The 142,183-nt window shown below is 46.8% G+C and overlaps 3 protein-coding genes and 2 non-coding genes across 9 annotated transcripts; 2 read left to right on the top strand and 3 right to left on the bottom strand.

The window, feature by feature from the left end:
- Positions 1-5,591: 5,591 nt before the first annotated feature.
- PIK3C2B (phosphatidylinositol-4-phosphate 3-kinase catalytic subunit type 2 beta) lies at positions 5,592-69,245 on the bottom strand. 3 transcript variants are annotated; one of them, XM_032422116.1, is made up of 33 exons: positions 69,124-69,245; positions 46,288-47,320; positions 42,926-43,026; positions 42,152-42,306; positions 41,708-41,828; positions 38,735-38,846; positions 38,484-38,563; positions 38,069-38,132; positions 36,448-36,594; positions 35,794-35,827; positions 34,253-34,448; positions 33,097-33,219; positions 29,544-29,711; positions 28,916-29,027; positions 27,545-27,687; positions 26,074-26,262; positions 24,785-24,878; positions 24,538-24,632; positions 23,891-24,071; positions 22,578-22,685; positions 21,906-21,998; positions 20,970-21,099; positions 19,421-19,557; positions 15,628-15,797; positions 14,987-15,143; positions 14,539-14,648; positions 13,420-13,621; positions 12,882-13,006; positions 11,743-11,860; positions 10,310-10,391; positions 9,785-9,891; positions 8,170-8,298; positions 5,592-7,658 (listed from the first exon to the last, which is right to left on the bottom strand). In XM_032422116.1, the coding sequence occupies exons 2-33, from the start codon at positions 47,230-47,232 to the stop codon at positions 7,470-7,472; spliced, it is 4,917 nt and encodes a 1,638-aa protein (XP_032278007.1). In that variant the 5' UTR covers positions 47,233-47,320; positions 69,124-69,245; the 3' UTR covers positions 5,592-7,469. The 3 variants fall into 3 exon arrangements, with proteins under 3 accessions (XP_032278007.1, XP_032278009.1, XP_032278008.1); XM_032422118.1 differs by lacking the exons at positions 46,288-47,320; positions 69,124-69,245 and adding an exon at positions 44,863-45,153; XM_032422117.1 differs by lacking the exons at positions 46,288-47,320; positions 69,124-69,245 and adding an exon at positions 44,427-44,842.
- An 8,899-nt stretch (positions 69,246-78,144) lies between these two features.
- On the top strand, positions 78,145-78,217 carry TRNAK-UUU. Its single transcript has one exon. It is a non-coding gene; the product is annotated as a tRNA-Lys (tRNA).
- A 278-nt stretch (positions 78,218-78,495) lies between these two features.
- TRNAK-UUU lies at positions 78,496-78,568 on the bottom strand. Its single transcript has one exon. It is a non-coding gene; the product is annotated as a tRNA-Lys (tRNA).
- Positions 78,569-80,923: 2,355 nt separating this feature from the next.
- LOC116643364 (60S ribosomal protein L10a-like) lies at positions 80,924-86,835 on the bottom strand. The gene is given in 2 exon segments (XM_032422073.1): positions 80,924-81,582; positions 86,814-86,835. Coding segments are annotated over 2 exon segments (681 nt in total).
- MDM4 (MDM4 regulator of p53) lies at positions 86,157-126,065 on the top strand. 3 transcript variants are annotated; one of them, XM_032422224.1, is made up of 11 exons: positions 86,157-86,266; positions 103,838-103,950; positions 105,447-105,521; positions 109,219-109,352; positions 110,598-110,653; positions 114,781-114,848; positions 115,580-115,679; positions 117,844-118,004; positions 119,670-119,819; positions 121,920-122,000; positions 124,378-126,065. In XM_032422224.1, exons 2-11 carry the CDS (start codon positions 103,873-103,875, stop codon positions 124,951-124,953), a joined length of 1,479 nt encoding a protein of 492 aa, XP_032278115.1. In that variant the 5' UTR covers positions 86,157-86,266; positions 103,838-103,872; the 3' UTR covers positions 124,954-126,065. The 3 variants fall into 3 exon arrangements, 2 of the variants coding, with proteins under 2 accessions (XP_032278115.1, XP_032278116.1); XR_004301560.1 differs by lacking the exon at positions 114,781-114,848 and having other exon boundaries at positions 124,378-124,613; XM_032422225.1 differs by lacking the exon at positions 124,378-126,065 and having other exon boundaries at positions 121,920-123,539.
- Positions 126,066-142,183: the final 16,118 nt, after the last annotated feature.

Genomic DNA, 142,183 nt, shown 5'->3' with positions numbered 1-142,183 from the left:
GATGCAGGGCTCGATCCCAGGACCCTGAGATCATGACCTGAGCCGAAGGCAGATGCCTAACGACTGAGCCACCCAGGTGCCCCCTGGTCTCAGCTCCTTAAGGGCTGTATCCCAACACCTTGCCGAGTGGGTCCCAAAATATGATCTGGGCACCCCTGGGGATCCCATTTTAAGACCCTTTCAGGGGGCCCTCAAAGCCAAAAAAATATTCATAATAATACAAAGCTGTTATTTTCCTTTTTAACTCTCACTTTCTCCTGAGTTGTGTACAGTGGACGTATATCTTCTAGAGGACACGTGATAAGTGATCTGGCAACAGGTGGAATGCAAAAACAGAAGATTGGAGTTGTCTTCTATTAAAAGCCAGCTATGAAAGACATTTGGGGAAAAAAGGTCACTCTTTTGCTACAATTTTTGGTTTTGAAAAATAATTTTTCATTAAAAGTGTTGTGTTAAAAAAAAAAAAGTGTTGTGTGGGCGCCTGGGTGGCTCAGTCATTAAGCATCTGCCTTCGGCTCAGGTCATGGTCCCAGGTTCTTGGGATCGAGCCCCGCATTGGGCTCCCTGCTCTGCGGCAAGCCTGCTTCTCCCTCTCCCACTCCCCCTGTTTGTGTTCCCTCTCTCGCTGTGTCTCTCTCTGTCAAATAAATAAAATCTTTTAAAAATATAAAAATAAAAATAAAAATAAAAATTCCTCAGCTTTGAGTTCTTAAATAGTAACTCTTGATAGATATAATACTCATAAACAAAAGGTCCTTGGTGTCTTCAGTAATTTTTAAGAGCGTAAAAGGGATCCTGAGACCAAATAGTTTAGGAACCCCTGACTTAACATGTTGCCTGGCACATAATAGGTGACCAATAATGTTTGTTGAATGAATGGAAGAGTATTCATAATTTAAAATAACAACATCTTCCTTATGACTAAGCCTTTTGCTTTCTACTCTCAACTTTGTCATTAACACCACATTCCCCCGAAAAACATTTCTTAAAGCTTTCTTGAATGAGCCTCCCCTTCCCCATCTAGTCGTTGAATACATAATTTTATTTTCCTCACCTTGGAAGTTGTTCTAAAGGGAAAAAAACCACAATCATAAAGTACCAAAAACTATAGAAATACGTGACTTTGTCCAATCAGTCCCAACAGGGAAAAAAGGGGTGTAAACTAGCCTCCTCAAGCCTGCTATCAAGTAGAAGGCAGACGGAGGGTAGGTCTGGACACAGAGATAACAAGATGTTGCCATGGCTGCAGGCATGCTGGTGAAGACAAGAAGTCCTCGGACTGGTAAGCTGACTGGCAGTTTGGCAAAAGAGAAGATTTAAACCTCAGTTAAGTACGTTTATTTTAAAAGATTTTGCGGGCCTGACATAAAGGGTATATTGCTTTTGACTTCATGTTTCTGAGCCGGTACCACCTCCAAAATCTTATTTCTAAGTATCCCACACTTTGGGTGGCTACCACCTCCCATCTTTGCAACACACTGCCCTGGTTATCAGCCCCCAGAAACCCTCCTTCACTTCCCTGCTCACCCAGCGTGAATTCCGTGGTCCCCTTGCAAAGACCCTTCACACTCTTGCTCTTCTCTGGCAAAATTCCAACCCTAGTTAAACCCAACTACCCACTTACTCTGAGTCTACACACTTGCAGCCAATCATTGCGGAAGCACTCAACCGAGCCGACTGACTTGCTTCGTATTTGTGATCCCAAATTTCATCAGTGCCAGCCACTCCCTACAGCACTGGATAGTTCCACTGTAGCTTTGTTTCTCCCACACGCAGACGGTCTCACAATGCCTGTTCTTCCAATTTCCAGCATTCCCGTAAACACACATTCTCAGCTTAGGATCACACCTCATACTTCATTGGGAAACCAGATACAACTGGACATAAACAACCTCATCTTTCCACCACTAAGTCCACCAATCTACCTGCATTTGGACCCACTACTCCTGCCTTCAATCCCATGACAAGAAAAGCAGCCTCCTGGATCCTGTCCTTTCGTGTCTACCAAAGGAATTCTGGCCTCCCTTAGCCCCTTTCCTGTAACATGTAATTTTCTCTCTCAAGCTTCTAGAGCACTCACATGCAGAGTTACTATCACCTATCTTAAAAATTAAAAAAACCTGGGGCACCTGGGTGGCACAGTCAGTTAAATGTCCGACTCTTGGTTTCGGCTCAGATCGTGAGTGATCTCAGGGTATTGAGATCAAGCCCCGTGTCAGGTTCCGTGCTCAACGTGGAGTCTGCTTGAGACTCTCTCTCTCCCTTTGCCCTTCCCCCCTGCTCTCTCTAAAATCTTTTAAAAAAATAAAAAATTTAAAAATTTAAAAAACTCTCCCAGATTCGTGCCCCTCCAAGTTTCTGTACCATTACAGCAAAGTTTCTCAAGAGTCATCTATGGTTATGGTCTCTACTTTCTCAGCATCTATTCTCTCTTCAGCTGCCTCCAGTGTAAACTTTGTCCCCACTACTCATTCAGACAGCCCTCATGGGGCAGCTGGCTGGCCCCGTGGGTGGGGCATCAGACTCTTGATCTCAGGGTCATTGAGTTCAAGCCCCACCCTGGGCATGGAGCCTATTTAAGAAAACAACAACAACAACAAACAACCCTTATCAAGATCGCCAAGAACAGTTTAGCAAGTCCAGTCCTCTGACTGTGGTGGGTTGAACTGTGTCCTCCTAAAAGATGTCGAAGTCCTAATCCCCCAGGACTTGTGAACGTGACCTTATTTGGAAACAGGGTCTTCACAAGTTAAGATGAGGTCATTAGGGTGGGTCCAATCTGGTATGATTGTGTCCTTATACAAAGGACAGACACACATGCATGACACACATGCACATGCAGGGAGGACACCATGTTACATGAAGGCAGAGATTGGGGCGATGCACCTACAAGTCAAGAAATATGAACCGTTTCCAGCAAACTACTAGAAGGTAGAAGAGGCATGGAACAGATTCTCCCTCTCAACCCTCAGAAGGCACTGACTGCCAACTCCTCGATCGTGGCCTTCCAGCCTCCGGACCTGTGAGCAAATTAAATTGTTGCTCACTTCACCCAGTCTACGGTGCTTTGTACGGCAGCCCTAGGATATGGACAGTGCTTTTCTTTGGGCACTCCCTTGGTTTCCCAACAATTCCAGGGGCTCCTCCTCTTCCTCCTCTGAATGTTGGCCTGTATCAGAGCTCAGTCCACCCACGTGTTTTTTTCTAGCCTAATCCAGGTGATCTCAACCCCATGCGGATGATGTCCATCTCTAAACGCCAGGCTGACCTCTCCCAGGAGCTTCAGATTCCATTCTCTGGCTTCTCCACGTGGATGTCCACATATCTCAAACTGATCATGATCAAAACAAAACTCTTTAAATAATAATAATTTTATTTACTTACTAGGTAGGCTCCATGTCCAGTGTGGGGCTTGAACTCACGACCCCAAGATCAAGTGTCGCAGGCTCTACCGACTGAGCCAGCCGGGTGCCCAAAACAAAACTCTTGATTCAGCTCCCCCAAGCCCATCCTCCCAATGCTCCCTCAATGGCTGCCCCCAGTCCTCCTCACCCAGTTGCCAAGGCCCTAAACTTAGAGTCACCCTCACTTCCTCTTTCCCTCAACTCCACATCAAATCCATCAGCAAATCCATGGGCTCTACCTTGAAATTCACTAATTGTCTCCAGAATTTGACCACTTCTCACCACCACCCCCAACCCCCCTGCCCTGTCATCTCCCTCCTAGACTTCTGCAACAGCCTTCCCTGCTGCTTCCCTTCTTGCTTCAAACAGCCAGAATGACCTTTTAGTTATTATTTTATAAAAGATTTTTTTTGAGAGAGTGTGTACGCAGGGGTGGGAGTGAGGAGGGAAGGGGGAGAGGGGGAGGGAGAGGGACAAGCAGACTCCAAACTGAGCGCAGAGTCTGAGTTGGGGCTTGATCCCACAACCCTGAGATCATGACCTGAGCTGAAACCAAGAGTTAGATACTTAATCGCTTAACCACTTAACCCACTGAGCCACCCAGGCACCCCAGGGCACCATTTTTAAAGTGTGGTCTTTCTACCACAATCAGAATGACCTTTTAAAAATGTAAATTGGAGCACTACAGTCTCTTTCTCAGAATCTTCCAAGGGTAGTCCCATCACACTAAGAAGAAAATCTGGTGTTCTGACTTCAAAGTTCAGTTCAAGTCTCTCCTTGTGAAGCCCCCTCTGGCTGCCTGGCCCCTCGCCTTTCCTGCCTCATCCTAAGACACCGCACTGTAATTCTTTGTTCCCGGGCCTGCCTCCCTAGCTGGACAGGGAGTTCCTTGATGACAGATCCACATCTTTGTCATTTTCGTGGCTACACTGCTTGGACGCCCAGCCTGACCCAGAGAAGGCCCTTAGTGTGGTCTGTTGAACAGAACCCTCAGACATGGTCCAGCCACCAAAATTACCTCCCAACTTAAGAATGCTGCCTCATTTTTGACCTTTTAAGTCCAATCTAATCTTTGCTCCCAAATCCCAGCCAGTCAGGTTATTTCATTTTTGGCACCTCTCTTTGCACTCAGAAAACCCAGCCTCCTGGGCTTCTTTTGTTTCTCTTTTCCCTGAGCAACCCCTCTTCCTCTACTCCCAGCTCCCATCCCCACCCCCTCAGGGTGGTTCAGATTTCTGCCTCATTTGGCCAAGAAATTTCCTCAACTAAGACTCTTGCCGGATTCAAGTTCTAACTTTTAAAAGGTCCACTGGGATTTGCCCAGAACTGCCGTGACATCTCAAAGACCACTTGGAAACCCAGCAAGATAGGTATCACTTCCTACTGTTTACTACTGGAAGTCCCGTGGAAGCCCCACAGAATTTCCCAGGGTGAAACAGGACACCCCACTGCAGAGTTTTGAAAACTTCTGGGTGAGATGCTTGAACAAGGATCACATGGCCTCCTTTTTCCATTTGGCGAGTTCCGTTCCGGGCTACAGCTCTGCTCTCATGACTTCACAGTTGTAAGGCACCTCAGAGGTTCAGTTTCCTCTTTTATAAAATGTGGTTGGTTAAATACCACCAGGCGGTAGACTTCTTAAATGCAGAGATTGTCTTGATTTATCTTTGTAACCCTCAGCCTGGTACATGGCCCGGGGCCCAGTGCACAACTCCAGGAGCCGTATTCTTTGTGAATGGAAGCATGCCAAGGTAGCACTGGTAAACACGGTAAACCTTTGTTGACAGAATGAATGAATGAGCCATATGGGCTTCCCATGGTAGTTGTGATGGAAAAATGACATCACTTATATATAAAACACTCTGAAAACTAACAAATAATATACCAACTTAAGGGGCTGTAAGTCTGAGGTTGCCCCAGGCTTGGAGTCAACCCTAGATTCAAATTCCAGGCCCAAGGCCGACTGGCTGTGTCCTTAGGCCAATGACTTAATCTCTCTGAGCTTGTTTCCTCATCTGTGAAATGGGGACACTACTGCTCACCCGATCGAGTTGTTTTGAAGCTAGATTTGGCAGGGCACAGTGCATCTGAAAGGCACCATTTGTAAGACCACCAACCATTACTATTTCATCTTGTACACCAGCTGCTTTCATCGAAACATCAACCAATCTTAAGATGCTAGTTTTGTTTTTCTCAAGTGTCATTTATTAGAAAATACAATTCCAGAGAAAGTAGCAGATACAAGGACGTCTGGGAAGTGGGTACAGTACACAGACCTCTTTACGTCAGGGGCACAGAAGGTCAAAATAAAATGAGCTACAGGCAAAGAGCCAGTAACACAACTATGGTCCGTTCATCTGGAGAAGTTCCATCCCTGTCCCCACCTCCCCCACCCCCTTCCCCACAGTGGCTACTTGATCCTTGACATTTTGAACCTAAAAGAAAAGTTTAGATTTCCTTGCTACCCTGTGGCTTCAGTGAATGGAGCTTCTTTCTCCAGTTATGGAATGAGTCAGCAAAGGGGGGGACTTCTGATCCTTAGAGCTGAGAAGGAAGCTGGGGAGAGGGATGGCTGAGAGTTTCCTCAATTACCTCTGTGCCCCCATCATGGGGTACATCCAGCCAAGTCTGGTTTAAAAAGTTCCTATCAAATTCGAAGTCTCTCCCTCTTTTTCCAAGGAATACAACCCTCTGGAGTAAAGCGCAAGAGTGAATCTGAAGTCCATCTGGTAGGGAATAAAGAGTCTAAGAACTAAGAGCCCCAATCTCTCCCTCCCAGCTCAGCTCCAGGGGATCAACCACACCCTCCACTCCAGCCTCCTCAAAACCAAAGAACATCACTGGAATCCCCCACCCCAGGCCCCTTTCCTCCACTTAGGGCATCCCTTTGGCTCCAGACTAAATAGGTTTATGGCCCCACAGAATGAGGGAAATTCTTAAAAAAAAAAAAAAAAGTGACAGAAATGGAGTTTGGGGAAAGCAGCACACAAAAAGGAGAGGTGTGGTGGGTTGACGGGAGCCCCCTGGCATCTGCGGCCGAGAGGCCCCTGCCCAGGGCCGGGACGCCCTTGGGTGGAAGCAAATCAGAGCTGAAGCAGCACTTTATCCCACCGGAGAAAAAGGAAGGGAGAGAGACCTATGGAGGCGCACCCCCAGCGTATCTGTGGGGACCAGATGGTCCCCAGGGGGGCCGTGAGAATGGAGGGGTAGAAGACAGTATTCAGGGCAAGTCCTAGCAAAGCAGGGGAAGATGAGATGAAAAACTCCCCCTGAGAGAGCCCAGGTCCCTGAATACAGGTCCTCTGCAGAGCCCCATTCGGGAGGCCCTTCCTTACACACGTAGGTATCACATCGCTCTCCTTTGGAGGCAAAATCAGAAAGGCCCCGCACAGGCCTCAGTCCAACACACCCACCCTCCCCACCCTCCCCGACCTGCCCTCAGAGAGGGAGGGCTCTAACCGAGGACCCACTGGGCCCCTCCCCAAGTAAGTCCTATAGATAGAAAAACAAAAACGAAAAACAGACAAGCAAACAAACAAAAACCTAAGGAAAAGTCCAATAAGAACCTTAATCATACAAAAAGTCCAAATAGTCTTCCTCTCTTGCCTTCCGAGGCATATGTGAAGTCCCTTCTCACGAGGCTTCCTGTCCAGTCAGGACAACATTACTATTTCATTTTTTAAAAATAAAAATAAAGATAATCCACCCACCCTCCCCCCAAATGCTACTTCATACAGCCCACCCCACGCACCCCAAACCAGGCATTGCTCCCTTGACACAAGGTAAACTTAAAACTTTGCTGCCACCTCACAGCCTCCAAGGGGCTGCTCATCACAACCAACCCAAATTCACTTGGCAGAGGAGGGGATAGCAGAGAGCATCTTACTCTCCCTACCTCCTGTCACAGAGACCCGATCCGCCTGGACAGAGGGGAGGGCCACCAAGGGCCCTGCCCCTTCGCAAGGAAAGGGCCCCTGGAGCAGGGGACGAGTCCTCTCCCTTGGCTCCCCCAGCGGCCTGGGGTCCTCGGCAGGGGAGGGGGGAGGGGGGAGGGCTCTGCTGGGCTCACAAGGTCTCGTGACTTCGAGATCCCAGTGCGAACCAGCCAGTCTTCTCCTGGGCCAGGTCCAGCTCTCGCAGACGGATGTGCACCTCACCAAGGAGAACGTTCTCCCAGAATCCTTGCTCACTCAGCACACTCAGCTGCAGCTCCCGCTGCTGCAGGTCTCCCTTGGGGATCCCATCATACACCAGCTGCAAGCGCAGAGATTGGGAAGAGAGGGAACACAGAAGAGGGAGACGCTTAGGGCCATGGGGGTTTGATCTGGCTGAGGCTGAGACCACTGAGCTCCCCAACCAGAGTCCAAGGGGATAGAGAAGGCACTTGGAACCCCAGAAGAGCTTTAAAGAACTTCGTTCTTTGCTGAGAGGTCAGGCGGGTGAGGGCTTTGTACTGGGCCCACCGCTCATTATTGGCAAAGGACTCCTCCCCCTGCCCCCCCACCCCCACAGGACAGGGCCCAGGCCACGCCCCAGCTGTGGAATCCCAACCCTCAGGGTCAGCAAACTTGTTTACGGGAAGGGCCAGATAGGAAATATTTTAGGCTTTTGAGGCCATAGGGTCTGGTCTATGTCATGAGTACTCCATCCTGCCACTGCCACATGAAGGTACTTAAATGGATGGGCGGGGCCACATTCCAACACCACTTGACTTCCACAAACAGGTGTAGTCAGCTAACCCCGACCCCGGGCATTCCTCACACACCATCTCATTGTACGTGGGGTTGCAGGTTTTCCGGGCCACTTTGGTTTTCTTCTTAGTGGTTTTCTGAGGGTCAGGGAGGAGGTAAATCTTGACGTAGGGGTCCGGGTCATTCCCATCCTGGAGCAGTTGCTACAAAGGGAGTGGAAATTTTTTAAAAATTAAAAAAAAAAAAAAAAAAAAAAGAAGATTCCCAGGTCTGTGTCTTTTATCACCATTCCTGTGATCACCACCGCCCCCCACCTCGGCCCAGCCAGAGACTCTTATCCCCCACACCTGGCTTCTTGCGAGGCACAGGAATGTACGTCCCAGCTCACTCCATTCTGAGAGAAAGCTCTCCCATGACAATATGAGGTGTCCTACTGAAACATCAACCTGCTAGCCTATTATACCCAGTCTATACTTTTCATACACATGCTCGGGCATGCCATCCGGTGGTCTGTTTTGACTGAGCCATCATGTCCCTAGATATCTTCCCGCCTGGCCCAATGTCTTTGTCTAGTTTGTCATTTGATCCAAGTAACCCCCAAGAGGTGGAAGATGAGTCAGACAGATTAAGTTGTTTGCTGAAGGCCAGCCAATTAGGGTTTCATCCAGCCTGATCCTTTTAAAACTTAAATTAGGGGGTGCCTGGGTGGCTCAGTCGTTAAGCGTCTGCCTTCGGCTCAGGTCATGATCCCAGGGTCCTGGCATCGAGTCCCACATCGGGCTCCCTGCTCCGCGGGAAGCCTGCTTCTCCCTCTCCTACTCCCCCTGCTTGTGTTCCCTCTCTCGCTGTGTCTCTCTCTGTCAAATAAATAAATAAAATCTTTTAAAAATAAATAAATAAGTAAATAAATAAAAATAAAACTTAAATTAGATTTTGTCATGCCTCTGCTCAAACACCCTCCCATGGTTCCCATCTCACTCAGGGTAAAAGCCTGACTGACTGTGGGACCCAGGCTCCGTTCCGCTGTGCTCTCTCCAACCCCATCATCCACTCTTCTCCCCTTTGTTCCGCAGCCTTCAACCGCAACGACCCCCTGTACTCCCAACACACCCCAGGCAGGCTCCTGACTCAGGGCTTTTGGATTTAACTGCTCCCTCTGCCTGGAACAATCCTCACCTCCTTCCATCTGTGCTCGAATATCTCCTTGTCAAGGAGGGCTTCCCTGACCACTCTTTATATAACTGCCATGACTTCGCTCCATCCCAGTATCCATCCTCTGCTTTATTGCTTGCCAGAGCACTTAGCACTATCTGTTAAGTGCTCTGTATGCACTCTTTCATTTAACCCCCCCCAACTCTACCAGGCAGATACCAACATTATCTTCATTTTAATAAGGCTCAGAGTAAGGGCGCCTGGGTGGCTCAGTCATTAAGCAACTGCCTTCGGCTCAGGTCATGATCCCAGGGTCCCGGGACTGAGCCCCGTGTCGGGTTCCCTGCTCAGAGCAGGGAGCCTGCTTCTCCTTTTGTCCCTCTCCCACACCCCCCAACTGCTTGTGCTATCTCTCCCTCTCAAATAAATAAATAAAATCCTTAAAAAAAAAGAAAAAGGCTCAGAGTAATTAGGCTACTTGCCAAAGTTGGACAAGTACAAGAAAGAGAACCAAATGAAGACTGTGCGTATACTTACCAAGCCCCGAATATGCATCACCATAATGAAGAGTTTATTGTTTTTGTAGGAGATGGACAGCTTCACCTCCCCGCCCACCTTCCCGACAGGCCGGGCCCATGAGCCGTCTACAGGGACAAAGAAACGCAAGAAAGGTCATGAGGCCAGTTTTGTCCCCATCTGGTGCCAGGCAGATGTTTCTGTTTTCTTCTCCCCACCCTCCACCCCCATATTTTCATGTCGGTCTCCTGATACCCCATGGGGGAACTGCCAAGTGATGTCTGTGAACATGATTTAGGATTGGGTTGAGATGGTCTATCCAATGTGTGTGTGTGTCATCACCAACTGAATATCCTGTCCCTGGGAAACCTGTGTGAGGAGCTCTGGGCCCCACAGCCTGAGTGGGAAACCAGATCCTCTAGCCAGTAAGCAAAGGAACAGAGACAAGTCAAGGGAAGAGAACTGGGAGTGGGTGGGTGCAGGAGAAAACTACCCCGGGAATGGTTCGGAGAGGTTGGCAGGAATGTCACAGAAAAGACAGTGTACCTGAGGACTTGGGAGCTGTGCTGGTGCCCGCAGCCTTCTCATCTCGGGGCAGGGGGTGAAAGAAGGTGTATACCAAATCACACTGAAATGAAATCAGAGACAGAGTCATTCTTCAATAAGACAACGGCCCCATAAAAAAAAAAGGGACTATTCTAGATTAAAAGAGGCCTATGAAATGGAACAACCAAATGTAGTATGTACTTCTTGTTTGGATCATGGCTCAAATCAGCCAACTGTAAAAAGAATTCTGGGGATGACAGGGAAACTTTGAATATGGACTGTGTATTGGATGATATAATGATACTATAGTTATAGAAGAATTTATTTTTCAGAGTTGCATAGTGACTAGGAACAGAATGTCATGATGTCTGTGATTGACTTTAAAATACTTCATACAAAAATAAGCAACTATGGCAAAACATTAACTGTTTAGGTGATGGACATATAGGCACACATTATACTGTTTCTCTGGCTTTTTCATATGTTTGAAAGTTCTCATAATAATAAATTTTTTAAAAGGAAAAAAAAAACCTAGGTCACATCAGGTCAAAAGCAGTCTGTTCTTCTCTGCCATGCCCTCCCCCATGGACACACACAGATCTTTCAAGCAGAGAAGTACCCGACCCAGCCCTGGACAGAGACCATGAATTCTACTCTTCTTGAGAATGTTGCCTAACTGTGTTAGGGAAAACAAAAACTAAAATGTGAAAATACGTATCCTAACATTAATAGTGGGAAAAAAAATGGACATAATCTATCTCTCAAGACGCAAATGGTTAAGGAGATTTTGGTATTGCAAGTCAAAGTATTAATCTGGTACATATATTTAAAGTTGCGCTCTAAGAGTAATACTGAAGCTATGACCAGTATAAAATGGTAAGAGTCACATTTGCATATAGATAAATAGGAAGGAAAGATGGAAATGGGATGAGATGATCTGTGTGTGTGTGTGGGGGGGGGGACTCCTGATGACTGTATTTGTTTTTATGCCCATTATAACACCAAATTGTAATACCAATTGTTTAAAAAAAAAAAAAATCTAGGTAAATAAACACACTCAGCCTGCTCAGAAAACTCCTTTTCCTCAAGAACCCCTTCCTTCCCAAGGTTCTGATCACTTAGCACTCTGGGATGGCTTCTGATACGTAAATGTCTCTCTCCCTGCTCCCGGAGGCATGCTTTCATTGCATTTAAAGGCACGACCTGAGAGGCGGGAGCCACGACCCTCCTCCCCCCTTCTTTCTTTCACCCCCGCTTCGCCTTCCTCCTTCCTTCCCTCTTACGCCTCCTCCTCCTCCTCTGCAGAGTCAGACCCAAACAGCCAAGTCCCGTCCTTGACCGCCAGGAGGCTCGCCCCCTCCCCGCTTCCCGCACATCCCCCCCACCCCACCCCAGCGCCCCGAACAGCCCGGAACAGAGGAGAGCCCACACACCTCGGCTACCTCGGCGGCTTCGTGGGTCAAGTGCCGGATGTAGCGGTTTAACTCCTCCCTCCGCCGCTCGGCCACCGCCTCCCCCCGCGAGCGGCCAATCACGAAGCGACTAGGGAAGCTGGCGAGGCAGGTGGGCCGTGGGAATGCAGGAGAGGCAAGAAGGGGAAAGAAAAGGAAGAGGCGGCAGGCTTTCATTACATTTCATTTGCGTTTTCAGCGACCTGACCCACATTTCTCACCAGCCGGCCCCATTCCTCCCACGCCTCCCCGGGGCTGCGCCAATGTCACACTCAGCATCTCACGCAGCAGTTCCAGGAACCCCAGACAAGAAAGCCAAGCTGTTGGGCAGTCCTAGGGCTCCCCCAGAAGTGCCTCGGGGCTCTGGAGGAGCCCGCAGTCTTCCCCATCAGGGTAAAAAGTTCATTTGAAAATTCCTTTTAAAAAATGTGTGATGACATACACAGGAGATAAAATTTACCATCACAACCATTACAGTTCAATGGCATTAGATACACAGTTTTGTGAGACCATCACCACCATCCATTTCCAGAACTCTTTCATCTTGCACAACTAAAACTCTGTACTCATTAAACACCCTATTCCACCCTCCCTCCCTCCCTCCAAGCCCTGGCGACCACCATTCTGTTTTCGGTCTCCAGGAATTTGACTACTCTAGAGACTCATAAAAGTGGAATATTACACAGTATTTGTCTTTTTGTGATTAGCTTATTTCATGGAGCATAATGTCCTCAAGGTTCATCCATGTTGTGTCAGAATTTCCTTCTTTTTAAGACTTAATAATATTCCATCATATGTATATGCCAAATTTTGTTTATCTATTTATATTTTACTCTTCAAAAGATAAACTTTAAAACATCTTCAGATCCAGTTAGTCCTCTGCCTTTCGCTCCAGTTTTCTCTCTCGGTCAGGTGGACCCAAGCTCATTTTCAAGGCTGGACTGAGAGAGTCAGGAGATCCCGGCCAGAAGGGGGCGCACGTGTTACGACACTGATTACCAGGCCAAGAAAACCAAGCAGATCTTGGGAAGGGTAGTTTCAGGATCCTGCAATCCTGCCGGCCCCCTATCCCTTCTCCTTCCCCAGGATCCCCCTGTGCAGAGACGAAAGGGGGCAGCTACCTGGGCAGTTGGGAAGAAGGGAAGAGCAACCGTAGCTTATTGTGTAATTCCTGGAACTCCTCAAACGTCCGTTGGATGTAAGTGGCCTCGTGAGTGTTCTCTCGCATCACCTTTACCACATAAACCTGCAAAGGTCCAAGTCTTAGAGAATACCTGACAAACCCCGTGCACCAAATGAAGGGAGTGGGTAAGGGAACACAAGAGGGGAGGGGTGTGTGCGTGCGTGTGTTGGGGGAGTCCACTTTCCAGAAGGAAAAGTGCAAAAGTGTCTCCAAAGGACAAGATGATACAGATGTACATTTGTCCTGCACATGGTTCCTAGGACCCTTGACCCAGACGGAACAACCATGCAGTTCAGCCCCCTGATTCCAGCAGCCCCCTCGGGCAGGGGAGAGGCTGGGTCTGTGACTGCACTGCCCGGAGCTCAGGATGCTCACAACTCCAATGCCCACCGTGCGGATGTGAAGAGAAGGTCAGAACCGCAATATGCTGGGGGCGGTGGGGAGCAAGACAGGGTCAGATTGGAGAAAACACTTACATAGCCCTTGTTGGGGTGGAAAGTCTTCTCGTGGCGGCAGAGGAAAACATCACTGATGCGGCCAGAGCTCTTGAGCGTGTGTGTTCGGGGGGCAAAGGAAAGGGTCAGCCGGTCGTCTGAGCCTGTGAACTTCATCTGAGCCAGGTTGTGGATGAAAAAATTGAGCTTTGTGGCTACACTGCCCAGGCTGGACTCAATCAACCTGTTGGTGCAGGAGGATGGGAAGAAAAGGATGTAACCACGGACCCAAGTCCCCACTGCCTGGACAGAGCGATCTCCACGAATATCCCTGGACACCTGAGCCTAACACTCAGCTCAGACAGAATCATTTTCCCTGTGTAATATCCTTATAGAGTGCTTGACTGGCACACAATTATCTACATGCAATTTATTCATGTGAATCCTGGGGTCTTATCTCCCCTCGCTGCCCTCCTGAGCCAAAGACAGTTAAACCAAGGTAGGAAACCAAGGTAGGAATTAGGGATTCCACGATAGGGTCAGCATGAAAATGTCTACATACAGGAGACCTCCAGTACAGTGGAACCTTACCAAGCACCATCAATCTAGAGATTTCAGATCAAAAGGGAGGTTCTATGTGAGACCAACAGAGAAAATTTAGTTCGCCAAGTTCCAAAAAGAGTGCATGATAAAACAGAGCATCGCCTACACGGACAGAACTGTAGACATGAGTACAGAGACACTTCCTCGCTTTCATACCGTGTGCCTAAAAACATTGCCAAGTATGGGAAGATGGAACCATGGAAGTCCATGTTTTGATAAGTGCAAGGGTTCTGATCCAGAGAGCTGAGGACTAAGAAAACTCCATGTTTGTCCCATAAACAAAGTCTTTGACCAAGACCTGGCGAGAATGTAAGAGATTGCTATAGCTCCGTACACAAAGGTGAGCTCCAAAGTACAGACAGAAAACGGAGTCGGGGGAGTCAAGTGATTTCCCTAAGTCAGAGGCAAAGTTAGGACAACAGACACATGCCAACTCTAGGCTCCGCCATCTGAGCTATGTCTTCCCCGTTTCCCTAGCCCCACTCCTCCCCGTCGGGCAGCCCGGAAGTGAAGGACTCGGGGGGGTGGGGGGGCACTGTTTTGTGCACGCGGTGTCACCTGGTGAAGTAAGTAGTAGCATTGGCCTCTGTGTCCTGAGGCCTTAGAGCATCATACACATATTTGAGGTCCTCCAGGTCTGAGAGCTCGGGGATCCCACAGGACAACATCTAGAAGGAAAGCAAAGATGGAGAGAGGGCACCTGTAAAACCAGACATTCTTGCTGCTTCCCCCCGTAAGGCCAGATTTGCTATAGCTAGGCTCCCTAACCCTCCTAGGGGGTGGCAGACGATGCTGTGGGCAGGGGCTGGACGGCCACAGGGAGGGAGGGGCTGGGGCAGGAAGTCAGATACCGCACACGCCGCTGTCCCCAGTAGTCTGGGCCCTGCCTTTATCTAGACCTCAGAGAAGCAAATCTCCAGAAATCCTTTGAAGCAAGCCAGGGGCGTCTTAAAGATGGTGCCAGATGATAAGAAGGAGGGGTTCAGAAAGGGATGGAGCTCCTCACCAGGCCCAGGAGGTTGAGGAAGAGGTGGGTGTGCTTGCGAATGAGGTTGTAGGCTTGGCAGCAAAGGTCAACAAAATCATGGAAGCGGCTGGAAGGCTTGTCACCTCCGTTGATGACATACGCCATATCCGAGGTGAAGACAAAGGGGGCACGGTCCCTGGGCCGAGGGGAACATACAGGTAGAAGGTCAGCATGGAGAAGGAAGCCCCCCACCTTGTGGGGTGCATCAGGGAATGCCCCTCATCACCTGTGGGAACCTGGAGAGATGGGGCTCTCCCTAACTGTTCCCTTTTGCTTTTCCAACCTTAATCTCAAAAGATCCCCAGAGACGTCCTTCATAGATTCCTTGTGTGTGCTACCAATATTTTCTTCCTGGATAGCTAACTATTCCCTTTTGCTGCGGTTTGGGCTCATTTCCCCTTGCTCAGGCCTCAGCAGGGAGGGAGAAGAGCTGGTCCCCACCTTCTTCTGTAAGGCCCTGCAACTACTTAACCTCTTTCTCAGGCTTTGCTTCTCTGAAGCTGCTCAGCCCAGGGGCTCAAGTGCAGCCCCCTTCCATGAGAGGCTTGTGTTCAGCCCGGAGCCACTTCTACGGACCTCCCTGCCCTCCACATGCAGCCTGGCTTCAGGAGACCACTTACCGCTTGATGTTGCCGAACATCTGTGCATGGCCCAGGAAGCGGCCAAAGTCTATGTGGAACATGTGGCCGGTGGTCTTCAGCATGATATTGTCATTGTGCCGGTCACAGATGCCCAAGACGTACGTGGCCACGCAGCAGCCGGCACAGGAGTAGATGAAGTTCTCCACAGCCTGGGGTGGGGGTGTGGGGAGGCAGGCAGATGGGAGGAGAGGACAGAAAGCTGGCTCTGAGGGACTCCAATGGCCACGGCCAGCCTCAATCCAGCCAGCCCTGCTCTCATGCACACCCCGCCACACACAGACACCTCTCTCCTGTCTCATAGGTTGTAAGAAGGTGGAAGGCTGGTGTGTGTATCTCCACCACTTTATCTGCCATTCATCATCCTCTGCACTTTTCCTTCTTCTAGGGAAACTGATTGGAAAGAGAGTGAACTTATCCGGGAGCCCCGACTTGAGCAGCCCTGACTGAAGAGACCTTAATAGACAGGAAGACGGATGTTTACCACGTTCCCAAACGGTTGTGACTGGCTCAATTAAAGCACAGCCCTGAGGCAGCCAACTTCCGGGTCTCTTCCTGACCCTGCTCAGAATTCTCCGGGCTTCTCCCTGCCCCGTAGACACCTTCCATTCCCAGGGTTCTTGGTAGCAGCTAAATGCTAATCTAATTAAAGTCACTTCACTCCAAAGAAGAGCTGAGGCAGTTCAACACTCCTAGGAGGGTTTTACACTTGAAAATCAGACATCTCTAGCTGGTAAACTGTGTGAGAGATGTTTTTTTAAGTATAAAACAGGCGGGAGGGGTGGCTAAGATCCACCTTATTTCATCTGGTCAACATCTGTCCCCCTCTCTGTCTCTCCAAGAAGTACAAATAATGGAATTAGCAAATGGGTACCTTTCACCCTCTGAATCCTCTTTGTGAGGTTTATAGAATTTCTAAGAATTGAAGAAAGACTCATCAGCAGAGGGCAAAAACTGGCACAGCCAACAAGGAATGTACAGACTTGAGAATGAGAGAAAGCTTCCCAGATAGAGAATGTGTGCCCTCCCTGCCTCTCTCTACAAATTTCCCCCCATCCTTCAGGGCCGGGAGTCCCAGGCCCTTCCAGCTCCCACAGACTCCTCCCCCATTGAGCCCCGACAGCCCCACTGCCACCCCCATTCATCCAGCACTCACTCTTTTCTCTCCCAAGGGTCTAGGGGTCTTATCTCCCAGCAGTTTCTTGACCATCCACAAGGCGTATTTCAAAACTAGCCACAAGGAACCCCCTGCCCAGTCACTTGTCTAATTAAACCAGGTGGCGAGTCCACAGGAATCTAAGAACAGAAAGTCTATAAAGAAATCACAGAATGCACCTTCTGGAAGGAAAGAACTATTTCCCGGACAGGGAAATAGATGAATGAAGAGAAAGCACTCAGTAAGGAGTACAACCCAATAGGAGAATTTCCCAGTCTTGACCTTCATCTCCATCAACTTGTCTTCTGCCATAGATGTTCTTTCTACCTGGAGTGTATCCTTTTTCTTTTCTTCCTTCCTTTCTTTCTTTCTAAGATTTTATTTTGACGTAAGCTCTACACCCAATGTGGGGCTCAAACTCACAACCCCAAGGATCAAGAGTTGCACGCTCTACCGACTGAGCGAGCCAGGTGCCCCTACCTGGAATGCATCCTATCTTGACTCACAAAAGAGCCGTATGGCTGTGGGTAAATGACTCCGGTCTCATCACCTAAGTTACACGGAGTGTTGTTAGCTGCAGGAAGTCTCGCCAGACCAAGGGAGCTCTCCTGATTTAAGGGGTTTTCACTTGAAGGATGTAGGTAACTCTCTTTGCCCAGGAAGTGGCCAGAAGACAAACGGCTCTAGTTCCTTCCTACTGGAAGTCAGTGGAAGAAACTACCAGCACTGTTCTAGCAGAAAGCCGAGAAGAGCTGACAGGCTGCGTTTGGAAGACTGATATTAAACACAAAGACACAGAGTGAGTTTCTCTGTGCATTCTTGTCATGCATCCTTCTATCATATTTATTATGACTTTCTATTACATTGGCTGGAAGATGTTATAAGTCCAGCACCAAGCACAGTGCCTCTGTGTGGTGGCCATTTAATACCTGGGGAATACATGTTAGTGGGGTTGAGGGTCTTGCGATTGGCAATATAGAGAGGGTGGGTTTTGAGGGATGGGGAAGGGAACACCTGGTTTTCCAGGCAGAAGGAACACTATCATCTAAAGGTATCGGGGAAATAGAAGGGGCCTCCTAGGCTGGGGCATAAGTTATCATAAGAGGGGAGCTGCGGGGGATGGGACTGCAGGGGTAGGCCGGGCTGGATTCCAAAAGGCTTTGTGTGCAATGCCATGGATGTTGGACCTATCTTTTAGGACAAAGGGAGCCTTTGAAGAACCTAGAGCAAAAGAGTGACATGAGCGGTTTATACTTTATTAAAAAAACAACCTCTGACTTCAAGCAGAGGATGGCAACACAAGGAAAAGCATTCTAGTGGTTCAGGCGACAGCACATAGCTGAAAGGAATGGAAGGAAGAGGACAGCTGTGAGAGATGGGGGAGAAGAATCAACAGGGCTTGGTACAGCAGAGGTGAGCCAGAAGGAAGCATCAAGAAGACTCATGGGTGACGAGACAGAGGCTCACACTATTTACTAACAGGAAACACACAAAAAAAGCAGGCTTCAAGAAAAGGAGAGACGGAAAGGTTGGGTTTGCCTATACTGAGTTTGAGGTATGCGTGAAGTTCAAGTACAGACACCCAGTAAGCAGATGGCTCAGAGCATACAGCTCGAGGGACAGAGGAAGGAATGGCTTTGGAAGATGTCAGCAAACGGGTGGTACTTAAAGTAATAAGAGCTGATGAGCAGGCACGAGAATTCAAAGAGAGTACAGCACGCCAGGAATGAAATCCTGGGGAATGCAAACATTTAAGGCCATCTAGGATCATCTAATTAGATGTTCACTGAACAAACATTCTGATTATAATTCGGCTGTCCATACAGGTTTTCCCTCCGGGATAAAATGCACTGATCAATATACCTTAGTATCGGGTCCCCTTGGAAGTTAAATTATATAAATGGGCATTTTGGCTTATAGCCCATCTCTTATGAGTTGGTTATTAGGACTGGCTCCCTCCCCTAAACTCAATAAACACAGACTAGCCCCACAAAACCGTGGACCAGCCATGGACCACAGCGGGCCTCCAAGGCCCTACCACCTAAGAATGCTCCACCTAAGGACCAGGCCAACCTCCTTTTCTATGACCTCTGTCTCCTATCCAGCCTTAATCCTGGCTTCTGCTTATTTATAGCCTTGCCTCAAACCAGCTCCATAACTGGGAACAACTGAGTGGATCTTAATTCACATTGTGAAAAGAGGGGTTGGATAAAAATGATCTCTAAAGTCTCCTTCAACTAACTCTTGTTCTACAAAGTGCCACTGAAGCCCTCTGAGGGCACAGGACGAACTGAACAGGAGCCACCATTAGGAGAGATCCAGGCAGTTTCTCAAAAGTTGGCCCCCCTCCTGCTCCCAAAGCTCAATCTGTGGGGGGGGGGGGGGGGGGCGCAACGAAGGTTTCCCAGCTGGACACTAGGGGATTTTCTCAGTCCGCTTACCACAGTCATTTGACCCGAACCCTAGCTATGCGGAGACAGCTGTCAGCCCAGCGTGTTTCTTTCCTCCCGACACAGCTGAGCTGTCTCCTCCGCGCACGCGCAGGCCTTGTGTTCACACAGCCATGTGCCCGAGTCAGCCGCACCCCGCCCCCAGCCTCGCCCCCACCCCCAATCCTACCTTGTCATACTCGTCCTCCCCGGGGTTGTGTTTCTGCAGCCAGTCTGCCAAGGGCCGGTCCTTGAAGGAACCGGTCACCCCGTGCTCCACCTGGATCTTGCGCAGCGTCTCGGCATTGGGGATCATTTCCACCATCCCTATGAGAGGAGGCGTGGGTGTGGCGCTCCCGGGCAGAGCCAAGGGGGGCTATGGGGAGACAACTAGGGAGTTCTGCTGGATGCTTCCCTATAAATGAAGCCCTAGGCTATTTGGGCAAAATCTGATAATCAGGGGAAAAGGATAGTAGGAGAAAGAATACCATTCCCAAGCCTCACATTCCATGCTGGGACATTGGGGCTCTTTGGTCTCCCTAGTTCATCACTGCTGTTCCTTGTTTCTGACTTTTACTACTGGAATTTTCAGACATACGTGTGTGAACAATGTTTATGAATAATTATTCATATATATGTATGAATATTTTTTAACGATTTTATTGATTTATTTGACAGAGAGAGAGAGAGGAGAGGGAGAGGGAGAAGCAGGCTCCCTGCTGAGCAGGGAGTCCGACGTGGGGCTCGATCCCAGGACGCTGGGATCATGACCTGAGCCGAAGGCAGACGCTCAACCCACTGAGCCACCCAGGTGCCCCTGTATGAACATTTTATACACACACACACACACACACACACACACGAATAAACAGAATGGGATTATGTTTTTTTTGTTTTTGGTGGTTTTTTTGTCAGAGGGGGAGAGAGCGCGTGCACACAAACAGGGGGAGCAGCAGGCAGAGGGAGAAGCAGACTCCCTGCTGAGCAGGGAGTCCGATGTGGGACTCGATCCCAGGATCCTAGGATCATGACCTGAGCTGAAGGCAGACACTTAACTGACTGAACCATACAGGTGTCCCACAGAATGGGATTATGAATTCACACATGTCACCCAGTTTCAAAAATTATCAACATTTTGCTGATCTTGTTTTACCTATTTTACTCAGCCAACCCTGTTTTTTCCCTCCTTACTGGAGTATCTTTTTTTTTTTTTTTTTAAAGTAAACTCTGAGTCCAACGTGGGGCTTGAACTCACAACCCTGAGATCAAGAGTCACAAGCTCTACCAACTAAGCCAGCCAGGCGCTCCCTTACAAATCCCAGACATGTCATTTCACCCATAAATATTTCAAGTACAACTAACAAGGACATAACCACCAGGCCATTACACCCCAAAAATGAACACTCATTCTTTAATCCAGTCAATACTTACATTTCCCCCTACTGTCTCAAAATATACCTTTTCACAGTGGGTTGGTTTGAATTAGGACCCAAAGTCTACACAACATGTCTGGTGGTTATGTCACCAAGTCTGTTTTACTTTATTCCAGTTCCTCTCTCTCTGCCCTACCTTCCTTTTTTTAATGCCCTTCCACGGCTTCTATTGAAATAACCTTGCCAGTTTTGTTTTTCTGGAAAAGTACAGAACTCATGCTGGGGAAGGGGAGAAGGGCAGTAAGCAAAGGGGTGCCCTCCACGCCAGCTGCCTCCTCACAGCGCCCCCCCCCATTCCCAACTGACCTCTCCCCCGGCCAGTGGAGAAGCAGCGGAAAATGACCATGCGCATGTCCAGCCCCTCTTGCACCCAGATCTTGCTCATGATGCGAATCATTTGCAGGGTTAGCATGTCCTGGCGAAGGTCGTCCCCACACTGGATGAAGAAAGTGACCAGAGCTCATCTCCATTGCCTCCCCTGGCTCCCAGATGCTACAAGAGAGCCACGTTGGCCCAAACAACGACAGGGGACTGCCCAGTTTTCCCACCTCCCATCTCGGCTCACACCAGGTCAAAGGACCAGAGGTGGGCCAGCCATCACATTTGCCCCTGAGGTGTTCCGGCTCTTTCTTCAACCCCACATCCCATCTGAACTGAATTTAGATTCCTGATTGTCAAGATTTTTTATTTAAAACTTGAGTGTTTATACCTTGGATTTGGAACTGACGCACAGCCAATATATACATTACACGGTGGCATCCATGCATCTCCTCTCCCCCGCTAGATTACATGCTCTCAGACTACGCTTTACTTCTCAGAATCATGCATGTCTTGCATCAGTTAGGATGGACCTTAGGGTTCACCTAGTCCAACCTGCACCTGTTCTCTTAATTTCCTCTTCAACACTGCTGCCGTGCGGCCAGCCTCTGCTTGAATACCCTGGGGTACAAGCAGATCGCCACTGTATCCATTCCCAGTTGGGATAGCTCTGCCTCCTAGAAAGCACTCTATCCCAACAGTGAATGCCTTGCTACACCTGCCAACATTCTGTTCCTAGCCCGCTGGGGCCACGGAGAATTAGTCTCTTTCCTTGGTCACCTGATCATCTTTCACATGTGCAAATGGTAGCATGGAGTAATAGCAAGAGACCTACCCTGGGGCTGCACCTGCCACCCTTCGACCCCCTCCTCCCCTCCCCTCTACCACCTTCATCATCACACCAGGTTTACGAAGTGTCCTCACCTTGAAGATGACACGGATGTTCTCGCCTAGTGGATCCACATTTTGGAAGGACAGCTTGAGGGGGACAGCGTTGGAGTTGAAGTAGGAACAGTCCTGCCACGGGAGAGAGGGTAGTGACAAGGGAAGGAAAATGGCCTCTGCACCGTGGGTCAAGCTGCTGCCGCCAGTCCACCTGCTCGTAGTTTCTGCCAGATTCCTCAGGAGCCCATGCTCCCTCCTTCCCCCGTGCCAGTCTGTTACAGCCTTGGCGCCGGGGCCTGCTTTCATCCCTTCAGTGCTTTGGCATATAACCTACTAGGATATGATTTCCATCGATACCTCAGTCTACTCCTCTGTAAAATGGGGCTTCCAACAGGACCAACTTCGTAAGAGTTGTGAGTGTAAGATGCAATGACTGGCCTCAAGCACTCAGAACAGTGCGGCACTCGGTGGTGACAGATGACAGCTATGGTCATTGTCACCAGCCCCCTGCGTCATCAGGGGAGACACTTACCCAGCCCCTGACCCCATTCCTCCACCTTGCACAGCTGTCAGTCAAAAGTCCATACACACTAGGTCTGGAAAGAGGCCCCGAATATGCCTCTCTTCCTCCTCTCAATAACCAGGGTGGTAGGACCTCGCCTCCACTGAGCCCTCCCTGCCCCGAGAGCCCCAAACCCACCAGTCACTCACCCTGGGCACGATGCCCTTAACCAGCAGACTAGGGCTGAGTGGCAGGCGGCAGGAGCCGATCAGGGCAAAGAACTGCCTCACCTCCTCCAGGCCCGTGCGGAGGATCCCCTGAGAGGGAGGGGAGAAGGAGAGTAGGGGTGAGGGGGTGCCCATGGGCTCTACTCAGAACCAGGCCTCTCCCAGGGGTGGTCGCCCCTGGAATGGCTGGGATGAAAACCACCATCGGAGAAGTGTGAACAACCCCCAGGAGACCATGAAGAAGGAAAACTACTCCGGCCTGGGGTGTCACGCCCGGGACAATCCATGGGCAGCAAGCCCAGACAGCTTACAGAGGTGAGGCAGATGACACCACAGTGTGAGGCAGGCCACAATGAACTGAGAGAGCAGGTGCATCTCAAGGGGGCGGTGCTGCTCAGGCCGTTGCCAAGAAAAGCCAACAATCTGGACTTTAAATTCTCCCAATTTTTTTTTAAAGATTTTATTTTTTTATTTGAGGGAGACAGCATGAATGGTGGGGGCGTGTGGGAGAGGGGCAGAGGAAGAAGCAGGCTCCCCGCTAGGCAGGGGGCCCGATGTGGGGCTTGACCCTAGGACCCTGGGACCATGACCCTGAGTCAAAGGCAAACGCTTCACCAACTGAGCCACCCAGGTGCCCCTAGATTCTCCCAATTTTTATTTATTTTTTTTTAAAAGATTTATTTATTTATTTATTTGACAGAGAGAGAGACAGAGCCAGAGAGCACAAGCAGAGGGAATGGCAGAGGGAGAGGGAGAAGCAGGCTCTGCATTGAGCAGGGAGCCCGACGCAGGGCTCGATCATGACCCGAGCCGAAGGCAGACGCCCAACCATCTGAGCCACCCAGGCGCCCCAATTCTCCCAATTTTTAAATGTTAGTAACCGGGAACACCATTGGCCTAATACAGCCGGTTGTACAAACAGTAAAGGTCTCCACTCTGGGTAACAGTAGCCCTGAGCTATGGCTCACAGCATACTGAACAAAGTAGGACTGGATTTCAGCCCACACTTGCCCTCTCTGGCTGGGTGCCCTTGGGTAGTGAACAACTTACACAAATGTGCTTAGCCTTTAAAGCAAACAGTTAAAACGGTAACACTCTGCAGGCCCACCAAAACTGTATCCAGTCTGCAGACTGTCATTTTGTGGCCTGTAGGTTAGAGACAGAGTTCCTTCCTTCCAGTCCTTAAATCAGAGACGGTCAAGTGCCATCCTGCCGTTGAGGACGTCGAAGGAATTAACGGCTGGTTACAAAAGCCCGAGACCAGAAATGGGGAGAGGCGGCTCCGCCCCGCTCACCTGCCGCGCAGATGGGGCGGCCTCTCGGACCTGCTGGGCCAGCTTGGCCAGGGTATTGACGAGCCAGCACTGGCGGTTAAACTCCTCCCTCAGCCCCTTGCCGCAGCAGCAGAGCAAGGCCGCCAGCAAGTACTGGTAACGGATGCTGAACTGAGAGTCTTTGAGGCCGTCCTTCAGGAGCCTGCAAGGCACAGGGGGGGGCGCGGTCGGGACGCTTGGGATCACCAGCAAGGGTGTGTGGAATGGCAGGGAGGGGTCAGACGCTGCTCCAGCTCCCTGGAAAACCCCTCCCAAGCCCGGGAGGGAAAAACAGACTCTGTATGCATAGCTCATACAGAGGTGTTCATCCGGATCCCAGTCTGTGCCCACTCTGCCTTTATTTAGAGCTCAAAGCCCCTCTGTGGCTCCCTTCTCCTTTCTATCTCTGCCGAGTGTAGATGGAAAGGAGGGCCAGGGATAATCCTCATTGTCCCCTGGGGACATTGTCCCCGTGGGGGCAGGGAACAGTGCTAGCTTGCAGCCACATGGTAAGTCAGCAACGTCCTGGAACCCCGACGGCTCAGCTCCCCATCCTTGCCCACCGAAGAGTAAAATACTCCTGAGCCGAGGACGCATGTCTGCCTCCCACCTCTCCACACACGGCTCACCAGAAGAAGTAGTGAGTCACTCTCAAGTCAGAGACGGCTCGTTTCAGGAGGAAGCGCACCAAGGGGCTGTCCAGGTAACACTCGTACTTCAGGGCCTGTTTAGGGGAAGGAGAAGGCTATATGGCCTGCCTGTCAGCCACACGTGCCACTATCCCACTGGGGACCCTGGGCTCTACAAGGAGAATGCACACGGACTTGGGGCCGGGGGCGGGATCCTCAGAACTGGAGGGAAGGCCGGTCCGCCCACCTGCACAAGCTGAGGCAAGTAGTCGAGGAGCTCAGCGTCCGACAGCGAGCCAATCCACTGGACGGCCATCCGTCGCACCTCCTGGTCCGGGAAGCTGCAAAACAGAGCCCAGCCCCCTGACGCCCCAGCTGCAGGCTCTGCAGCTCACTCTCACAGCTGGGCTTCAGAGACACGGCGGGAGAAAAGGCAAGGTCCCTCAGAGTCTGCCAAAGCCACTAGAAGAATCCTTAGCTCCTTGTCTGGACAGCAACCCTTAAGAATGGCCCTGTCCCCTGGTCAGAGCTGGCATGGGGCCACGGAGGAACAGGATGGGGGCCACTTCCATTCCTTGTATGAGTTAAAGAAAACTGGACAAAGTCTTCAACCCCATTCCTGAAAATCTTTTCCTCAACTCCCACTGTGCTAGAAATTCCTGTCACCGAAGAGCCCTTATGTGGATTAAAACATGATGGTACCATCCTTTAATGCAAAGCCAGCCAGGTGAAGAATAGAGAATCATGGAGTTTTATATAAGCCAGTACCCCATGGCAGAGTTTAGTTGAGCAGAGATTAGCAAAAATGTGGTGTCAAAAAGTCCCGAAGGCAAGACACATGGATCACGTACAGTTTAATTACCAAGAGCAGCAAGAAAGAAGCCAAGAATACTGGGCACCATCTGGAAAAGGCAGCCCCAGGGTCTGAAACTGGGAGGAGCATGTCCCCAGAGAACCCTTCCGAAGGAAAGAGGGAAGAGAGGACTGTTAAAGTCGAACTAAGTGGTAAGGTTTGGGTCACCCAGGGGTGTGCACTTGTCAAGACTCAGCCAACGTACAAGTAAGGCTAGGCATTTCCTGATATGTAAATTTTCCCTCAAAAGAAAAAACGAACAAGCAAACATTGAGTTCTAGTTAATGATATACATACGCTGACGTATTTAGAGGGAGGTATGATGTCTGCAACTTACACTGAAATGTATTAAAAAAATAAGATGGATATTGACGGTTGGATAGAGGGATATACACGCAAGAAAGCAAATATAGCAAATAGTTAAAATGGTTAGAATCTAGGTAGCGGGTACATGGATGTTCACTGTAAAGTTTTCGGTTTCCAAGTATGCTTGGAAAATGTTCCTAATGTCACACCGTGGGGAAAGGAGGCAAAGAAAAAGCAAAAAAGAAGCGAAGATGCCCTGAATTTCCTAGCCCACTTTACCATTTCCCCCAGGGCTGGCTCAGGCTAGCGGTGTGCAGCGCCAAGCCTTGGCTTCTGGAAGGACTCGTGGTCAAGGAAAGGTGGGTGTTACAACTCACGTGGCATGCAGGAGCCCCAGGGCATCCTGGTGATTCATGTGGGTCCACTGCTTTAGGAGAGCATAGATGTCGGGCAAGCAAGCCCACTCCCAGCTGGGGGCGCTGGCGAGCACCAGGGGGAGGGAGTTCACCTCCAAATGGCAATAGTATCGCTTCTCCCACAGGCGCTTCTTGTCAGCATCCGTGAGCCTGCGGGTGCGGGTTGCAGGAGAGGTGAGCGAGAGCACTGTCAGCCACAGGGTAGGGAACTTACTCTCCAAAAGAATGCTACACATTCTCCAGTTCAGTGCTTCCCAAACTTTGCTGCACATTACAAATACCTGGGGAGGTTTATAAAGTCCCCATGCCCGGGCCACACTGACACCAATGGAGTCAGGACGTCTGGGGAAACCAGGCAGTGGTATTTTTAAAAGATCCCCAGGTGACTGCAATGTGTGAAGCAACGTTTGGGCACCAGGGCCCAAATCTTATCTTTGATCCTGACATCTCAGGACATCTCAGACTGAGGCAGAATGCACAGGTCAAGGGCACCCAGTCTGCCACCCCTCCTGCGGATGCCCTTAGAGCACCTCTCTCAAGATGAGCCACCAGAGGGCAGTGGTCCCCACATGTCCGGGTCTGGATGGCTGAGAAGCCTCTGGGGCTTCCCGGGGCCAGCTGGAGGTTTTATAGAAGCCACAGCTAATTAAGCCTTGCCTGAGATCAGGTGTCTAATGGGAGAAGGGAGCTGAGGGGCTAATGAAGCAAGGGGTCAGCAGAGGAGTGCAGGCAGGGGGATCTGTAGTCACTCAGCTACTCTGGCTCCTTGGGTGGGATATGAAGGAGAGATGAGCCCCATCTCCCTTGCCCCCTCCAACACACACACACACACACACACACACACACACACACACACACAAGCAGGCAGGGCAGGAACCCCCATCCCACCAGCTCCTCCAACTCCCCTCCCCCTCCAATCCTGGTAAGAGAAGCAGCCCCAAGGATGACATCAGCTTGGACTTGCTTACCCTTGAGAGTTGCCAGCCTGCCCCGACACCTGATCCTTTTTGGAAAGTGACAGGGCCAGAGAAATGCAAAGGCTGTGGGTGTGGAAGGGGCAGGAGGTGGGGGCAGGGTGGTAAGGACGGGAACCAGCTGCCCCCAAGGATAGCGAGTAGTAGACAGCATATCTGGGGTGTGGGTCCTCTGGCAAGCCGAGTCTGGGCCAGGTCCCCATTGTGGGGATGGGCATTCCTAGATCCAATCAATCTCCTGACCCCAGTCTCACCACTCTGCCTAGTGTCAGCTCAGGAGAAGAAGCCTGGAGGCTGCCCCAGCAGAGCCCTCTCTCCACTGCGTCCTGCCTCCGTGGCAATGCCCACCCCATCCCATCTCTACTCCCAAAGCAGGAGGGAGGGAACCTGGAGCTGGCAGGTGAGAGGTCAGACAGACTGGGGCCTGAGCCACTCGCGGGGAAGGCCCCGGGCCTCACCAGTACAAGGACTCCTTCTGCATGATGTTCTTAAGCACCCGTTGGTCTTCCTCCCGGAGGCTGCCAAACACATAGCGGGGGCTGAACTTGTCTCCAGGGGGGCTGGTGAACTTGATGTCGAAGGCTGAGGTGGGGAAGTCGATCTGGGGGATAGCGTCAGAGAAGTGGGGAGAGAGGACAGGCAGGTGAGTGAGTGAGAAGGTGAGCCGCCACCTTCCCGGCTCTCCAGCACCTCTGTCTCAGGCCGGAGGTCCTGCCTTCTTCCCTCCCTTCCTTCCCTGCAGATTGCTTGTAAAATACCCCTGTTGGACTTGGTGGGAACTTGGGACTCTGGGGAAAGCCCCTTCCAATTGTCACTTCCAGCAAAAAATGAGAAGGAAACAGAGAGAGTGAGAGAAGAATGGGCAAGTGAGAAAGAGGTTGGGGGGAGATGTAGCCAGGTGGGGGGGGGGGCCGGCCCCAGGCCAGAACTTTGAACAGAAGTGTCACCAGGCTGAGCCACCGGGAACCTCCAAGCTGAGGCCAGGGAGCCTTCAAGGGTGGCCCTGGAAGGCACTGCTGCCTGATGGGAAGTGGGACCACATGCCAGGTGAGGGCCCTACCGACTCTCAACCCTGTGGCCCCGGGTCCCCTTGCTCTATGATCTTCATCCTATGAAGTCGGGTATCAGAGCGGAGTGGGTCCTATGTTCCCTCAATCAACAAATGTTTATTGAACCCTGATACGTTGCCAAGCAATGTTCTAGGTCCTGGGCATTGAGTCTGGTTAATTAAGAAAGACAAAAACGCCTGCCTCTGGAGCTTTCATTCTGTATCATTCTATTTCATGCTATGTCCACTTTGATATTCCAGATTCCATTCCAAAGCATCTCATGATCATAAGAAAGGGGAGCCAGAAAGCAGTAACTAGACCTTGGGCTTGACCAGCTCCTCCTCTCCCCAGAGGGTGGGTCCACTCCGGGAGCGACTGGGTGGCTGGCGGCACCGGGGGTTTCCCCTCAGGCCCCAAGAGGGGACAGCTCAAATTTTATCAGACTCAGTAATACATGGGCTCAATACAAAGGATTCCAAGTTGCTGAGCCCAGAGCGGGGGGGCAGAGGGGGGGTGCAGGTGCTCAGGCCCTGCCTTCGGCCTCCTTGAAATCAAAGTTAACCCCCAGGAGATGGCACACAGATTCCACAGAACTCACCCTCCCACCCCGGGTCCAACCAAATTCACCCGTTTGCTTCCATCACATCAGGGCCCTGTGCCCAACGTGTCAGCAATTTCTCTTACTTCCTAGCCCAAACCTTCAGGCAGAAAACTCGGAGCTGGCTCTTGGGCAGTCCTGAGCAGCGGGTAGGAGGGAGGGTCCTGGGGCTGGGGTCTCACCTGCAGGATGACGCTATCTGGCTGGTGGAAATTAGGTGCGCTCCAACGGGCACTGGGGTTTTCCTGTGTTGCTGGCCATAAGCCCAGAAGCTTCCGACCACAGGTCAGGACTCTAAGGAGAATGGAGGGGAGGGGAATGAGCCAACAAACACAATGGTTTTCCTCCTGCTCCCCCATCCAAAAATCTGCCTTTGAAGCCACCACCCAACTCTGTCATTCTTCTCTTAGATCACAGGCTCTTCCTTCTTCCAGGTCCTATAAAAGCACACCCCCTCCAGGAAGCCTCTGGATGACCTGGTGGTGGGGATGCCCCATGAGGCAGAGAGGTGGACTAGATGACCTCTAAGGCCCTTCCAGTGACAGGGCCAGATGACGTTACCCAAGCTCTCTGTTTCCACGCAGGCACACACCGCCCCCAGCCCCATCCTGCCCAGAAGCTCTTGGTTACATCAACTGTCCTGGTCTCTACTCCTGTGCCTTGGTCCCCCAGCTAGGGCCCTCTGGACTCTGTGGGTGAGCCCCACATGGCCAACTGTCCCAAGGGGCACTGGCCAGCGCAGCACCAGGCCCCTCTATCCCCCTCCTTCCCTTCCAAGGCCAAGAAGCCACTGGCATGGGAACCACGTACTGCCTGAAGTTGAAGAGTGGGGTAGTGACCCAGCCCAGGGCTTCCGGCAAACGCCGCTGCTTATTGGCCTCTGAGGAGCTCCCAGGCAAGGGGACGGGCAGGGCGTAGAGCGTGGCACACAGCAGGGTCTCCCGGGGCAGCCGGTTCACCTGCACCGGGAAGCAGATCCTGGGGAGGACAGGAGACCAAGTCAGGAGGTGCCACCCTTGTGGCGTCAAGGGACAGTGGCCCAGGAAGCCGAGCGGAGGCTGAGAACTCGACCTGCCTCTCGGGATATCAGATGTGCTCCCTGGGGAAGCCTGGAACCAGGACAGGTCCCAAACGGTAGGCGCAACCTCCACTGGATGCGCCCAGAAGCACACTGTGCTGTCTTTGCAGCCTCTCAGTACGGTGTGCCTAATACCCCGATTTGGAGGCCACCTGCGGCGACCAGACAGAACTTGGGTAGCCAGAGCCATCTCAGAGTTCAGATGACTACAGGTCCCATAGTGAAGCCACGCGCCCCCTGTTTCAGGATTTCTGCAGAGGGTCACCAAGAAGCTGCTCCTCTTGACAATCCTCATCCCTCCCCCACTTCCCAGGCTGAAAAAGCAAGGAGGAAGCCGCAGCAGGGTGTTCTTTGCCCTCAGGCCACCCTCCCCCAATAGTCCTCCCACTGTCTGTCCTCTCCTGTCCCCTTCTTCTCTCAACCCCCAGGGCACAACATGGTCTGTTCTCACCCCAAAAACATTTTCAAAACCAAAGGGTTAAAGAGAAGGGGCTTCCCAAAGTCCCCGGGGGGAGAGCAAGCAAACTGGCCAGCGATGATAAGAACTGAGACACGTAAGCCTTGCCACTGCCCCAGTCCAGATGTGTTCTCCGGGGGCTCCTCTGCCCAGATCACGCCCAGCCACTCCCTCCAAGTTCAGGAAAAGGAGCTGGGGTGGGGTGAGGGAAAGAGAGGAGGGGAGCTGTGGAAAGAGAGGGAGGACCCACATTACCTTTTGGGGAAGCTGTCCCTGGGCCAAAGTCCACACTGTCACGCCCTCCTGGCCAGCCCAGGGCAGTTTCTACGTCAGAGGGCACAGAGGCAGGGCGGCCACCCCCAAGGTTCCGAGGGGCCCCCCGATCAAGCAGCCTCCCTCCACTGCTGCCCCTCACTCCTGCGGGAAAGTCTCCACCTAAGTGAGGCACTCCCTCCCACCCGCCAGAGACTGGCAGAGCCCTGCTGTCCCAGCTGCCTGTACCCTGGGGGCCCACGGCTATAATTAGGGCCCCTCCAGCAGCCAGCAGACATGCGAGGCCCGGGCTTGGCTAGTGGATGGCAGAGCGCGGCCGCTGGGCCTATTTTGAGAGTGAGCTGATCCCGGTACTGCGGCGGCAGGACAGTCAGCTGACCCCACAGCAAAGTGGAGAGGGGGCTGGTGCTGACCCCTCTCTTGTCAGCCCAGAAGAGGCTTCTGGCTGTGCATCCGGAGGCAAAGAGAATAGGAAGCCACAACCCTTAGAACCAGCCAGGATCCCCTTCTCCTCAGTCCTCGAGTCCATCTAGCATTCCAAAACCTCTCCCACAGACCATCATCCGGGGTCCGTCAGGATAACCAGTATACTGACTGCAGCCTGAACCTCCTCCCTGCCTGCAAAACCCCTCTCCTTCCCTCTGCAGCCATTCCTCAACGTCACATCACAAGGGCCACCTCCTCCAGGAAGGACTCCTGGGATGTGCCGGTTCCAGTCCTGGTTTTGCTACTCGCAACCTCAGAACAGTGCACACCTCGACCCTGGGTTCCTCCTCAGTGGAGAGCGGAACACAGCTTCACTTGTGTGATGTGTGTACACATTGTGTGCTTTTTGCTACGGAACACTGAGGCTTCTGCACTGGAACTGGGCTATGCAAATAGGATTTGCATGCACAAATATCTCCGTGTACCAGTCACTGTGTCAGTCACTTGGAACAGGGAAACCGGAACTGAGAAGGCTCCCCCAGCTAAAAAGATGACAAGGATGAAGAAGAAAGCATTTCTCACATGCCGGCTATGTGCCATGCACTTTACTTGCAACGTCCCAGAAGTTCTCACACGGCCCTACAAGTGAGGCCCTATTACTTCCCAAGGTTCCACCTACAGTTAGGGTGAGTGCGCCCAAGCCCGTGCTCTGAACCCTACACTGTAGCGTCTTCTCCCACATGCCATGATCCTGGCCATGAAGGTGCCACGAGCCTCTGTGGGGCATGGGGATGGGGAGCACGGAGAGGAAATCTCCACAGGCTCTAGGCAGGGACCAGCCCTTTAGGATTCGAGGCTGAATCTAAGACAGGGAGTGGAAGGAGACCCACAGAGCAGGCAGGCCGAGGTAGGGCAGGCCAGGCCAGGCCAGGCTCTATGCCGCTGAGACTCTATGGGAAGAGAGGCTCGGGCCAATGTTGTGGGGTCTGCCCGGGTTGGAGCACTGGATAGCACGACCCCCTTGGCAGCGGTAGTCATCGAGGACCGCGGGGCGGAAGGTGATGGTGAAACTCCAAAGCCATTGGAGGCAGCCATCCCCTGCCTCCAAAGAGTCTCTCCCGCCCCAGTGGTTGTTTGATGAAAGCTTTATGTACTGCTTTATTACTCTGTAACTTACACAGGCGTGAAGACAGGAGAAGGGCCTGCCTTCCCAGCTGTCCGTCTGTTAAATACCCCACCTCTCGCAGTGTCTGCACAGACTCTGCCTCGGCCTATTTTGGCAACCTTGGCCTCCCCGAGGACCCTGTTCGGCCTCTAATCTGCACTCCAAATATTGAAGTTCCAGTTCTGCTCTGCAAATAAGGACTCAGACACAGCCAGTCTGGGGAAGTGAAGCTGGGGGCAGCAAACAAGGGGCTTTCTGGCAGTCTGGAGGAAGGGCAGGGCGCAGCACAGAAAGGGCACAGGGCGGGCACACACCTGCAGGGCCTCCCCCCGACACGTGCTTGCCTCCATTTCCCTCCTGCCCTGCCTGGCAGACGCCTACTTTCCCGACAGCAAACGCTGGTAATAAATGCACTTGTGGTTTCATACTTATATTTATACTCTATCTCATTTCAATGCCACAATGGCCTCTGAATTAAACAATTGGCCCCACTTTACAGTTTGAGGCACAGAGAGGCCAAAGAGAATGTAGGACTAGAGACAGAGCTAGAAAGAGAGGCTTATTCCTGTGGCTCCCAGCCCACTCTTCTTTCCTCTGGACAACCTGCCCTTTCCCTCCTAGAAGGAAAAAAGCACAACCCCTCTCCGTATTAGATGGAAACTTTGGGAAGAAGGGAGAGGATGAGAATCCCTCAAACTAGTTAAACCTTAAAAGGAGACAAGATCAAGACGATGAATTATTATGAAAGCCAACCACTAGCTTTTATACGATCCTTTACGGTTTACAGAGAGAGCCTTTGTGCATTAGAAATGGTACTTGACCCCATCTAAGGGTTAAGGAAACGGAGACTCAAGAGGCTGAGGGTTTGTGTAGGTAGGGTTCGTGGTGGGGCCTGGTTTACTGCAGGTGTGGGCCCCTCTGCGGGGTCTGCAGGGGCGGCCCGGGGCCCAGGGGGAGGGCTTACTGCTGGTCCCAGATGATGAGGTGGAAGAGGTACTTGGAAAAGTGAGCCCTTCGGGTGTACAAGGAGCTGCATAGTTCCTTCCCGCCATGGCTGAGGGAGCAGGAGAGGTAGAAATCTTCATAGCTGCAACAGAAAGAGAAGGAGGAGGCTCAGCTTCCAAACCCCATCACAGTCACCCAGCCTATGCCAAGCTCCATTTCTCCTGTGAGGACTCCTCCCTGTTCCCTGGGGGCTAGAGCATGGGGTCACGGGACACAAAAGTCAAATTGGATTTGAGAAAGCTTCAGGAGAAGCAACTGGATCTGGATCCCTCCGCCCACCTTCAGGCTCCATGCTGGGCCCACGGTTTTCCTCCCTTTATTGGGGACCAGCCCGTGCAGCCGCCTCCTTACAGTTGGTGGGTGTCTGTGTGTGCATGCACAAGCGACAAGGGTGGGGGGGGATGAAATCGACATATGCCGACGTGAATGCCAACACATGGGGGTCCCTGTGGCTCGTGACAGGTGCCTGACAGAAGAGGTCAGAGAAGGCCCTGGTTTCCCAGGCTGCCTCCTTTGTTCTCCGCCAATCGCCCAGAGGAATACATTAAGTGAGGAACAAAGAGAGAGGGGGAAGGGGGGGGGGGTCCGGAAAGGAGGGAGGTGGAGCCAAATGCCTTTTCCCCCAGGCCCTGGATGCCAGGGACCAGGCGGAGGAGCTGAGGATTACCAAATGAAGGCTTCCCCTCCACCCACCCGTGCAGGCCTAGGGAACTCCCGACAAAGGGTCATCTCCCACCTCCCCACCCCCTCCCATTGTGCATCTGCAGGGAAGTGCAGTCATTGGCCTTGGGGCAGGCACTGAATCTGGGAAGCCGCCATCTGTCGCAGTGTCTCCATCAGCTGGCCTGGGACGGGTGGGGGGCAGGGATGCCGATGCAACCAGCTCTGAGAGGGCCTGGCAGGATGTGACCACTGCAGCCTCCTCTCCGATCCCAGGGGACCTCCTGCCTCTCCTTGGGATGTCCCTGCCCACAGTCCCCCACCATCAGGCCCTTGGTGCACCACAATGCCTCAGACCGTCCACTCAGGACAGTGGGGTTGCACGCAGACAGGGAGAAGCCATCTGAAAGTCAAACTCCGCTCGCTCCCTGGAGGACATTCAGCCCTGGGCTCACCTGGTAGCCCAGGTGATGGGGATGCGGTGGGTGGCATAGACAGTGAAGGCCAGGGGCCCAGAGAAATGGCAGGCCTCCTGGACCAGATCGTGCTTGCGGCTCCCGTGCACGGCCGTCTGGAAGTCCGCATCGAACGTGCTGCAGTACAGCTCCACCAGGTCCAAGATGGCGGCTGTCAGAGCTTCCACAACCTTCTCTGTGAAAGGAACGGGTCAGAAGGAAAGGTCACGAGGCCTCAGCGTGCCCCAACCTGTTGCCATGGCACTGGGGAGGATGGTGTACCCCAGGGCAGTAGTCCCCAAATGCCGGTCGGTTTCCAACAGCCACGACAAGGTTCACCCAGCCGTGGTGAAATGAGGGGAAAAAAGCAGAATCATGTCATGAGCTTCTCACAAAATGATACTCAATTTTATTATTACCTTTTTAAATATCAGTGTCTCCTTAGTTTTGTTTTTTAAAGACTTTATTTATTTGAGAGAGAAAGAGAGCGTGAGAGAGAGAGAGAGCGCGAGCGCACAAGCATGGGGGAGGGGGAGAGGGAGAAGCAGGCTCCCTGCTGAGCAGGGAGCCCAATGCGGGGCTTGATCCCTGGGACCATGACCTGAGCTGTAGGCAGATGCTTCACCGACTGAGGCACCCAGGCGCCCAACACTCAATTTTAAACATTCTCCTTATTTTTACATAGGGCTACTTATTTTGTGTTAAATGTCTTTTCTTTTGGGAAATAGTGGGAAATAATCATTAAATGATCATTTAAAAGTCATTGCTTGACAAAAGAAAAGCAGACAATTTCTATGTTGGTCCTTAAAATAAATGCTTTGTTCAGGGTGCCTGGGTGGCTCAGTCGGTTAAGCATCTGCCTTCAGCTCAGGTCATGATACCAGGGTCCTAGGATCGAGCCCCGCATCAGGCTCCTCAGCAGAGAGCCTGCTTCTCCCTCTCCCTCTGCCTCCCGCTCCCCCTGCTTGTGCTCTCTCTCTCTCTCAAATAAATAAATAATCTTTAAAATAAAATAAAATGAAATAAAATAATGCATTGTGGGGCAGGTTATTAATTCATGGAATCCAAAAGACTGGGAATCACTGACCAAGAATCCCAGAGAGCAAAGTTCTGCTTGAAAGACTCACTCCTAGTGAAAAATTCTTTATCACCTTCTCCCCAGGCCCATTCTGAGTTGGAAATACAGGCGTCATGAGCCTCCTGAAGAATAATGACAGCCCTACCCTAGTAAGAGTTTTCTCATCTGGAGCCCAGGGCTAATTTTGCCTCACCACCCCCAGCCTCCCACGTATACCGCCTCATCACCATCTCCCAGGGACACCACAGGAATAACTAGTAAAAATAATGAGAAAACATTTTGTGGAAAGAAATGTGCTCTCCAGCTGGAAAACACACACACACACACACACACACACACACACACACACACACACAGGCAGACCTGGACCCATAAATCAAAGGGCCAGGGAGAAAAAGGAATCTGGGCAGAGACCTATTTTCAGCTGCCCCCGCTGAATAAAGACAGAGAGGAGTTCCCTTACCTCGGTTTTCCCTCACAGCCAAGACAGTGGGATCCTATTGGGGGAAAAGGAGAGGGAGGGGAGCTTCAGGGCTGTGGCCTTTTTTGGCATAGCTGGAAGACGGGCTTTCCACAGCTGTGCTCATCTGGACCAGACTGGCCTGAAATGTGAGGCGCAGAGAGAGAATCCCCAGGGAAGACCGCGTCACGGTTTGTACCAGAGCCACATGATGGACAGAGGGAGCCAGACCAAGGTTAAAGTCGTGTCCACCCAAATGAGACACTCCCACCCTCGGGCCACTCCAGCCCAGGTCACGGTGGCTACCTTGCTGGCCCTGTGTGTTCAGCATGCGGCCCCCACTGTGGAGTCACGGAGCCCCTGGCTCAGGGGAGGGTTTGGTTTTGCACCCTGATGGGTATGCAAAGCGCCAGGCAATGCCTCGGTGATGATGAATAAAGCCTTTGCCAGCCCGGGTTCCTCGCAATCAGTGCCGGGGCGGACCCTCAACTGCCCTCATCCTCAGGAAGAGGGGACACAAGAACTCTTGTGGTAAATTCCAAACTTGCAAGATGGAGGTAGAGAGAGGACCTTTTGAGTAAGTGGGCACCTCGTCACCCAGCTACCTGTGACTACTGTCCTCCTCCTCCCCCACATTAGCGCTCTGAGCCCCGTTACCTTCTGAATTTTCGGCTGCATGCGGGAGGGGCAGGGGGGCAGCTGGTTGAGGGCGCTGGTGATCTCAGGGGTCTCCACGGCGGCTAGGGCGTTGCAGATGGCTTTGACGGACTGGACCACCCTGTCGGCCTTCAGTGGGAAATCCCCCTATGGGAGGCGGCACAGCGAGGCTGGCAGGCGAGCACTCTCAGCCCCCAGCACCCACACTATTGAAGGAACGGGTTGTGGGGAGTAGGGCTTCATGACCCTCAGGAGTAAGAGTGGACTCCCATGCTTGATTTTCAAACATCCAGCATTAGCAAACAATCGCTCCTCTTGAATTAGATGAGCCATGCCCAGGCTTCTAGGTCTTTCGGCCATCCTCCCTGAACCTCCTCTGATTCCCAGACTCCCTCTGGAAGCTACTGTACAAACACATAACACACACACATCCCCCAGAGACATGCAGTTTTAATAAAACCAATCCATAGGGAATAGCAAGGAAGCTAGAGACCATATTCAGGCCCCTTTGCCCAGGCCGCCTTACGACTCTTATTGTCACCTAGACCTTCCAGGAGGATGCCATCTCGGCACCACAGGCAGGCCACACCCATGCGTTCTCCTCCGCACTTGGCCTCCTGCAGTTTTCTCACTCGGAGTCACCTCACCTGTCCTGTCCTGATTACCTACGGAAGTTCAAATCATGGACCGGCGAACACCCAGCTCCTTCTCACAGCCCCCTGGCCAGTCTTCTTATCCCTCTCCAAGAGCCCGTGATGAACTCATAACCACCCTGTTCTGTCTACTAACAGCCTTGTGTTACTATCCTGTCTTGCTAGCAGGAACACACACTCCCTGAAGGCTAAGACAATCTTTATGCTTCTCTACCCACAGCAGCCACTGACGTAGAGCCAGACTCGTACACAAAAGGTGCTCAGAGACCTTCCCGCTCATCCCGGTAAACGTGGGCATGGAGGAGAGGCTGCCGGAGAAGGGATTCCGGTGGTGGGTGGAGGACTGAGCTACACATAATGCTCAACTCCGCCAAAGGCAAGAGTCCATGACCACTGTGCACTGGAACCATGAGATAGGGATTAGTTTTGAAGACCGCTGTCCTTTTTTTTTAAAATCTTCATGACATTTGGGGCAAATGTTTATTCGCATGGTTTCGCGGCTTAAAACTCCATGAGAATCCAAGTGAGGAGAGTCCCGGCCCTTGCCTACCTCTGGGACCCTTCACCTCCTGACGGTTTCCTACCTGTGACTCCAGCACATCAGAGCGTCTCAAATCAGAGGTTCCTGGGCATTGCTCATAGGATGCACACTCTGGTGCACATTCAAGTACAGCAGCCGGGGGGACACCTCTATGTCCCTTAGCTTTGGAGACGCCCTACTCTGGAGACAGGGATCAGGGCATGGTTCTTGACCTGCTTCCACAGAGGAGCAGAACTCCTCTTGCCAACTGCCCAACAGCCAGCAGCCTTGGTTTGCCCATGGGCTAGGGGAATGGGAAGAAGTGCTCTGCTGATAGATCTTCAGTGTCTACTCCAGATCCCTTTAGGGCTGGCTGATCCCAGCACGACTTTGGGGAAGCAGGGGAGGAGCTCTGGGCGGCTGGGCCAGCCCCACAATGGATACTCACATCAGCCAGCAGGAAAGCATCCACTTCATTATGGTATGTGTCGAACAGAAGATCCAGGGCCTGCCTGGGGAGTTGGGGACAGGGAAAAGTCATAGGAGAGGTCAGGACAGACCCAAGGTACTGGGAGACCCACTCTCTCCCTCCTTCCCCACAGCTCAGGATTCAGGCTCTAGTTTAAAGGGGTTCCCACTCTTTCTATAGGTTCACCACCCCTCACCTGGAGAATGATGGCAAAGTACTAGAGGGAAGAGATGTAACACACCCTAGAGTGGGGATCTTCTCCTAGAATACTCTTGGGTCTCATCCCAGACACCTGTAAGAACCCCTGGCACTGGCAGAAAGGCAAGCAAGTTATCCGTTGGGGTCCCCTCCCAGTTCCTGTTTGGCCCACATCCAAGATGGCACCCACGCTCACCTGCTGATGGTCTGTTTGACTGGCCTCTCTTGCAGATGGACGAGGTAGTTCAAGGTGGAGGGGCTCTGGTCATCATTCACCTGTGTAAGAAGCGTCCTATTCAGAGAGGAGCGGTACCTTTATCATAACCCAGCGCTCCTACCCTACTCCCACTGAATGTGCTCCGTATCACCTTCTACCCACCCCACCTCCCCATCCCTGTGCAGCCATCCACTACCCCCCCGCCCCGCCCCGCCCCGCCCCGCACGAACCGTCCGGGCCAGGTCACTGCGTACAGCTTTCTGCTCCATCAGCTGTAGCCGAATGTCGATGTCGAACTTGCGGCAATATTGAATGTACTCGTGGCTGCCCAGGGCATGCTTGCTGGTGGAACAGGGGGACAAGACCATTAACACCCGGGCACTCAGTGGGAAGGGAGATGTATACCTTAACCTTGGGGAGAGAGAAATAAGAGGAAGCGGGCAGTGAAGCGGGGGACTACCTGGGCTCCTGGAAAATGTCCTTGTAGAGCTCAGGGAAAAAAACAGAAGTCTGTCTAAAGAAAAGCCACCTAATACACGTAACCTTGTTCTGTATAAACGCTGACTTTCCTAGGCATTTATTATCTGTATCATCATCACCGATTGCTCCAGGGGTGGGCCTTCTGGAGGGAGTGGGGTACAGAGACTTCTCGGGGGAGGGCGGTGATTAAACCCCATTCTCTCAGCTTTGGTATACAGGAACTTTGGAAGTCACCTGTGCTCCAGCTAGGGAATGGAGCTCACTGAGCGACACTCTCCCCACCCTGTGGTGCTCAGTCTCCCACCCCCTTACCATCGGCGACTGGGGTGCTGAGGCCAACCAAATAAACCCACCAAGATTCTAGGTCTGTTATTCCCGAGCCCCAAAAAATCTCTTCACCCCTTCATCCGTGGGTCCTGTCCGACTGTGAATGACAACACACATCTCTACAGACTTCCTGACCAACACCCACCTGCAGGCCATTCACTGCTTGAGTGACAACACAGGAGACCCTGTTGACCCAAGTCTCAGAGGAGGCCTCGGGAGTCCCTCTGTTACCCAGCCTTTTCCTCCCTCCCAAATCACATCATAATCAGAAAGGAAACCCAGCAGAAGGGGCAGAGGGAGTCTGTCCTGCAGACCAGCACTGCAGGCCTGGGCCGGGTCCCAGCAGCTGGGTAACAGAAGCCGGAAAGGGACTTCCTTCCTCGGCAGAGCTGGGAATCTAGGCCAGAAATGGAGGGGAGAGGAGAGGAGCAAAGGGGAGGAGTCTGTGCAGCAACCCAAACGGTGGCGGCCTGAGACCGGTCTGGGTCCAGCTGGGACTGAAGGGGTTCTCCACATCCTGAGGGGCCAAGCCTCAGATCTAGGCCCCAACCTGCCAAGGCTGAGCCGGAGCTAAACCCTAGGGGTGGAGAGGCTGGGCAAGGGGAGTCTGGTGGGAGTGCCCCAGGAGGAAGGAAGAGTGTGGTAGGGGTGGGGGAGGCAGCAGGAAACCAGCCCTCCCCTGGGACCGTCTCAAGGTTCTTATCTGAGAGCAGCCTGCATCCTGGACCTACCACGCCCCCTCAGCATCAGCCCCTGCTCAGCCAGGGTAGGAAACCACAGGGCTTCCTTGGGAGCCAGCAGCTTTCTGGAACCCCCAGAGGGTCTGTCCACCCCCACCCAAGGCAGCTGTCTGGTACTCAGGGGTCCAGGCTTTTCTGCTGGGTGGGAGGGAAGAGAAGAGCCTCCGTGGAAGAGGGGAGCTTCGGGACCATGAATCATGGACACTGGGGTCCCCTGGGGACTTAATTGACCTTCTCTGTGGAAGGCCTTCCTCTGTGTGCATTCAGCTTAGAGTGGGAGGGGCATGACCCTAGGGCCACTGATCCGGTTGCACCTCACACTGAACACTCCAGTGAGATCTTCGCAGGAAGTCAGAACCTGATAGCCTGTCTACCATCTTTGGCCCTGGGGGCTCAAGGACTATGAGAGTATCCAGCTGATCTGGATCCCCATGCTCTCTTCCCTTTGGGCTGGTCCTTCCCTGCTCATTGGGTCATTCTTACATGCAGTCCTTACTACGTTTTAGGGAAGAAACTGAGGATCAGGGTTTTACAACTAGTAAGTGGCAAGCTAGAACCCAAACCAGCCATACTGGTGTGATCCATTACGCCCCTTGTTCCCTTACAACAGTGCCTGGAGTGCTCTCTGCCAGGAGACCCTGAGTCTAGGACCCCTTCTTACGCCTCTTCGGAAGGTGAGTACACATTGAACACACTTGAACAGTGCTCCTGGGGCGGTGCCACTCAGGGCCCTGCCCTTCCTTTCCCCAGGGTGAAAGAAACCAGTCAAGAACTGCTCTGGCCATTGGTGAAGCATCCCTGCATCTCGAGCCAGTGGTGGTGCTCATCCAGCACTCCTAAGAACTGAGACCCAGGCCCCTCCTTTCCCCACCGCCAAGGCCTGCTTTCTTTGAGTGGCCAGGGGAAGTGGGCAGTAGGCAGCCAGAGGCTTGGGGAGGAAAGCACATCTCTTTTTTCCTTATCTGCTGCCTTCTGGCTGATTCTAGAGCCTGCCCACAGCCCTACTCCCAGAAGGATGTATTCCCTCCCACTCCCACCCCAGCACCCAGAGCCCCAGGGCAGTGGAAAGGGCAGAGCTGTAGCTGGTCCACATCAGACTTTCTAGGAGGCTGCCTGCTGCCCAGGGCACTGGGTAGAGAGGAGCTGGACGCAAGCCTTTGCTGGATAACCAGCTGCACATGCCAGTGGGGGAAAGGCTTATTGGCAGGGAAACGGGGAAGAGGGAGCAACTGTAATTTTTCCTCTAAGTTCCGCAAGGGCACTTCTGCCCAGTCCTCCATCTGCCCCTGACCATAAAGACACACAATCTAGGAGAAGTAGCCCCTGACAGTCCCCTCCCCCGCCTCGGCCCCACACCCACATCTCTCCACACGCAGACGTCTGCAAGCAGATATGACTTAGTCTTTGCCTGGTCCCAGCTCCAAGCTCTTTCCACAGCAGACTTGGCTCAGAAGCCGGCCAGCCCTGCTGGAAGACAGAGTGCCTGGGGAAAGTGCGACGTGGCTGTGCGTGTGCCCAGAAAGCAGCCGTGGGATCAGGGAGGGGCTGCCAGCCCCAGGCCGTGAGCCCAGCACCACCCCGAGGAAGCCCCTTGACAATCCTACCACGCCGAAGGCAGGTGCCGCTTCCTATGCGCTTTCCCCACAGTTCACTCACTTCTGCAGGAACTCCTCCAGCCCACAGGGCTTCAGCACAAAGTTCCCCACGTCCACATCCCTCAGTTCATCGTGGGTGTAGCACAGAGTCTGGTGGATGAGCAAGTCTACAGTGGAAGAACCTGTACGGGGTGGGGCAGGGGAGCAATGATGGGGGGAGCCGGGGAAAGTGGGGCTCAGCATCCCCACGCTGATCGCCCTATTCCTGGCTAAACATTCTCCAGCACCACGGCTATCCAGATAAAGCAGGCGAACACAGTTTGGGCTCGGGGAAAATGACCGTGGGCCCCTAAAGCTGGCCCCAGAGCCAGTCCCCCAGAGGAGCATCCCCACTGCCCCTCAGGGCCACAGGTGGGGTGGGACTTGAGGTCAAAGGATCCTATAGTCCAGACCACAGCCATCCCTGCTCCACCTCAAAGGATGCTCATCCGCCCTCCCCACTTACAGTTGCAGGTAAAAGTGAGTGGCTCCTGTAGGCTGTCACACAACACGGTCACCTTCAGGTTGACCTCATCCCCAAGGTGCTCTGGGCTCGGGGTGACAGCACTCCAGACATATCCAGTGAGGGAGTAGTCTTGGATGTCAGAGCCAGATCGAAGGCTGTGCAGAAAGAGAGGGAGAAGGACCCTCACTGTGCCTTCAGAAGAGAGCAGTCGAGAAGACACCTGCTGGAACCCTCCCACCCTGAGGCCAAGGTCCCTTCTGTCCCTGCTCAGCCCGGCCCTCCAGGTCTGCAGCCCGGGATTGGGGCAGTGGGGAAGCAGCTCTGGGAAGCCATGTTCTTAACACATTTGCTACAGCTACAAAATGTTTCCCAAGCCCCGCTGCATGGTAGGGACAGTTCTAAGTTCTACAGTGACAAAGCTTTCTATGCTCAATTCAGTGGGAAATTCTCCCAGCTCCATTTCCTTTCTCTTTTAGCTCCAGGTAATATACTCTTTGCTCCATCCAGGGTGCATTTGCTCCTGAGGGCAACCGAGCCTGAAGCCACTGGGATAATTTGTCTGTTGGATCAATGGTTGATAAACTTTGCCCAAAATGTGAAACTTCTAAGATTTCAAAAAGCCCACAAACACCTATTGTAGGAAATACCCCATAGCCGTGAATTGAGATTGATTCAATATGGCTCTTCTTCCTTCCTAGAGAAAAGTTCTGAGTGGGCTGGCCCTCCTCCCCAGCCCCCAGAGCCCTCCCCAACACCCCATTCTTTAACTCTTACACATCCAGCATGTGGCAAAATGCAGCAACTTCCTCATCTCTTTCCTCTGAGACCTCAAACAATTCATGGCCATTGGCAACAGCATGGCGCCGCGAGTCCACCTTTAAGAGAAGAGCAGCTGACTCAGTGCCTTTTCCCTCACGGCACCCCCTTCCCACAGGCTGCTCCCAGATCTAAACCCTGAAACTCTGGGTGTGGAGGCTTTTTAAGCACTGAACATTCAGGGGCACAGGAAAATGTGGGAAATCCGGGAATATCTTTATCTGCTGTCCTAGGAGACCGGGGGGAAAAAAGAGAACTTGAAGCCTTGGCTGAGGCTGGAAGTCTGGGTGGAATGGACAAGAATGTGGCCAAACCTCCCCTCCTAGGGTGGGGTGGGGGCGGCCAGCATCTAATAAGCTCAGCCCAGGCTAGGCAGCACACAGCACTGCCGGTCCCTGGGCTGGCTTTCTGGGGGTGCTCCCAGGGGTGTGGCAGCTATTTGTCTCCATCCCAGCGTGGGGTCCAGGGCCAGTGGGTTGCCCAAACAGTGCCCAGGGAAGCTGGGCCTGGGGCAAAGGCCTCAGCATCCACAGCAAGCCCCAGGGACCCAAAGCAGAGAGAGACCGAGAGCCCTCAGATGGAGGCGGTGACTCCGGCCTGTGCCTTCTCGGTCAATGCGATTTGAGGAAGAAAGCATCAAAGCGGCTTTCCGGGCAGGAGAGAACCTGGAGAAGGCTTAGCTGCTCCTGGCTCCCGAGAGTTCAGCTGGAAGGTCGGGGAGCCTGCCTGGGCCCCACTTCCTACCCGGGAACCTGGGTGTGGTGGGGGGGATTCTCGCAGACCAGACGCGCCCTGTCTCCCAGCACAGGGCGAGTGCTAAAGAAGCCCTCAGCAGCTCTCGGCCAAGGCCCCGCGGCAGGGGCCCTAGGGAGGAGGAAGTGGCAGGGGCAGCTGGGGCCCGGCAGGTTCCTGCCTGACAGGCCAGCCCACGGGGACGCCGCTGCAGCTCAGATGGAGCCCAGTCTGCATCCGGTACCGCGGCCGCGGCCAGCAGCTGCTTCCGGGGAGCGCGGCCTGGGCTCGGAGCAATGCCTCACCTCTCGCCCTCCCGCTGGCTGTCCTCCTGTCCTCCCGGCCCCCAGGGCCCCACGGCAGCCACTGAGCGCCTCATCTGAATATCCAAATTGTTTCCTCTGAGTGACCCCTCTCATTAGCCTTGCTCCCAGGGTGAGTGTGGAGGGGTGCAGAGGGGAGGGCGCAGCGGGGGCGGTTGGCACGTGAGGCCCTTGCTCTGCCAAGTTCCAGCCTGTGTCCCACTCACAGCAACAGTGCCAGTGTCAGCAATTAACCCACAAAAGTGAGGGGGGGACAGAGACAGAGAGACAGAGAGACAGAGAGACAGAGAGACAGAGAGAGGAGGGGAAGGCGAGGGGGATAGAGAACAGAGTGGCTACTGAAGGCCATTTCCATGCCCTTCAGTACCACCCCCTGGCTCCGTAAGAAAACAAAAGCCACTTACATCTGCGCGGCTGGCAGGCCCTGGTGGCATCACCCGACGCCGGCTGGGGGGGTCTGCCGGGCAGAGGCTCGCAGCGGGGGCACCAGGCTGGCATTTGGAGCCGACCAATTCCAGAGCCGGCTCCGCAGGCCTGGGATAAGGAGGGTCCCTCCGTCTGAAAGCCCGGTGGAGGCGGGGTGGCGGGATGGGCCGAGGGTCCGAGAGGCCCCCCCGCTCGGTGGGATGAGCCCCCACCCCGAGCTGAGGGGGGGACGACCAAGGCCGCATTCCCCCCCTCCCCAAGAACTGGCAAGAGCTTTTTGCTCTGCCCTAGCTTCTTCAAGGACACTCTGGACCAAGCTCCCCCCAGAACCCTGGTGACACGCAGGGGTTAGGGGAAGGGTGCAGTGGTGGAAGGAGGCAAGAGAGATAGGGAGCGACAGAGGTGACCACCTACCCGGGTGACCTGACTCTGAGCAGGCTCCGCTCTGGGTGAGGAACTGGGAGCTGGGAACAGGAATCTCCCTGTCCCTATAAATAGCGGGAGCAGCCCCACCTCTCGGAGCAGGGCCTTTAAAAAGCCCTGAGCTCCAGAGTCGTGACTTCTCCCAGAAGCCGATTCTGCTTTGGGGGACTCTCTTAGCAGAAGCACAGGAAGGAAGGACCACGTGACTTTCCCAGAGTTGTGAAGGATCCCAATTGCTGGGACACAGGGCGGGAAAGCCCCCGTGTCTCTTAGACAATGGATAAGGAGGAAACAGGGATGGAATGAAGTGGAATGCTGTTCCTACGGAAGCCACTGGCTGTAAGATACCTCTTGACTCCCTCTGGGGTCCGGGCCTCCAGAACCAAGGGTGAAACTCCAAGTGGCCTCAGGTCCCACCCATGGAGATGCTGCTGACACTCTTTTAAACCAGAAAAAAGATCAAAGCTGTCCTGGAACCTACCCCATACTTCCGTGTGGCTACTTCGCTATTTTATACTGTGTACGGATAAAAGCAAAATGATCATTGTCACACTGCATATCTTTTCTAAATATTTTCACTGTGAAAGCAGGTGGCCGGTGGGGATGGCTGTGCAACAATGTGAATGTTGCTCATGTCACTGAACTGTACACGTCAGATTGGCCAAGATGGTAAATCTTGTTCTGTATAGTTCCCCACAGTAAGAGAGAGAGAAGGAGAGAGAGACAGGCAGAGAGACAGAGGGAGAGATAGAAATAGAACCAAAGGGACAGAGAGGAGACAGAGAGAAAAAGGCAGAGACAGAGGGGGTAGAGAGACAGAGAGACGGAGACACTGAGAGACAGAGGGAGACAGAAGAAGACAGAGAGCAAGAACCAGCAAGCTTTGGAACAAGAGAGACCAGAGCTGTGTGCCTTGGACTATCCAGTCCAGGATTGTTGAGGGGTCTGGACCGGGGTCTGGTGACCAGCGAGCACTAAACACTGGTTAATGCCATGATTGAGCCTATCACCACGCAGCACTTTGGGCAAAGCAGGTCAGAAAGCAGAAGCAACCTGCTCCAGTCCACAAGGCCATTTGGCCACAGAGTCACCACGAATCCCCTCAGCCCAGTACCATCCTTACCTCCGGAAGTGAGCACATGCTAGGAACCAAGATTCCAAAACACCTGCCCCCCGCAAGGGCTGTTTGGGCACAAAACTCAGCCCTGAAAAGGAGCTCCATCTCCCCTGGTGCCCCTCTTCCTCTCCCCAGCCAGGGCCCAGGGGCCAGAAGACAGGGGCAGAGGGGAGGAGAGGACTAACGGGGTGAGTGGGTAGCAGATTTGGATTTGGAACAACAAAGATGAAAGAAGGACTACTCTGTTTCCCGGATGGTGCTTGGAAAGGAGAGCAGAAGGAACGCAACGAGGTCCTCACCGGAGCGGCGGAGATCCGGCGGTTCTTGCCTGGGGTCTTATTTTTCCCGTTGGCGTAGCGGGAGGTATAGGTGCGCGGCGGCACCTGAGGGGGCATGGTCTTGCTCCGGGCCACGGGTTTCCCAGGAGTGTCCTTGCCGCCGAAGTCCAGGGGCCCCCGGCCCTCCTTCCAGCCCCTGGTGGTGTCACGCAACATCTCCGCATCGTAGGTGGACTTTAGGTTGAGCCGCGTGATCGCATCATTGATACCGTCATAGTCCACAGGCCCCAGGAGGCGTCCCGGACCCCCACCCCCCCGCTCCTCTTCCTCCTCTAGGATGCGACGCCCCAGCAGTTTGCCCGGAGGTTGCTCTACCAAAGAGAACGTGTTGATGTCATTGGACTGGGAGATCTTGGAGGATGAGGGAGACCCCTTTCTGGGAGGCAGCGGAGGGGTGTCCCAGATAGAGACGCGGGGAGGCAGAGGAGGTGGGGACAGTTTCTTGGAAGAGCCATCTATGTCCCCTGGTCCTATGTCCCCCGGGGACAAAGAGAGCCCCTCATCTGAACCATCAAAGATGTAGAGATAGTCTCGAGCCAGAGAGCCTTTGGGCCAGGGATCTGGGCCAGGCTGGGAGCCCTGGGAGGTAGAGTGGTTGGATAACCCTTCCTGCGGGGAGAGTGAGTTGTAATTGAGGGTAGGATCGGAGCCAGAAAGACCACGTAAGAGCTTGAGGTCCTTCTGCCTTCCTGCCGGCTTGCTGTAGAAGTCTAGGACGGGCTCTTCCCAGCTGATGAGAGAGGAGTCTGTGTTCTGCTTGGCTCTGCTCTCCTCCTTGTCGTGCCGGAGCCGGGACAGCGCGTCGTACTCCATCTGCAGGGCTTCGGCCATGGCCAACTCCTTGCGGCTGATGCCCACCGACTCCAGGGACTTCCAGTGTTCCCCATTGCCCTGAGTCGAAGACATGGTGAGGACAGGGAGCGGAGGAGACAAGGAAGTCTTCTACTTCCTCCCAGTGTCAGGTGTACAGGATTCTGGCATGGTGTCTGGGCACCTGCAGGTGAGGGGTTAAAAATATCATTCAGCCACAAAAAGACTTGAACTAATTATGTGACCTGGGTGACATAATCTGGGCCGCTGCCTGCTTCTCCAGTGGCTACAACAGATGGAAAGAAACAAAAAGATGGAGAAAAAGAGAGATACCAACACAACTCTACTGAATACATCCATCCACCTTTCCATTCATCTACAGATGTCTGGTCCTTTGCTCCCACCCTCCTCTCTCTCCCGTGTATCCCGAGGAAAGAAGGAGGCATCTCGCATCAGCCAAGAGAAGATGGAAACAGGGGCTCTTTGATCCGTTTAAAGAGGACCGTTCTTGGGGTGCCTGGGTGGCTCAGTTGGTTGGGTGTCTGCCTTTGGCTCAGGTCATGATCTCGGGGTCCTGGGATCAAGCTCCACATCGGGCTCCCTGCTCGCAGGGAACCTGCTTCTCACCCTCCTCCCTGCTCATGCTCTCTCTCACTGTCTCTCTCTCAAATAAATAAATAAAATCTAAAACAAACAAACAAAAAAATAAATAAAATAAAGAGGACAATTCTCATACACTGGTGGGGAATGTGAAGTGGGGCAACCACTTTGGAAAACAGGCAGCCTCTTGAAAAGGTAAACATCCACCTACCATATGACTCAACTATCCCACTCCTAGTCACTTATCCAAGAAAAATGAAAGCACATGTCTGCACAAAGACTCATATATGCATATTCATGGTAGCCTTATTTGTCATATCCCCAAACTGGAAACCCAGGTCTGTCCATCAACAGGGGAATGAATTAAAAAATGTGATTATGTCCACAAAATGACACTAACTTAGCTACAAAAAAGAATGAATTACTGACACATACACTAACATGGATGCATCTCAAAATAACTATATCTGAGTAAAAGAAGCCAGACAAAAAAGCACGAATATGTAGGATTCCATTTATATAAAATCCTGGAAAATGAAAACTATCTACAGTGACAGAAAGCAGATCAGTGGTTATCTGGGAAGGAGGGAAAAGAGAGATGGATGACAAAGAAGCTTAAAGGACACTTTTGGGGATGACAAATATATTCATTAGATTGTGGCAATGGTTTCACGGCTATATAAATATGTCACAACTTAATCGGATTGTATGCCTTAAATAGGTACAGTTTATTGTATGTCCATTATACCTCAATAAAGCTATAAAGTGAAAGAGAGTCCAAGGAAACAGACCTTGTAACCACTCAGACTGCACTAAGATCCTCCCCAAATACACCAACATGAGCAATAAAACAAAGCCTGGCAACAGGTGAGAGCCAGGTACCTGATGGATTACAGGCGTGCCATATGCATTCCCCTTGGCCCTCAGGAAGCCGGGCAGGAAGGCAGGAACCCCAGGCCAGCTGGTCCTGGCTGCAAGCAGCCCCCTTCACACACTCCAGAGTTGGTATCCTTTTCTTTAGAGGCCATGACACAAAGATGGCACTGAATGAACGGTTGTTGCAACAAGGCTAGCCTGGCCCAGCAGTTCTCAACCCTGGTTACCCATTAAAAACACCAGGGGCACTTTTTAAAAGTGCTGATGCCTGGGTACTCTTAAGAGATTCTAATTTAATTGGTCTGCGGTAGAGCAGTGGTATTTTTTAAAACCCCAGGAGATTCTGGTCTACAGCCGAAGCTGAGAACCACAGACTTCTGTGTGTATATGGTTCAGATTAGGTTGGGGGAGGCGAGTGTGAAGTGGCCACTTCTGACCCTTAGCGCCAGCAGCCAAGAAGTTCACGATTTCATACAATTCCCAAAAATGATTCATTGTATTGTACGGCTTTACCCAGCAGGTAATCAACATGAAGCATGTTGTTCCTAAAAAAAGAAATCTGAAAATATCAAAAGGAAAAAAGGTTCAGGTAGATACTCGGGCGGCAAGCTCTAGCAGGTCCCAAATGAGTTAGGACAAAGGTATCCCTTGACCTGAGGTGCCTGCCCAGGACCCTGGTGTCTCCGTCAGGGCCAGGCTCAGAACCCTGGCCTGGAGGGCTGAGGCTAGCTTAGAGAATCTTAGCAAGTAGTTCCCCAAAGATTGAATAGCCCAAGCCCAGTCTCGGGGCATAGCCAGTGGCTCTCTGCCTGTGGAGTTTGTCCCCCTTCAACAACTCCTTATAGATTACTTTTTACCCCCAGAGGGTAAGAGGGAGTCTTACCATTTGAAATTCAAAGGAATTGGATGAGCAGATGGAGAAACCCAGAACACAGCTCCTGGGACTTGGGAAACTGGTCCCAGGAAAAGGTCCTAGTACTTTAGACAGGAGACACCAGATAAATGCTCCAAGCTGGACCAAGCCTTTTATTCCAGAGAGTGTTAAGACTAGGGGCCTCATTTTTGGTCACACACACACACACACACACACACACACACACGGCTGTCTCCTCTCTGGCTGCACAGTTTCCTGGACTCTGCCATTTCTGGGCTTCTCTGTCCTTCCAGAAGTCAGGTCAACCTGTGCTCCCAGCTGTCCTTGGTGTCACAATCTCCAGGAGGCATTCCCATCAGCAGTGAACACCAGGGACATCGAGTGTGACTGGGGTCCTGTCACCAGGACAGCGGGGACGTGCCCTGAACACCTGCTGTCCTGGGATGAGGCTGATGCTCAGGAATCCCGGGGGGGAGTGGGGGGGGGGGGGGCCTCTGTTCCCACGGGCAACTCGGCCCCTGAGCATCTCTGCGCTCCAGTCGGGGCCTGAGGCTAATTAATTAGTACATTGATTCTGGGACCCCAGGCTCAGTGCTGCTTCCCTGGAGCTCAAGGCCCATAGGGATATGACACACCGTCCCTGTGCTCTCAGGGCTGGCCTGTCACCCACCTCCAAAGAGGCTGGACCTCTGCTGAGAGTCTTCTGTCCCAACCCAGGGCCACAGGGCCTGTGACCTCAGGGACAGAGTCCCTCTTACCTTCACCTCTTCTCCACTCAGATGTGGGACCTCTGACAGAACCTTCTGGGTCTGGTTGGCCTAGGGTAATAGAAATTCCTTCTTCTAGTCATGGGTGGCTGAAGGAACAATTGCTCTGTCCTGAACATGCTGAACACAAGGCACAGGGAGTAGAGCTGTGCCACCCCTGAGTCCAGTGTGATCCCAAATCTTTCCTTTCTGGAGGCTCTGTCTGGCTTTGGTAATTCCATCTCTGGTATGTCTCTAAAGCTCATAGGAACAGCTTCTTCTTGGGTTTCATTGGGCACTGCATCAGGCTTTTTAACCTGCAGGACCAGACCCGTGATACACAACTCATGACTATAATAATAATAACAAATCAAATGATTTTAGAAACAAGTTTATAGACCCCTATTCAACTGAAAACAGAAGGCATTTCTTTTCCATTGTTTTTCCATCCATGCTTTTAACCCTAAATTCCATCCATTTTCTCTCTGCAATAAACAGAGATCTGACCACCACCACCACCAACAAAAAGACGCCTAAGTGGCTTAGTTGGTTAAGTTGTCAACTCCTGATCTGGACTCAGATCATGATCTCAGGGTCGTGAGATGGAGCCCCATGGCAGGCTCTGCGCTGGGTGTGGAACCTGCTTGAGATTCTCTCTCCCTCTCCCTCTGCCCCTCCCCAACTCCCCACTTGCATGCGTGCTTTCTCTCTCTTAAAAAAATAAATAAATAAATAAAGATTTGCCTTCCTTCCACCAGGCACCATTATGAAAAGGAAAACTGAAGCCATCGGAAATATTCTAACTTCCTGCCTCTCTTACACACCAATTTATCCACACTTGCATGCAGTCTCCCTTTCTTCCTTTCAGTCTCAGGGGAAGTGGGTTCCTGCCTCCTGCTGAGGTACGACCTTCTTGTGCTCTTGCCCCATTCACTGGATCTCCTCCAGGAGGATGCCCCATGAACTTCCCTTCCCTCTGCTGTACCTTCACCTCTTCTCCTTACTGGGGTCTCTCTCTTCAGCACATAAACATGTTAAGGCTGCTTCTAGCCTTAAAAACAAAGAATGAAAAAACAAAACAAAACAAAAAACCCTACACCCTAAGCACTTTCTCTTGCCTTTTGCCCTCTAGCCAGTACCTTCTCTGTCTTCCTTCCCAGCTAAGCTCTACAAGAGCACAAGACACGTGAACTTTCCCAATTCCCGTTTACCCTTCAATTCACTGTAATCTGGCTTCTGTCCCCATCCTTCTACGAAAACTGCCCCAGCAACAATGCCCAGGGCCATCCAGTTCCACAGGTCTTTTTTTTTTTTTTTTTAGATTTTTATTTATTTATTTGTGAGAGAGAGAGAGAGAGAGAGAGAGCATGAGCAGGAAGAGAGGGGGCAGAGAGAGAAGCAGACTCCCCGCCGAGCAGGGAGACGAGGGGCTCGATCCCCGGACGCTGGGATCATGACCTGAGCCAAAGGCAGACACTTACAGGGCTGAGCCACCCAGGTGCCCCTCCACAGGCATTTCTATCTGCCCAGACATGGCTACTACATTTCGCTCTCCAGACCCTTTCCTTCTTCCCTAAACCCTCTACCCCTTGGCTTCCATGACACTACTTTTTTCTTGTTCTCCCCCTCCTTCTTGGTCCTGCTCTTCCTTTGTCCACCCCTGAAATGTTGGTGTTGGCTCAGGACTCCATTCTCAGCCACCGTTTACACCCTCTGCTCGGGCAACCTTGTCTCTCATCTCCTATTCGTTCCACTCATGTGTCAGAGCGTATCCAAAGGGGTATCTCGCCCCTCAAGTTTATATGCCCACCCATATCTCAAGCCCCAAATGTCCACAACTGAACTACCACCTTGTCCTTCCCCTTCCCACCACCTCTCCTCTCTCCTGGTTCCCCACCTCAGCAAAGGGCACCAGCCAGTCGTCACCCAAGCTAGAAACCCGACAGCCACTCCAGATTCGTCCGTTGCCTGGCCCCCACAGCCAGTCACCAAAGTCTTCCTCGTGAAGCGACTTTTCCTCATGAGTATTCCCGAATCTAGTCGTTCCCACTATCCCAAGGGCAGCAGCCCTCATTGAGCCCTTATCTTCTCCCATTTGAGCTATTGTAATAGGCTCCTAACAGTTCTTCCTCCTAATCTGCCCCTCCTTAAGGCATTCTCCCCAGAACAGCCAGAGGGCTCTTTCTAACAGGTAAACCTGATCATCCCACTCCCTGTTTCCACCCCTTCAAAAGCTCTCTATTTGCTTCCTTTACAAATCCTTTATCACCTGCCCTATCTTCCTCTCAGCCATTCATTGCCAGGTACTCAATACCTCCCTGTTTTGCTCAACATCTTCCTTCCCCTGGGCATGCCCTTCCCAAATCACTCTTGCTTTCAGCATGTGGGACTCAAGTAACTCACCCAGCTGACTTTGCTCAGACATCACGTTCTCCAGGAAGCTTTCTCTGAACCCCCAGATTGGACTAAGGGCTGCTTCTTTATGCTCCCAATAGTACCCTTTACATACCTCAAATACAGTCTTAAAATAGTATATTCAAAATTAAATAGATATGGATCTGTCACCCCACCACGACCACCATTACGCTCCTTAAGTTCCAAATTCACCTCATTTCCCTTGAGAAACGTACTTGAAATGGGATGGAAAGACAGCACTTTCTGGTGGAAAGGGTTTTTAGACATAAGACCAGTGATCAGGAGGCAGCTGGTGCCCTTCCTTGGGTCCTACAAACACGGGACTGGGTATCACCTCACTGGGCTGGGTTTGGCATCTGTAAGGACAGGGTGGGTGGACAGACAAGACCACCCCACAAAATGCCTTCCAGCTCTGGGCCTCTGATTCTAACCCATTGGTTTCCTTGAGTCAAATTTCTCAGAGGACTCCAAAGTCACATCCCAGAGCAGCCTTAGCCCTGGGAGGAAAGAGAAGAAAGGCCCACAGGCGATCCAGCAGGCCTGGCTCCTGAGGTTCTTCCAAAACTGGAATTCAGACAAGGAAAGCCGAGCTACTCCCCTCTAACCACCGTCCCCTGGCGCCTGGCCAGGACTCCACCAGACTGCGTGTCAGCCGTGCAGAGAAGGAGGCCCAGCCTGCTGACAGGTCCCCCGCGCCAGGGGCCACACTGGCTCTGCTCACTCTGATGCTGAGGGACCCGAGGTGAGGAGGCGGACAAGCAGCAGGACCAGGAGAGCCACCCCCGACGGTGGAGTGAAGGTACAGAGCGGCAGCCATGCGCAGCAGGGGGGAAAGACAGAAGTCAGGAGCAACATTCCCAACAACCTGGAGCTGGAGTGAGCTGGCTTCCTCGAAGAACTCAAGCCCCAAATTTCAGTTTCTGGGACGGGTGGGGAGACACAAAGCAGTTTAGGAATCAGATTCCCGCCTCCCCCTCCCCTTCCCCAATTCAGCTCCCTCTCCCCCAGCCTCTGCTGGGTTGACAAATTAGAAATTGCTCTGTTCCCTTAGTCCTCAAGGGCTCCCAGGGATTCTGGAAAAAATTCACGTAGGTCCCAGGAAAGAGGTGGGGTGGGGAGGGCCGGGGTCTCTGCAGCCCATCCAGGAAGAGAGAGCTGGGGCCAGTACTACGGTGTTGCACAACTCCAGGGGGCAGCCACACACTGGAGTCTATATGAGTGCCACCCTCTGACCACAGCAAAGAGAACCATGAGAATGGCACCCCCTGGAGTTGTCCACCCTGGTGGCACTGGCTGTGTTCTTTTCTCAGGTCCATCTTTCAGAGAGCAGATGCAAATTGTCCGGGAGACCACTCTCAGCCAGGTTCCCTTCACCACCCACCCGCAAGCGCTCACTGTCTACACCTCCCCACATCGGCGCGCTCTCTTTCTCCGCTTAACCATTTGCAAGGAAGATGCAAGCACTTCACCTCTAAACACTTCAGCCTGAATCTCTGAAGAACTAGGACACTTCCCTACATAAACATGACGCCGTTAGGACACCCACAACATTTAAGGTTGACACGATAATATTATCTAATACACAGCCCACATCTGAACGCTCACAATTGTCATCTGGGAAGTTTTTCACCAAACGTACGGATTCCGGGCCCCTCGTCTGGAGGGTCTGACTCAGCAGGGTGAATCCATGGACTCTGACCATTTCAAAGCCTCCCAAGCAATACAGATACGCTGCCAGGTTTAACCCTACGGACCACAGTTTCAGAACTGCCAGGAAGACAAGAGGCAAGTGGGGGGAAGGGGACCCCACCAAGCCCCAGGCAGTCAGCTGGTGAAGGAAGAGGGCATGCTTATGGGTGAGCAGGTCGGTGCCAGGGTCTAGGCAGCACCAGGCACCAGCAAGGATGGCTGGAGGCCAGCGGGGGAGGAAACGGGGTCAGGGCAGAGCCACACAATGGTCTGGAGTCAAGGGCGGAGAGAAAGGAGAGGACACTCCCGCTAGTGAACTGGCTCTGCTCAGTCCCTGTGCCAGAGAGGGTGGGGCCCCAGGGGCCAGCAGTGATCCCAGCTGTGGGCAGAGCGGGCCTCCTGCTGCCTGGTGAGAGGGTGCCTTTTCAGAATGGCTCTGCTCAGCCTGATGGGTCTGGGTCATCTCCTCCCACCCAGACCCACAGAACTGAATCTTGATGGCCACTGAGTACCAGCTACATGGCAGGCGCCATGCTTGTCCTCGAAGCATTCAGATGACCTCAGCACAGTTCCAGGGAGCTTACCATCTAGCACAGGTGACAGGCGTAAATAATTCAATCCCCTCCCTCCCTTGGGGCACAAAGCAGGGAAGCACCACATGTCTTGGCAGGGAACATGGAGAGCCGTCAAGCAAGATGGTAAAAAAACATATGAAGGGTCTCAAGCCCCCAGCCTTGGGCATCCCACCTTTTAGCAGTTTTTAATAATGGAAGAGGACTTAGTTCTAGGACTACCTAGGAAGGGACCTTCAGCACCTCCTCTCAGAATAAATGGGTCAAGGAGTTAGAAGCCATTCAGACTTAAACCCTTTGGCTTCCAGAGTTTTGTCTTCAGAGGACCCCTGCCCCTCTCCACCCCCCAACACCCACACTCACCCACACCCAAAATCCCACTGGCTTTGTAGCCAGGGACCCATCCCCCACCCCTTGCTCCATATACCTGCTGCTGGGCTGACCCACCTACCATGCCCCTGCCCCCACCCCCACCCCCAGAGGCTCAGCTTTAGCAGGGAAGGTTAGCGTGCCTTGTGTCACGAATCCAACAGGCAAGTGTATCTGAAAGGTCAACTCCCTGTCTCCCTCCAACAGATAATCCACCTGATCCTGGCTTCTGCATTGAAAACCTATAGGTTGTGCACAGGTCTGCGAGCTTCTTTGATGTCAGGCCCATCATTGGATCACATGCACCAATAAGGTCTTTTTCTTATCTATGTTCCCTCTCTGTGGCTATCACTTGGTTCCAAGTGTGGGAAGACAGAAAACGACTGTCTGTGCTTTTTTCCTACTCACCCAGCCCCTCTCTAGCATCCTCTTGGCCAGATTAAAGCAGCCCCACATGGTTCAGTCTTTGCTATTGGAATTTAACTCTCCATCCCTGGATTCCCTGGGCCTACCCTGGACATTCCACTCATTTGAAGCCAAAGTTGATACCAGAGTTAGTAGAGGGCTCTCTGGGTCCTAGGAGCGCAGAGACGGGTGCTCGGAGCCTGTGTGACATGGCTAGATAGGGCTGGGTTTGCATTCAGAGCCTGAGAGTCCTCAATCCCAGCTCAGAAACCATGGGTGCAATTGGTTCTGTACACACACACACACACACACGCCCTGAAAATCACCGATCCTACCACAAACCCTGCAGATTGAGGACTTGAGTAAGAAGAAAGTCAGGGATGGAAGAGTTCAGGCAGCTCGTGGCTCCTTTCAAAACTTTCCTTCCTAGAGCTCTCGATGTAGATCAGACACTGGGAGCTGGCAGTCAGCTGAATGGAACCCCTGGCAAAGAAGGAAGAAAGGTCTTGGCAGCATGTGGCTCTCTACTCCAGGAACCATCCCAGGAGCCAGAGCAGCCACATCTCCTCTCTGTCTGGTCTGAAACTCCAACCCCCACACCAACCCCCCCCCCCCCACCAACCCTCCCCACCTGCCCTGAGCCACCGCAGCCCATAGAACCAGCCCTTCTAGTTCTGATCAGCTGGGTTCCCTGCAAGCAGCACGGTGGTTAAGAATTACTCTTCCAGCTTTCTTGGCCCTCCAGAGAAAGGCAGTGGGACAGGATGGCGGTGGGGACAGGGAGGGGAGGAAGGAGCTCCCTGGGGTGACCTTCCCTGGCCAATCCTGGTCTCCAGCTGAGAGGATTCCTAAGGAAAGCTCTTTACAAACAAGATTCACACCAGCCCATCCTGTGTCAGAAAAACCACCCCAACATTGCCAAACACCAGCATCTAAAAAACCTTAATCTCTCTGAGGGTATGGAAGACCCCATGAAGTATAAAGGAAGCCCCTCCGGGAGGAGGATGTAAGAAAGTGGGTGGCGTGGGGGATGGGCACACAGCTGCCCTCACGGCCTTTGCCTCCTCTCTTCAGCTCTGCTACACAGTGCCATTTGCTTCTTGCAAACCGAGGCCTCCCGCAAGGCCTGTGCTGTCCCCTGTCACCTGCAGCTCGATCTCCAGTCCAGCTTCCCCAGCTTGCGTCCATTGGAATCCAGTTCTCCAGGATTCCTGTGTGGGCTGGGGAAACTCCCTGGAGGTGGCCAGCCCATTAAACAGAATCCAGAAAGCAGGTCACTACTGTTCCCATCCAGCCATGTCACCAAAGGGAGAACAGAACACACCAGTCTCTCTGCTCTGCCCGGAGGACCCACCGGAGGGAAGAGATGAGAGGCAGTGTGGAGACACCTCACTGCTCCCGTGCTCTTGCCCCAAGTCCTCATGCGGGACTCAAGGCCTCCTGGGCTGGGCGGGGCTAACCCATCAGAGTCTGCAAGAAGGACGGAGCAGCGCTTCACATTATGGCCCGAGCCCATGGCAAGGGGAGGGGGTGTATCTTGGGGTAACTGCAGAGGCACTGGACTAACCAGAGTGCACTGAATAATGCCAGTGGGACCTCCTCCAGAAGGACATCCTTGTTGGGGATCAGAGCTTGGATTTTTAGGGAGCATTTCCAATGAATTCAATGCTAACAATGCTTTGGTTGTTTTCTGGTAGCAACTTCTTAGACATCTGAAAGGCTCTCTCTCTTCTCCATGACAGGGTCCTCCTGCCTATTAGAGACGAGCATACCGAGGCCCACTAAGGGTCAGTGACTTTGCCCTGGGTTTCACACTGGAGCTGCGGCAGAGTGGGGAAGGGTCCACAGACCCGATGTGGGGAAGCTACATGGTGCTGACACTCAGGAACAACCCTGACCCCAGGCCTGGGCTGTCCCCCAACAAGTACACGCCTGGCCCAGATGCGCCAGAACCCCAGGATGAGGATGAGAAGGACCCGGAAAACTGGTCCCCAGAATGATCCTGCACACAGAGTGCAGAAAGTGGGGCCGGCAGCCCCCATGCAGTGGTGCTGTCCGTGGGAAGGTTGGGGGCGAGTGCCTGTAAGCCTGAGTGAGAGAGCCGGGGGCAGGGACAGGCTGTGTGGGCAGTGGGCTGCCGGCAGCTGAGAGCCACCTGCTTGGCTGGGAGGAGGGCAAAAGGAGTCAAGCAGAAAAAGGCTGAGCTAGTCTTCCATGGGAACCTGAGCTGAAGCCCAGACCCCACACACACGCCCAGGGCCAGCTCCCTGCTCCCTCCGGGTAGGAAGGCTCTGCACACTCCACGAGCCCTGCCCACTGTCTCTCTGCCAACATAGTCCCTAAACCAGCAATCTAGACACGTGATCTGATAATAAAGAGTGTCTTCAGTTAGTGCTAACTCCCCTGATCAAGAAAATTTCTGATAAACTAGTCATTCTCAGGGTCCTGAAGCCATGGTATCACACAAACTACACATACATCCACACCTTCCCCCACGCACCCCACACCACTCACTCCCTTCCCCGTGCACCCTCCACATCCCCTGAGACCTAGCTCTTCCACATCCTCCCTCCCCACCCTACACACACCCCTACATGCACCCCACACTCTCCATGCCCCGCATACCTCCTACAACCCCCCACACCCTGCACAATTACCCACATCTGCCCCTGCATACCCCCATACCTTCCCCCCCCCCCACACACACACATCTCCTCCACCTTGCTCCCACCCTCATCAGCTCCCTGAGGAGGAGAGGGGAGGGGAGGAGAGGAAGCCGGCTTAGACACCATGAAGTCACAATCTTAGTGTCACTGGCAAAGAAGTCTGAGAAAAGTAGACAGAAGGTTGAACCCGGAAGAAAAAGGGAAACAGGAACTTTCGGCTCCTGGGCCTTCCCCGTCCACATTCCAATACACTGGAGGCAGGCCCGCAGGGCACCAGGAAGCCAGAATGCCAGGGAAGGGACACCAGGCAGATGAGCCCAGGAGGGCCTTGGCCCAAAGGCCACCTAGCTTCTGGCAGGCCTCAGAGGTGGTCGGTTATTTCTTAAGACAGGGCACACTAGAGAGGCCCTGGGGGTCCCTGCAGACCAGAGTGGGAAAGGAAAGGAAAGGGGTGCCCCTCTCAAGCAGCCCCCATCTTACAGCCCAGAAAAAAAAACCCACACATACAAAGAAAACACTCTGAACATCTGATACTAATTTACACAGGGGTGTTAGAGGCCAAGGTGTTAGTCCCACCCTGGGACATTGAACATTTACATTTAAAAAGCAGAGTCTGAGGAGAGGAGTGCCCAACCCAACCCATTCTGGAAGTGGTAAGGGAAATTTCTAGTGGCCTGGGAGGAAGGATCCATTAAAAGGTAGGCGGGGTGGATCTCTGGTGCTGTCCGTGCCTCTTCAAGGCTTCTCTGGTCTCAGTGCCTGAGGCCCAGGCGTCTCTTGCCCCTGTCCAGAACACGTGTCCCCCTCAGTGCGGCCCAGCAGGCAGCTTGTCTCTAAGTCACTGCCCCCTCCAATCCCAGGCCTTGGCTACTGTCAGCCAAGATCGACCCAAGCGGCCACCGGCCTTCCCCCATAGCCACGAAGTTCCCCTCCACTTTTCCTGGTAACAGCCAGGATATCCTGCTCAGGGTCAGCTAAGGACACTGAACCTAGAAAGAGACCAAGGATTCCATTTTACCCAGGCCAAAGAAGAAACCACACTCGGAATGCAGAGCCCTGAGAGGGAACTAAGATTGAGACCTTCCCCAAGATGGACTCTCAGTGTTCAGAATCCCCAAACCACAGGGAAAGGGAAACATAGATGGGGGTCTGGGGAGGAGGCAGCAGGCAGTGTCCCGTGGTACCAGATCCCAGCCAGGACTCCCCATATCAGTCTGGTCACCCCTGTCCCAGTAGTGGGTCCAGTGCCCTCAGTCGGACCCATCTGCACTGACAGCCTCATAGCTCCCCATACCCTGTTTCCCCCCCCAGCTGACTCTCAGGGCCTCAAAAGTCCTGGGTGCAGCTGGAGGCTCCTTCCTCCTCCCTGCTTTCTGTCTCTCCTCTTCCAACTCTGACTCAAGAGCCTCAGAAGCCTTCCCTGGTCAATCCTTCCAATTTCTCCTTACTTCTACTCCTTGTGTCTCCTTAACACTCCGATGCGGTATGTGACACAAGAGATTAAAATGGTGACCCTGGTGTCTGGGGCACAAGAACAGCACATTTGCCTTAGATGGCCTTTAAACAACAACTTTCATCTGTGCAGAGGGGTCAAGAAGACTTATTTTCTAAGCAAGTAGTGACCTAGGGGGTGGGGGAGTAGGGCAAGGAGTCATGGCAATTCCTTTTGGTGTTGCTCTGGACATGCTCTGATGCTTTCTCCTATCTCTTATGCCCCACGCCGCCCAGGAAGGTCCCAAGGGAGACAGAGGTGTCCATAACATAGAGCCCTAGTCTACACCGGCAGAGGGGTAGACCAGCTACCCACCTGGCACAGGCTAGCACACCCCCATCCCACCGGTCCCATCTTCATGGGGCCTTGCCCACGTGACCCTCACTCAGGGTCCACCAGGGTAGCAACCGTCAGAGGCCATTCTCAGTAGGGATTAGCTGACATCACTTTGCAGCTGGGTAAGTGTAGCCAGGGCTTGACCGTGCGTGCAGGCCTAGCAGGGCTGACGTTCCACAGACACCTTGCAGAAATACCACTCCGAGGTATGTAAACACCATTACAGAGTCTGTCAAGTTCGTTCCCCCAGGGACAAGTCTGCCGTCATGACTGGAATGGAGGTGTCATACTTTGGGTGAAAGGGAGAGAGGAGAAGGGGGCAGGGCTGGGGGAGAGGCTAAGTGAATATGAGCAGCACAGAAACAGAAGGAAAGGAGACCTGTTTTTCCCCTCTGCAATTTTGTGCCAGGTATTGTCTTCTTTAATCCTCACAACAATCCTCCCACGTGGATATTAATATCCTTATTTAATGGATGAGGGAAGTAGAAAACAGGAAGGGGACTGCGTAATTTACCCAAGGTCACACAACTAGTAGACGGTAGAATCAAGAATTCAGTCGAAACTTGTTTGAGGCCAAAATTCATAGTGTTTTTCCCATCCCATAGAATGGGACCCAGGCACATCCCAGTTTACCGAAGTGCAAGCTGACATTGGTGATTACCCCAATACACTTCCGCATTCTCCCCCCACACCCCAAAACACTTCTTCACCTCCCAAGGCACTCAAAAGCAAGCAAATAATAAACAAGGAAAAAACAAAAGATGACCCACCGTTTTGCAGATAAGAGGACCAAATGACCAATTGTCTAAATGGGTGACGAGGAGTGGGAGATACAAGCTTTCCGTTATGGAATGAGTAAGTCATGGGAGTAAAGGGCACAGGGAATCTGGTCAATGCTATCGTACTAGCGTGGTAGACAACAGATCATAGCTACACTTGTGGTGAGCACAGCATAACACAGAGAGAAGTTGAATCCCTATGTTTTACACCTGAAACAAATGTCACATCGTGTGTCGCCTATACTCAAATGAAAACATAAAAAAGAGAGAACCAATGACCAGAGGGGAAAAATGACTTGTCTGGAGTCACACAGCTAGTCAGTGGCAGAAGTGGGACTAGAAACTAGAGGCACGTCCCAGGCTCCCACTCCAGTGCTCTTTCCAGACTGAGCCACAACCAGTCTACCTCCAGGGAAGGAGATCCCCCAGCCTTCCTGTTCCAATCTCTCTCCAATTGATCCATTCCTTTCCAAGCTTTGGATTGCTTTCCTTAAGTGAAATAACCTATTGAAAGCACATAATAGGCACCAAAAATTATTATTCTTTCTCTAACCTGAACAAGTGAAACAGCCTTCTAACGAGGTCTATCTCCCCACTGACCTCTAAAACATCCGCGCTCCACTGTCAAGATAACCTTGCACAATGGCTCTGTTCGTGTCATTCTTCTAAGGAAAAGGTTTCTGTCTCTCCCCTTCCTTATCAGACCTTCAAGACTCCCCACCCTAAGTCCCAGCCCAGTTCCCTGCATGCCCCCCAAATGCGGATGGTTATTAACCATTTCCCAGGGCCATGAGTTTTCCCACAAATCTTCAGTCATGCTAGTGCTTTCTGGAATATTCTCTGCCTTGCCCTCTACAAGTGCCTGCTCTTCTATTTGAGGCTTCCCTCATCTCCTATGACTGAAAGTGACTTTTGCTCTCTTTTTGAACATCTCTAAACACATACAGCATTTATATTGTTTTGCATTATACCTACTAGTGATTAGAATAAAAATAATTTTTATCCACGTGGGTGATTTATAGTTACAAAGCATTTTCAGAGACATAAGCCCATTAATCTAAGAATAAAAATTACCTCTTATTTATCTTTGTCTTCCCCACGATGCTCAACACAATGTTTTACACCAGGGACAGAGCTGTTAAATACTGTTTGGAGGGTGGTCAGACCAACCCAGAGCAGAACATTTAACACCTCCTTGCTGTAGGATTAGAGATTCTGAATGAGGAAGGCAAAACTGTAGTTTATTTTTCCAGGTTGATACCCCATAGCATTTACTACTCTCAGAGTTTAGAGGTCCCCAAAATATTAAGCACCCTGGTCCTAGCTTCTATATTTCTCTGAAATGCTGCCTCATATTATAGCAGCTCTTGGAGTGAGACAACTGCCTCATAGTGAGCTTATAGGATAACCCTGCTCCATAAAGCAGTTCATCCATTCACCTGCAGTTTCTGGAGTACAATGTGGTTACCTCAAGGTCATGGACCATACTGAATTTAATTTTGTATCCCTATAACATAATTATAACAACCACCATTTACTAAGCCCTTACGAAGTATCAGGCAGTATTCTGGGTAGTTTATTAATGAACTCACTTCATTTTTACCACAGCCTTTTTTTCCCTGGTACTATCATGTTCCCTGTCTTACAAATGAGGGCACAGAAGCACAGAGAAATTAAGTAACTTTCTCAAGATCAAACAAGTAGTACGTGGGAGAGCCAGGCTTTGAACCCACGGAATCTGGCTCCAAAGCCATACTCTTACCTATATACTGAATTTATACTGCCCTTCGGTTGATGAATCAATGAATATAAGAATGAGGGAACAGAGGCACTGAAGATGTTTTTGTTGAAGAATTGACCAACCATTAATTAACCCACCTTTTGCCTCTACCCTATGTTACCCGTAGGACTATCCCAAGAGTCTTTCTCAAACTTTCCCTAAGTTCAGCCAGAGTTTGTCTATGAGGAATTCCCTGATCTACCAGTATAGAATCCCTGTCAGCAAAATAAAGAAGCGTGATTTAATTTATTCTTAGTGAACTAAGGTCTCCCAGAACATAAACTCCAAAAGGACAGGGACTGTGTCTTCTTCACTCCTGTGCACTAAGGAGAGCGTCAGGTACATCGTGAAAAAAACAATAAAATACAAACTCCTTCAATGGCTCTGGCCAGATTAAAGTACTTTCACTTCACCTGCTTTTTGCCTTTCACTTCGTCCCCCAGCCCAATTTCTACTCATTGTTCTGATCTTGGCTAACACTGAATTTCTTCCAGGAAGTCTGACTACCCCAAATGCCCCACTTATGAGTTTCCAAAGCATCCCACACTCCCCCACCCACACACCCACCCCACAGTCTATTTACTTGTCTGTATTCCCCACTCAACTGTAAGTTCTGGAAGGCTCTCTGTCCTCATCACTGAAAGCACCAGAAGTCATTAGTAAGCCCTCAAAAACATCTGTTGAATGAATGAATGAGTTCTTTTTAAACATTATCTGAGAGACTTATCTCCCTTTGTGACCATAGCTTCTTCCACAAAAGACTTTGAGAACAACCCTTTCTGTTGTCAACTGACTCTTGGGGAAACCCCATCTCATTCAGAACTTGGGCCTCATCGACACTTTTTTCTCAGAGGTTCCTTGCAGGGGAACACCAAAGATAGAAACACACGTGCTGGAAGTATCCATCCGGACCTGGACGCAAACTTCGGTTCTTCTCTAATTATCTTTGGCATGTTTCTTAATCTTCGTTCGAATCAAACCTAATCGACATCTCAGCTCTCCCACTGATAAAGGGGAAAGACACATTTCCTTTCTTTCTTTTTCTTCCTTTCTTTCTTTCTTTCGAGTAAAGCGATAGTTTATTAAGTGAAGATACAGAAAAAGCTCTCAAGAGTGAGAGGGGTCCCAACAGGGTTGCCCGGGGGAAGACACATTTTCATCATCACGGTTTCCTTCAAGGTTAGGGGAAGGGGAAAGTAAAGATAAGGTCTGAAAAGTTACAGGTGGACAACACCTGAAACTAATATAATACTGTATGTTAACTAACTGGAATTAAAACAAAAACTTAGGGGAAAAAAAACAAAAGCTAAAAAAAAAAAGAAGAAGAAAAGAAAAAGAAAGAAAAGCTACCAGTGGACAGGCAATGCTGCGGGCTATTCTTCACACGCTCTTGCCTTTCATGGTCCTTGAACTTCCGCTCAGGTGGCTCCCTTTCGCCTTGGGTGCCAGAACCATCTGTAACAGTGTCGTCAAAATTGCCCTTCAGAGGGGCGCCTGGGTGGCTCAGTCGGTTAAGCGTCTGCCTTCAGCTCAGGTCATGATCCCAGGGTCCTGGGATCGAGCCCCGCATCGGGCTCCCTGCTCCGCGGGAAGCCTGCTTCTCCCTCTCCCACTCCCCCTGCTTGTGTTCCCTCTCTCGCTGTGTCTCTGTCAAATAAATAAATAAAATCTTTAAAAAAAAAAAAAATTGCCCTTCAGAGAATTTGCCAACCCTTTGGAACCACTCTATCTTTCAAAGTCTCTTGTCAGGGAATTATATCTATCCTTTCTCTTAATTAAAAAAAAAAAAAGGCCTTCTTGAAGTCTACAGTGGAAATGTGAAATCCTGGCCATAATATTCTGGGGGGAAAATAATATGTCTTTTCCCAGCTTCCCATAATACCCAATTTGCAAACAATCTCTCCTTTTTGGGTCAGAGTTAAACACACTCTAATGGTGCTCCTTATCAGTTTAACTTCCTTTATTTACCCTTAGGAAGACGTAACAGCATGGGGAATCAGGAACATGGCAGACGCTCTGCTTCCAGCAAAGACGGGCTCTCAAGAGATGTCTCGATGGTGGAAGAGCCCCATCATTACACTCACCTGTGTTCTGGGTTCGTTTGAGACCTAAGACAAGAAAGGCTCGTATCTGTTTCTTCTCCCTCGCAAGGCATGCTGTAGCATTTCCTCAAAACGGAATCTTCTTGGTTCTTTCCTCTTTTCCCCTCACCCTGGGCTTCTGGTTTACTGCCAAGGGTACCAACTACACTAAGAGAGAAGAACTTGACTGACGAGGATGGCTCCACGAAAGTTTACCCCTGGTGGGCCTGGCCAACCAGCCATGTTGAGCTCTCATTCCTGACACCCACCTCCATTTGGGGAGGATACAGGGAGAGGAGATGAAGTAGGATCTAGCCTGTAGGACAGGCCCCTCAGGAGCAGAGGCTTAGGGCACACAAAGCGGTGTAGGAAGAACTGCCAAGAAGAAAAGAAAGCACTGCCACCCAGGAGATCAATCTTGCAGTGACTACTAGGGTTGGTTGGCTGGAGAGAGAGAAAGGTGCAGGAATAAGGGAATGAAACAGTGTTTTCAGGAAGGAATAGAGGCAGGAGTGATAAAGCGTTGATGAAAGGAAAAAATTTTCTGGAGAGGCAAATGATCTCTGGCTCCTCTTGGAAATACTACAGAGCCTCTGTGGGGTGAGACTTCCTATGGGAAGTATTCCCAAAGAGGAAGGAAGGAATTGCTGGATTCCTTTAGTCACAGGTTCTGTGTTCTGCCTCAGGAATATTGAGAACCTCTTTCCTCTTCCTTCTCCTGACCTTGAGGGCCTCTGCCCCGCAGCACAGTGTCTTATGTGTCCTTAAGGTCTTTAACGAACATAGGAGTTTGGAGGGAGTGAATTCCCCAACAATGAAGTCACGGGCAGGGTCTGCACACGATTGTGAAGGGCCAAAAGATAGGTCCTGTCATTGGTCATATTGTGATCTAGGGGGCAAGGGTAAAGTTCCACCACCGCTAGTAACTGTGTGACCTTGGGAGAGTCACTCCTCCTCAGGGAAACCATCTCCAAAGTCTTTCCAGTTCTAAAGCCTTATGGGGTCATAGGATGTGCAAGAATAACAGTCTCCTAAGTTTCATTTTATAAAACAGACACGAAATGAAGCACATATAGAAATACTAAAATGAAAGATTTGCCTCAATTTTCCAGAGTACCGCAAGTCCCAAACCTCTTATTAATGTTGCCCAGAAGGGAGCAAAATTACTTGATTTGATTACCCCCACTCTTCTCCTTACACTGAGGTAGGGATATGAATGGGAAAGCAGAGAAAGGCCGGTAAGGCAGGAACCCAAGGAATTCACATACATGTGCCTTAACCCCCAAACACCTGGGAATTAAGGAGGTGCTATGCTGGGCCCCGGCCCTTGAGAACTTTTTTTTTTAAAAGACTTTATTTATTTATTTGACAGAAAGAGAGACACAGCAGGGGGAGTGGGAGAGGGACAAGCAGGCTCTCCGCTGAGCAGGGAGCCCGATGCAGGGCTCAATCCCAGGACCCTGGGATCATGACCTGAGCCGAAGGCAGATGCTTAACGACTGAGCCACCCAGGTCCCCCGAGCACTTTATTATCCAAGGAATGTCCCAGTCTGGTGACCTGTCACGGGCGTTCAAGTCAGGGAATCCAGTATGCATGAATTCTGTACTCTGCTACCCCTTTCCGTCCTCCCAAGACCTGATACCACCCTCACAGCGGCATCGAGGTTATGAGCACAGGGTCTGGAATGAAACAGCCTGCATGAAATCCCTCCTCTGTCATTTACTAGCTGATTGACATCAGTAAATGTTAGCTATTATATTATCTGCCAGCTCAGCACTACCCTGTCTATGGACAGTAGCCCGCCTTTGGGGGGTGTTTCCCCACTTCCCCACAGATATCATTAAGCAGCGTCTCCTTCTCTCCTAGCTCCCATCCTGCCAACCCTTTTTAAAGTAATTCCCCCCGCCAAAGAAGAAAAGTAACCCAAGAAATAGCTACCTTGGTATCTGCACATCACGCTTCCCTTGTCCTATGTTCCAGAACATTCTCTATTCTGTCCCTTTCTCCCACCCCTTTCCCAACCCCCACCAGCTCTCCCTCCCTTGTTACAAGGCTACACACATTGGTATAGTACTCTGCAGTTTCCAGAGTGCTTTTGCACACATGATTTTATTCAGTTTATGGTAAGCAGTGTATTTCATCTTTAAAGCAATCTTGTGAGCCAAGGGTATTTCCCCCCATTTTACAGATATGCAAACTAAGTCTTAGGTTCATAAGTTGTCCATGCTCACACAGCTAGGAAGTAAGTCATACCGGGACTCAAAGCCAAGCCTCCTGACCCCAAACCCACCCACTATTTTCTCTACTACTCCACATTATCATGTCCAAGTTCACATCCTGGGAGCGTGAGGAGCCTGAAGTTTATGGCCAGCCACAAACCCCTCCAAGGGAACACAGTTCTCTCATTTTCCTCCCTGCTGGCTGTGGCATGGCTGTCCAGGCTGAAGGACCACACACGAGGTACCTGCAAAGCACCGGGCCAGGTACGGTGAGGAAACCAGAAAGGGGACCAAAGGCCCACAAGGCTGTGGGGTGTCTGCTAGAGGGCCACTATGTCATGGCAAAGACCAAAACATTCCAGGTCACTGGGCAATCCCAAAGGAGCACCCCAGAGAAAATCCTGAGGCCCCAGATCCACTGAGCCTTCCTCAACCCAGCATACCCATGGGCCTCCCTCCCTGATGCTTCCAGGGAGAGGAAAGTCCACAAACTCCCTTCTGGCCAGGGCTGAGAGCTTGATCAAATTCAGACACACACACCCATGCACACTCAGCAGTAAATTCAGAGCCATGGAAATCAAACCTTGAGCTCACCCAAAGGCCAAAGGAGAAGCAGTCCAGGGCTCTGGCTCACAGCCCCATCTCCTCAAATGCTAGATGCCAGGCAGAGCTATAAAGTGTGCCTCTACTTCATTTTTCCATGGACACAACCCCAGACGGGACTGCCAGGCTCTGGAGGAGATGCAGTTCTGAAGCCTCATAACCTCTCTGCTGTAGGATGCACAGCTGGACTTGGGGAAGGAGGAATATTTGGGGATCAGGTTTGCCACCCCCTGGAACGTTTCTCTCCCAGTATCTTTCCAAGGCCTAGTGCTGGGGTGGAGTAAGTTTTCATTCAGCAACTGATACAGGGTTGGAATTCAGTGCAAATTGCTTACATCTGCTTGGCCACATCCCAGACAGGTAGTTTAGAGAGAGAAGGAGGAGCCGCGTTGGCTCACTTCTGGAAGCCCGGGTAGCTGTGTGCTCAGGAATCTGGTGCCATGCTGGGACCAGACAGCCCAGGGTACAAAATTCCCGAACGGAATTGGGGGGGGCGGGGCAGGGGAGAACATCAGGGCAGCAGGAGACAATAGAGATTCCATCCCAGGCGTGGCTGGTGGGACTGGGACAGGGAAGCCACAAAGACCCCGCAAGGGGGTGGGGATGAAGGGCCTCGAGGCGCAGGAGCAATGGCAGGTTCTTCACACACACACACACACACACACACAAACACACCCCACACCACCCCCCCTCAGGCAACCAGGGTGTGTGCACTAACCTCATACAATTGGTAATCTCTTCTCACAACACAGGAGCTTGCCAAACCCCTTGGCTCCCCACCCTACCCCACCCCAGCTTGGCAGCGTCCCCTGGGCTTCCTGCTGCTGCGATTGCTCCCCAACATCAAAGCCGCCGCTGTCGGGAGCTGAGAACGAGAGACGAGTACCAGCCAGGAGAGCAGCGACTCCCCGGAGGGCCCGGAAACTCAGGCCTGAGGGTCCCTCTCTCCCCGCTCCAGCTTCTCCTGGTGCTGCAGTACCCTTATAAGGCAGAAGCCAAGTCTGCCCTCCGTCTGGCTAAAAAATGTATATATTCCCCAGGCTAGATGCTGACTTTTCACCCACTGCAAGAGAAAGCGCCACCCCCACCACCCCCACTCCGGGGCAGGTTTTGCTTTTTATTTCTTATCTTAAACAAACAACCCCCCAAACCATCGGTTGGCTCAGATCATCTAGCAGCTGGGAGCCAGGAAGTGTGTTGAGAGGGAAAGGAGTGGGAAGGGGGTGCCCGGGGGCCCGAGACGCCCCGAAACTGCTGGTGCGGGGTGGCGACGGGAGTCGGCAACCTGCAGGGCGCCGCGGGCTGGAGCTCTCGCTGCCACCGCGTCCGCGGCTCGGCGGGCCTCCGGGAACCCGCGGCTCCTTCCATTGTTGCAGCTCGGCTGTTGCCATGTTGGAGGGAGAGCCCCTTGACCTCCGCTCCGTCCACTCCGCCGGCCATCCGCAGAGCCGCGGCGGGCGCTCCCGGCCCGGTGCGCGTCCTACCTGTGCTCGCTGCGGGCTTCCGTGCGAGACCCGACGTGGCGTGTGCTCGGCGACGCGGGCTGCCGGCTCCGCAGCTCCAGGCGTCCCCAGCACCCGGGCGCGCCGGCCGCGCACCGCCCGCGCCCGGGCCGCTCCCCTCTCCGCGCTGCTCGCCGCGAGCGCCGGTCCTGGGGCCCCCACCCCGGGGCGGCGGGGAAGGCAGGAAAGGGAGCGGGACCGGCTCCGGGGGCGCGGGGGAGCCCTCCGGGCCCCGAGCGTGCGCGAGCCCGCAGAGTCAGGCCACCCCGGGTGAGACAATAGCGGGAGCAGCGGGCGGGAGCGGAGAAGCCATCTCCCGGAGAGCCGGCGCACTGCACGGCGACGCGAGGCGCGGCCAGCCCCGGCCTGGACAGGCAGCCGCCCGGCCGCCCGCTCCAGCCCGCAGCGCGGAGTCGGCGGCGAGCGCGAGGGCGGGGCGGGCCCCGGAACCCTGACCGCCCTCCACCTCTCCCTCCCGCCACCCGCCGCCCGCCTCCCTCCCTCCCTCCCTCCGCCGCCACTCGCTCCCTCCCTCCCTCCCTCCCGGCGGGGCCGCGGGGGAGAGCGGCGCGCGGGCGTCCGATTGTGCTCGGGGACTGCAGACGGCGCTGCCGCTTCCCACTTGGGTGAGGTTTCTGCAGATGGTCGTTACTTTTCCCTGCGGGGACCCCTTTGCTCCGTGTCAGATGAATGCCAGGTCGCTCTGCTGAAAAGGACCCACTGAAGGTTCGAGGACTCCCCCCCCCCCCGCGTTACTAGGATTGCGACGCCTGCAAAAGCCCCTACCTTGAGGGCGGAGGTGGGGGTAGGGGGGAAGCTGGCTCGGGGCTGAGCAATCAGCCGTGTTGGTGTTTCTGTCCGCCCGAGTGCCTCGTCCGACCTGAACCCCAGAGAATAGCAATCCTGAGGGGGAGAGGTGGGAGAGGGTCCTCCAACCCAACCGTGGTAGGGAAAAAACCCACTTCGTCCATTCAGTTGGTTATGTGTAAGATTTTGACTCCACGTGCTTTCTTTTGAGCAGTGGTCTCTAGAAGAATTTTCCTAAAGACTCCCCCCCCCCCCCAAAAAAGAACAACCAAGAATTGGCCAGCTCCTCATTTGCATTTGCTTTGCATAGTAACTAAGATCTCTGATCTCAAAGTACAGTTTCCTCAAAACTTGAATTTGTTCTCCCCCAGGGCCCTCCTTCCTTTCTGGCCGGTCTGTGAGGATCAACACCTGGTTCCCAGCCTCCCTCCCCTGCAGTTCCCCTTCAGGTATCGGGGTCTCCAGGCTCCCAGCCTCCTTCAGAAGCCTGGGACTCCCCAGCCAGGGTTCCCATGGAAACATCTGCCAACCTACCCCTTTCCTGGTCTCAAGGAAATATTTGTTAAAATGCTACTATTTCAGTCTGTTTAGGGTTTACTAGAGTTAAAAAAAAAAAAAAAAAGTCAGAAAGGCCTTTTAATAAGATATTGGGCCTCTAAAATTTTCTTAGTAATACAAAACTGTGAGAAAAGCCAACACAATTCCTAGATTCATAAAATTATAGAATTTGAAGAGACTCCAAAGCTCAGTAAGAGGATATTTATTAGGAAGGGAATTTGACTAACCAGAAGAAGTCCTACAGGGGGACAAAGCAATATAAAGAGCGAGTTCCTGATTGAGAAGGATTTCTTGGGATATTGTTTTGTTCTCATATAAGATGAAATCTGAGCAAATGCGAAGGACCCCTAATTGCAGGCAACCCTGAGTGAGACCATAGGGAGGAGAGGGGAGACCCAAGCCTGTGTTTCTCCTCTCTACCCTCTGCCATGTGACCTTGCGTAGTCCACCCTCTGAGCATCAGTGATAATATCAGCTCCTAATCCTCAAGAGCCACAGGGGATAAAAACACGCATTCATTCACTCACTCATTCACCACTTGTTCACAGTGCAAATATGTGTGACCCTTACCGTGTGCCTGTCATCAGGCTAAGCTCAGAGGCCTGAGAGAACGGAGTGGCCTAGGGGCCATCAGTATGTCTCTTGCCGGAGTGAAAATTTCCCAAGTGGAGAGCTAACAGGAAATAAGCCTGGGTCACTTGGTTGAACATCTTATCAAAGGCTCTACAATGCATTTTGGTAGGGAGAAAAAATTTCCTTATAAGAGAAACCAGGGCATGCCAAGAAGTTTAGATTTTGTTCCGTGGGTGACAGAGAACCCAGGGTGTAGATAAGTGGAGCTGGGAGTGATATGATCAGAAAAACCTCCTGGCATATTACACAGGAGGATTTGGAAGATGCACTCTGTGTCTTCCCATTGTCCCTGCAGACTCAGTGTTGGCCATCCGGCTTCCTAGTAGAGGGTGGCCACTGGGAGCCCTGGCAGAAGATTGGAAGGAAGGAGGTTGAATAGGTCTGGATATTTGCTTCTCAGGATTTCCCTCTTTTTGGAGTCCCTGTGGGCTGGCTGCCAACCCTCAACCAAAGTTCACAGCTCCCTCTGGGTGGTTCCCTCTCCCACCCCACCCCCAACTTTCTCAATTCAGATATCTCAATTACCTTCTCAGGCCCGGGAGTGGAAACTTGGTTTCCTGCTGGCCCCAATGTGCTGCACACTATTCCATCCTACACTCCTCACCCCCATCCACTGCCTTATATTTCTCCTTTCCATTAATTGCCAAGCTTCTAGAAAGAAGCTCCAATATCTTCATGTGTCTCTTTTAGTCCTTAAGCCACTGGAGCCTGTGGGTGTAACTGTGACTGTTCTCACACCACACACAGCTTTCCTTTACCCTGCTGACCCTTTGTAAATTGTCTCTTCAAATTGGAGTGTATCATTTGCTTCCTGCCACGTTAGGAGTACAGGCCGAGAGCTCACGGAGGCCACGGCTACATTCAGAGTGCAAGATCAGAGAATCTCAAAACCCGGCCAGGGCTGTGGCCGTGGGGATAAAAAGGAAAGGACAGATACAAGCGATGGTTAGGAAGTCAAATCAATAATATTTGATAATATATTGAATGTAGGCAGCTGGAGGAGGGATCTAGAATCACTGCCCATTTGATGCCTTAGGAATTAGTGGCAAGTCATGCCATGCACCAAGTGGGGGGACTATAGTAAGACAGGGCCCAGGTGTTGGGGGAGCAAACATGAGTTTCATTTTGACATGTTGGGTTTGAGGTAGCTGTGGAATGTTTATGTGAGGATGTCTAGAAACTAAAGTCAGAGCAGAGGTGTGGACAAGTAAGGGCAATTTTGGACTCTTCAGATCATGGATGGTCAGTGAAGCTGTGGGCATGCGTGAGATCACCCAGATGGGCACATACAGAGGAAGACCCCTGCCAAAGAAGTTGAGAAGAAACAACCAAGTTGGTAGGGAAAACCTGCGACCACAGAGTATCAGAAAGGAGGGTGGGAGGAAGTGTCAGGAAAGTGACCGGAACACAAGTGTGGCAGGGAGAGCCAGGAGGGCAGGCCTGGAAAGTGCCCTTTGGATTGGCAGGAGAGTCACTGGGACCAGTGGTGTGAGAACAGTCACAGTTAAACCCACAGTCTCCAGTGGCTTAAGGAATAAAAGAGACACATGAAGACATTGGAGCTTCTTTCGAGAAGCCTGGCAATGGAAAGGAGAAATATAAGGCAGTGGATGGGGGTGAGGAGTGCAGGATGGAGGGGAGGATTTTTGTTATGGCTTTCCTTTTTCAAATGGGAAGAGCTTAAACATGCTCAAATGTTGAGGGGAAAGACCAAGGAGATAGAGAGATGATTAATGAAAACCATCCCAGAGGAAATGGGGGGAGGGGCAGGGGTTGCCTGGGAGATCTGCGAGAAAGGGCAAGGAGCGGAGCAGATACTTGTGTAGATTGGTAAACCTAGAGGTTAGGAGTTAACTGGTTGCTACCTGATGGTCTGTAAGCAATCTCTTGAAAGGTAAGGGGTCAAGTTGGGCTTGAGGACTTAAGGAAAGTGGATAAGGTTAAAATAGCCACCAAAAGGAATGAGAATGGTAGCTTCTTAGAGAGAGAAATGGAATTGTCAGCAGAGTCGAGGATGTGGCTGGAATCAGATATTCTGATATGTAGTGGAGGTGATACTAACATTTTCCTCATTTTCTTCTACAGCGCTGGGAAGCCCAGGTGTAGAATGTTGAATCAGGGCTGGGGGTGGGGTGTTGCAAAATAGGTACAGTTGGAGGATAAAGGGGAAAGAGGTTCCTGACAAAAGAGGAGGGGTCCAATGAGGGGCATGAAGCTGGAGAAAGGCTGTGAATCTTGAGGAAGGGAGTCAAGGGGTCTAGCAACCTCTAGTCTTGCTCCCTCTCCTCCAGTCTCTTCCCCAACACCCCAGCCAGAATGATCTTTCTAAAGCAGACATCTGCTTCCCTTGTTTAATTAACATCAACTAGCACAGAAGCTCTGTAAGGGCAGGGATTCTTTAGGTTTTTTTTTTTCTTTAGTTTTTAGACTTCTGTATTCCCAGAGCCTGGAACATGCCTGGCACGTAACATGTGCTCAATAAAATTTGTCAGATGAATGAATGAATGACTCCATGTAGCTCTTGGATGAAACTCAAACTCTTTAAGAAAGTCAACAAGGCCTCTCATAATCTGGCCCTTGCTTTTCACTCTAGCCTCAGAGGACAGAGACTTTGTCTTGTTCATCCTTGTATCCTCAAAACAGCACCCACCATATAGAGGGCATTTAATAAATGTGGGTTGAATGAATAACTCCCTCCCTCATTCCAATGCAAACTTCATGTTGTTTCTGGAATACATACGATTCCTATCTAGGGGTCATTCTACAAGCTCTTCCTACTGCTTGGAAAGGGCCTCCTCCCCGCCCCCCCAAACCCCACCTCTGTTGCCCTTCCCTTTATGTGGCTGTCTTTCTACATGGTAGGCAGAATAATGCCCCCCCCCCCAAAGGAGGAAATGTCTGCTTCCCAATCCCTGGAACGTGTAAATATGTTATCTTACCTGGCAAGAGGATTGTGCAGATGGGATTTAGTTAAAGACTGTGAGATGGGGAGATTAGCCTGGATAAACTACCCAGGTGAGCCCAATCTAATCACACTGGTTCGTAAAAGCAGAAGATGTTCCCCAGCTGAAGTCAGAGGGTGATGTGGTAATGGAAGAATGGTAAGAGGGATGCAACACTGCAGGCTTTTAAGTCGGAGGGTTGAGGTCCTGAGCCAAGGAATGTGAACAGCTTCTAGAAACTGGAAAAGGCAAGGAAACAGATTCTCCCCCGGAGCCTTCAGAAAGGACCACGGCACTGTTGACACACTGATTTCAGCCCAGTGGGACCCATGTTAGGCTTCTGATTACAGAACTGTAAAATAATAAACTTTTAATCCACTAAATGTGTGGTAATTTGTTACAGCAGCAATAGCAGACTAATACACCCTACAATTAGCTTTCCAGGAAGCTTCCCTAGAGTGCTTCTAAATACACCTGAGAGATTAGGGTTGTAACACTAATCACAGAGTGTCGAAATTACTTGTTTGATTTTTTTCTGGATTGGGGGAAGGGACAGAAGAGGAGGGTAATTAGACTATAAGCTCCTTAAAGACAAGGCAATCTGTGTTGGGTTTACCTTTGAATTTCTAGAACTAATTCGTTGCCTGATCCAAAGCTGGTGTTCAGTAAATATTGGTGAATGAGTGAATGAATCAGGACCTGGTTATTAGGGAGCAGGTGGTTGAAATGAATGAGAGGAGAGGGTGAGTAAATCTGTGCTGTGTTCTCTCAGGGCTCTGCTCTGGGCTCGGGTTTATCTGTAAAACAACTTTAAAATTGCAAAAGGCAATGTTTGCACCATTTTCATTTAAAAATCCTTCAGTAGACTTTCCTCAAAAAGATCCAAATATTTTTGAAAGGTGAATAGATGTTGGAGATGGGGTAGGGGAGCTCTGTAAATATTTGGTGGTCAGATTGACTTCTTCAATCTCATTGAATCCCACTGGCCTTGACAACAGTCCTGCTTCTCTAATACACCTTTTCAATGACCCAGGACATTTGAGGGCTGCCTGGTTCAGGGAATATTTATCCCAGTGTCTGAGCTCTTCATGCTGGCCAAGATTGTTGGGCTGCTAGTTTCCCCGTATTCTCAGAGAGGAGAGGGGTGGGAGCACCCACCAAAAACCCAGGCTGCTCTGGGTTTGGAGTTATTAGGGCCAAAACACCAGAGGAGACTTCTCCAAACGACTTCTCTGTACCATGCATCTCCCTGGTGCCTTGTAATGGTCTCAACTCCAAACACTCTATACAGTGATGCTGGACGACTGGGTCCTTGCGTAGGCAGCTATACTTGGCCTTGCTTTGGGAAGCCCTGGGAAAGCCTCCCCAAATTAAACCTTTCCTGCCTGCTTAAATTAAATTCCACCATTAGAGATGTGCTTATCTGGCTCTTCAATACAATTGAACACAACTATCCATGTGCTTTCCCTGCCATGCACCACTGTGGGACTCTTAGAATTAGTTCTAGAAATTCAAATAAATGAGACCTCACCATGGACATAGGTGCCTCCAAGTCCCTGTGAAAAGTTTCCACTCCAAGGTGTAACTGCTTAAGCTAAGGCTTGCCAGCTTTAAGAAGAGGACTGTGTCAGGGTCCAGGTAACAAATGGTGTCACCAAGAGGGCAAGAATGTGGGAGAACAGCAAGACCTCTCTCACTCCACAACTTTTCCCAGCTCTGATAGAGAGTCGATGGTGATTTTCAAAGACAGATGAATCTGGTGAATGGGGGGCGGGCGGGGTGGGGGAGGGCGGGTAAAAAGTGTCCCTTTACAAATTGGGGGAACACCTGAGGCTAATATAACACCATATTATTTAGCTATACTAAATTAAAATAAAAACTTAATTTAAAAGGGGGTAAATTAGTGGAGGAAATGATGCTTAAGAAATGTGGGGCGGGGTCCCCAACATAGAATCTGTGAGTTTAGACTGCCCTCTAGCGGGAGAATTAAGTTAGACAGTATGGGAAGTGAGAAGCTCGAAGTACTCCAGGGTTAGCGCTAAATATGGTGCAAGAGAGCACTCCTGCCGGTGTGTAATGCAACGTGGGGCAAAGACGATTCCGTTCCTGCTACCTCAGGTGGGACATTGCAGTGTTAACAAGCCAAACCTTCGATTCAACTTTCAAACTTTGCCATTGCCTATATGATATAATTTTTCTCCTTGGCCTGAAAGAAAGCTGACCAGCTTTTCTGTATCTGACACCTCCTCTCTCTACCTTCCTCCGTTCCAGCCACACTGACCTGTTCACCAACCTTCAAACCCAATATACACTCCCCACTTTTCTTTCGGGCTTACTGTTTTCCTTCCCACTGTGCCTAGTTTACTGCTGTGGAAATAGTAGGTACTCAATAAGCAAGTTGATGGGTCAATCTCATTCAGTCTGTTCAACTTTAAACAGCAGGTTTATTATCCTGAAGGAAAGGGAATACCATGTAACAAAGACCCTGGGCAAGGGAAAAAAAAAAAAAAAAACCTTCAAGGCCCCTCTGTTCTTTCCCCTTTAGGGAGCCTGGACAGATACCATTTCCCTTCCTTAAAAAAAAGGTTAGGTATAATGCATTTCATAAAAACAGAGCAAGAAGTTTTCCTTATTTAACACAGTATGTGCTCAAGACATGTCTGAATAAGTAAATGACAAATGTCTGGTGGCTCATTACAATCTACTCTGTATACCTCTGACAGTAACTTGTTTAAATTCAACTCTGACCTGTGTTTTTCTTGCTGAAAACTCGAGGGTCCCCATCCTCATTTAATAACCACGGCCTTTCTGTCCAGGCTCATCTCCTGCCATGCTGTACTTGATTCTTATTACTGCATTCATTACTTTGTTAAAGTGGTTGGCTTAAGTGTCCACCTTCTTTCCTAGGCTGTAAGCAGGATCCATGTCCAATTTATCTTCTATTCTAGAGCTAGCACAGGACCTAAGCCATCATAGATGATCAATAAACATTTGCTCTGTTAAATAATTCCTTCCTGTTGCATTTTGAGTCTGTTACTTCTAATCTTATTCACAGTGGGAAAAGTAATAGATTTAGATTTAGAAGGTATCTTACAGGTCAACCAATCAATTCCCTCATTTTACAGATGTGGAAACCCAGGCCTGCTCAGGATCACATAATTTGTTGGTCTTTGTTCTAAAAGAATCAGACAATTATAGGAAAGAAATCCCTCCAACTGAGGCTGAGCTGTTTTGTTGTTCATTGTGTTCAGAAGCCTCAAGTTCCCAGAAATAAAAAATGAATATCCTTATCAGTTTTTGAAATTTCATAATCCTGTGTTCCACACCCTATGCGTCAGGGTTGATGAAACTGATTTTAGGAAAGACTAGGCTGATCTGGAGGTTTATGTTCTTAATACTCCATGTTGCTCCTACTGGTGCACACTGCTTTAGGAGGGCTCATTTTGTGAGCCTGACTTGAAAACTGCAACTTGCCTGGAAGGTGGGGAAAGGCAAAACTTCGATCAAAACTTAAATTAAAAGTCTAAGCTCCTTTTCTCTCAATCTAAATTTGGTCCCACCTTCCCACTGTTACTTTTATTTTCTTCTATTAGCTCCTCTATTCATGAATCAAATGCGTCTTTCCTTCTTTTGTGCTGAGGAATGCTTATCTAACAGCGACATCATCTAATGAATGGAAATGTATTTTTCATTAAGGGGACAAATACGGTAATCTGGCTCCGTAGAGTTAACTAAAATTAAGAGGTCCTATCAGCGAAGTGATAGAAGACAGAAGAATTATAATAAAAAGAGATTGCAACTCTATGTCTGAAAGCTTAATGTTGGTTGCCTTGTCTTGTAAGTTACTACTGTTTCGTTTCAGTTTTGTAGATATTGGCAATTGAGTAAACATGAAATATGAGAGAACTTGAAGAACACGTGTCTTAAGTAAATGGAGAAAAGGATAGGAAAGCGAATGTTTTTCTTTACTGTGTTGAAAAAGGCACTTTAAAATGTATTTTGCTAGAGAAGTAACTTATTAGGATTATATCAAGTAAACAGAAGAGCAATGCTTCTTAAGAGCGCCCGGATAGCTCAGTCGGTAGAGCATCAGACTTTTAATCTGAGGGTCCAGGGTTCAAGTCCCTGTTCGGGCGTCTGTGGCTTTTGCCCCTTACTTACATTACCAAATATTAGCATAAGAAATTCTTGTGATAAAACGTACTTCCACTTTAAATTGAATTCAGTTTTTCATTGCTTTCAGAACATGCAAGGTAAATGTGTTCTCAGGGAAGAAAAAAACCGACTATGCAAAATCACTTAATTTCTTGGCGAATATGGAGGTTTTTGCACAGTGGTTTCCCATTGAGACAAAATTTGTTTCTCAGCTTGTTAACAGTTGAAGAAAAACATAAATGCGAACGTTAAAGCAAAGCGCCCGAACAGGGACTTGAACCCTGGACCCTCAGATTAAAAGTCTGATGCTCTACCGACTGAGCTATCCGGGCTCTCATGAGAGAAGGCTTCTACTACAATGCCTTACATAAGAATAAAGAACCTTGTGTACTCGATTTCTTCCACCTGCATTTTGTGAAACTGTTTTAAACCCGAGAAAGCTCAGGATTCGTACAACAAAGAGAAACAGAAGACCTAAATCACGCACTTTTCACCAGCATTAGCAGCTACTTCAGAATTTCGAGGTATTTATATGCTCAATAACCATTATAACGTAGGCTTCTTTGATTTGTAATCTCTCTCCAGGAGTAAGGGGACGTGAGGTTTACCACCTTTGAAGTGTTGTAGTGGCATCAGATCTATTTTACTATTGATAAGAGGGTGGATATCAGTTCTAAAGCCGACCCGACAACAGAAAAGAAAAAAAAAAGAGATTAAGAGAGAATATAAATACACTGCTCGGAAGCTGCTGGGTTGAACTGCGTAGTTTGGAGTGGAAGAACGGACCCTGCAGAGGGATAGTGTGATTGTCCTATACGTCCCTTGAAGACGTCCAAGTAATTTTTAAGTGACGCAAACCCTGGAGGAAGTCCCCAGCTGTGACCCTGGGGGGCAGAAGCCCTGCAAGCCAGAGAGACAGGAAAGCTGAACGTGCCAGTGGAGAGATTTCATTGATCATAGCCCTGGAGGCTCTTCTCTTCCACAGCCATCAGCAGTCTGAGCACTGCCTTCTTCTACAGGGCTGGTCTTGGAGAATTACCCACCATGGGGCTGAGGGTGGGACAGTGAAGAGTCTCTGTTGCTTTCCCTTCATTCCATCTGCTTAATTCCAGCGCTTTAGGAGTGATTGCTCTGGCCCAGAAATTTCACTTGTAGGAATTTGTCCTAGAGAAATAATCAAGGATGTATAAAAAAAAACTTGATTACAGGAAAGATCGTCATGGTATTTTAATTGGAAAATATTGCAAATGACAAAACGGCTATACAAATTATGGTACAGCCTTAATACATGGAATATTATATAGCTATTAATAATCATGTTATAGAAGAATACAACTCGGGAAAAATTGCAAAATATTGTTAAGTTAGGAAATATTTCAAAGCAATTTTTTAAAAAGGTGCATATGTGTCCATTGAAAAACTGAAAGGATAAATGTTTCTACATAAAGCCTGGGTTCTGAATTTAGGTGCCCCTCTTTGAAAGCTTACTTCCAAAAAAATAAAAAACAAACCTTATTCCACTATGTGTTCTTGAGCAAGCTACTTCTCTGTGTCTCAGGACAATAGAGTAATTGTGAGAATTCCTAAGATAGTTCATACAAATTGTTTAGAATGGTGTCTGACAAGAAATAAGCAATCATGAAGTCACATAAAGACAATGGCAAAGAAGTAACAAGAACAGACTACAGATTCTGCTCTTTCTAGCATTCTAACACTATCTACACTTCAACACTTAACATATGTTAACAATTATTTTCTTATCCAGGTATAATTGACATATAACAGTTTCAGGTGCACAACATAACAATTCCGTATTTGTATACATTGCAAAATGATCACCACAATAAGTCTAGTGAACTTGTCACCACACACAGTAACAAGTTTTCTTTCTTATGATGAGAACTTTCAAGATCTACTCTCTTAGCAACTTTCAAATATGCACTACAGCATTATTAACTATAGTGACCATGCTGTATATAAGGCTTAAACATATTTGACTGGACTGGGGGGAGATGTAGAGAATTTTGAAAGCTGACAATATTGAGTTAATTCCAGACAAAAAGAATCACTTTATCCCCTAAGTAATGGGGAATTATTAAAAGTTTAGCTCATTTATGTTCCAATTTCCCCTTAAAGGAGCACACATTAGATTTGTTTCATTCGTGCTACAGTAAAAACGCAAGGACTACCACATCAAATATTCTCATCAGAATCACATTGCCAGAATTAATCATCTGCCCGGAGCTAATGGTAAAATGGTTTCTAAAATTGGCTGTGTGCAGACAGGATGCTTAGTCATTAAGTTAGGAATATTAAACTGCCTTTCCTTTCCTCAAAACTCTTTGATTCTCTCCTACTACTTTAATGAGTGACACATGGAACTTTTTATAACACCATTCAAAATCCTCCACAATCTGGTCCTGGCCTACTTTGCTGGCATTCCATACCAGTCCCAATATAATATAATGCAAACCACAATTGTTATTTAAAATTTTCTAGTAGCCACATTAAGAAAGGTAAAAAGAAACAGATGAAATTAATTTTAATTATATATTTTATTCAACCCAATATATCCAAAATATCATTTTGATATGTAATTAATATAAAACATTACTGAGATACTTTACAGTATTTTTTCCTAAGTCTTTTTTTTTAATGGTAGCACACTAGGGTTTATTAAACTGTGCTTAGTACAGGCACTGGGGCTTGCCCATGGTTCTCTTGATGTATAAAGCCTGGATGTCCTGCCAAATCTTCTTGAGCAATGATGCCAGGAAATTGACAGCTAAGTGGATGTTGTACATGAGCTCATCATTTGTCATCTTCATGTGGCCAACCGTCACCGCCAGACACAACACCTTCTTCATCTGGAATTTGATCGTGGACTTCACTTCATCCACTTTGGCCACCATGTTCTCATTGTGGGTCAGCAAGAAAGGGAACTTGCCAGCCTTATTCAGTCATGGGCCCAGGATTCATGGGATCTGCTTGATCAGAGATTCTGAAGCCAAAAAGGCATCATACTTCTTGCCCAGCTTCTTGACTAATTTTTTATTCTTGCTGAGTTTCTTCAGCGCCTCAATATCCATGTGGGGAATATCCACAGCCTTGGACTCATCACAGTGCTGTTGGTCCCTCAAAACACATACGGAAAACTTGGGGCGGGGAGTGGACTTAAGCCTGACGGTGCCCAAGAAGCATTTGTCCTTATAGGGGTCATTGTTCCTCAGGCCGATCTGCAGCTCCACCGTCTCTGAAAACTTGTGGCACTTGTGCTGGTTCCCGTGCAGGACTTCCCACACTGCCTCATAGAGGGTCTCGCGGGAGACTCTGCTGCTTATGGTTCCTTGCACCGCAGTAACCAGAAAAAAGCCCTACTAAGTCTTTGAAATCTGAGGTGTATTTTACACTTAGAGCACATCTCGATTTGGACTAGCCACATTTCAAGCCACACGTGGCTGGTGGATATTATATTGGACAGTGGGATTCAATACCATGCCAATCTTTTACTCAGTGACCAACACTTTGATCAAAGTAGATTCTTTTCCGTTTTAAGACCGTCTCTTCTAAATTCCTCATCTCTTTCCTCTCCTCATTATTTGTGCCATGTTTCTTCAAATTACTTCTCCCATTTCTGCCTCTTGAAATCCTATTCATTTTTTAAGGTCCACTCAAATGATTATTCTTCTACAAAACCTTCAATGATTGTGTTAAATAGGAAGGGAAGATTAATTCAAGAGACTATAGATAGGCTCACATTCAGTTTATAGATTCAGTAATAGAGCCAGACATTTATTTTTCAAATTGAAAAAATAAAATTGGATCTCCATGTTATAACATGCACAAAAATCAACTGAGGATGAATTAAAGGCCTAAATGTGAAAAGTGAATCTTTAGAACTTTTAGGAGAAAGTATATGAGAGTATCTTTATGACCCCAAAACAGGGAAGAATCTCCTAAATAAAAAAAAAGGAAGTGAAACATAAAATAATTAATAAATCTGACTTCATTTAAAAAAACTGTTTATCAAAAGACATTTAAAAAGTGAAAACAAGTTGTAGATTTGAAGATTTATTTGTGATATATATAATCAAGAAGGATTAATATCCAGTTTACATAGAGGACTCATATAAATCAGTAAGGAATAGACAAACCAACAGAAAAATGGGCAAAAGATATGGACAGGCAATTCACAGGTGAGTAACCATGGTCAATAAATATGAAAAAACGTTCAACCTTACTAATAATCATGGGCCACCATATAAATCAAGCCACCATGAGAAATTCTCACATCTATCACATTTTTTTTTTTAATAATCTGACAATACCAAGGATTGGCGAAGATGTGGATCAATAGAATCTTTTTTTTTAATTGCGGCACTTCTAGTTTATTTATTTACTTTTTAATTTAAATTTTGTTAGTTAACATATAGTGTAATATTGGTTTCAGGAGTAGAATTCAGTGGTCCATCACTTTGATACAACACCCAGTGCTCATCACCATCTAGCCCACTCCCCACCCACCTCCCTCCATCAATCCTCAGTTTGTTCTCTATTGTTAAGAGTCTCTTTCGGCTTGTTTCCCTCTCTTCTTTTTTTCTTTTCCCCCTTCCCATATGTTCATCTGTTTTCTTTCTTAAATTCCACATATGAGTGAGGTCATAATGGTATTTGTCTTTCTCTGACTGACTTATTTCACTTAGCAATAATATACTGTAGCTTCATCCACTTCTTTGCAAATGGAAAGATTTCATTTTTTTAAAAAAGATTTTATTTATTTATTTGACAGAGAGAGAGACAGCGAGAGAGGGAACACAAGCAGGGGGAGTGGGAGAGGGAGAAGCAGGCCTCCCGCGGAGCAGGGAGCCCGATGTGGGGCTCGATGTGGGGCTCGATCCAAGGACCCTGGGATCGTGACCTGAGCTGAAGGCAGACACTTAACGACTGAGCCACCCAGGCACCCTCATTTTTTTTTTTTTATGGCTGAATAATATTCTTGTGTGTGTGTATCACATCTTCTTTAACCATTCATCAGTAATTGGACATTTGGGCTCTTTCCATAGTTTGGCTATTGTCTATAATGTGAGCAATAGAATCTTATACACACCCATCAGGAGTGTATACATCTACAACCACTTTGGAGAGCACTGTGTTATGATCTGGTGGCGTTGACAATGTGTTTGTGACCCAATAATTCTACTCCCTAGAGTGCACAAGTACAAGAATGTCGATGGCAGCATTGTTTGTAACAGCAAACGATTGGAAACACCTAAGTATTTATGAAAGGAGGAGATGAATAAAAAATTGTGGTGCATTCATTACTGTTATATGCTGAATTGTGTCCCCCTACCTCCAGATTACTGTGTTGAAGACCTAACCCCTGAGCACCTCGGAATGTGACTCTATTTGGAGACAGGTCTTTTACAGGGGTGATAAAGGTAAAATGAAGTCCTATGGGTGGGCCCTAATCCATTATGGCTGGTGTCCTTATAAGAAGAGATTAGGATGCAGACAACTTACAGACCAAGTGCTGAGGACAAAACAAGAAGGCAGCCACGTACAACAAGCCAAAAATGCAAGTTGTAGTAGAATACATACAGTTTGATGCCATTTATAAACATTTTAAAAGCATAAAATATTTTTAAGGAATATATACATATATAAATCCTAAAAGTCTAAAGAAGTGCATGGCAGGGGTAAATACCGAATTCAGAATAGTTCGTTTTGGAGTTGAAGGAGGGAGATGCCATAGGAGAATGGACTATAGGAAACTTTTTTGTAATAGGTAAAGTATTGTTCTTTAGGAAGAGTGGTGGGGAAAAGGAGATTATATTCTTCTTTATACCTTGTTGTATGTGTGAAGTAGTTCATTATAATTTTTTAAGAAAGACTATAGATCAATAACATTGACTTCTAGTTCCCTTAGAACTCTGAGGGGCTCTAGAAAAATCATCTGGTTTAGCCATTTTATTTACAGACTGTGAAACTGAAGAACTGTGTAACTTTCTGGTTTCTAGAAATAACTAGACTAAACCCAGATTTCCTGTCTCTTTATTAAATAAACGGTTTTTGAGTATAGTTCTTAGAGAAGGAAGTGGTGATCACTGAGTCAGCTATGAGCTTGTTAAGCTAATTTCATTTTCTTTTTGGTAAGTTTACTTGATGAGGAGAAGAAACGCTCTAGTTATGGTTTATTTTCATTAGAGCAAGTCATTTGATGAAATTTTATGAACTCCTTAGGAAAGGATAGCGAAATGTTGCCAGATATTGACCACTATTAGGTAGGATCATTAGTGGTTTAAGAACATTTGAAGATGAATGATTAATCACGAATCAGTGTCAACCATGAGGGGAAAAGCTCTGTTCTTAACCATGTCCTATTCAACATATTTATCAAGACTTTTGATAAAGGCAAATTAAATATGTTGATCAAAATTTTGCAAAATGCAAAAGTGAAAGAGCTAATCTCTCTCGACCTTCCAGGCAAGGTTAACCACACTTACCACATTCTCTTTACCTGGACTGACTCCTCCACTAGACAGATTCCAGGCGTTACTTGCTTTGGAATCTTCTAGGTTGTTGCTTGGCACACGGTAGGTGCTCAACAAATGTTTGTTGATCTTAAACAAAATGAGTTGCCGGACAGGATCATAATTCCAAGAGTCCAGGAGACAGGAGGAAGAGATCTAAACTAACCGGATACTATTTAAAAGATACAAATTACTGTTTGGGAATTAAAAAAAACACTAAAATTAATTGCACAAAAAAGAGAGGAGAAACAGTTGAGAGTGGTTCATCTAAAAAAGCCCCTCCCCTTTATTTTTTGAGAGAGGTGGTTGCTGACTTCAAGCTCTTTCAGAACAACTGTGAAAAAGGAATTAATTCTTCAGCTCATTTACAGAAATCTGGATCTCCCAGCTATGCGGAAGGTTATGCCAGAAATAGAGCAAGGTGCAATGTGCAAATTAAGGGAGGTCATTGCCCCACTTTATTTAACATGAGTCTGTACCCAGTCCTGGGAGCCACATTTTAAACAGGACAAACAAGTACTTATTCAGAACATGGTGACCAGGGTGGCTTGAAGCCATGTCAAGTAATAAATAGTTAGAAGGCTGTGAGGGGATTTTTAGCTTGCAGAAAAACAAGGGACAGGGTTAGGGATGGAACATGGGAACTGTCTTCAAATGACTGAATAGTATTCATAGTATAAAGAATGACTCCTTACTCTGTTCTACCAAGTGTATAACTGAAACCAGTAGAAATTGCAAAGTAACATACTTCAGCTCAGAAAATCCTCTAACATTTAGAATCATCCTGAAATAAATGAGATGAGGTATTTGGGAGGGATAATACCATTTGGTATCGGCCGAGGTGGAAGTTGGCCAACCTGAGATTTGTTGCAGGTGCTTTTATCAGGCTGTACGATCCAACGAAGCTCCACCTCCTGGTTCTTTGCACCTCTTTCAGCATTTATCACGTATCTTGAGTTATTCGTGTATATTCTAATCCTATCTCCCCGAATTAGCGACAACACTAACATGCTGTTTGCCCTCTCCAGCCACCACCTCTGGGGAGTAAGAGTAAGTTAACTTTGAGGAACAGTGGGAATGGCGTTTTTTGGAACAGCGAAAGGCTGCCTCTGACTATGCTATTAGGTTTCTCCCCTCCTCGATTTTTGGTCTCCTAGGACACGTCTGTGAATACCATCAGACTCTGTGAGTTCCTGAAACGATTTCTCTAGAAACCTCAAAACTCAGTAGTCCCGGACCTGCGACTCTCTCTCTCTGGACTGGGCTCTACTCTATGGTAGGGAGAGCTCAGCCTTTCTACCTCTCTAGCCCTCCAGTGGCGCCTCTATGGTTTCCGGAGGCCTCACCGGAAGCTCTGGTACGAGACGGGTTCAGGAGGCCGGAAGTTGCGCCCTCACTACTCGCCGTTTCAAAATGCTGCTGAGGCCTTAGGGCCTGTGACTGACGCCCCCTCCCCCCCCCCGGGCTCGGCGGGGGAGCGACTCATGGAGCGGCCTTAAGGTGTGGCTCTTGGGTTTCGGCGGCCGGGTCCCTGGCTGCTGGGGACAGGAGGTGGAGAGCGGGGAGCGGGCGGTGGTGTAGCCAGTTCGGCGGGCCTCGGATCTGGGGCAGCGGGCAGGTGGAGCTTGAGGCATGGGTGGCGGCGTTGGGACGGTCGCGCCGGGCGGAAGAAGGGCTGGTGGGGGAAGGGTTATGCGCTGAGGCCCCGAGGAAGGTAAAAATGGAGGTGGAGTGACGTGCTTGCAGCCATTCGGCCATCAGGTTACACCTGTAGTCGAAATGGTCGGTGGACGATGTTTAACTGGGACGCAACATTAGAAACCTACTGACGCCCTTTGGAGGAAAGACGTGGCCAGAGAGGGAGGGGGGGAAGAATGACATCGATGTGTCTCAAGATTTGAAGGTAGTAACTTTCAGGGCTGCGCACCATCTGTGTCAGAGACACTTGAGTGCTTGTTTGAAGAGGGCTCATTTCGGGGCCACACCCAGACCCGCCCAAGCAGAACATCCGGAGATGGGGCTCGGGAATATGTATTTTAAACGGCACTTTCCCGCTGATTCTTGTGCATCCCGGATTTTGAAAACCGCTCTTTTAAAGCGACACCCGTAGAACATGCTGTTGCTTTTTTCCTGTCATCAGGAAAGCTCTGTGTTGGTTAGGAAGCTCCTCCACCACGAACAAGTATTTGTCAAAGGTACTTGGTACTTTCTGTGTTAAGTGTTCCTACATCTTAGTTTAGGTTTTGTCTCCTCCCTCCTCATACCTTCCTGACACGAAAAGGTAATTTATTTTTAAAGTATTTATTTCACAATATTTTGTTTCACACAGTACTGGTCAGGATCACAAATTTTTGTAGTTTATTTTTTTAATTTTTGTTTTTTAAAGATTTTATTTATTTATTTGACAGAGAGAGACACACAGCGAGAGAGGGAACACAAGCAGGGGGAGTGGGAGAGGGAGAAGCAGGCTTCCCGCGGAGCAGGGAGCCCGATGTGGGGCTCGATCCCAGGACCCCGGGATCATGACCCGAGCCGAAGGCAAGACGCTTAACGACTGAGCCACCCAGGCGCCCCATTTTTGTAGTTTATATATAAAAAAAAAGCCAGACGTGTGCCTGAAGTTAAAAAAAAGGCGCATAATACAGAAGTGTGTAAAGTTTAACTGTTCATTAACCCTAACCGGTTCTCTCCTCAGGCTAGCTACTGTTAACGGCTTGATAACATCCTTTTTCCTACAGTACTCACATTTTTAAACAACAGTGGGATCATTTTGTATGCATTGTTATGCACCTTAAGTTTTTCAGATAATATCAGGGACAGCTTTCCATCAAATATACATATACTTTCTTTTAAACACTTGCATAGTATTGCTTTAGAGGGTTGTACAACAGTTTCGTTCGCCAGTTCCCCACTGATGGAGTTTTAGGTTGTTCCTGGCATGTTGTTTTGCAAATGGAATATACTCTTGCTACACACTTTGCCTGGGTAGGTGTGTAACAGATTTGGTAAGAACTAAACATCTGAATGGTACAGTAGTTTTTTTTTTAAGTTTTTCTTTTTTTTTTTTAAGATTTTATTTATTAGAGAGAGAGAGAGAGAGAGAGAGAAACAGCATGAGAGGGGAGAGGGTCAGAGGGAGAAGCAGGCTCCCCGCCGAGCTGGGAGCCCGATGCGGGACTCGATCCCAGGACTCCGGGATCATGACCGGAGCCAACGGCAGTCGCTTAACCAACTGAGCCACCCAGGCGCCCAGTTTTTATTATTTTCAAGTATGTAGTTGAAAGAGAATCAGACAGTGTTTAGTAGAGGTCCTTAGGGCTTTAAAGAATTACGAATTAGTTCTGCTAAATTTTGACAAGAAGTTTTTAATTAGTCTTAAAATCACAGTTGTCTTCAAAGGTAGATATTTGAAGATGACGTGTAGGAGTCTCTTGGACTAAGTGTAGGGTAAAAACCAGTCTTTCATCGTCACTGAGAGATGAATAAACTGCTTTCTGATTTCAGTCCAGTAGAGGACACAAATAAAAAATAAAATGTAGTAAGTGGTAATAAAGGGGCTCTGTTGTCATCAGCTTCCCTTGGGGTGTCAAAAGTCACCAAAGAAGTGACTTTTGACCTAGGTAAAAGAATAAGACTTTTCAATAGAAAGTAGATCACAGAAGAGGAAGAAGGACAGGTACCTGATACTATGTGAAATCCAAAGGCCGTGGATTTCAAACTTTTTAAACCATGACCCCCAGTAAGAAATGTTTTATATTGTGACCCATTATGCATAGGAGGGGGAATGGTTAAGAACTCTGGCTCCGCAGCCAGAGTGCTTGGACTCTAAGACCATACTTTTTGGCAAGTTATCTTCTTCTCTGCCTCAGTCTCCCCTTTGAAAATGAGGACAATAATATATCTACCTAATAGGATCTCTGTAAGGATTGAATGAGTTATTGAAAAAAAAAGTTATTGGGGGCGCCTGGGTGGCTCAGTTGGTTAAGCGACTGCCTTCGGCTCAGGTCATGATCCCAGGGTCCTGGGATCGAGTCCCACATCGGGCTCCCGGCTCAGCGGGGAGCCTGCTTCTCCCTCTGACCCTCTCCTCTCTCATGCTGTTTCTCTCTCGCTCACTCTCTAATAAATAAATAAAATCTTTAAAAAAAAAAAAAAAAAAAAGAAAAAAAAAGTTATTGCTCTAAAGAGTGCCTGATACAAAGGTGCTTAACTGTGTTGTGTTGGCTATTTTCAATAACAGAAACAGGTTCCACAAAACAAAACTTACCTTTGTTATTTACTTTTATTTTCTATTCTGTTCTATATCATTAATGGAGGGGAGCAGTTAAGACTCACGGGGGTACAACTTGTAGTTTGAAAAACTCAGTACTAAAAACACCTGGGAGGTAAGTGATAAAAGGACTGGACACATTGAAGAAACTGAGTTCATCATTTGTCATGGTGGGGATTGAGTGGTGGAAGTGGAAACTTGGAGAAGAGTACCACGCAGGAATGGAGACAGTAAGTTGGAGACCAATCGTATAAGCTCTTGCACACGTACCCAGTGAGGGGAGTGAGAGTGTGGAAATGGAAGTGCCTCCTGAGTCACCTCTCCAGGCTCATGTGCGATAGTCTGTCACGCTTCAAATGCACTGAAAAACCAGGGTAGTTTGGCCTGCTCTGGGATATCCCTAATTCTGCTGTATTGTGGAATGAAGTGGTGGAATTGGCTTTCTTTTCTTTTTTTTAAGATTTTATTTATTTGAGAGAGAGAGCAAGAGGGAAGGGCAGAGGGAGAGGGAGAAGCTGACTCCCACTGAGCAGGGGGCCAGACATGCGACTTGATGCCAGGACCCTGAGATCATTACCTGAGCTGAAGGCAGATGCTTAACCGACTGAGCCACCCAGGGGTCCCATGGCTTCTCTGACAATAAACACATCTCTCTTGAAGAAGAGTCCTTTTGGGTTATTTTATTTATTATTTTTTTAAGTTGAAATACAATTAACACACGATGTCGCATTCATTTTAGGTGTACATGTAGTGATTTGCCAGCTCTATACATTATGCTGTGCTTACCACAAGTGCAGCTACTGTCACCACACAACGCTCGTACAATGAATGCCATTGACTGTATTCCCTGTATTATACCTTTTATCCTTGTGACTTACTCATTCCCTAACCGGAAACTTGTATCTCTCACTCCCCTTCACCCATTTTGCCTGTCCCTCCACCTCTTCCCTTCTGGCAACCATCAGTTTGTTCCAGGGAGAGGTTTGTTTTTGTTTTTGTTTTTGTTTTTAATGAATTCCTTTTTTGTAAATAAACTTTTTTTTTTTTTTTAAGATTTTTTGAGAGAGACACAGAGAGGGAACACAAGCAGGGGGAGAGGGAGAAGGAGAAACAGGCTTCCCGCGGAGCGGGGAGCCCGATGCGGGCTCCATCCCGGGACCCTGGGATCATCACCTGAGCCGAAGGCAGACACTCAACCAACTGAGCCGCCCAGGCGTCCCAAAGGGAGAGTTTTTATGAAAGCAAGAAAACTGCAGAAAGAACTTTCTTCCCTCATTCATTTAGTAGACAAGTTCTTCTCAGCTTTTTAAAAGATTTTTTAAAGTTTATTTGAGAGAGAGTAGAGCGAGAGAGAACACGAGGGGGTGGGGGAGGAGGGGCAGAGGGAGAAACAGACTCCCCATTGAGCAGGGAGCCAGATGCAGGGCTTGATCCCAGGACCCTGCAGATCAGAGCCCAAGGCAGACACTTAACTGACTGAGCCACCCAGGTGCCCCTCTTTTCAGCTTTTTATACTTATCTCTGAGGTTTATTATTAGCTGGAAAGAAACATTTCCAGAGAGCCAAAGTAGTACAGTTAATAATGTAGATTCTTTTTCGTAACTGGAGTATTTTCTGAGTACTAGTTTTTCAAGATGCAATAGATAATTGGAATTTTTGTCATTTCTTCTGTTTGGTGTGTACCACTCAATAAAGTCTGTTATTTCAATTCAATATTTTTTCTATTTTTCTCAATTTTTTATTTTTATTTTTTTAAAGATTTTCTTTTTCTTTTTTTTTTTAATTTTTTTTATTTATTTGAGAGAGAGAGAGAGAGCGCATGAGAGGGGGGAGGGTCAAGAGGGAGAAGCAGACTCCCCGCTGAGCAGGGAGCGTGATGCAGGACTTGATCCCGGGACTCCAGGATCATGACCTGAGCCGAAGGCAGTTGCTTAACCAACTGAGTCACCCAGGTGCCCCTTTATCAATTTTTTAATGAAATATTTAAAGCATATCACAAATGTGTCATTTTACCTTTAAATATGTTAGGATGTATTTCTTATCAGGTCAGGATTTAAAAAAATTATCAGTGCCTTTTTACTACAATTAACAGTTTCTTAATATTTACTACCTAGTACATAATTCAAAATTTTATGATTGTTCAGAGAAAAATGGCATTTACAGATGGTTTCTTTGAATCAGGACTTGAATGAACAAGGTCCACATGCTGTATTGTTTATGTTTTTTTAAGCCTCAATCATGGTCTCCCCACTTAACCATATCCGCCCCGCTCCAGCACCCCCCCAGCCCCGCCATCTGAGATCCTGTATAATTTCCTACATTCTAGGTTTGGCTAATTATTTTGCTTTTGGTATTATTTATTCCTTTACCCTCCATTTTTCCTATAAGCAGGTAATTAGTAGTTGGATGTAGAAGCTTGGTTAGTTGTTTTTTTGTCAAGAATACTTCATAGGAGGTAGGAGGTTCTGGGTGCTTCCTGTTGCTTCACATCAGGAAGTACATGATGCAAATGACCATCTTTTAGGGAGTTTTGTCAGTGGTCAAGTGTTCTCAGCCTTCTCCATGTGTTTTAAAGTTCCCCTCCCCCAGCCTTTTACTTAAACCGTTTATTATCTATTAATGATTGTTGAGCTGATATTTAACCTGAGACTAGAATGTCTAGGATGAGTCAGTCTTGCGCAGAACTCACAGTGCTTCAAATGAAGGAACAATGTGTGCAAAGGCCCTGAAGCAGGAAGTAAATGCGCTGAGAAACTAAAAGATCAGTGTGGTGAGGTGCAACAGGAAAGACTGGCAAGACTGGGGCTAGATTCTGTGTTTATCTTTAGAGCAGTAGCAAGTTTTAGAGCAGGGCTTGGCACTGTAGGATTGGGTTTGTTTTTGATTTTGTTTTTTTAATTCTTCTAGCTGTAGTGTGGAATTTGGTTTGAAGGGGGTTAGAGAGACCAGTTAAGAGTCTGTTTCAGTGATGCCGCAGGAAAACACTTTTGGTTTGGGGAAATAGTCATGGAGATGAAAAGAAGGGGTGGTTTTGAAATATTTAGAAGTTAAGGGGCACCCGGGTGGCTCAGTTGGTTAAGTGGCTGCCTTCGGCTCGGGTCGTGATCCTGGTGTTCTGGGATCGAGCCCCGCATCGGGCTCCCTGCTCAGCCGGGGAGCCTGCTTCTCCCTCTCCTCTGCCTGCCTCTCTGCCTACTTGTGCTCTCTATCTCTCTGTCAAATAAATAAATAAAATCTTAAAAAAAAAAAAAAAAAGAAATATTTAGAAGTTAAAATTGATCAGGTTTGATGATGTAACAGGAAGAGAGAGAAGGTGACTGCTAACTTTCTGGTTTCATTTATTTGTTTATGTATTGGGACACCTGGGTGGCTCAGGTCATGATCCCAGGGTGCTGGGATCGAGTCCCGAATTGGGCTTCTTGCTCAGTGGGAAGCCTGCTTCTCCCTCTGCCTGCTGCTTCCCCTGCTTGTGTGCGTGCGTGCTCTCTCTCTCTCTCTCTCTGACAAATAAAACCTATGTATTTATTTAGAGAGAGCGCACGCATGGGGTTGGGGGCAGAGGGGCGGAGGGAGAGAGAGAGTCCCAAGCAGACTCCTTGCCCAGCGCGGAGCTTGACATGGAGCTTGATCTCACAACCCTGAGATCATGATCTCAGCTGAAATTAAGAGTCAGACGCTTAACTGACTGAGCCACCCAGGTGCCCCCAACTTTCTGGTTTGAGCAACGGAATGTAACTGCTCACTGGTAGCATAGTGGGAAAGAATAAGCTTTAGACTCAGGCAAGTTATTTGACTTCTGTTAGGCTCAGTTTCCTCTTTTAAGGAGCAAGTAACAATACCTAACCCTGCTGTAATCAAAAGAGACTCCAAGTGGGAAAGAGCCAGATCTTGCTTTGGATTCAGAGCTTGTCAACTGACTTCATTTCTCACATATGTTCTTGAACAGTGCCTTTGCTCATGTTTTCCCTCCCATTCTTTCCACTATTTTCTCATTTTATTTTTTTAATTTAATTTATTTTATTTTATTATTTATTTGACAGAGAGAGAGCAAGAGAGGGAATACAAGCGGGGGAGTGGGAGAGGGAGAAGCAGGCTTCCTGCCGAGCAGGGAGCCTGATGCGGGGCTTGATCCCAGGACCATGGGATCATGCCCCGAGCTGAAGGCAGACACTTAACGACTGAGCCACCCAGGTGCCCCTATTTTCTCATTTTAAAATCCTTCCATTCATGGGGAAGGGTCCTGCGATCGAGCCCCGTGTCGGGCTCCCTGTTCAGCGGAGCCGGCTTCTCCCTCTCCCTCTGCCAGCCGCTCTGCCTACTTGTGCTCTCTCTCCGTCAAATAAATACAATCTTTAAAAAAAAAAAATCCTTCCATTCCTATCTCCATTCCCTTAACTTCCATGGCCCTTAAAACTGTTTTGCTTTGTTTTGTTTTTAATGGCAGGACACTTTCTACCAGGTATTAAAGCAAAGTAGGAAAACCTTACTGACGTTTAGTAAGTTCTTCAGACCTGGGGCGCCTGGGTGGCTCTGTCGTTAAGCGTCTGCCTTCGGCTCAGGTCCTGATCTCAGGGTCCTGGGATGGAGACCCGCATTGGGCTCCCTGCTCGGCGGGAAGCCTGCTTCCCCCTCTCCCATTCCCTCTGCTTGTGTTCCCTCTCTCGCTGTGTCTCTGTCAAATAAATAAATAAAATCTTTAAAAAAAAAATTCTTCAGACCTGCCAAGTGGTCAATTCCTGTTCCTACTAAGGTGCTGAATTAGCATGACTGCTGGCTTTCTCCCAAAATCGTCCCTACAGGAACGGTAATAGGAAAATGCTGTGAGAAACAGATGGGTGATGTGGGCTGTTTTGAACCTGTGTGCGCACGTGGGGAGGCGGTGTTTGGTCTGGGACAGGAGTCAGCCAGGTGTGGCTGTAGGAGAATAAAACCATGGGGAAAGGAACTGTTGGAACACTGTAGTTTCTCCCCTGCCTCTTTACCTTGGAATTACCTTTTTCTACACTTGTGACTCAGAGCCCAGTCCAGTTTACCTCAAGAGTGAATCAGGACATTACAGAAGTGTATACTTTTGAGAAGCTGACGAAAAATAGGGATGACTGACCTTAGACAGCACTTCTGTGTCTCTTACCTTCTAAGTCCTTAGGTCTCCCCAAATCCCATCATAGTGCTACTTCTCCTAGGGAAAAAAGGATGAGTCTTTGATCTGGGTAGTGATTGAGTGGGGTGGAGAGTGATTGTGGTTTTCTGGTGCTTGGGGATTTCTACTTTTGTACTTCTTTTGTTTTTTTTGTTTTTTTTTAAAAGATTTTATTTTTAAGTAATTTCCACACCTACCATGGGGCCTGAATTTATAACCCTGAGGTCAAGAGTTACACGCTCTTCTGGCTGACCCAGCCAGATGCCCCTACTACTAATTTTCTCCCTTAGTCCAGCTTACTGCAGCTGCTATGGGCTGGAATCTGGTCTTGTCCCATATTCTTTGCCTGTCAGAGTATCTCCTATCCTCTAGAGAAAAATAACAAAGACAGTTGAAGAGCACAGGTATTTCAAGAGAAGAATAATGTATAAGTTTCATTGGAACAGAAATAATAGAACAGATGGACCTAGAGTTTAAAGTTAGACTGATATGGGGCGCCTAGGTGGCTCAGTCGTTAAGTGTCTGCCTTCGGCTCGGGTCATGATCCCAGGGTCCTAGGATCGAGCCCCGCATTGGGCTCCCTGCTCGGCGGGAAGCCTGCTTCTCCCTCTCCCCCTCCCTCTGCTTGTGTTCCCTCTCTCGGTGTGTCTCTCTCTGTCAAATAAATAAAATCTTTAAAAAAAAAGTTAGACTGATAATTATCCTAAAAGAAACAGGGAACATCTTAAGAACTTGAAATAAGAATAAACGGGGGCTGAGAGAACCAAGCCAAAATAGTAGGGTTGAAAAATGCAATGGTTGAAATAACAGAATGGATACAGTTGAAGAATGAACTCCAGATCAAGAAAATCTCCCAGAATAAAAAGATAAAAAGAAAATCTAAAGGAAAAACCGAAAGGTAAGGAAAATAGATGTAGAGGCACTCACATCTAAATAATAGGAATCTTTTCGTTAAATTTCATTCATTTTATTTTTTAAAAGATTTTATTTTTTATTTTATTTTTTTAAAGATTTTTTATTTATCAGAGAAAGAGAGCGCACACAAGCAGGGGGAGCGGCAGGCAGAGGGAGAAGCAGGCTCCCCGCTGAGCAAGGGGCCCGATGTGGGACTCAGTCCCAGGATGCTGAGATCATGACCTGAGCTGTAGGCAGATGCTTAATCGACTGAGCCACCCAGGCGTCCTTTTATTTTATTTTTTTTAAAAGATTTTATTTATTTATTTGACAGAGACATAGAGCACAGATAGGCTGAGTGGCAGGCAGAGGGAGAGGGAGAAGCAGGCTCTCCGCGGACCAGGGAGCCCGACGCGGGGCTCGACGCGGGGCTCGATCCCAGGACCCTGGGATCACGACCTGAGCTAAAGGCAGCTATTTAACCGACTGAGCCACCCAGGTGCCCCAAAGATTTTATCTTTCAGTAATCTCTACACCCAGTGTGGGGCTTGAACTCACAACCCCGAGATCAGAAGTTGCACGCTCCACCAACTGAGCCAGCCAGGCACCCCTAAATAATAGGAATCTTAAAATGAAAGGGGGGGGGCTGACTCAGTCGGTGGAACATGCAACTCTTGATCTCCTCATCATGAGTTCAAGCCCCACATTGGGCATGGAGCCTGCATTTATTTATTTAAAATTTTAAAAAAGATTTTATTTATTTATTTGACAGAGACACAGCGAGAGAGGGAACACAAGCAGGGGGAGTGGGAGAGGGAGAAGCAGGCTTCCCGCTGAGCAGGGAGCCCGATGTGGGGCTCGATCCCAGGACCCTGGGATCATGACCTGAGCCGAAGGCAGATGCTTAACGACTGAGCCACCCAGGCACCCCTGGAGCCTGCATTTAAAAAAAAAAAAAGTAAAGAAGGACATGCTTGAAATAATAAGGGGAAAAATAGTTCTCTTTTAGAATTAAAAAAAAAAGTGGGGGTTGCCTGGGTGGCTCAGTCGGTTAAGCATCTGAGTCTTGATTTTGGCTCAGGTCATGATCTCAGGCTTGTGAGATCGAGCCCTGTGCTGGGTGGGGAGTCTGCTTGAGATTCTCTCTCCCTCCCTCTGCCCCTCCCCCACATGCTCTTGTGCTTTCTCTAAAATAAATAAATCTTAAAAAAAAAAAGTGTCCTCAGAGGAAAGTTTCCTTAAATGAATGTCCTCAGAGGCAAAATATCCTTAAGACAGCTGAAGATGAGAGATCAGGAAAAATTTGTTTCCAGGAACATTATAGTGAAATTTAAGAGTAAAAAAATCAAAAGAAGCTTCAGAGAGAAAGAACAGATTACTCCAGGAAACAAAAATTAAATTGACATCAGAGTTTTTAACAGCATCACTAAATGCAGGAAAATAAAAAAAAAAACTGTTCGCAGAGTTTTGAAGAGAAACTTAGAATTTTATACCCACCCACATTCATTTAAATAGGAGGGATTATAAAAATATTCTCGGGTGGGCGCCTGGGTGGCTCAGTCAGTTAAGCGTCTGCCTTCGGCTGAGGTCATGATCCTGGGGTCCTGGGATCAAGCCCCGCATCGGGCTCCCTGCTCAGCGGGGAGCCTGCTTCTCCCTCTCTCTCTGCCTGCCGCTCTGCCTATTTGTGTTCTCTCTCTCTGTCAAATAAATAAAATCTTAAAAAAAAAAAAAATTCTCAGGTGTATGAAGTCTTGGGAGCCTTGCCATACAAAGACCCATATTGAGCCCAGTTCTGGATGAAGTACTAGGAGATTCAAATCCAGGAAGTGTTACAAGAGATCTGTGAAGTAAAGGTGATTATAATTTCTTGATATTTATTGTAAAGGCTAAGGCAAAAAAAAAAAAGAAAAAGAAAAATATATCTATCTCAGGATTAAAAGTCCAGATGATATCATACTAAAGTTCTTACTGACGGAGATAGAATTTTTAAGAAAGGTAATAACATATTAAGCATGGAAAGAGTGGAACAAACTGGAATGCTAAATCAGGATGGTAGAAACATCCATATATACTAATTAGAGTGAATGGACTAAATTTACTAGTTAAAGATAAAAACTGAAAAATTGGATTAAAAGATCCAAAGTCCAGATACATGTTTTTTATAAGGGATACACCAAAAGTTTAAGGGCATGTAAAAATAAAAGATTGGTAAAATACATACCTGGAATTACTAAAAGAAAGTTGGCGTGACCTCACTAATACTAGATAAAATGCACTTTAGGACTGAATGTCTTAATTGGGATGGAAAGAATCACTATATGATGACAGTATACTGACAATAATATGATGTCAGTTCAGCAAGAATATCTAGTTATTTAAAGCACGTATGCCTCTGATTAAAAGTCCTTAAAATAGATGATGCAAAATTGGTAGAACTACACTGGGATCAATGGACAAATCCACCATTATAGTGGGAGATTTCATTACATCTCTTATTATTTGTAGGTCAGGCTAACAAATTAGTAGATATGTAAGATTATAAAAAGCCAACAGGCTTAACAAATACAGAGTTCTGCAAGCATACATTATAGAATTGATCACCAACTAGACCAGGTGAAAGCCTTAAAAATTTCAAAGAACAGGTTTTATAGAGAGGATGATATCTCCCCACAGTGCTGTTAAATTAGGAGTTAATCACAAAATGTAAATTGAGAAAATACAGTGTGCATAGGCATAGCTATCAAGCTCAGGGATTTAAAAAATTATGGAAATTTAAAAATACAGCTGAATGATAATGAAAACTTTATATAGCAAAACCTGTGAGCTAAATTAAAAAATATTGCTGGGATAGGAGGGGGAGGAATTTGTAGCCTTAAGAAATTCAAATTATAAGAGAAGGGGTAAGCTAAATGTCCAACTTAAGAAATTGGGAAATGATCAACAGAATAAAATTTTAAAAAGTAGAAGAGGCAATAAAAGATGTAATACCACGAATGGAAAGGAAGATGCATCTGCACACAGATTAAAAGAGAATACTATCAACTATACGCCAGTAATTTTGAAAACAGACAAATGGAAGAAGAAATAAAAAGCTTGAATATCAAGCTACAATTTCTTAAAATAGTGATTAAAAATCTTCCACAAAGAAAACACTGAGTTTTATTTTTCAGCGGTGAATTCTACCAATCTTTCAAGGACCAGAACATCTCAATTTTGTAGAATTTTTTCCCCTGGCAATAGAAAAATAGGGACTATTCAACAATTATTCTATTAGGCCTGCTAGTGCTAACACCCAAACTAGACAAAAACTTGACCATGGAAAATTGTAGGCCCATTTCACTCCCTCCTATAGACTTTACAACCTAAACAAAGTAGCAAATCAGAACCAGCAGTGTACAAAAAAGGATAATACCCCGAAGTCAAGTTTGGTTTATCTCAGGTGTGTAAGGTTTAATTTTAGAAAATCCATAAATGAAATTCAAAAGGCACTACATTAATAGATTTAAAAAAATCATTATTTCAATAGATTCAGAAAGAATATTTTATAAAAACAACTTTTCCATGATATATTTTTAGTTAATGAGGAAAAGAAACCCTTCTAAACTGATAAAGTAACTGTTAAAGAACAAACAAAAAAAAACGTATAGGGAAACATTAGAAGCATTTTTTTAAAAATCAGAGACAAAGATGCCCACTATCATTGTGTGTATTTGATACTGTGTTGATAGTCCTAAGCAGTAAAGTAAGACAAGAAATTAGGAGTGTAAGAATTGAAAAGGAGGGAATAAGATTTTATTACCTGCTGATGATATAACCATTTACGTAGAAAACAGAAGCATATACAGATTATTAGAAATAATGTAAATTTAGGTGACTGGATAGAAGGTCAATGAAAGTCATTTGTATTTCTGTATATATGCAAAAACTAAAAATTATAATGAGAAGGCATCACAATAGTATTAGAATATTAACTTTAAAGATTATTCTAAGACAAACGTGTTAAATCTCTAAAGGGAAAATTAAAAAATTTTACTAAAAAAATAAGTCTTCAATAAATATAGAAATACATGTTAATGATTAGAAAACAATTTGATCTGTATATAAAGTGTAATTTCATTCAAAATTCCAAGAGGGATTTTTATGGAACTTGATAAAGATAATAACATTTATATGGAAGAGATATAAGGGGCCGGGAACACAAACTGGTGCAGCCACTGTGGCAGATGGTATGGCGGTTCCTCAAAAAGTTATAAATAGAATTACCCTATGATCCAGTAATTGCACTACTGAGTATTTACCCCCAAAATATAAAACACTAACTCAAAGGGATACATGCATCCCTATGTTCATTGCAGCATTATTTACACTAGCCAGACTATGGAAGCAGCCCAAGTGTCTATCGATAGATAAATGGATAAAGAAGATTGGTATATATGCACAATATATTGGAATATTATTCACCTATAAAAGAGAAGGGAAATCTTGCCATTTGCGACAACATGGATGGAGCTAGAGAGTATAATGCTAAGTGAAATAAGTCAGAGGAAAGCCAAATATGGTTTCACTCCTGTGGTATTTAAGAAACAATACAAAGAGCAAAGGAAAAAAAAGAGACAACAGACTCTCAGAGAGAACAAACTAATGGTTACAAGAGGAGAGGGAAAGTGGGTGGGGGATGGGTGAAATAGGTGATGGGGATTAAAGAGTATACTTATCATGATAAGCATGGAGTAATGTATAGAATTGTTGAATCATATTGCACACCCAAAACTAATAGAACACTGTATGTCAACTATACTGGAATTAAAATTGAAAACTTAAAAAGTTAGGGGGCCAAGAATAGCTGGTCACTTCTAAAAAAGAACAGGGAGAAGACTTGCTTTACTGGATAGCAAGACTCATAAGATCGGATAATGGAGAGGAGATGGATTCACAGGATATCTTATACATTCTTGATGGGATTGTGGATTGGTGTAAACACTTTGAAGACAGTTTGGTATCAGTTCCTAAAGTTGGGTATTCATATATGCTATGATCCAGCAATTTCTCTTACAGATATGCCTAAGAGACACTTTTGCACGTGTACAAGAATATTACTAGTAGCACTATTCATAATGGTGAAAACCTAGAAACAACCCAAATGTTCATCACACACTGGAATATTGTACAACAATCAAAATAAATGGAAAATAAAGTATGCTGTGACATGGATGAATCTTGAAAACATTATGCTAAGTGAAATAAGCCAGACACAAAAAGACAAATATTGTGATTTCACTTATATGCGGTATCTAGTATAGGCATATTCATAGAGACAGAAAGTAGTTTTGTGATTACCAGGACCTGGGGAGAGGAAGTCATTGGAGAGTTCGTTGTTTAATGGGTACAGAGTTTCAGTTTGGTGATTAAAAAGTTCTGGAGATGGATCGTGGTGATGGTGTACAGTATTGTGAATGTACTTAATATTACTGAGTTGTACACTTAAAAATGGTAAATTTTATGTTATATTTAGTTTACAATAAAATTTAAAAAAAAACTAAGGACTCTTAATTAACAGGAAACAAACTGAGGATTGCTGGAGGGGAGGGGGTGGGGGTGGGGGGTAACTGGGTGATGGACATTAAGGAGAGCACATGATGTAATGAGCACTGGGTATTATATAAGACTGATGAATCACTGACCTCTACCTCTAACTAATAATACATTATATGTTAAAAAAATAAAAATAAAGTGATACGACAGTAGGAATTAATGTTAGTGAAACAAAAATCTTTAAAATTACTATACCTGCTTTTTTTTTTTTTTAAGATTTTATTTATTTATTTGACAGAGACACAGCGAGAGAGGGAACACAAGCGCAGGGGAGTGGGAGAGGGAGAAGCAGGCTTCTTGAGGAGCAGGGAGCCCGATGCGGGGGGCTCTATCCCAGGACCCCAGGAACCTGAGCCGAAGGCAGATGCTTAACGATTGAGCCACCTAGGCGCCCCTATACCTGCTTTTTTAAAGTTAAAAACAACAAAATACTCTTTAGCATTGCATTTTGATGCAGTAAAATGCATAAAAAGGAAGGGAAGAAAATCAAAACAGGATAAGGATGATTGTTGGGGAGAGGCAGGAGAATGGGATAGGGAGGGGATATTATAATTAAATATAGGTTGTTGTCAAGAGTACTGCTTTGCAGGTGCTTATTCCATCAGGAAGAATCAAGGAAAAGTGGGCCATGTGTGGATAGACAATGAGAGTATGTTGAAGGAAAGGATTATGATTAATTCTGTACATTGAGGTCTAACAGGCAAAAAAAATATTACTAAGTGGGGACTTCAGAACTCGAGTTTGATATCTTGACTCTAGCAGTTCACTGAATTGTATTATCTTGGGCAAGTAACCCCTCCATGCTTCTCTTGCCTTAGATGTAAAACAATAATAATTATTAGTATAGTATAATAATAATACTAATTATACTATACTAATAATTATTATTATACTGTAAATAATAATTATACTGTAAATACTAGTAATAATAATATTACCTACATCATAGGATTATTTAAGTATTAAATGGGTTAATATGTGTGCCTGGTACAGAGTAAGCTCTCCATAAGTCTGTGCCATTTGATTTGATTATCTAGTGCTATGTAATAAACCACCCAACAACTTAGTGAGTTAAAACAACAGCCATTTTATTTATTATGGTTCTGTGGGCTAAGATGGATGGTTCTTGTCTGTCATGCAGCTGTGGTCAGCTGACAGCTGCTGTTGGAATGTTCTGTAATATGTGGTGTTTGGAGGGAATGGCTGGAGGGCTGGGCTCAACTGGACAACTAATCCTCTCCACCTGGCCCTCTTATGTGGTCTCCAGTAGAGTAGTCAGATTTTAGGGGTCTCCAAAAGCACAAAAAATGAAGCTGCCAGGCTTGGAATTGGCACATTATCACTTCCGCTGTATTCTGTTGATAAACGTCACAAAGCCACTTGGGAGATGTGGTTCATTTTTTTAAGATTTTATTTTTAGGTAAGTGTAGACCTAACATGGGGCTTGAATTTACAATCCTGAGATCAAAAGTCGTATGCTCCACCGACTAAGCCAGCCAGGCACCCCCCATCCACTCTGTTACTGATACTTGTATCCATCATGTTGCTCTATAGTGTATGTAATTGTCAGTTTAGGCACCAAGGATTTATTAATGAATGAATAAATAATAATCCCTGCCCACTTGCTGCTTATGTTTTACATGATAAGTAATTAAAATGTATAGTATGTTGGTTGGTAACAAGGACAGTAAAGAAAAATAAGGCAGGGAAGGAGATAGGGAATACTGGGGGCTGGGAGTTGCAGTTCTAAAAATGGGTAGTCATGGAAGGCCTCGGTAAACTGACATTTGAGCAGACAAAAGGAGGAGGTTAGGAGCTCAAGGGGCAAGGGTGGGAGCAAGAAAACCTTAGGAGGGTAGTGTAGTTGAGAGGTAGGTGGTTTGGATTAGTGCAGTAATAACTGAAGTGGTGGGAAATGGTTAGAGTTTGGGATATATTTTGAAGATACAGCTTTAGAGTTTATTTATGAACTGGGTGTGGAATGTGAAAGAAAAAGGAATCAAGGATGGCTTCAAGGTCGTTGACCTGAGCAACTGGAAGGATGGAGTTGCCAGTTGCTGAGATGGGGAAGACTGCAGGACTGGCGCTTTAGGTATAAGGTTTGAAATGCTAATTAGAAGCTAGCTGCTTTAAAATTGTAAATTCTGCTTGTATCCTATTTGACTTCCCATTTTGTAGCAAGGGAGGCAGATGGGGGAGGGAGAAATTTGTATTTTGTTACAGTTAGTAAGTATTCTCAGAAGATTGAGGAATCTTGTTAGTTTTAGCCAGACTATTTGTCAGTTTTTCCAGGCCCCTTTCGCCCTTTCCCTGCTGTGGCTTGTTGGTCATAAATTTCACTGATCATTTATCACCTTTTTACTAGAAAAAGGCCTGACGGTAAACTTCAACAAGTTTATTTAAAAATTTATTTTCCCTCTTAAAGCTTTTTTAAAAATTTTTTTAAAGGAGAGATGGTAGAAGGTGAAAATTTTTAACTAAACCTTACTATTTCATTTCATGCTTATATCTTTCCTTGATGATAAATGTCCACCTTGGCTTAACCCATCTTGTAGGTATTTAGTTGCTATATACTCTTTGGGTTTGGCAGGTATTAAAAGCTGCTTTAACTGATACTGAGTAATTTGATTCTCACTTTCTTGTAGTTCCTTGCCAAGACATGTTTCAACATGTTGCAGAGGTTTTTCTTGATGCGCTCTTGGAATCTTAAATCTATTACTTAATCTTGGTAATTCCCCTGGCTCTACATCATTTGTCTTCCAGGGGGTGCTCTTGAGCACTGTTCAAGAGAGGAGGAGTTACTGAAACCCTGATATCCATTGGGGAGGTAGTGATTGTAAATTTGACTTTCAGCTAAAACAGTGTACTCATTATCATCACTGTGGAGGTTGGAGCATGCCTGAACCTGTTTCTGTTTCAGGCTTTACCTGAGGGAAGCATAGATGGCTCTGACTATTAATTAAACTCTAAAGTTTTTTGTAGGATCTGAACTTAGGGATAAGAAGAATATCAAGAACCGCATATGGATATATCGCATTTGTGTAGGGCGCTCTGATACGTGTGTCTTTTTTTTTTTTTTTTTTACTTCTGCTGGCTGCTATTTTGTAAATCTTAAAGTGAGAATTTTCTACTTTAGAAGAGATTTCATGTTTTTTTTTTTTTTTCCTTTTAGATTTATCTGCAGACCGCAATTTCTTCACTGCCAAAATGACATCATTTTCCACCTCTGCCCAGTGTTCAACTTCTGACAGTGCTTGCAGGATCTCTCCAGAACAAACCAATCAGGTAAATCATTTTTAGGCATTCCTAGTTTTCTGTAAGCTTTTAAAAAATTGAGTTGGAGCATGTAGGTGACTTCACTTACTAGGATTTTATGTAGAGCAGAATGGATTATTTTTTAAATGCCATATTAGGGAAACTAGGAAATGGTGTCAGTGCTCAAAATTTGAATTGATTATTGATTAAATAAAGATGAGGTTACAGATTGCTTAAAATATGGTACATTTTGAAAACTTGTGTTTTAGAGTATGGGTGGCTTGTGGAGAATTTGGGGTCAAGTTATATGTTTGTTTTCTGTCTCTCTCACTTCATTTTAACAAGCTTGTTTTCTTTAAAAATTAATTTTAAGTTGTAAATAGAGCAAATACATTCTTATTAAAAAATTCAATTTTATAATGTATTTATAAAGTATTTATCTATAGGGACTCCTTGACTGTCTCTTCTCTTCTTCCCCCAAAGCCCCTTCCCCCTAAGACAACACTGTTGTTAATTTGGTGTGTCTTGTTTCAGATCTTTTCCTCTAACATATAAAAATACATAATTTGGTCTTGTGTTTTCATAAACATTGCACAATATGTATAGTATTGTGTACCTTAGTGTATGATAAAGGTGGAATTTGGATTTGATGGGGGGAAAATGTGGCTTATGTAATAGATGGTTTTGATGTAATTGTCCATCTCTGGAAGGAAACAAATGAAGACCTCAAACTTTGTACAAAAACAAATTCCAGATAGATGAAGATTTAAATGTAAAAACGGAAATAATATTAGAAGAAAATTTAGGAAATGCTTGTGAAACTTTAGGATGAAGGGGGCCTTAAATAAGACAAAACCAAAGAGGTGGTAAGAGGAAGAGAGAGACAACTTTGACCATAAAAATTTTAAAGATAAAATTGTGTGGCTAAAGACGGACTCCACAGAGTCAAGAAATGTCAGAGTCACTATCCCATGTGTGTTTATACCACATCTGGTTTATCTGCTCACCTGTCGGTGCTATTTGGGTTGTTTCCATCTTTTAGCTATTGTGAATAATGCTCCTGTCAACACTGGTGTACAAATACTTGTTTGAGTTCTACTTTCAGTTTTTTTGGGTATATACCTTTGAATGGAACTGCTGGGTCATATGGTAATTCTGTGTTTAACTTTTTGAGGAACTGTCAAACTATTTTCCACAGCAGCTGAACCATTTTATCTTCCCACCAGCAGTAGACAGGGGTTCCAGTTTCTCTACACGCTTGCCAATACTTACTTTTGTTTCCTTTTTTCTTTTTATTATGGCCATCCTAGTAGCTGTCTTTTGAAAATGTGATTTTTCAGAGAGGTGACAAGTAGTTAGTCTGATTATCTGCTATTATTGTATGTATTGGAAGATTGTATGTTATTAGATGGTAAGTATCTACCAGGGTTTGTTAAAAAAAAAAAATGAGGTTTTCTTGTTCCCTAGGGTTTCAGAAACCAATTTGTTGGAATGTAAATAGCAGGTTTATTTTATGTTTATATCAGGTACGACCAAAACAGCCACTTTTGAAGATTTTGCAGGCAGCAGGTGCACAAGGTGAAATGTTCACTGTTAAAGAGGTAAGCCATCAAAGAGAATTCTCAGTTATAAGAACAGCTGAGAAGTAGAGGCTGATGAAAATAAAAAAAGTAGAAGCTGATGAATATATAGTTCTGAAATCAGGCCCAAGAAAGGAAATTCTCTGCCTGAGGTACTAGAGAGGCAACTTTTGCTTTGTTTTAAAGACCATTGAGCTAAACTGAACTTCATATTTCCTTTAAATATCCTTTTGAAGTATGTTGTCAGCCAAACATAAAATTAACCGTTAATTCATTGATCTCAGTTAAAATGCAAAGTGTGTACAAGATTAAAAAATGACACAGTCTATGATTTATAGGATGTACTGCCAGGCAGGAATTAAATGCAGTAGTTTTTCATTATAAATGTGTCTGATACTCTTCTGAGCACTGTGAGTTATTTCAAACACTTATGCATTTAAATAACTTATTTAGCATCTAAAGGATGCTAAGGAGAGAATTTTCAAGCAGCCTCCGTGCTGAATGTGGGGGCCCGGCCTCGAGCTCGAGCTCGGTGATCTGAGGACCCATGAGATCATGACCTGAGCCCAAACCAAGAGTTGGTGCTTAACCAACTGAGCCACCCAGGTGCCCTGAAGTATGGAATTTTCTACCAATAAGGTTGTTACAATGAATTACGCTATCTCCTTCAATCTCATGGTAGAGTTTTCCTGGGTTAAGAAATTAAGTACATATTGGTCAGAGAGAATGTTTTACTGGGGAAAAAATTAGAGTCCGTTTACGTGAAGCTCTCTATTATGAATTTTGACCCTATCTGGTGCATAAATAATTTCTTAATTTTTTATTTTTAAATATTGGTTCTCAATATGTGCATTGAGGCAGTATGATATAATAAGAGTAGTAATTATGTACACATTGTTAATTTTTTATTTTTTTAGTTTAATGCATTTATTTTTATTTTATTATTCTTTTAAGATTTGATTTTTAAATAATCTCTACACCCAGTGTGGGGCTCGAGCTCACAACCCCGAGATCAAGGGTTGCACGCTTTACTGATTGAGCCAGCCAGGTGCTCCTAGTTTAATGCTTTATTTATTTATTTAGCTTGATTGATTGATTTATTAGAGCATGCAGGTGAGCATGCAGGTAGGTGGGAGGGGGCAAAGGGGGAAGGAGAGAGAGTGTTAAGCAGACTCTGTGCTGAGCACAGAGTCCAGTGTGGGGCTCGTCTCACAACCTGAGCCGAAACCAAGAGTTGGACGCTTAACTGACTGCCACCCAGGTGCCCTTTTTAATGCATTTTAATAGTAAACTTACAGGAACAGCACAGAAGACAGATAACATTAAAAACATGTACTTGCATGTAGGACAACTCAGAAAAATATAGTGAATGGATGGATCTACCATATGATAAAAATGCTACCAACACTATACAGTTACTGTCAGTGAGAAATTTACTTGTTTATTTTATTTTTATTATTATTATTTTTTAAAGCTTTAATTTATTTATTTGACAGACAGCAAGAGAGGGAACACAAGCAGGGAGAGCAGGAGAGGAGAAGCAGGCTTCCCGCCGAGCAGGGAGCCCAATGCGGGGCTCGATCAGGACCCTGGGATCATGACCTGAGCCAAAGGCAGACACTTATGACTGAGCCACCCAGGTGCTCCAGAAATTTACTTGTTTAAAAAAAAAATCCAGGGCACCTGGGTGGCTCAGTTGGTTAAGCCTCTGCCTTTGGCTCAGGCTCAGGTCTTGATTGCAGGGTCCTGGGGTCAAGCCCTGCCTCAGGCTCTGCGCTCAGCGGGGAGTCTGTTTCTCCGTCTCCCTCTGCCACTCTCCTGCTTGTGCTTTCTCTCACGCACGAGCTCTCTCTCTCTCAAATAAATGAATAAAATCTAAAAAAAAATAAAAAAAAAATCCAAATTGTCCAGAAAAATATAACAGGTTTATTTATAATTGTTATGAAGTTGAACTGCTGAGACTTGTTCACTGAAACGTTTTGACTTGCATGGATGCCTTAGATCCCTGCATTTATATTAAAAAACTCACACATGAATGAAAATGGGAAAACTGCCAATAGCTGATTTCTGTCCCCTATTTTTCCACTTGTAATCATATACTTAGTTACTTTTTGACCCCATGGGAAAAAAAATATCTAATGTTCAGAACTACCAACAGGAAGAAGAATTTTTTTTAAAGAATGAAATGTTTTCCATCATAGCGGATTCTTAAGCACATTCTCCGTGTGTGGCGTGCTAGCTGGATAGATGTCTTTTGGCATAATCGTTACATGTTTGGTATGGATGGCAAACAGTTTGGCGTCTTTAAAAAGGCCCACCAGACAGGCCTCACTTGCCTCCTGCAAAGCACCAGTAGCTTCACTGAAGCGCAGATCTCTTTTGAAGTCCTGAGCAATTTTTCGCACCAGTTGTTGGAAAGGAAGTTTGGGAATCAGAAGTTCAGTGGACTTCTGATGTCTAATTTCACGGAGTGCAACGGTACCCGGGCTGTAACGATGAGGTTTCCTCACCCCTCCAGAAGAGGGCGCACTCTTGCAAGTGGCTTTTTGTAATCAGTCGCTTCCTCGGAGCTTTACCACCGGTTGATTTGCGAGTGGTCTGCTTTGTACAAGCCATAGTCTAGAGACCTTACTTACTCCCCCTTCTCCTTCAGCTGGAGCTCGGGGAGCCAGAGACCGTGATGGTGCGGCAGTGGCTGCAAACGATTATGTACACGTTTATAGGGTAGATGATCTATACTGTCTTAGAAGATCTTATTTTGTATACTTAGAGTGAATTTATTTCTTCTGGAAGTTGGACAGATATAAATATAAAACTTCCTCCTTTTTCTTCCAGTGGATGCTCTTCCCCATCTTATTTCCCCCTAGATATTTGATTATCTGGGGTGAAATGTTGCTTGGTATAGAGGGAGCTTAGGAGCATTATTGTACCAATATAATGGGGACAGTGTTGGAAAAATCTTCTGTGCAGATATCTAATAATTCCTGAGAAGTTGGGACCTAAGGATAAAGATAGCTGCTTTGGTCTGCTTGTGATCTATGACAACAAAGTTCTGACTGTCATGAAGTGAACTTAATTATTAAGCCTTTTAAAAAAATCTGCATAGAGAAAACATTAGGAAAAAATAGATAATTTAAAACTTGAATCATGAACTTGTCTGAGTTCCTTCCATTTTTGTGAACTCTGAAAAAAGCCAGATAAATTTTTATTTGATAGATACTAGATTCTATGTTTTATGCACTTACAGTGCTCATGGCTTATTAACCATTGTACTTTTTTTTGCCAAAAAGGAATTAAGTGAACATGCGTCAAAAGCATCTTGTAGTTATGTGTCCCTGGACTTGGAAAATATTTTTAAGACCCAGGCACATTTAAGGTTTATTACTTCTAGTCATAGAACACACCTCTTTATTTGGACTGGTGAGAAAATTTTTAAGGGGATACTAGGTAAATTCAACACTTGTTCTCATTGTCAGACCACTACATCTCTATTCTAAAAAATAAGAGTCTCTTGATGTCCAGCATGATAATAAATGGATGAACCTAGTAGTTGGGGACAACCATCTTGTTGTAGGACTCCTTACACAAGCACTGACAGTCATGCTCATATGTGTTTTCTCTTTTTCTAACAAACTAACTTCCCTTACCTTACCATAATTAATTTGTGTTCTTTGGAGCTGTTGGACAGACCTCTTTATACCGTTTTATTGCCCTGCAGGTCATGCACTATCTAGGCCAGTATATAATGGTGAAGCAGCTTTATGATCAGCAGGAGCAGCATATGGTGTATTGTGGTGGAGATCTTTTGGGAGAACTACTAGGACGTCAGAGCTTCTCCGTGAAAGATCCAAGGTAAGAAGAGTGAGGGGTTGTTTATCTTTTTGGGTGCTTATATCTAACCACTCAGTCTCCATAGGATATTAATGGTTATTTATTCCTTTAGTCAATCAATATTTAAGGACCTACATATGTCAGGTAACCTTTGAGGCCCTGAGAACGTGTTAGTGAGCAACAATCTCGGATTCTGCGGAGCTTAAAGAGCAGTGAGACAGTAGATGCTCTTCCCCATCTTAATCAGGCTATCACACCAGCACATGGTAAAATTATACTGTGGGTGTTACAGACAAGAGGTACATGAAGCTGTGTTGGGGGTGGGATTTAGGGTCTTAGGGGTCAAGGTACAGTTCTTGAGGAAGCGCTATTTGAGCTGAGAGCTGCAGGATAGTGAGGAGAGAGAGGCGCTCTAGGAGAGTGTTGGAGAGCTTCTGGCAGATTGAATATCATGTGCAAAGGCCTGGGTAGGAGGAGCTTGATGTGGCTAGGTTAGAATTTTGTGAAGCAGCTGTTACAGAGAGGAAGAGTGAGCTGATTAGAGAAATGTAGCATTGCTGGGCAGTTTGAGGTCGAATGATGGGCTTCATAAGAATCACAGCAGAGAGGCGCCTGGGTGGCTCAGTCGGTTGGGCGTCTGCCTTCAGCTCAGGTCATGATCTCAGAGTCCTGGGATTGAGCCGGACATCAGGCTCCCTGCTGTTCAGGGAGTCTGCTTCTCCCTCTTCCCCTAACCCCACTCATTCTCTCTCTTAAAAAAAAAGGAAAAAAAGAATCACAGTAGAGCTTCTCTGACCTGTTGTGTGACTTTCTCCAGCTGCGTGGGGTGTATATGGTTGTTACAGAGTCAAAAGCTAATTAGTAATTGAGAAGCCAATGTTTTCTTTCTATAGCTTTGTGATGACTGTTTCTTCTGAGCTCATTTGGTCTTACTTTGGTAAGACTACCTTCCACCCCTTCCTCAATTAAAATTGTAAAACTTAATTCCTAGTGGGAAGGAATGGTCTCCAAAGGAAATCTTGTGTTACTGTTAGCTAATTAAACAAAATGTAAATTAATTAGTTTCTTAATGGGGGCAGAGTAACACAAGCACTTGGACATGAATATCTTGACATTTAAATAATTAGAAACAAACCTATTCTGGGGAAAACATTCTGCTTCTCCATGTGTTATAGAGAAAGTTGGAAAATCACGTATCAGATAGACATGTAACATTTTAATGGAAAACCATGAGGTTATTAATATATATTTTTTTCTCTCTGACAGCCCTCTCTATGATATGCTAAGAAAGAATCTTGTCACTCTAGCCTCTGCCACTACAGGTACGTCACATCCTGTTTCTTCAGACTGTATCACAGCTTTGAGCTAAAGGGGGCAAATGATGGGAAAACAAGGAGGATCAAGATGGAAATGAAATGCTGTGTTGGCATGATTGGGAGGGATACCTGTCATACAGAATGTTACCGGGATGTTAACTTTTCACTGTGAAGAATTTCAAATATACTGAAAATAGATTAGTATAATGCCCATCTCTTAGACTTAATAATTGTTAACATTTTGCCACATTTGCTTCATCTGGACATACTTTTTTTTTTTCTTAATTTTATTATTTTTTTTTAATCTGGACATACTTTTAAAATCTCTAACAGATAAAGACCTTTTTCCTTTAAACATAACTTACACTAATTAGCTTTTGACTCTATAACAACCATGTGTCATTCTTACACCCAACAAAATTAATAATAATAAAGTAAATAATAACTCCATAATACTATCCAATAGCCAGTGTGTATATAGTTGACCCCCAGTCATCCCAGAAATGTCTTTTACATTTGGCTTGTTGAAATCAAGATCCAGACAAAGTCCACACATTGCATTTGGTTGATATGTCTCTAAGCATCTTTATAAAACAATCCTCCTTTTATTTTTATGTCATTTATTTGTTGAAGAAATGAATCATTTGTCCTATAGAATTTCCCAAATTCTAGAGGTTGCAGATTATATTCTTGTGATGTTGTTTAATGTGTTTGTCTATTTCTTCTATTTTCGGTAAGCTAGTAATGCTTGAGTAGTTTCAAGTTTAAGTTTTTTGCTGAGAAGGTGTCATAGGTGGTGCTTTGTACATCTGTTCCATCACATCCGAGTTATGTAAGGTCCACTTGTCCCTCTTTCAGTGATGTTGATTCCATGGGCTCATGTGGTGTTCCTCTGATCCATCTGTTGTCAGGGTCCCCCAAGAACCTTTCACCTAATGGTTTTAGCTTTTTGTTATATGAATGCCAATTTGTCCTAACACCCTTTGCTTGATTCCATATATTTTAAATACTGCCTTTTGAGTTTATTAGGTAGGTGCAGGAAGCAGGCTGCTTTGGGATCTGAAGTATGATGTGTTAGAGATCAATCAACTGGATATAACTTAAATGTAACCCTGTCTTTTACTCATTTCCAAATAATGGAACTTTTTTTTTTTCTCCATTCCTCCGTGAAGCCCTTTTGTGAGCTTCAAATTAGATTTTAGGTAACCTTATCCTTTATTTTTATTTTTTTAAAGATTTTATTTATTTATTTGACAGAGAGAGACACAGCGAGAGAGGGAACACAAGCAGGGGGAGTGGGAGGGGGAGAAGTGGGCTTCCCGCTGAGCAGGGAGCCCGATGTGGGGCTCGATCCCAGGACCCTGGGATCATGACCTGAGCCGAAAGCAGACACTTAACGACTGAGCCACCCAGGCACCCCTAACCTTATCCTTTAAAGAAAGCCCAAGTTTGTAATTCTTTCAGATTGGTTATCTTTTAATAGTTTAGTGAAACAAATAATTGAAAAGAATCCATTCCTAATAAAGATTTATGATTTAACGTGAGAGCAGAGAGACTGCTTTTGTATTGAAATGTGATTTTGAACTTACATTGAATTTTGGAGCCTGTTGACTTCATTGAGCCATTTGTCCACTTTGCCCACTTCACCCAGCTGTAAATTTCTGTTGAGTGGGAAGGACTTGCAAATAATATGGTGCTTTATTGAAATTCAGTCACTTGTGAAATAGTAGGGCTTTCCTGGGATACTCACTGCAGGCTTGAAATACACAGAGGATTTTATATTTGCTGATCTGCTCTTTCAGTAGCATTTGTTTTCTGATTGATCTGTTCTGTGGATAACTCCAGTGGATGTAATTCTCACTTTTCCTCTCTCTCTCTCGCACTTGCAGCATTTAACATGCCATCTATTAAAATGAACAGTTTGATAACATTTCAGTTGATCCTCACAATAACCCCGTGAGGAAGGGCTGGAGATGATGAAACGGAGGAGTTTTTTGTTTTGTTTTGTTTTTGTTTTTGTTTTTAATAGAATGAGTGATTTGTCTAAGATTAGTTGCCACTGATAATTGATAGAACAGATATTTCTGACTGACTGGTTCTTGCTCTTTTCATTCTACTACACATTGATGTCATAACAGAATTTGCCCCAATTTTTTTGAACACATTTTTCTCTCTGAACATTAAATCTTTAAAACATTTTGTTTGTTCTTAAACTTGTCACTTTGAAATAATTTTAGTTACAAAAAAGTAGTAAAAGTATAATAAAGAGTTCCAAGTATTCTTTACCCAGATTCCCCAAATGGTAACTAACATCCTATATAACCGTAGTACAATATTCAAAACCAGAATATTGCCTCGAAGTAATTATGATTGTCTGCTCTTGACTTGCACTGGTGCCTGTAGTTGGTTATCTCTGTTGATCTGAATAAATTGGGTTGCATGTGTTTTATTTAAAAGGACAAATGAGAAAAATGTTTTCTATGTCATCTGTTGTACACCTTTGCAAGTGAGTTAAACCTTTTATTTTGATGGTTGAGAAAGTATCATTGTTTAAAGTAAAGGTGGTTGTTTAGGAATCATTTGTCCACATCTTCACATGTATACCAACAAAATGAAATGTATATGACAAACTTTATTTTACAATTCCTTTGTACATTGTGGTTTTCCCAGATAATTTTTTTGCTTCTAAATGTTTTATTTATTTTTTTAAAGATCTTATTTATTTATCTGAGAGAGTGAGAGAGAGAGAGAGCTTGCGCGCACGAGTGGGGGTAGGGGCAGGAGGAGAGGGAGAAGCAGATTCTCCGCTGAGCAGGGAGCCTGACGTGGGGCTCAGTCCTAGGACCTTGAGATCATGTCCTGAGCTGAAGGCAGATGCCCAATGGACTGAGCCACCCAGGCGCCCCTACTTCTAAATGTTTTAACCTAAGGAAGATAGTAAGGTGTTAGAACTATAAATGACAGTAAGCAAGTTGCTTTATTAAAGAAATGCTTTATCTGCATCGTCTCATTAGTTGATCTTTGAAGATCACTGCGGTCAGAAAATGCTGTCTCTTAAACTTCTCAGTATTCTCCATTTACCTATAAAAATGCTTGTAGAAGTCATGCTCTTTATAATTACAATTTTGAAATTGTTTGCTTTGTGCAAAACAACTGAATTATCAGACCAGTTGTAGGATCCGTATTCTTTTCTCTGGCAGTCTTTATTATGTGAGGATGAGGTTTTCCTTAAGTGTCTTATCTCTGGACCTGATAGTAGTTAATGAACCCAACCCTTGGTACACTTATTTGGGAACATTTCAGTTACATATAACCTCATATAATGAGCAGTCTAGGTTACTAAATTCTCTGCAGTTTGTTGTTTTCCTATAGCTCAGTTTTCATCTTCTGTTCTGCTTGAAAAGTTTCCAAGTCCTCAAAATACATTTCTCTCAGACTATCTAAGAATTTCTCTCAGGTTATTGTTTTCTTTGCTTTTCATTGGCTTTGAGAAAAACTTTATCTGCTCTCCCTTCCTTCTTAGGAAATGTTTATAGTAACTGGGAAAAATAAAACTTGTTAATTAAAAACAACTACTCTATATTCAGGTTATGGGAGTTTAAGCCAGGAAATCATCATTGACACTTTAGAATATAAGTTTCCATGAGGTGCTATTGTGTGATGAAGGAAGTGGGGAAAATTCCAGATTTTCAGATTTCATAACCCTGTATAACTTTAACAGTTGAAAATAAAAATTAAAGGCCAAACTTTTTTTGCTGTTGTTTACAAGTTAGGCAGATTGAATAATAAAAAACCTGTGGGAAGAGATAATAAAAGATACTCTTCATTATTTCTTGGTTGGAATCACTTTCATATTAAAATTTGAAAGTTTGCCATGAACATTTTTTAGTTATTTTTCATTTTCTCCCAGATTACATTTTGGTAATACATTTTGAATATAGCCTGTCATGGTCCTTGCCATTTTTATCAGTTTTGATTTTTCCCTTTTGGATGAGAGCCTTGTCCAGCCAACACGGAGAAGTACATTTTTAGGGAGCAAACCTGGCTCCAGGGTTGTTTGCTGAGGTCCTTTTTATGTGGAAAGAATGGTTATTACCAGGGAAGGTTTTCCTTTTGTTTTACTTGCTATCCAGATGCCGCTCAGACTCTCGCTCTCGCACAGGATCACAGTATGGATATTCCAAGTCAAGACCAACTGAAGGTAAAATCACCACACGGTGACTTCTTTTGTTGTACAGAGTGGCCCCTTCTCTGTACCTATGGATCTTGGACTCCCAAGACCTTTCTCTGAATGTGGTACGAATTTAGTAAGAAAGGTTCTTGGGAGTTCACAGACCAGGGACAGAGTGAAACTTCTCTGTTCTGCCCATAACAGAGTTCCAGTCTCTGAATCTTTCTTTGGGATGTAGCACTTCTGATCTTCAGTTCCTCCAGTTGCATTTTCTTTGGGGTTTGTGTATGCCTGTGTGTGTGATGGTGTATGTATATAGGTGTTTGAGAAAACTGCTTTATTAGATTTTAACAGGCTTTTTGCAATTAAGTTCATGTCAGGCCATTCTTAAATCTTCTCCAGACCTGGGAAAACTTTATGATCATCTTGGTATATGCTGAGGGTTTCACATGTTTTCTGAATTATGCCTAATTTTGTAGTATAGAGGCTTTACATTGATAGCCTGTTTTTAACAGTAGATTTTGGCCTTTTGTGCAGATATTTTTTCCCCCCCCAGGTTTGGGATTCTCTTAGCTCTGCTCCCAGTGGGTTAAGGAGAGATGTTGCCTTTATTTGATGATTGTTGTGAACTTCAGAGATCTCTTTCTTGTGCGTAACCCATTGTGCCGCACACTAACTGGTGAGCCAGAATGGAACTGCTACATCCCCTGGTCTCAGTCATTTTTACTGCACTAATAGACATCTTTCCCTTTTTCTTTCAGCAAAGTGCAGAAGAAAGTTCCAGTTCCAGGAAAAGAACGGAAGAAGGCAATATTCCTACACTGCCTACCTCACAACATAAATGCAGAAATTCTAGAGAAGGTAAGTTTTGGATTAAGGCTATACATTTTTTTTTTTTTCTTTCTTTTGTTGATGACTTGTAGAAATGGCATTTATTCACATTAAGTACTGGCTGTAATTGAGACCATTCTGTAGACAACTCAAAAATAATACTGCACTTTCTTTGCATATGAAGTAGGAGGGGCATATGTCATACTTACTTCTCATTCTTTTCTAAAAACTTTTTCTTTACCCTAGTGACCATTGTTAACTTTGAAGAAGGTGGTAGTGCTCTTTTAGCAACCTGTGTTTACTGGGATGGAGCAAGACCTGTCCTTTGGCTAGCATGCTAATAGAAGATCGCTACAGATTTATCAATTTGCCACCTAGTAAATCACCTGCCTTGGCCTTTTAAATATTGACATACTTGTATATATTCAGTCTGGTTAGGATTTTTATTTTGATTTGTCTGCTTGAGGCAAAGGCTAATTTTTGTAGAGTTTTGAAGTTTGCAAAGATGATGCATACTTAGTCTGTCAGAGCCAAGAATGAGACCTCAGAAGCCTAGTAGTTCCTTTGCTCTTGGATGATAGTTCTCAGATCTTTGCCATCGATACTGGATATGCTATGGTCAGGTTAAATGAGTTAATCGATATTTTGAAAGTTCTCCCCAAGCTCTGCTTTATAAAGTATCTCCTAAATTTTTTTCTATACAGGTATATAAAATCATAAATTACTCAGGTATTTTATGGCATGAGAGTTTCTAGTTTCGGTACTGGCTCACACTTGGAGCAATGGCAGGTTAGACCTCTAGCAACATCTCAGAAAGTGATGCTGCTGTAATTGTCTTAAATGTTTAAAATTGAATCAGTTTATCATGCAACCGAATTTTGAGCTACCTAGTCACCTTGGAGTTTATTTCAGTCTGTATGGTATTAAATGTGTAATTTCTTCTTTAAATGCAGGTCCTTGCTTGTTTGCTACTCAGAAAGATAAGAATAGCCTATTCAAGAGACTGTATTTAGTTTGTGCTGTAAATTTTGAGAATAAAGAACTTAGTATTTTCAGGAAAGTGTGTAGGTAGAAAGGACAGACTTTGTATACATGGAAAGGATATTTCTGTTCCCTTTACAAGATGTTAGAGAGCTTGAAGAGACGAGGATAACTTTAATATGGCATCATCTCAGGAATTTGGGTTTCGATAATTGTAGTAATGAGTAAGTGAAAAGCTGAACTTTCCCCTGAACTTAATGGGCAGCGTTCAACGTAATTTGTAAGTAGATAAGGTAATCTTTTGTTCTGACAGGGACCCATTTATTGCAAGTTTTCAAGCACGTGTACCTCAACACATTTAAGCACCTGTGGTTGCTATTGGTGTGGCTGGTGCATTGGGAAGAGGTAGAGGAGAGTGAGGAAGTAGGGAAAGAGGATAGCACAACAAAAAAAGATTGGATGATGGGATGTTGTGGTAGCACCATACTTATGTTAGTAATCACCTTGAATGTCATTTGGATGTACAACACGAGATCTTTTACTTGGAATATGTGGTGCCTTCTTATGTTTTGGGTTTGCAATATTTCTAGATCTTAGATAACTCCAAAAGAGAGCCCATCGATCCAGAAAGGACATAGGTATAGATTTACTTAGACAGCCTAGAGTTCAGTGTTTTATAATGGTTGTTACCTATCCAAACATGAATTCGTGAGAAACATCCCTAAATACGTAGCAGCGAGACTGCCTTGACAACCTTGTGGATGCCCATTCGGTCCGGACTGCCTTGCTTCTGTCTTCAGGTTCGGCCGCTCTGCTGCCCCCATTTGCAGTTCATGGATCAGGCCATTATCGGGCATCATGTACTAGAGCAAGTCTTTTCTTCAGTTAATGCCGTGGTGTGAATGTTTAACATGGCAGTAAATAACCATTTCGAAATCCTCCTAGAACCATGTCATTGTTTGGATGTTTTCAGAGTTTAGATTGCTTGATAAATGATCATCTGCTTCTACTGTCGTTACTTGCTAATGAATGGGGCCTAAATTTGAGAGGAGGTCTGGGCTCTGTGACTGAGATATTTGATTTCTGTTTCTTTCATACTGGCTGTAGAAATTTCTTTTTACCTGTCTTATAAAGAGATTGTAATGTTACAAAGCGAGTTTTGATTCTTAGTGTTGTGTACATAGTTACTGTCCTTTCCATTTGACTGCTGTAGATGAAGACTTCATAAAAAACTTAACCCAAGATGAGACATCTAAGCTGGACCTTGGGTTTGAGGAGTGGGATGTAGCTGGGCTGCCTTGGTGGTTTTTAGGAAACCTGAGGAGCAACTATACACCTAGAAGTAATGGCTCGACTGATTTACAGACAAATCAGGTAAATGTCACATTTGAAGAGGAACTTTCTGGTTTTTTTTTTTTTTTTTGAAAGAGTAACATTCTTGGTTACTCTTGACCACACATTGCATTCTGTAAGAATTCTCATTCAGTGCTATGACTTTAAGTACCATCTGTGTGTGTCTGCTGCTCAAATCTGTATTCTGCAGCCCTGACCTCTTTTCTAAATGCCCAGCTTCTATATTCAGCTGCCTACTCCACACCTCCACTTAGATGATCTGACATTTAACATGTTCGAACCAGAGCTCTTGATTTTATTTTTAATTTTTTCTAAACATTCCTTTACGGCCTTTCCTTTTTCACAAATCTACCTTCTATCCAGTTATTCCAGCCAGATCTAAAGGGATAGCATTGATTTCTGTATCTGTCATATGCCACATGCAGGTTATCAGTTCTTTATCCAAAACATATCCAAAATCTTAACGACTTTTATTACTTCCGGTGTTATACTCTAATTCAAACCATAAGCATTCTGTTCCTTTATCTTATTTTATATTCTCTCTTGCACTTCTCACTTTGAAAAACTGTTATTTTGTTTATATATCTATTGCCTATTTACCCTTACTGAAATGAAAGTCCAGGGCTTTCACATTATTCATCACTTTATTCTCTTACCTAGTACCTAGAACAGTATCTGACACATAATAGGAATTCAGTGAGTATTTGCTCAGTAAATGAATGGATATAGAATAGTGGCAAAATAATACGTTTTCTCTTAGGAATAGTATAGAAAAGCATGTCATAAAATACCCATAGATGCGGGGGGCCTGGGTGGCTCTGTCGTTAAGCATCTGCCTTCGGTTCAGGTCATGATCCCAGGGTCCTGGGATTGAGCCCCGCATTGGGCTCCCTGCTCGTGTTCCCTCTCTCACTGTGTCTCTCTCTGTCAAATAAATAAATAAAATCTTAAAAAAAAAAAAATCCATAGATGAATGCAGAAAGAAGGTTATATTTAAAGTCATTTAGGAATTCAGAAAGAGTCAGGACAGAAGATTTGAGTTACCATCAGTATTTCTTATATTTCAATATACATTATTGTTTTTTTTAAAGATGTTATTTATTTATTTATTTGTTTGTTTAGAGAGAGCGAGAAGAGGGAGAGGGAGAGAGAGGTCTCAAGCAGACTCTGTGCTGAGTGCAGAGCCTGACATGGGGCTCGATCTCATGACCTTGAGATCATGACCTGAGCCAAAATCAAGAGTTGGATGCTTAATCGACTGAGCCACCCAGGTGCCTTTCAGTAAACATTATTGGCCATAAAGGAAATAATATATCACAGTTAATAGAATGTTTTCTAGGTTCTCAGAGTGTCACCTTTGGAAAGGAAATTTAGGGGAACGGGTTCTGTTTAGTTGAGCAACATGAGTCTTTAGCTTTTAAGCTTTTTGGTACTATTTCTCAGGTCTTATACCTGATTTACTGTTAAAATAGAAAATTCCTTGCCAGGCTCCCTATATCCATTCATTAGTTTATACATAGTTAGGTGCCAAGTAGTTATCTGTTGAATGAATAGATGTCCGCCGAAGAAAGGCTAGGTGTTTTTTGGAGGTATGTGAGGATATTGAGTTTGGGGTTCATTTCTGTTGGTTCAATGTCACCGATAAGCCTCTGACTACAAAAACTCACATCTGTTTTTTTCCATTAGGATATAGGTACTGCCATTGTTTCAGACACCACAGATGATTTGTGGTTTTTGAATGAGTCTGTATCAGAGCAGTTTGGTGTGGGAATAAAAGGTGAAGCTGCAGACACTGAACAAACAAGTGAAGAAGGAGGAAAAGTAAGAGACAAAAAGGTATGTTTGGAGAAATTTCACGTTGGTTGTATTTATGTGCACATAGTAGAATCTGTTCAGATCTGGTATCCTGACCCTTTGTACCACAGATGACTTACATAATCCCCCCTTTTACTTTTATTGTTTTCCTGTATCCGGTTTTCAGGTTCACATTAAGTTAACCAACACTATCTTAAAAATAGGATAGGACTGCATGGGTAAAACTCCTCCTTCCTTAGAAGCAAGAAGCTGCCCCTTCCTCCTTGTCTAATCTCTCACGGTGGAGTTTTTGCTTCTGGAGACCTTGCTTTGCTAACAAGGCAAAGTTCAAAGTGGCTGTGGCAGCCTGTAGGGAAAAAAATTCTTACTTCTTGGACATCTCAGTGTCTTCCACAGTCACTCATATCTAAATGGGAATAGACAGGTGAGTTCTTCTTACATAAGTTAGAGTCTAAATAAGGGGAAAGAAGAGAGAACTCTGAATACACACAGTGTGAGCACACTAAAAGTCATATAAGCATGTGCTCAAGTCTCAAAAGAGATTGGACAGCAGATCCAATGCCTGAGATTGACAAGATTCTCAGTAAACATCTATTGAGTAAGTATAACAAAACACAGATCTAAATAGGGTCATCTTTTTAATTTGAGGGATTTTCATAGTAATTTGGGTTCCTGAAGGATATTTTGATATGTTTATAGGCAGATCAACGCTTGGGTCCTGCTAGACTAGTTGTATGGGTGGCATTAGAAGGGACTCCAAGTGGCTGGAATGAAGACAAAGGTGACATTTGGAAACTTCCATTGAGAGAGATGGAACTTAAAATACTTGAACTTGTGTGAGAAAGTTGACATACTGAGGTTCCTATTTGTATCATAATTGATTTTATTCCATTCACTAGATCACAAAATAGGGTTTTAATTTTTAGAATTTTAAATTTCTGAATTAGAAAATTTAGAAGACACTTCCCACATTTCTTGACTTTCTGTTTCCTGGCCCACGGGCATGTTTTTTTTTTTTTTAAGATTTATTTATTTATTGGGGCACCTGAGTGGGTCAGTCATTAAGCGGCTGCCTTCGGCTCAGGTCATGATCCCCGGGGTCCTGGGATCGAGCCCCGCATCGGGTTCTTTGCTCGGCAGGAAGCCTGCTTCTCCCTCTCCCACTCCCCTCTGCTTGTGTTCTCTCTCTCACTATTTCTCTCTCTGTCAAATAAATAAATAAAATCTTTAAAAAAAAAAAAAAAGATTTATTTATTTATTTGAGAGAGAGCACAAGCGGGGTGAGGGGCAGAGGGAGAAGCAGACTCCCCGTCAAGCAAGGAGCCCGACGCGGGACTCGATCCCAGGACCCTGGGATCATGACCTGAGCTGAAGGCAGATGCTTAACTTACTGAGCCACCCAGGCGCCCCAATGGACATGTTTTTATGGGACAACCAGAGTATGACATAACTAGTTTTACTTTTGGATATGAAATTTACTTTTCATAAAATACTTTTCATTCTTCACATCTCAGTTCCTTATTTTACGTAGTGCCTTTCACTTCATTTTTTCATGCAGTCCTTATTCTTGTGAATGCCTGCATAAATTCTCAAGATAAAAAATTTCCACATTTAATGATTTGTAGCTTTTCTACTCTGCTACCGTTTATTTTCATTGAAGTCATACATATGGGTGCCCTCTTGTATTTGGTGAGCCTTCTGGGCACTTTTCAGTCCTTTCTTCTATTGAGCTGCCAACTGGGTGTGCACAGAGTCATGTAAGCCATTTTCTTTTTCTTTTCTTTTTTTTTTTAAAGATTTTATTTACTTTTTCAACAGAGAGAGACACAGCGAGAGAGGGCATACAAGCAGGGGGAGTGGGAGAGGGAGAAGCAGGCTTCCCGCGGAGCAGGGAGCCCGATTTGGGGCTCGATCCCAGGACTCTGGGATCATGACCTGAGCCGAAGGCAGACACTAAACAGCTGAGCCACCCAGGCACCCCAAGCCATTTTCTTTTCAAGTGCTAGTGATGGAGGCACAATTTGAGCTCTAAATTGAAGCTCTTCTGTCTTTTTTGCTCTCAGGTTATAGCCTCATCTAAACTAGGTGAACCTTACTAATGAGATGTCTTTGCCCTCGCAGGTGGTTGAAGTGGGAAAAAATGATGACCTTGAGGACTCTAAGTCCCTAAGTGATGATACTGATGTAGAAGTTACCTCCGAGGTATGAGTAGCTAGTAAAAAAGCTGTCTTGCACCACGTGCGTCTTCCAGTGTGAACGTTCCAGCAATGCACTTGTGTTGAAGAAGGCCATTTCCCCGGTTTCTATCTTGCTTTCCTTGGTGTTAAGACATATTGGCTTCTTTATATCTTATTAGAGGTTTTTATTGGGATTTGGAGAAGAGGAGGGTGAGTTGACCTAATCCTCTCCCCACCTTGAAAGGGGTGACTTAAATGCCTGTCTGTATGCCTTTCTCCCTGCTAACAAAATTCTTTGGACGTGATGCAGTGGATACACAGAGTTATTTAAAATAGTCCTATACTACTTTCCCCACTAAACAGCCCTCCATAATCCTAAAGATAGACCTGTAAGCTACCTAAAATTCTTTCTCAAGAATAGAGATCATATTTTCACTGCTTTCTTAAAAACAAACCAGTGGGAAATGGCTTAATCTCCACACAGGTTTACATTAATGGAGGGCTAGTAAATGAAGATGTAGTATTAAGCTATTGGGTATTAGGTGTGGATTTGTCACCAGATGTGACAACCGAGGTTTAGATTCAGACATACGCCTTGCCTTTCTCTTTTCATGCTAGTTCCCCATTTTCCTTTCAGCACTTCCCTTGGCTCACTTGCTGGGAAGGGTGGTGGGGGAAGGAGAAGGGAGGGGATTTTACAGTTTGCTGCTTGGGGATAGAAAAGTTGTAGGTTGTCTCTGGTGTTGATCCTCCCCCAACTCCCAGCCTGCCACTGTTGACCATTATGGTAATGCATTGTAAATTATCTGTGCGTAGCTAAGTAATAAAATGGAATATATTGGTCCATTAAGTGTTCTTGACGATAATACAAATAGCAGAGATAAGTGTTTCCATCTTAATCAGACTTCTGTGGCTACTTGGGCCCAGAAAACCTATTAAGCAAATAGATTGTATTTCATCAAATCAAAGATGCCATTTAATTTAATAAGCCCTATTTATGTACTACTAAAGAAAAAAAAATGATGCCAATTAGACTATGACACACCATCAGTTATGAATTCCAAGTCTTTATGAAGTGCCTTTGAGATTCTGTATAGCATGAAATAGATGAGATGAGATCTGTGATCTTAAACTGGCAAGAATGTTTTGACGCTGTCTAAGGACCACCAGTTTAACAAATGGTCGTGTCCCTGCCTCTTGGCCTAGGCAGTTGAGTTAGGCCTTCTAAACATGAAGTGTGCAGCCTTCATTCTGAAAGTAATCCAGTTTGCCTGTGTTAAATCACTGATCCTGTCAAAGCCAGGCAATTATCCACATTAAATACTCTTGACTTGTTCCAGGTAGCTACCTTTGCATTAAGTGAGGCATTTAAAATTCACTGAGCTCTAGTATCTCCTAATTTGAATATGGAGAAGTAGGGAAAAAGTTACCAGCATCCAAGGGCAAGAACATTCATTTTTCAGAGGGTAGGGTTTAGGCATACAACAGTTAGTGACCTCTGATCCTGAGAGCAGTGAGAGAGCATGAGTAATGTAGTAGTTTTCAAACCTCTTTTTTTTTTTTGGTAAAGATTTATTTATTTATTTGACGGAGAGCACAAGAAGGGGGAGCAACAGGCAGAAAGAGAGAGGGAGAAGCAGGCTTCCCGCTGAGCAGGGAGTCTGATGCGGGGCTCGATCCCAGGACCCTGGGATCATGACCTGAGCCGAAGGCAGACGCTTAACGACTGAGCCACCCAGGCTCCCCATTATTTTATTTTTTTTAAAGATTTTATTTATTTATTTGACAGAGAGAGACAGCGAGAGCAGGAACACAAGCAGGGGGAGTGGGAGAGGGAGAAGCAGGGAGCCCGATGCGGGGCTCGATCCCAGGACCCTGGGATCATGACCTGAGCCGAAGGCAGATGCTTAACGACTGAGCCACCCAGGCGCCCCCAAACCTCATTTTAATTTTAGCTTCCTTTTTGCCAAATTTTATAACATTTCTTAATTAGTGGGAAGGAAAGAAAGTGTTATCTTTTCTTCATTCTTTAGCCTCTTGCTCAATAAAAGAGTAAGTTGTACAATGAGAAATGAACTAAAAAAGAAGGCAGCAGGGAAAAGCAAGCAATGTAAATTCCACCCAGACTAGACAAAATGCCAGAATAATGAATTTAACTTTCTTAAAGATAGCTATATCAAATTTTGACTTGAAATGGCGATTTTGTCACTGTCACTGTAAAACTTCTCTAGACTTTCTTACATGTGGCTGTGGAATGTTCAGATGCGAGGCTAGACCACTGATGTGGAATGTCTGGACTCTCACTAGCTTGGTGAGATGATGACATTTGGCCTACCCTCCCTTTTTCTCAGCTTCACGGTCACCACTGCGTGAGTATTAATCGGCCGCACTTGTCGTTGTAGGATGAGTGGCAGTGTACTGAGTGCAAGAAATTTAACTCTCCAAGCAAGAGGTACTGTTTTCGTTGCTGGGCGTTGAGGAAGGATTGGTATTCGGATTGTTCTAAGTTAACCCATTCTCTCTCCACGTCTGATATCACTGCCATACCTGAAAAGAAGGAAAATGAAGGAATTGACGTCCCTGATTGCCGAAGAACCGTATCAGCTCCAGTTGTTAGACCTAAAGATGTATATACAAAGGAAGAAAAAAACCCCAAACTTTTTGATCCCTGCAGCTCAGTGGAATTCTTGGATTTGGCCCACAGTTCTGAAAGCCAGGAAACCATATCAAGCATGGGAGAACAATCAGATAACCTTTTCGAACAGAGAACAGATACAGAAAACATGGAGGATTGCCAGAATCTCTTGAAGCCATGTAGTCTGTGTGAGAAAAGACCACGAGACGGGAACATTATTCATGGGAGGACAGGGCATCTTGTCACTTGTTTTCACTGTGCCAGAAGATTGAAGAAGGCTGGGGCTTCATGCCCTATTTGCAAGAAGGAGATTCAGTTGGTTATTAAGGTTTTTATAGCATAGCTGACTCCATGAATTGCAGAGAAATATTAACGGGCTAGGTATGTATCAAAATGTCAGTATTGAGCGTCCCCACTCGGCGTAACCCACTGCATCTGTTTATTTATTTATGTAAACATCTGTGTGTCACAACATTTTTCCTTCTACACTTGGAATTTGAGAATGAGTTCTTTAGAACTAGATTTATCAATTTGGGGAACTCCCATTAATATGAAAAGATGCGTTAATCACTTCATTCTCTCTTTAAAGATGAGGATCTGGGAGAAAGCAACTGTCAGTACAAACAAAAGTACTTTAATTCGTTCACTTACCCAGTTACTTGAAGATTTAGTATTTCTTCGATTAATTTTATTCCCTATTCTTTTTTTCTGTTAGGGAGTGTTCTTAGGCATCAAGATCCAAGGTGGCTTTTAGAAAAATATTAGAGCTAACAATGAAAAAAACATAAGTAATTTGATTAGTCAAGCTGTGTAATGCTATAGATCACTTTATGGTTGCAATCAGGCCACACAATTCAGATAAGCCAAAAGAAAAGTCTTAAGAAACAAGAGCATTTTTGCTAACATACCCCTGAAAGAATTTTGAAAAACTGTATATAACCTTTTGCACATTTTACACCTTGGGGTATGATTAGCAAACAAAGCGTTCCCTTTTGGTGAGTTGTAGACATCTGAGTAGCCAACCTAAAACAAGCTACTCTAAGGGGACGGTTTCTGTCCCTTGTGCCCCTTTCCAAGCAGTTCCTTCTCCATTTCATGGCTCTCATTCTCGGTTAGTTTTCCTTTTGCACATGTTTAATGTGACATCTAAATTTTAAAAATAAATTTAAGTACTTACAAAGGATACCCTATCCAATATATTGTATATGTGCCTTAAAAATATTTTTCTCAAAGCCTTGGAGCTGTAGATTTAGCTGATTAAATTTATAGGAAAAGTCCTGTCATATAAAGTAGCAAAGCCTATTCTCATATTAAAATTCACTAGCCGAATCATATTTCATTTTCAGTCAGAAAATGTTTGACTTTATTTTTAATTCAGGTAAATGCATTAACACATTTCTGGCACAACCTTCTCAATTATAGTTCTTTTTTTTTTTTTTTTTTTAAAGATTTTATTTATTTATCTGACAGAGAGAGACACAGCGAGAGGGAGAACACAAGCGGGGGGAGTGGGAGAGGGAGAAGCAGGCTTCCTGCTGACCCTGGGATCATGACCTGAGCCGAAGGCAGACGCTTAACGACTGAGCCACCCAGGCGCCCCCTCAATTATAGTTCTAAGATAGATGAGGTGCAGAGTTTTTAACCGAAGCTCTCTTTGGTTTACTCTGTCCTCATTGTCCCTTGAGAATTTTCTGTTGTTTTTTTTTTCTTATTGTTGTTCTTTTGTTTGATGCCTCCAGAGGTTTTTTACATTCCGAGGCAATGCCCCGTAGTAAGATTCTAGATGGGTATGAGTCAGCCTTTCTTTTGGAAATACTGAGTATGGCAGTTGTGAAAATGAAAATAAGTAAAGAAAAATGTTAGATCTGAAGAAGCCTTATCTGAGCACATAAATCTTAGGGCAATACATATGGAAATTGAAGATCTTTAAGCTGATGTCCTTATACATATTCCTGTCTGCTTTCCCCATGGAAAAAATCTTGATGTATGCCCAGGGGTTTGCATATGAGATTTTGAAGACCATGGCCCTAGAATTAACAAATTTACTGATCATAAAAATCACCTCAGTTGCTTGTTAAGAAAAGCCCAAGTCAAAAAAAAAAAGAAAACAAACAAACAAACTTAAACAAGAGCCCTGTTTCCCCCCGTGAGGGGTTTCTTTCCACTAGAACATGTGTTCTGGAAGCTGGTAAATGGTCCACAGACTACACTTTGGGAAGCCCTGCCCCGGAAGGAAGGGTTTTCCCAGTTACAAGAAATACAACGAACAAGATTGCTTTTAGCATCATATTTAATTTCTTGAGGGGGAGTTTTGTTAAAAGTTCTAGAAGTTTAAAACTAGAATGCACTCTTAAACTCAACCCCTGTTATTTTGCACTTCAGGCTAAAAGGTAAATGACAACCAAGAGTCACAGCTAGTGATGCAACTGTTACTAGAACCCAAGTCCCTTGTAGTAAATCCCGAAACCATGCTCACTTTCTTCTCATTATTTGTTAAATATTTAAAGGGTGATGCTTGTGGAATTTGGGTTCAAGATGCTCATCATCTTAAAATCTTGCAGAATATGACTTGCAGCCAAAGTAGGACTTTAGAGAGAATGACTTTTAACACTTTCTCCCCAAAGAGAAAAGGCCCAGTAAATATCAGCCTTTCTTATATAATCAGATCTAAGTTACTCCTCCCCCAGGGAGAGGACAGATGAAGGTACAGGGGAAACTGAACCACTTTCTCCAGTATTGTTCCTCCTTAGGGAAGGAAGCCCAGGTCTGTCGCTCTCTCTAGGTATCAGGGGCAAGGGTTTTCCCCTCGAAGCAGAATGAGTCCTCGGAGTTCCGTGTTCCGTTAGACCGTGGTGAATGCAGCAAGTTAAATGTCTGTCTTCCCTATTTTCTCCCAAGTGCTCCTGTCTTCAGAATAGTTTGATAGCCCTCAATTTTGTCTGATTTTTGCCAGTTAGGAGCTTTTGCAGGTGATGACTTAAAGGAGGGACAGGGTGAGTAGGGAATCTGCACTTGCACCCTCTGATTCCTCTTATGTAAAGCTGCAATTTTTGGAAAACTTAAGAAAAAATTTAAAAATTTTATTTGCATTTGTAGATATTTGATGCTAATTTTGGTACATCCTTGCCTAGCATAGGATCCTCTTCTGCTACTCAGCTTTCCTTCTCCCCCTTGCTCACCTGGGTTTTTTGCTATCCCCATTACCACTAAATCCTTTGCTTAGAAGATTCCAAGCTGCATGTTTGAGCTGTGAGTATTAGGATAAACCTACACTTGGGTTTACTGTCCCTCTAGCAAGAGCCTTGTGAGTCACTGCAACTGTTACAGAGAAAGAGCTGATAGTCCCCCCATAGCTTATCTGAATGCTGCTGCAGATTGTTTTCCTTCACCCAGGATCCTTATTTCATGTCTTCACGAGCATAGGACAGCAAGGAGGATTTCTTGTGGTAAAATGGGTCAAGGATCCTACAAAGAGCCAAATAGTGCTATCAGAGCAATGCTTTAGACCAGCAATGCTATCAGATGCTTTAGACCATCTTGATTCATCTTTCATTTTGTTCTTTTTTCAATGACACTGCGGTACAGGTGTATTTTACTGCCATGAAAGCAATACATGGTCTTCATGGTTTTACTCCTATGACAAGAACTCTTGATTTCTACACACTACCATTTATCTTTTGTTGTCGTCAGAGCCAGCCAGGGCTCTGGTTTTCTGGAGACAGTGCCAATTTACCCCTCTTCCAGCGGCCCATCTTATTTGTCTCCTTTCCTCCTCTTTCACTCTCAGCTGCTTGAGTTGAAATCTTGATTGTGAGGAAAGGATCTGTTCAAGTAGGTGCCAGCAGAGTTGACTGTTTCTGCTGTATCATGCTATAGACTTAGGATTAATGAAATCATCCCACGTTAGTGCTTGGTTTCTCTTCTCTTCCCCTTCCCTTCCCCACCCTTCCCTTCCCTTCCCCTCCTCTCCCCTCCCCTCCCTTCCCCTCCCTTCCCTTCCCTTTCCCTCCCTTCCCTTCCCTTTTCTTTTTTTTTTAAGTAAGTACGCCCAATGTGGGGCTCGAGATCAGGAGTTGCACACTCTACTGACTGAGCCAGCCAGGTGCCCCAGCACCACATTTCTTATTTTAATTATCATTTAATATTTATGATCATGTTATCCTGGACAGAAAGTTCAGAGCGAAAACAAGAAATCCTTAGAAACAATGAATTTCTAGGTTACAGCTAAAAATGTCTCCTGTCTCATTAACTCACTGTTCTTGCACCGTACTTACAATATTTGCTATGCTTTTGTATTAAATACTTAAATCAGACTTTATAAAAATCTTAAGACCAAGCCTTCAGAGGCATATTGCCATTTCCCCCACAGTCCACCTCTGGAATATTGAAGGTTCGCAATCCTAGGCTTGGACAATGGATCGCTGTCAGCCAGGCCAGCCTACAAACTGCCATGAACTTTTCTAATATGAGATGGAATCACTGCCAAGCATTTGAAATATGCAGTTGTGTTTTAATAATAATTTATGTATATTTAGGTGTATATAATGCTTTGTGGGACATTATTTTGTTTGTAAGAATTTATTTTTAAAGGTCAGGATCCTTTGTAACATTTTTTTTAAAATGTCAGTTCAGTGCATTGTTGGCTCCTTTGAACAGTCATTGATGAGAAATTGGTGAATGTTAGATCTTGGGTTCTATAGAACTATTGTAGTATTATCTCTTGGTTCTCTTTAGAAAGGAGGACATTTTTTTTTTTTTAAAGATTTTATTTATCCATTTGACAGAGAGAGCCACAGAGGGAGAGGGAACACAAGCAGGGGGAGTGGGAGAGGGAGAAGCAGGCTTCCCGCGGAGCAGGGAGCCCGATGTGGGGCTCGATCCCAGGACCCTGGGATCATGATCTGAGCTGAAGGCAGACGCTTAACGACTGAGCCACCCAGGTGCCCCAAAAGGAGGAAATTTGTTAACCAGATATTTGGGTTTTTTTCCCACAGAGAGTCATGTGAACTTCTGAAAGTACATGCCTTTAGATACTGTGAAGCCGTTGTTTTTCATTTACCGTAGTATCTACTTAAATTGTTGACTGGTGTAAAGAATTTATTTTGATGGTTCTCTTCATTCATGAGTATATATGTATGCACATACACTATCAAGACTGCCAATGCCTTTGCTGAAAATGGCTATAGAATAGGAACTAGCTGTGTTTCAGATCTTCACTTCAAAGATAAAGAACCCGTAAGCTCTCCCCTGTGCCAAAAGCAAGATGTACAATGTTTACACATGTCTGGAATTTTGCACTGCCGTAGGGTATGCCGAGGTTACTTTGCTGGAATCTTCCAGATGGTGATTAGTGGGGTTGTAGTTTAGCATATGAGGAGAGATACTGAGGATCTAAAGCTAAACTGGAAATGAGTGAGGTAGTGGTTGAGGTGACTCCCTGACCTAATTTGGGGACAGTTTTTCCAGATTGCTTTGAGACGTCCTGTCTGTGGACAGCGCTTTCCTCGGTCACCATTGCTACCTTCTTCCTTTTATAGGAGCCACCGGATCTCTTCTCTCCTGTGGGAGAGTGCCCCCCAAGCATTCTGAGATCTTTTGGTAGAAGGAATGTGCAATCCCAAGGAACGCCATTATTGGTGAATGTGGCATTGTTAAAGAAAGTAGAATCTTAAAGATCCCTTGGGTTTACTGTGCCTCTCTCAGGGCCTTTCGAGTGACTGAAAATGTTGCCGGTTGGTGTATCTGCAGACAGAGGTAGCTGATGCTTGTTGGTAGCTTAGCTGGAGTCCCGGATGCTGTTGCTGCTGCGGATTGTTTTCCTTCACCCAGGATCCTTACTTAGTGTCTTCCGGGAGCACGGGACAGCAAGTACGAGTCCTCATTTCTTGCGGTAGAATGGGTCGAGGATCTTAAAAAGGGTCAAACAGTGCTGTCAGAGCAATTCCTTTCCCAGAATAGTTGCTATAATTTGGCAAATGCTTTCTTGAAAATTGACATTATCACTATGACACTGACCATTTATTAGAGCACCTAATGTCTTATCCCAAGGCATTTTTTTTTTTTTTTTAACAGTAACTACTTTGATGTAACCTTTCTCCTTCCTCTTCCCTTACTATTGCTCTTTTTTCCTCAGAGTTCACAGTGATCTACTTCTGGATATTGCTTTTATACCAAAGGCCTTTTGTATCACCCCCTGGGTGGTTGGAACTACAATATCTTTAGATAAGACTTCTCTTTTCCTGTCAGTCCTGGGGAATGTTTCTTTTGCAGGGGTAGGTGTTGGATTCTAGCAATAAGGAAGGGAAGCTGTGATACCAGAGCTACTGTCTAATAAAAAACAACTTGTAGTTCAGGCTTCCTTTGTGTCCGTGATGGGGGAGCAGGGAAATGAGCTCCCCTGTTGCCCTAGCACTAAGAAACTGAGGCCAGCCTTCCCTCTTCTTACAAGAGGCCCTTTTTCCCCTGCAGTTTGCCTTGTTTTTCACGTCCTTTTAAAATCAAAACACCTCCTTTGGTTTTTTTCTTTCCTCCTTTTAAAAATAATAGAAAATGTTTTAAAAGGAGAATGAAATGTTTCTGGCCTCCTCAGTACTTGGCAAGGTAGAAGTTGTAAGCAGCCTCTGCATAGGACTCTGTCCCTTAGTCTACAGGTAGGCACTGTTAAGTGCCTTTTGGATAGAGATAAGGAGTGTAAGATCCTTCCGCCATCTGCAGTCCCAGTCATCACCTTTTTAAGCCTCATATTTTTCATCTGTTAAATGAACACACATACTACCCTTTCTACCTCATAGTTTGTTATGGAAGTTAAGGATCTGGAGCAGCTTAACCTATATATACATTGCCTTGAATGACATGTTGAAAATGGTTATACCGATCTCTGGGGTATATATTCAGAATACCTCATGTCCTGGAAGCTGAGCACAAGCTCCCCGTAGTGCCTGCCTAGCAGAGCGTATGTTGCTTCCTTGTACCTATGGGTGTAGGTACTTACACATATATACTTCATGTAAGTAGCCTGTAACTTATATGTAACTTCTTGGTATGAAGCTCCTGACTAGAAAAGAATTCTGTCTCTAGGTTGTGAGAGAAGTGTGTGTAAATTTGGATAGTAGATAAAACTGCTCTGCCGTGGTCTGGATGGACAAAAATTTTCTACTTGCACTTGAGTAGGTGGCCTAAAATGAACTGCCGATATACAGAAAACATGCAGTTTTCCAAATAACATATCTGCTCAGGTAAGCATAATCAACAGGAGTGTAGCAAATGTGGTTTCATAAAGTGGACAGAAAAAAGCAATGTCAAGTAACTTTGAATAGTGGCCAGCTCACTAAATGAGACATTTTCATGTGTTTTTGCCTAGTCCTTTTAAGCAATAAGTTAATGACTCTGTATCTTTCTGGGTTTTGCACTATGTAATGCTTTTAATACCTTTTGATTCTGTTGTGCTTTCTGGTGTATTAAATATTTTTCATTTTGCCATTTTGTGGTGTCATTATTGGGGAAATTTGTGTATCGCAAAATCTCACTTTCTGTTTTTATATGTAATCTTTAGTCTGATTTGGGGACAAAGAATAGATTTTGCAAAAGAAGTTACGTACTTAAAATCAACAGTGACTTTTGATATTTTCCTCCATTCACCTATTAGAGTATTGTATTTCATTTTTAGGTTCCCAATCCTGAAGGGAACCTCAAGATTTCACAGAGTATTTTTTAACCTTGAGCTAGTTAGTTAGGCCAACTGGAATTTCCCCAACTAGAGCCCTTGAGAATTAGAGACTGTATTGAACCTGCACATCTAGAGTGATTTAAGGCAAGCCTTCTCTCTAGGCACAAGTCTGTACCGAACTCTTCTGAGCCCACGGGGATATCATCTTGTCCACCTTCTTTGCTGCTGGAGAGATTGCAAATGGTGAGATGACAGATTTGCCTCTGTTGAGTTGACAGAGAGCTGCTAGGTGCAGGGTTCTAGTTTGTGTTTTGAATTGGGGCTAGTTCACGAGGTGCTGAGGGCCTGTCACAAAGTATACATTAATCACTTATCTGCCTAACATCTGCTGAGGTCTCTAGAAGTGGTTCTTAAATTGGGAGGTGGATGATAGCCCTCCCTGAAAAGCTCATGAACTTACCAGATCTCTTCCACAAAAACACAACATTGTACATTCACTCTGAGGAGCTTCATTGCAGCCACTGGTCTGTGCCCTCAGGTTCTGTTCTTTGGAAGGATATGGAAGACAAACTGCCCGCAAAGAGCTTGCTAGCCCACATTGTCAAAAGGTCATGTCCTTACAGCTAAGACTGTTCAGGTGAGTGAAACATCTGGTCATTTGTCCCGAGCTCAGGGCCACTGCAAAGCAGGTGCAGACTGGTGCACACCGCACGACTTTGGGGGGCACACTTCATAGGCTGTCTTATCTAGAGATACGCAGTATACACCTGTATGAGGAGCTCCTGGGGGCGGGGTGGGGCTGACATGGAAATACCAGGGATAGCATTTTAAAAATGAAAACAAGCAAGAGGAACATTAGAACCAAGGATGAAGTCAGTTTCTGTGTCCACACAACCCTTTCCACGTTTTGTGACCTCTTTAAGGTATTTTGTAACAAATCCAACTGCATAACATGTTTTGTTTTCTGGGTTTTCCATCCTACTCATCTTGAGTCCTGGTGCTGCAGATGAATGTAGTCTTGAGGCCAGACGAAGACGAGCTGAAACTAGTAAATGATTTAAATTGTCATTAGCAGACAAATGCCTAGTTAGTTGGTGCTTGTTTGCCAGAATTCACACAAATCCGTCCTCTAAAGGTATTTTAAAGATTAGTGCTATTACAAAGATTTCAGGTCATTACAGGATTGGGGATATGAGGATCATCTCACCTACATCCCTTCCCAACTCGAAACTCATTTGCTTTCTTTCCTCTTCAGAATAAAGTTTGGGAGTTCAATTCAGTACAGCTTATGACTTATTTGGTGTTCATATGAGCCAGATCCTGCTTGGCACCGGGAATAGTACAGTGAACTAGGAAGCTCCCTCAAGTTGCCTACAATCCAGCAATGGCCTTCAGGACATCTGGCAGTTTCCACGCGGGCCGAGGAAACGGCAGTCAAAGAAGTACCCGTGAGAGCAAGGTGTGTTTGCGAACGTCCCGTTGTTCTGTGTGGCCGGAGCAGGGGGTGTGGCCAGAGCAGTGAGGAGAAAGGCGCCGGAGTGCTGGAGGGGCTGGCTGATGAAGGTGTGCTGTGCCACGCCAGGGAGTTTGAGCCTTAGCCTGAAGGCAGTGGAGAGCCCTTAGAGGATTTTAAGCAGGTGTGTGACATGGTCTCATTTGCATTTCTGGAAGATTCTGGCTGCATTGTTAGAATAGACTGGAGTGCTGGCCAGACTAGAAGCAGGGATAACAGGTTGTGGCAGCAATCTGGCCTAGAAATGATGATATTCCTAAGGTGATGGCAGTGGGCCTGGAAAAAATAATAGTAGATAATATTGACTAAACACTTAGTAGGTGCTGACCTGGCATTTATTATCCCATGGGGTATTTAAAGCTTAGAGGAATGAAATAACCTGTCCAAGGGAATTAAGAGTCACAGAATCAGTCACTGGTTGAAACTATTGTGTCTGAGACAAAAGCCCAAAAGAAGTGCATGGATTTGAGGGAACCCCAGGCGGAAGGGACAAGGGATGCCCTTCCTGAATGAGTCACTGCGGGTGTGAGGGAAGGGGAGGGTCAGGGATGGCTCCGGGGGATGGCGGATGGCCGTGCCGTTCACTGAGGTAAAAATTATGGGCAAACGGGTAGGTTTGTGAGGGTGGTCGTGGTGAGGTAGGAAAAAATGATGAGTTTTGTTTTGGATGTGTTGACTTGGCGCATATGAGAAGATCCACATGGAAATAGAGAGGCCTGCACTGTAAATATCCTGTATCTTATACTTCGAAGGTCCCGGGGTGCTGTGGTGAAGAGGAGGAACGTGGTCCTCGCTCTCGTGGCTTAGGGAAACTGGCCGGTTCAACACGTAGTGTTGGTGTGGTGCCTGTTCTGTGAGGAGCACACGTGTTGCTGTGGGAGACAGAGAAGAGGCGCCCGTTTAGTCAAGGGTCGAGGAACAGCCTCCTTGAAGAGACGAGAAGCTGAGAGCTCAAGGAAGAATGGGGTTGGGAGAGGGGGGAGCAGGGGTGCAAGGGCCTTTAGGTGAGGAGCCCATATGGCATCTGGGAGACTGGAAAGTTCGGTGTAGTTGAAAGCAGGGAAGGAGAGAGTGGAGTCTGAGGGAGGAGGCAGTTGGGGTAAGAGTTTGAAGAGAATGGAGAAGGTCTGAAGTGGGAACTCTGGGGAATAGGAGAGAATGGACCAGGAAAACCTGCGAGGCCATGGCCCGACAGCCCTCGTCCCTGGCCCGGGGCTCCTCAGCCTCAGCACTAGTGACATTTGGGCCTGGGAAATTTTCCGTTGTGTGTGTTGGGGGAGGGGAGTGTCCTGTGCATTGTGGCATCCCTGACCTCTACTCAAGATGACAGAAATGTCTGCAGACGCTGCTAAATGTCACTTAAGGAGAGAATCCCCTCTGGCTGAGAACCAATAGTTCCAGCCGCTGAGATGTTTTGGGAGAAAAATCATACAACCTGCTGATTGCTGTTACTACGCATTCATGTCCCCAACCTGGGCTCTCGGTTCTACCTGGTTCTCCTGTTGTTCCCCTGATAGCTGAAGTGATGGTTCTAACCTAGAGGAGAGGAAGAAGAAAGTGAAGACAGGTTTATTTAGCTTCTCTAAGCCGCAAATATGTCATGGGATAATAGAGGTTAAGTCAGCACCTACGAAGTGTTCAATAAAGGTTATCTATCATCATTATTTCCGGGAGAGGGCTGATAGGAAATGGGAAGCCTGAATGAAATTGAAAGAATGGTATGGTAGGAGTGGACTGAGAGCAGAAAGGACAGGCCGCTGTGTTCTGAGATGGATTGATGTTCTAATAAAGACTTCAAAGATTGGGGTAGATTGAATTGTCAAAACATCTGCCACTTCTCTCTACCACACCTTGGAGAGGATTATCCTCTCTGCCCCAATGACACCAGGCTTGTCGATGAAATGTGAGGGGGAATGAAGTGTACTACTTCTTTTTTTTTCTTTTTCTTTTTCTTTCTTTCTTTTTTTTTTTTTTTTTTGAGAAGGGGGGCAGGGGCAGAGGGAGAAGGAGAGAGAAGCTTAAGCAGGCTCCATGCCCAGTGCGGAGCCCAATGCGGGACTCGATCTCACAACCCTGAGATCATGACTTGAGCTGAAATAAAAGATGCTTAACTGACTGAGCCACCCAGTCTCCCCGAGTGTACTAGTTCTGAGCAGAGGTTTAGGGACCATTACGGGGGTGAGTCGTGCTCCTTTCCCTCAGCATGAGGCTACTGCGCCCCAGAATGGGGGCTGCTCCTTCAGTCTGGCTCCAGGATTGACAGGAGCAGGGAGCAGAGCTACAGCTATCCTGCAGTGGGCAGAGAAACAAACATTTTATAGGAAGCCACTGAGATTTGGGGGTGTGTTACCACACTGACTTAGTTTGAGCTGACTGGTGCAAAGGGGGAACCGTCCCAGGTGAGGGTAAGTCCCCACATGGCATAGAGTGAGCGGTTCAGGTGTCATGGACGGGAACTTTCTTGATGTTGGGGTGGTCAATGAGGGAGGGTCCTGTGAGGCTGGGGTGTTGGATGGGTCTTTCATATGACATTGATATCACCCAGGCTGATGGCAGTGTTGTAGGAACCCAAAGTCTATAGTGAATGAGCGAAATATCTGGAAGGTAAGCAGATGACACAATAAAGGAGGGGTCTGAGTCTCAAAAGAGCAGAGACTTCTGTGTGGAGGGATAATGGTCTGGGTACAGTATAGGGGAGGCCCATCTCCTTTACTGAAGGTACATGGGGCAGGGGAAAATGACCACAAGATTTCTTTTTTAAAGATTTATTTTTATTTATTTGACAGAGCAAGCAAATGCACAAGCAGGGGGAGTGGCAGAGGGAGAAGCAGGCTCCCTGCTAAGCAGGGAACCCTGTGTGGGACTCGATCCCAGGACTCTGGGATCATGACCTGAGCTGAAGGCATCTAGACGCTTAACCAACTGAGCCACCCAGGCGTCCCTGACCACAAGATTCTTTGGGGTAAAGCCAGGTGTCTTTTAAGGCAAAGAAACAGGAAAATGAAGTTTGTGGGTACAGGCAGGGGGATGTTTACCATGAAATGATTCATACAGTAGTAGTTCACAACTTGTTTGGGGTTAAGGGGTGGCTTCTCTGGGCTCCCTCTCTGAGAAAGGATATATATGTAAAATTTTATATGCAAACCCAAGGAAGTTTTAGACCCCCTAAAACTTCCTCCGGATCCTAGGTTAAGAACCCTGTTCTAGAACAGTAGCTGTCAGACCTCAGCAAGCACAGACCTGAAAGGCTTTGCCAGCAGATTGCGGGGCCCCATCTCCGCAGGTTCCATTCAGTGGGTCCACATTTCTGTCCGGTTCCCAGGTGATGCCGGTGTGCTGGTTTAGGAACCATGTTCTGAGAATCACTGCTATAGTTTTAAACTATGACTGAAATTTTGGGGAGGGAGAGGAAGAGTGGGGAATTGTGAAGGATGGGTTTTTGTCCTACTGGACTTCTAGATCTCAAGCAGATACTCAAATGTTTCTGCCACACACGCAAAGCTTCGTGGGTAGAGAAAAGAAGGGAGAAAGGAGCGAGGACTCATTTCAGGCTTAGGGCCAGGTGTGCAAAAAATTCTCCTTTAGGTTAACATGTCTTTAGAAATAATTTTCTTCAACACACAGAGGGGAAGTGATATCAATCACCGCCTGACTGATGAACGCATGCAGTCTGGGGAACCCCATCTTGCCTCCTTGCATTCTGGGACTTTTTTTTTAAGATTTTATTTATTTTATTTCAGAGAGAGAGAGTGAGAGAGAGAGAGAGCACGAGACGGGGGGAGTGGGAAAGGGAGAAGCAGACTCCCCGCTGAGCAGATAGCCCGATGTGGGGCTCGATCCCAGGACCCTGGGACCATGACCTGAGCCGAAGGCAGATGCTTAACGACTGAGCCCCCCAGGCGCCCCGCATTCTGGGACTCTTTCCCCTTCATCATTAACCTTTAAAAGAATCACTAGTGGGAAATAAAACCATGCATTTGAGTCAAGTTAAAGAAACGTGAAACATCGCTAGTGCCCTAAATTGGGACATTTTAACTCAAAAACTCCAGCTTTATACTGCTCAAAACTGGGTAAAGTTGCTACCTAATAAGGGTTACAGATTTTGGTGAAACTTGCATCTGCTTTCTTCTTTCTCCCTGTGTGTGTGTGTGTGTGTGTTTGTGTGTGTGTGTGTGTGTGAGAGAGAGAGAGAGAGAGAGACTTGTAACCATCAAGAGTTCTGGAATCCTTGGCACTGAATCAGAATTGCCCATTAGCTACTTGCTGGGTGACCTCAGGCAGTTCACTTAATGTCTCTAAGCCTCAGCTCACTGATCTGGAAAGCAGAGCGTGATGGACAGATGAGCTAATGCATGTGAGGTGCACAGCACGGGACATGGCCTCTTCCTTTTGCTTGCAGCTTCCTCAATCACAGGTGCCCAAACACCTCTGGCCTCTAACCTGCAGATGTAACCTATGTTGTCCACCAGAGGGCACCAGTAACCCGTAAATCTAAGAAGAAGGTTGCTTTGCCCTTAAAACAGTTGATTCGCCCTGAGGATAGACCCCTGGGTTCAAGTCTTTATTTAAATATTCTTACTGCTGGCGCTTGAAAGAATCATTTGTAAGATTCCTCTAAAATCCAGGAGGGAAATCTGGAGTAAGAGGTTTAGAGTAAATGGAGCTCTTACTCCACATCAGCCGTCAAGAGAATTATATTTCCGTTTTTTTATTTTGTCCATTTCCACCATCCATTCTGTGTCTCTTCAGACTGTCTGTAACCTAGTTACAAATTATACTCTCAGTAATAAGCTATTGCAGTTCCTTTCTTCCTGGCTTATTCCAATGAACTGAACTGCTGTTTTTTCCCTTTGATGTGCATTCTCCCCCCGATCCCCCCCACCATGGCCTTGCTTCCAGTGGCGGGTGGTGGGTGGGATCTATTTCTGAGCCTCTGCCTTACTGCTGAGCCTCAGCTATTTCCCTGAATCCCTTTGGGGTGAGAGTCTAGTGATGGGCAGGTACCCATCACAAGAGGCTGTGTTCTGCGGAAAAATAGCTCTTTCTCCTTCTGAGAAGGGGAACAGCTGGGAAAAGCTGAGGCCACCAGTCACTAGAGCCTCCCTCAAAAGGTCATGGATTTTAGGGGAGCAGTGATATCCAGTGTACTCTACCTGTCAACTTTGTTCTTTGATTTGATGGAAGCCTCAGGTCAGCTTCCAACTGTGGACATGGGAATGCCGGCCCAGACCAGAAAAGCCTGAAAGAAAATCAAAAGGGTATGTCATGCATCATTTTAGGCACACAGAACCATAAAGTATTTGGGGTGGGTGGTGAGGACTCCCAGGAATCTAGCGCAGCCCCTCCTTGTTGGGAGAGGAGAAACAACAGGACCAGTGTCACCTGTTTGGTTACTGGAAGACTCACTGTTCTCGCAGGACTAGAACTTAGTTCTCTTAGTTCCTGCCTCACCATCCCCTTTTCTAAATCAGTTGTCATCGCTGACGTTCACTGCATACCTAGTATGTGTCTGGTATCTGTTTGGTTTTATCTCAAGTCATCTCCACAATGATCCTGTGTGAGAAGTGTCATGTTATGTGAATGAAGTAGACTACCCCCGTTTTACAGAAGCTTAGAGAAGCTAAATGAAAGAGAGGAAAAAATTAGCCAGTGTTCCATTTTAATCAGTGTTTGGAGTGTTCTGCAAGGACAAATTTTGTTTTGTTTTGTTTTATGGACTATCCCTTGCCTAGTGGGATATTTAGCATCTCTGGCCCCCAAGCACTAAGTGCCCCAGTCATTAAGGCACTAATTATACCTTCCAGAAACCCCAGAAGGCACCGTAGAGGTGGTCCTGCCGCTGGTTGGAACCACTGCCTTAAATGCGTGGCCACAGGAAAAGGAGGATTAAACAAAATTGCTCTGCTGCTCTGGTTATTTTTATATTAATGAAGGTCACTAGATGAAGATAACAGGACAAGAGGAAGGAAATCTCTGGGGGTGAGCATAACTCCACAAGGGAAGAGGCTGAATTATAAAGGAAGGGAATGAGCACTAGACCAAGGAGATCTTCCTTTACTGTGACTGTGAAAACCTGGAGTGTGCACAGTCTGGCCTCACAAGCTCGTCCCTGTAGAGACTGGTCGTGTCTTGTAGACAAGGAAGGCGGCTGGGTCAGGGGACAGTAGGGAGAGCTGGGGCTGGAATAGTCTGGAGAGCGGTGCCTCAATAAAGGGTGTTTTCATGTGGTCATGTGGGGTCCTTGTTGCTGGCCTTTCTGATATTTCCAGAGAATCCACCACGCCAGATTTGTGTGGGAAATTTCTCTATTGTAAATATTGGATTTAAAAGGTACTTTTAACATTAGTTAGGCCAAGAAAAAGAATTCCTGCAGGTGCACTGGGGTGGTCTATGACCTGTGGGTCAGGTCATCTCGGAGGGGCCATTCCCATCTAAGGGGCCGTGGCGTGCGCCCACCGTGCTGGGTGACGGAAGAGACGCAGGTGTCTGCGTCCACCAGGAGGCATTTCCTCCCCATCCTAGCTGCAGGCAGCAAGCCAGGCTGGGCAAGGACTAGTGAGCATTCCCTGGGGCACAAGCGAGCTGAAGTGGGCGATTCCTGTGCAATCTTTGGTCCCTCTGGATCTGGGATTCTGGGATTCTAGGGTGGTTTCCTTGAAGGCAGAGCTGGGAACATGAAAATTCCAGAGCCTGGCCAATGCCTATCGTGTGACCAGCTCAGGCCCTGGCAATGGTTTCTTAGCTGGGTCCTGTCGTTGCCCCTGACGTGTAGGAGCCGGGGGGGCGGGGGGCGGGGAAGAGATGTCGCCGGAGTCCATGCTCCCTAGAGGCCCTTTGTCTTGGTTCCCAGTACCTGCAGTTTACAAATTTAAGCTGCTCTTATTCCCTCTCAGTCAGTGGGTCCCTGATACCAACTGTAGAGCTAAACAACCAATTTTCCAACCCAGCTGTTCTGCTACAGAGTTTAAGTTTAAATGCACTTTTCTTGAAAAACCATCAAGAGCTGTCTCCTTCCCTCTGCTCATTTTCTTTCCTGTTAATCCGGCAGAAAGCAGGTACTCAGGACAGCAGTCCTTAACACACAGGATACTGGTGCCCAGAGAGCCTCCGTCGCACCCACCCCACCTTCCCCTTTAGGGCCACGATGGGCTGTCCATCTCGTTGGAACCGAAATGCCCAACTCCAGCTCCTGTACTCTCCCTGCTCTTTGGGGAGGGGTCTTGCTCTCGGGCCCGGGCAGCGCTGTGCCTTTAAAAGCAGTGCCTTCACAGCAGTGGGATAGTCAGATGTGGGGGAGGCTTTGCCAACCACACTCCTCCTATGGAGTAGTTGAAAAGCCAGGCTGCAGATGTTAAAATCGAACATGCTAGGAAGTGTCTGTTCCACTTCTCCAGATCTAATCAGGCTCGAGTCTGTAACCCCTCTCCTTCTGGGCTTTGCTGCTTACATCCCTACAGCCAGGGACTGGGGCAGGCTCTCGTGGTCCCAAGCCCTGTTCCTTGTCCTTCTGGCCCACGTGCCAGCACAGACCAGGTTTTAATGGGCCTCAGAATCTTCCGTGCTACCGACAGGGAGGATGGTGTAGGTGAAGGCTGTTGACAAGCCATGCAGCACAACGCACAGAATGAATTTGGAGGCCGGCCTCAGAGAGGGTGATTTTCCAGCTCTACTGTCTCAGCCTCCCTCTGGCATCCCAAGGAGTCCATCCATAAGTCTCATTTTCTTCTCCCTTCCCGCTTCAGCCTCATATCTGGAGGCCCTGTCCAGGTTAGCTGCCCATCCTCCACCAGGACCAGCAGAACTCTGATTGGCTAGGGGACGTGGGCGCTGGTGCACACGACTTACCCTTCAGCCACTTTACCTGGAACAACAGTTCAGAATTGTGAGCAGGATGGGTGTTTCTAGACTTTTGGCTATCACAGATGAATAAAATAAAAAATAAAAAAACACAGAACAACAAAAACTGTATCTATGTTTATAAGATGGGGACTGAACATAGGGGTGCCAGCCTTGATCTCCTTAAACAACAAGTACATTTTAAAAACAACTAGTAAGGGGGCGCCTGGGTGGCTCCGTCATTAAGCGTCTGCCTTCGGCTCAGGTCATGATCCCAGGGTCCTGGGATCGAGCCCCGCATCGGGCTCCCTGCTCAGCGGGAAGTCTGCTTCTCCCTCTCCCACTCCCCCTGCTTGTGTTCCCTCTCTCGCTGTGTCTCTCTCTGTCAAATAAATAAATAAAATCTTAAAAAAAAAATAAAATAAAAAATAAAAAAAACAACTAGTAGGGATGCCTGGATGGCTCTGTTGGTTAAGGTCATGATCCCAGGGTCCTGGGATCGAGTCCCTCATTGTGCTCCTTGCTCAGCGGGGAGCCTGCTTCTCCCTCTGCCTCAGC

The sequence above is a fragment of the Phoca vitulina genome, unplaced genomic scaffold, assembly GCF_004348235.1.
Source record: "Phoca vitulina isolate PV1807 unplaced genomic scaffold, GSC_HSeal_1.0 scaffold26, whole genome shotgun sequence".
Taxonomy (NCBI): Eukaryota; Metazoa; Chordata; class Mammalia; order Carnivora; family Phocidae; genus Phoca; species Phoca vitulina.
The sequence above is the reverse complement of the archived record's forward strand: the minus strand, read 5'-3'. Positions and strand labels throughout refer to the sequence as shown.

Coding starts and splice junctions, on each gene's coding strand:
- PIK3C2B (XM_032422116.1), bottom strand. CDS start 47,232: ATGTCTTCGACTCAGGGCAATGGGGAACACTGGAAGTCCCTGGAGTCG. Junction 42,307..42,925: donor TTTTGCCACATGCTGGATGT/GTAAGAGTTAAA, acceptor CTTTCTGCACAG/CCTTCGATCTGGCTCTGACA. Junction 27,688..28,915: donor CAGATAGCGTCATCCTGCAG/GTGAGACCCCAG, acceptor GCTATCCCCCAG/ATCGACTTCCCCACCTCAGC.
- MDM4 (XM_032422224.1), top strand. CDS start 103,873: ATGACATCATTTTCCACCTCTGCCCAGTGTTCAACTTCTGACAGTGCT. Junction 103,951..105,446: donor CTCCAGAACAAACCAATCAG/GTAAATCATTTT, acceptor TGTTTATATCAG/GTACGACCAAAACAGCCACT. Junction 118,005..119,669: donor CTGATTTACAGACAAATCAG/GTAAATGTCACA, acceptor TTTTTCCATTAG/GATATAGGTACTGCCATTGT.